This window comes from Bacillus rossius, chromosome 10 (genome assembly GCF_032445375.1).
Source record: "Bacillus rossius redtenbacheri isolate Brsri chromosome 10, Brsri_v3, whole genome shotgun sequence".
Classification (NCBI taxonomy): domain Eukaryota; kingdom Metazoa; phylum Arthropoda; class Insecta; order Phasmatodea; family Bacillidae; genus Bacillus; species Bacillus rossius.
Window position 1 is genome coordinate 32,734,847 of NC_086337.1, and position 144,179 is coordinate 32,879,025.

Sequence of the window (144,179 nt, forward strand, 5' to 3'; positions counted from 1 at the left end):
GATAGATTAAACTCGTTAGCGGTGATTTCTGTAGAACATGATCTTGTGGGCAGCATTTCATTTGATGGACTCATTAACTTGTTTGCTGCTAAAAAGGCAAGGAAGAAGTTTATTGCAAAGTGAGTTAATAAATAATAAATATGTAATTTTGATTGGTCGGGATCTGCAACTCATAAAATTGTGTAAATATTTGAGAACGATTTAAGACTTTCGTAAATGAAGCAGAGAAATATTGGGGGTGGGTGTTGACTATTAAATATTACTCCATTTCAAATAGAAAATTTGTTGTTATACATTATTTTGTTTTCCCTGCATAAATATGTTTCATATTTCTGCATATATAGGCTGCCTTTCATTATGGTACTTCTTGTTAGTTATTACATACATACATACATGTCAATGCAAATATGAGTTTTTCATATCTGAAAATTATGACTACAATAAAAAAAGGGGGGGGGGGGGCTCCGAATATTGTTGCCCCAGGCCTCGCATTCTCATAAAACCGCCCTGTCAAGGAGGGACAATTTTTCTCAGAGTGGGGCAATTTCCCTCAAAATCTCAATCAGAGGTCATGCCTCTGACCTTGGCCACAAATTGAAATTCTTTAATTTTTGACAAAAAAAAATAGTTTACTTCAAAAGTATAGTTACTTAATCCATCTCGGTCCTAGCCTCAATTCCCACCGAGAATGAATAAATCATGTAATTTATCATATTGGTTTAATTTTCACCCTCTAGAGTGCAGTGGTAGCATTTATTACCAGACTGTCAGCTGTGGCGACATATGCCATCTTGTCGGCTGTCTGGATCATCATCTTGAAATTCTGTAATTATTAAGCTAGAAATTCAGAAAAAAATAGGAAAAAAAACCCATCAAAAAACGCTTATTAAATAAATGATTGATTCAATCGATTCCTGTCCTTGGTTCGTTCCTTGTCTGATGCAAAAAAGATAATGTCAGGTAAAAAAATACTATAAAAGTGAGAGGTTTGAGAAATAAAACAACAAAATTACAAATACAAAATTTATTGCATAATTTATACTCTACTACAAGAACAAAAACCAACAAATCTCTAGAATTTCACGACTTCTACAGTCTTCGTAGACTACGAAGAAAAGTTCTTTACATTTCTTGATGTGTCTTTTCGGGACAGTTTCACATAATAGTCTATCACCATATTTTTCACACAGCATATAGTTATCAGTTTCGTTAAAAATGCAATGATATATTTCAATATGCTTTCCATGTTTTATGTGTGCAAATGCTTTTCCACAGAATAAACAGTTTGATTCTGATGAATGTTCAACCAGTCCGTCAGAACTCCTGATGTGTCTTTTTAATCTTCCGTAGTTTACAAACTTGCTACAACACCTACTGCACTGATATTTAATGTGTTTAGAGCTGTTATTACAATTGTGTATTACGTAATCAAGAATTTTCAAGTTTTTGATATTGTCACAGTACACACAGTTGGGTGATAGAACACCGTTAGTTGCTGCGTCATTTATTGATGTAACTGGCACTGTTTACAACCATTGTCCTGCTGCCGAAGTCCCTGCATACATTAAAATCTCCGAGGTTGCTGGCAAACATTGGAGGAAGTTCAACCATGGAAGTCTCCAAGTTCTGCTCTGCTGGAAGAGTAGGTGCAACTGTTGACGCCGTTGCCAACAGGATCTGCGTCGTCATCGCCATCGGGGTCTGCATTGTTGATGGTAGAGCTTCCATCCAGGTCGACATTAATGATGGCAAAAATGACATCAAGTTCACAAGAATAGGTAATTAGTAATTACGTGACTTAAGCAACAGACTAGTCAAAACAAGGTGATCCGCACTGCACCACAACCAGAGCTGGACCGAGTCTCACATCGTCCAGTCCTCATTTACATACATACTTGCAGCGACTGACATGAGACGTGAATCAAATCAACAGCCAGTTAAACTTTCGAAACAAATATTTTCTTGCACTTAACTGACCTACAACAGATCTCATAATGTTGATTTAGACTATCTAGTCGTGGAATTAGTTTACTACATTTGATGCACCGAAACAGTATTCTCTGTGCAATATTCCGACATCCACCTCTTTCATGCCTGCGTGCGTTTGAAGTGGCAGTGAATGACGTACCACAGTATTTGCACTGACCCGATGAAAGTCAGTCTTTCATTGAAGTCTCCGAATTTGCTGGTGGAACTTAAACCGACGGAACAGCGCCTGCTGATTGCTCCTCTGGAGCTGATATCACACAGATGCCATCGGGATCTGAGTTGCCATCGGCGTCGCTGCCATCGAGTTCTCCGCTGCCACCAGGTTATGCATTGCTGATGGTAAACCGTCCATCAAGGATGACATTTAAACACCAACTAAATCTAGGAAACGTACTGAAGAGAGTCGATCCGCACTGCACTGCAGTCAGAGGAGAACTGGGGGTCCCATCATTGTGGTGCTGATGAGAGATTTTTTTGTAGTTTATAAGAAAATAAGATGTCACTTAGTAAGTAAACTAAAACTTAAATCAGGAAGTCATGTTCCTTTTGTCAGTATTATATCCCTAAAGAGCACTAATTGATGGCAAGGTCTGTGGAGAAAAGAAATATCCGCATGAATTGGCCTAAAAAAATGCAGTGCAAATTATTTTATATTTTTATAATTAATTTTTACAACAAGATGTTATCACTTAAAATGTATTGCTATGTTCAACAAAATATTCAAGGAAAACCACCAATTTCAACTATAATGGAAAACTTCGAAGTCACATACAATCACAGTTTGCCAAGTCTATCTGTTATTTTCAAGATGTCTGTAAAAATTTGTATGTACAATCTCTACTGTGAAGATTCAACTGTGCCTCAACTTTTTATCCCTATGGATGAGTACTCTGTACAAATAAAAATGTCAGCGATTCTTTCAGTACTTGCCAGAGATGTGTAACATCTAATCTCAGTAATTAGCAAATACATGTGTTTACATGTTGCAAATACTCTTATAATACGAAACTCGGGCCATGGAAAGAAAGTGGAATATAGAATTCTTTAAAATAATGCACAGCATAATAAATATACGCAAATTGTGTTTTCAAATACATTTATGGACGCGAAAAATATGTAGTTTCCGCACCCGCCACTAGAATTCGCTGCCAGAGCCACTATGTCAAGTATTGAATCATTTGATCTGCAGAGCAAAATTTTTAAATGTATAATGAAATAGCTCTGATAAAAGTGAAAAAGACTTGAAAAAATACTGAACCCCGGCTTTGAACCTGATTTTCAAAAAAGGAATTTTATAAAAAAAACCACATCAAAACGGTTAATACTCTAAAGTTTCCCTTTTTATTTGTGAAAAATGATTCACGCCATCCTCCGCAGATGGCATCACCATGGTTTTTACAAATTTTTATTCCTTGACTTCTGTCGCATTCATGAAATCACTCCCACCAAATGCCGTACACCAAGAGATAAGATATTACACACAAATAAAAAAAAAAGGTGCTTTAGAACTGGTATTTGACTGTACATGCAGTGAAACCCCTTCTCTATTTTTTTTTTAAGGGACCAAGAACAATACAGGGCCTTCATGAGAAATTAAGGACCTGGAGGCAAATAATTTTGTCGGGCCTTTCCTCAATACTTAATATGCAATTTTTCTAAATCCCACGATTTTTATCCTGCAAGAGTTACCATAGCCATAACTGTAAATGTGATCTGCATATATGGCATTACTTGGAAGGTTACCAATTAATTCTATTAGCAAGAGAGAGAGAGAGGACAAGTTTTCATGGTGAATTGCGATGACTCCAAAAGCATGTCAAACACAGCATAACACCTAAATGCAAGTTAATACACCACATATAGTACCGAAATGTAAGTTATAACATGGAATTAAGTAGCATTCGACCAAAACTTAATTCAAATCATTAAAAAAAAAAGTAATCTTTTAATGTTTGTAATTCAAGGAATGTCATTTCTGAGCAAAAAAAAAATACTAAAGTGCATGGATCAGAAAAATTAATTTAACTTGTTTTATTGTGCATCTCTTATCGAATCACTTTTAATTCATGGATGCTCTCTAAATTATTTTTATTGTTCTGAATATCTGTTTTAGAACCATTTATTACAAATTAATTTTTCATAAACATGCATTGCATTAATTTTAACCCTATTTTGGTAAGTAAGTATTACAAAACAGCTTTTATAAAAATTAAAACAATACCACCGAAATCTTCTGTTTTAAAAATGAAATTGGACTAAAAATAAAACCATAAAATCTTGTCTCTAGCAATAGACTTGTAATTTTCCCCAAATATTTGTCGAACTCATACAATAAAAATAATCCCAGAAACTGAACCGGGCCCTTCTGGGGCCTGTTCCTTCTCTCATGGGCCCCGAGCATGAATGTGAAGTGACGCCAAATTCAGCGAAGTGTTAGAACAAAAGAGCAAACTATACTGTGCTTGTATTACATGTAACAACAGGCAAATGGTGTAGCAGTTAAGTTGTTAAGTCTCCCGCCAGAAAATGTACCTAAATAAAAAAAAAGAAGTTTATTATAAAATCATACAGTTCACATTACACTATAATTGTATAAATAACATAAAATATAGTCAGAAATGATTTCACAAATTTTTATTAACTTGAATTAAAAGTACAATACCTAATTTTTATATTTTATCACTCTCAAGTTTTACAGGACACATTAAAGGTCATATAAAAGTCACCAGCAAGTAAGTTAGCATTTTATACTATGACCAAAATATTAAATGTTTATTTATTATTAAATACTTTGCTATACAAATTATAAAACAGTAGATTATTATATCCTCTATTTCGTTAAAGATTATTTTAGGCCGGTTTAAAATAAAAATACCATTAAAAGTTTAACATTTTATTTGTGAAGAATTCACATTCAGCATGTGGTGTAATGAATGGATGAATTAAGGTTGTAATGTCTCACAGACACAGAGAACACTAAGAGACAGGTGAGGATTGTCACCATGAGATGGTTGGAGGAGAAGGGGGGGGATGGCAATACCTGGAGAAAACCCGTAGAATCACTGCAACATCGACCAAGTTAACCTCTTATGCCAGGGATCGATCCTGGATTGCCTTGGCTGATGGCAAGTGATCTGACAGCTCAACCACTGTGCTGCCAACAAGCACAGGAATAGGCTGGCTGCTATCCACCACAGTATTGCTGGGATGTCGTCTTCACACTCATTTAACTACACGGGGATCTTTCATGTTTGTTGCTTGTCCCACCCTGCTCCGTGACTCCATAATAAGTTAGAAGAAATCAACCTTTAATCACTACCTTCTATCTGTGTTTCCTCTGACATAAACAGCAAAACTAAGGTAAATATATACAAAATGTTTGTTACTACACTAGTTACTAATACTAACCTTAATCAAGTACAACAGTGTAAAATTATGTATAATTTGGTGTCAATCAAAGTTCAACTGAGTATATACAACAAATTAACTATGTACATATTTACATAATTTTTAACATATTATATTGGGTTCTGTACAAATTCAACTATAAAATTAAGCATTATGTGGATACAAATGTTGTTGCCAATTAATTAAAACTAAGTCACTTGGAAAAAGTTTTAATACGCAGTGTAATATTAATAATAATATTATAACTGTACTGGGCTCTCTTAGTAAACTACTTCCCCGATTTTCCAAGGACATATTTAAAAATAATATTTAGTTCTAAATAACTTATATTTCTTAAAACAATTTCAACCAGTCTGTATAGTCAGTATTGGTTAAACAGGTGACTATTAATGACATACACAGTAAAGGACTTATTCCAAGCACACAAAAAAGTACATATTCTATAACTTAAAACTCTTCATAATGACGTCAACCGGGGCTACGGCCTCCCTTAGCCCGATGTGCCACGTCACGCCGCAACTGACCCCCCTCTCCTCCCACCACCACCCTCTATTCAAACCTCCCGCCCCGTGCGTGTGTGTGCGTGTGTGTGTGTTGGGCGCCCGGCAAGAGTCGGTGCGACGACCCCTTTCTTTTATTAAAATAAACATAATGTATAAACCTTTTTATGTAATAAAATATCCCTAATTGTCACGCCTCAAGTTTTAGTAAGTAAGGACGCCGCAGCGCCCCAGGCGGGCATCCGCAGAACTACCCGCCAATAGTTTTTAAACTTTAATAAGAAATAACACCATAACTAAAGGTTGTTAATTATAAATAAGTGTACTTAAATTATGTTTGTTTTTTAAATAATATTTGTTTGATTAAGTATGTTACCGGACGGCTGCCCGGTAACAAAGCGGGAACTTAACCCTTCCCGGCGGCCATGATGCTCTGGTCTCGTCAGTCTGTTTCCGTTCGCCGCCTGGAGTAGGAGCGGCCCGCGCACCTCGTCGACTTCATCTTTTTTGTTCACTGATCCATTAGTTTCCGTCGCATCTTTAAATAAATCTAAAACCTTTTAACTTCTTTGAGGCCTGCTCCAGGTGGTAGACTCTTTCGCCTAAATATTTGTTTTCCGTTTACGGATATTTTGTACGCGTAATACGTGATTGACTCTCGAGGCCAGGCCACGCGGTGACCTGGTCAGCCTATAAACTGGTTATCACCCGCAACGGTGTTTTTTAGTACTTTACGTAAAACTCTTTTAACATTTTTGTAACGTGCCATGTAATAATTCGCCTGTGCAAGTTCGCTGGTAATTAAATCATTAGCTCAGAATGTGTGGTTCAGTGGTCACGTGTATAATTCCCTGAGTTCCGAGGCGTGTGGGACGCCTCAAGAGCCCACGAACACGACACACGAGGGGGGAGATTAGCCTAGCCCCACACGGGTCACGTCACGGCCCTGAGCCGAGAGTTCGTAGCCGGGTCCACGTGCCCTTCCACGTGGTGGCGCCCAAATTACTCCTTTTCGTCCATCCGAAAACCCCCCCGTACGACAATAAATAGAATTAATAGAAACTCACGAAGTTAGTGATTTTATTTTCATTTCAATTTTTGTCCTCACCCAACATTATACAAATTATTACAGTTAATGCTAAAGTGATTCCAAAATTGGAAGCTCTCTTAAGATGGAAGAGCTGATTATACAAGCCATGCACTAAACCTGACTGCAGGTTTTCAAACAGTTATGTTATGAGCCCCTACGGTGCTCTGTGTGGCTAGAAATAAAGATGACATTTCAGTATGACTACCTTGGCTGAAACACACATAACTGCAAAACAAAATTTCCATTCCTAAAATGTTTTGGCCAAAAAGTACATACTTACAACTAAGTGAAAACATGAAAATTATATTGGCAACAGTTATCTTAATATTTATAATCTAACTCTTTTCAAGAGGCTGAGTGATTTTACAATGAAACGTAAATGCCTAAAGACCTGTTGAAGAGTGCACTGAACTACCAATTGGACGCCAGGAAATGTTTGGATTTTTTGGAAGATTGCAAAACCATAAAAATTCAAGTATTATTTTATGTTAACTAACAAGCTGAATAATTTTTTTTTTAAACTAGCATATTTTATATTGTTGTAAATGTTTAAAAATGTAATAAATACTGAGAAATAATACAAACTTTAAAGTTTTAAGTTTTCACTGTCTTATTTTCATTTTCACTGTCATCCAGCCAAATGCTGATCTGAACTAAAAATGCCAGTGAATGCACTAATAGACAGCAATACAAACATCAGTGCACTGGCAATCATGGGAGCATTGAAGCTTTTCTTTTATGACGTTATTTCCTGTGAGTTGCCAATTTCCAAGTCTTCACACAAAACTAAAATAACAGACACTTGGCACACACATGAAAAAAAAATTTAATTCAAATACCCAGGATGAAGAAAGCACTGTCCATAAATAATAGTATATTTGTTGGTGATCACTTACTGGGGTAAAACTGATGAAAATAGTGGGGGGGCGAGGTGGCGACCCTAGTCAGGGCGTGTGACGAGTGTGTGGATGTAGTGTCTACTTACCTGGGAGGCCCACGCAAACAGTTCGTGGGAGCCTTCGGGCAGGCGGACGAACCCAGGAACACCATCGCCCTTGCCCGTCTGCTCCATCCCTCCGCCGGGCTCGGCCGTGCTGCCGTGCTCTCGCCCGTCGCCCGTGCTCCTGTAGTCCAGGACACTCTGCGAGCACGCCCCGCCGTCCACACTCACGTCTCGGCTCTTCGCAGTTTTGCGGTACTTGCACCTCAGGGTATCTGCTCCCTCGTCTGTGTTCGAGACTTTAGCCTTTTTACAAAGGGACGAGCTGGCATGATCAGCTAATACCGACTTCTGACTGCGAGCTCTCTGCTTTTTCTTTTTCGGCAGCTCAGCCGCTGCCGCCTGGTGACCAGCTGGCAGATGAAGTGCATACCCAGCATTTCCACACTTTTCCAGCATTGACTGAGCGCTTTGGTGCGCACTCTCGAACTGTTCACAATGCACGGATCTAGGCTGTTTGTCTTGGAGATGTTCGGGCACATGACGGAACTGCTCACGCACTGGAATGGACTGAATGGGTTGGGGTTGTTTATGTTGTGATAATACAGACTGTTCATGCTGGAGTTGTTGGTATTGTTTTAATGTGCATTGAGCATGCTGATGTTGTTCATGCTGTACCAATGTAGATTGTAAATTCTGGAATTTTTCATGGTTTTTTGAAGTAGCTGGCTGCACATGCTGGAGATTTTCATGTTGTGTAGAAGTGGACTGTTCATGCTGGACTGTACATGCTGAAGTAGCATGAATGTGCCGGAGTTGTTCACATGATGATGTGGATTGCATATGCTGGAGATTTTTATGCTGTGCTGACATAAAGTGAACATTCTTTTGTTCATGTTGCACCAATGTAGACTGAGCATGCTGGACTTGATCATATGCTGGTGTGTACTGAGGATTTTCATGTGTTGATTTGGATTTAATATGCTGGAGTTGTTTACATTGTCTTGAAATAAAGTTGCATCTCTGAAGTTGTTCATGTGCTGATGAGGACTGTATATGCTGGATTTGATCTTGTGTTGCTGTAGACTGAACATTTTGATGTACACTTACTGGAATGGACTGAGTGTCCTTGAGCTGTTCATGCTGTGCTGATATTAACCTAACTGGCTCAAATTGTTCATGTTGTGCAGAAGTGGACTGAACATGTTGTAGTTGTTTATATTTTGGTGACATTACCTTATCTTGCTGGATATGTTCATGATGTGTGGCTGTAGATAGAACATTTTTCAGTTGTTTACACACTGATTTAGACATAACTTGCTGAAGTTTTTTATGTTCTGTTGACATTAATGGCACTTGCTGGCATTGTTCATGCTGGGCCAATGAGGACTGTACATGCTGGATTTGTTCATGTGCTGCTGTAGATTGAACATTTTGATCTCCAACTACTGGCATGGACTGAACGTCCATGAGTTGTTCATGCTGTTCTGATATTAACCTAACTGACTGGACTTGTTCGTGTTGTGCAGAAGTGGACTGAACATGTTGTAGTTGTTTATATTTTGCGGGTGTTAATTGATCTTGATGGAAATGTTCATGTTGTGCAGAAGAGGACTGAACATGTAGTTGTTTATATTTTGATGACATTAACTTATCTTTCTGGATATGTTCATGTTGTGTGGCTGTAGATAGAACATTTTGGAGTTGTTTACGCATTGATTTAGACATAACTTGCGGAATTTTTAAGTGTTCAGTTGACATTAATGGCACTTGCTGGCATTGTTCATGCTGGGCCAATGAGGACTGTACATGCTGGATTTGTTCATGTGCTGCTGTAGATTGAACATTTTGATCTCCACCTACTGGCATGGACTGAACGTCCATGAGTTGTTCATGCTGTTCTGATATTGGCTGGACTTGTTCGTGTTTTGCAGAAGTGGACTGAACATGTTGTAGTTGTTTATATTTTGATGACATTAACTTATCTTGCTGGATATGTTCATGTTGTGTGGCTGTAGATAGAACATTTTTCAGTTGTTCACGCATTGATTTAGACATAACTTGCGGAATTTTTAAGTGTTCTATTGACATTAATGGCACTTGCTGGCATTGTTCATGCTGGGCCAATGAAGACTGTACATGCTGGATTTGTTCATGTGCTGCTGTAGATTGAACATTTTGATCTCCACCTACTGGCATGGACTGAACATCCATGAGTTGTTCATGCTGTTCTAATATTAACTTAACTGGCTGGACTTGTTCGTGTTGTGCAGAAGTGGACTGAACATGTTGTAGTTGTTTATATTTTGCGGGTGTTAATTGATCTTGATGGAAATGTTCATGTTGTGCAGAAGTGGACTGAACCTGTAGTTGTTTATATTTTGATGACATTAACTTATCTTGCTGGATATGTTCATGTTGTGTGGCTGTAGATAGAACATTTTGGAGTTGTTTACGCATTGATTTAGACATAACTTGCGGAATTTTTAAGTGTTCTGTTGACATTAATGGCACTTGCTGGCATTGTTCATGCTGGGCCAATGAGGACTGTACATGCTGGATTTGTTCATGTGCTGCTGTAGATTGAATATTTTGATCTCCACCTACTGGCATGGACTGAACGTCCATGAGTTGTTCATGCTGTTCTGATATTAACCTAACTGGCTTGACTTGTTCGTGTTGTGCAGAAGTGGACTGAACATGTTGTAGTTGTTTACATTTTGCTGGTGTTAACTGATCTTGATGGAAATTTTCATGTTGTGCAGAAGTGGACTGATCATTTTGTTGCCCATCTACTGGCATGGATTGAACGTCCTTGAGCTGTTCATGCTGTGCTGATATTAACCTAACTGGCGGGACTTGTTCATGTTGTGCAGAAATGGACTGGACATGTTGTAGTTGTTTATATTTTGGTGACATTAACTGATCTTGCTGAATATGTTCATGGTGTGCAGATGTGGCCTGAACATGTAGTTGTTTACAATTCGGCAATGCTAAGTGATCTTGTTGGATATGTTCATGCTTTGCAGATGTAGACTGAAAATGCTGGAGTTGTTCTCTTTCTTCTGGCATTAACTGTGTACGAGCAGAATCTTCTGGATAAGTCATGACTTTATGTAAGGACTCAGTCGAAGAAGTCGAAACAATTTCTTGATGATAATGATATCTGTGAAAGCAAAAATAAATTACATAAGCTACAACATAACTCAAAGCTGACAAACAACATGGTTTAAATGGAATTGAAAATCAAGGTGGTATTCAGTAGAACCCACAAAAAAATATATATTTAGTTTAGTATTGATACTGTCTATAAAGTTTAAACCTTTTTATGTTCTAGTACAAACACATAAAATAGGTAAATTTTGCATTTGTACGGTCCAGGATTTTTGTTTAATTTAATATATGGATGTAAGAATAACACTTGTTTATTGTTAATGAAATGTGACTGAATATATTCAAATATTTCAACTATAAATAATTTGACAAATTTTCATTATTTAAAATTCTAACTTAGTTATCTGCTTATCTCGATCGCTGCAGGGCAAGGAATTGGTTAAGACATTCCAGTTGGAAGTGCTCTGACCTCACGGTTGTCTGCCAATCAGACCACCGCATGTGGTGGACAAGATGACGGGCTGTGTTTGGACAGCGCGGCAGTGTTGGCCGCAAAGTTGTTTCCACAAGCACGACGGTAAGGTATGGTATAGTCAATTTCAAAAAGGTATTGGTCGTAGTCTCAAAACAAGAAGATACACAATTTGGAGAGAACAACAGTAAGTTGCATAAGGTTAAGAACAACCTGGCATTTTGCTAATTTTCCATATTAGTTAGCCTTAAGACTGTGATTAAGGGTAACATTTTGAGTGGTTTAAGACAGTTAATATGGAGCAAAAAAATATACTAATAAACACGAACTAATTAAATTTTTACAAATACCACCTGAAACCCTTCGGTAATCCCTTCTCCTCAGATTTCAAAGCTGGATCTTTCACTGCTACCTGGTACCTATCTTAAGACTTCCTTGCAGGTGAGCGCCGGAACACTCAGCCAATGCCAATAGTACTTGTGAAACACTAGGCATTTAACTGTTATTACTTGAGAGGGTAATTACATTTATCGCTATGTCACTTCCTAATGGTTTCCTGACTTCACTTTCGCAACTGTTCTTCCCCTTTACCCCCTCATTCTCACCATCACATTTTCAGTACCTTCATTTTCACAGAGGAATGTAAGCAATAGGGTGATCTGACCAGCTCAAACTCACCCTGTAACACGTTAAACCTTTATTCATGGTTAATTATGCACTTTTGGGCCCAACATCTGTTGAAAAGCCCACTTAAAAAAACAAAGTCCAGTCTGCAGAAAATTATTTTCTCGCCATCATTATAGTTGTTTGTTACCTTGTGATTACTTGTGAGACAGTGTGACTGGCAAAGGGTCCACAGGTATGCAAGCGCTAAATTATGTTATTATGCAAGTATGCGAGTGTGAAAGTATACAAGTGGGCAAGTATCAAAGTAGGCAAGTGTGCAAGTATATAAAGTATATTATGTATTGAGACTGTTTGGTTTGAGTAGAGTATTTAGGTAGATTAAGTTGGTAGCTAGGGTGTGAATATGTGGCAACGTGGCGTGTACAGTACAATGATGCTTAAGGCAGTTTGTCCTGTTCCAGGTCATTATTTTATATTTACGCTCAACAAGGTTAAACTTGCTGACTTTTTGGGTGGCTAAACTACCACAAAATAAAAAAAATGTAATTATTGAATAATTAGTTGCCAAAGTTGCATATTTGACATTTTTGTACAGTATGGCTAAGGGAATGAAATGGACTCCAAAGATGATATTAAAACGGCTGAAATAAATCAAGTAATTTTTTCTGAATAAATTTTAAAACATACCATGCAGTAGCCACCAGCTTATCCTTTAAACACAAAAATGTTTAGTTACTTATTTCATTCAGTTCTTTTTTCCCATACTACACAAAAATGTTAAAAATTCAACTTTGAGAGCTAATTGTGCAAAAAGTATGTACCGTACTACATATGTTTTTTTTTTTTTTTAATTTTGTTGATGTTGAGCCTTCAAAAAAGTCTACGGGTTAAGCAATATTAAACAGAAAAATAAAATAATGACTTTGAAACACCCTTAACACCCTTAAAACAAATTGTAATAAGACTCTTTATGGCAAGAAAATACTATAAATACTGAGAAAACTAAAAACATGGGCAGGGCAGTGGTACCACATAGTGATCAAGGTCAAAAAAAAGCTTGAATCTACATAAAAAATCTCTTAACATGGTCACTTGGTGCCAGACTACAAAAAATGAGCACAAACAAAAGATGCTGAATCAAAAAACATCCACCAGAAAATGAAAAAGCCCACATGGCATTTGAGACTAATTTTTGACCTTGATCCCAGGGCATCCACAGAAACTAAGGGCCATACCGTGGCCATAACTGTAAACATGATCTCTGTGTATTGAATAACTTGTATGGTTTCCTATGAATTGTATTGTTATATAAATGTAATTTACTTATGATAAAGGTAAACCCAAGCATTAAAAAAAAAAATCTGGAAACTCAACCAGGCCCCAGGGACAGCCCTGAGTGATCCCACCCACTGAGCAAGTGCCGAGCAGTGGATGGTCGTAGTCAACTCACGAGGCTGCCTGCTGGCTTGTCTCCAGGGTGTGCGACAGCTTGTAGCTCAGCGACTCTGTCAGCTCCAGGAGGGCACGCCTGTGCCGGCCGCCCAACTGCACACGGGGGCACACCGGCAGTAAGAGCTTAATTATGTTCCCGAGGTCATCGTGAATGTCACATCCTCCATCGCACACTTCCCCTTCAGTTGGCACACCAGGAAAACCTCTATGCTTAATCAACAGTGGAAGAGAGAGTGATCTCTCTTCAGATGGGACATTAACTATTTAAGTACGGAAATTTTATAACTTGGCTTCATCTGCCATGTTTTTTTTTTTTTTTTTTTTTTTTTTTGCTGATTCCAGATTTTTATAGAGAAATATTTATAAAGTTAGACTGAAGAAACAGAGTTACATACATTACATAACAGAAGAAACAGAAAAATATCTAAACTTATAGTAAGTTACCAAGATGCAACTAGACACGCAAAAATGTTAATTATTTAACATTTCCCTGAATTTTACAAACACTCAGCCCATATAAAAATAGCCCTTACGATGCTCAGCTAGTCAGGGGAGAATCTGTGTTGGTGATGCGAGCTGATGAGTTACGCTCACTGGTGCTCCTAGCGTGGTATCACCTCTAAGTGCAAGGCTGTGGACTAGCGCGCAGTCCTCATTGTCGTGCGTGGGACAAATATGAATTCTGAGCCGTAACCGTAATATTATACGACGGAGAAATGATGACAAAGGTGTGATGCAAGGTGCTTGGGTGCTTTCAAGAATCTGTACTGGGGGTTTCATTCCTAAAAATTATTCTGAAAACACACATTTTTGCCATTTACACTTTTCTCAAAATACAGTAAAAAAAAAAAGAAATATGGTAAAAGAACTACTCCCCCGCCCTCAGCGTATTCTTAAATGCTTTTCATAAACAGATACTGCTCAGATATCTTAAGCAGTTTTCAAATTTTGTGATAAGACTTCCAGAAATGTGACTTCAATGGCAAACGGACTACCTTGTACGGGCAGACGCGGGAGCACGGCGGCTCGGAGACGAGGTAGCCGCGGATGGTGTCGACGGTCCTCAGGAGCTTCCTGATGCGGCGGGCGCTCAGGGGCGGGGCAAGCCTCCTGAGCCACAGCGTCACCTCCTCGTCGATGTCGGCCAAAGTCTCGTCCGCGGTCACCATGCTGCAGTCCGGCAGGCAGCCGTCGTGACGTCCTCCCCTGCTCTGTCACCCGCCACAGACTAGCAACGGCTACAGACCAAGCATGCGAGCTGCCCAACAGGGATGGGCCTTTTTACATTTGTAATACATCAATAAAAATATATCCGCAAAAATTAATTTCCATATGAATGCATTCAATTTGCACGTGTGAATATGAATACAGTTGTATTCACATTTTCATGTGAACATTTGAAATTCTATTGTTAGAGAATACTAACACACAAATAAAATATTCGTATTCATGTACAGTAGAGCATCCTGTATCCGTAATTCTACTTACCGGAATTTCTACTATCCGGATGATTTCCGAGAGTTAAAAAAAATTTACAAAATTTAAAAAAAAATATATATTTTTTAATGAATTATAATATATATTAATATATATTATTCCCGCGGAAGTAAATACCGATTGTTTGCGCAGTTCACGCCCCGTCAAGTCAGTCAGGGTGCACTTGATTTTATAAACACTCAGCGAGTTATGATGGAAGCCAAGGCTTCCGGTCTCGCGACTGCAGTGCACGGGCGTCGAGCGCATATCAGGAATTGGCGGCAGCGGCCCCGCCTACACGTGAGCGCGCCGTGATAACGCGTTGTAGGGGAGGGGGAGTGGTGTATTGTGTGCGTTCAATGTCAGTCTTGCTTGTGGTGCGTGATCGCTAGTATGTACGTTCCTGCAGACACGTGATGTTTTCAAAACATAAACTTCCTGGTGATGAGGAAAAGAGTAGTAAACGAAGGTAAAAAGTTCTTACCATTAAAGAAAAGGTTGAGATTCTCAAGAAACTAGATGCTGGGACTTCTGTTAAAAATCTCAGCCAATCGTATGATGTCGGCATTTCGATGATTTACGACATAAAGAAACAAAAGAATGAACTGTGTAAATTTTATTCGGACAGTGATACGAAGAGAGAAATTGAAAACAGAAAAACAATGCAGGGTAGTAAATGTAGTGACCTTGATAATGCTCTTTCTCAATGGTTTCGTTTGCGGCGAAGTGAAGGTGTTAGCATTTCTGGACAGATGCTGATAGAACAGGCAAAAATGTTTCATGCCGAACTGAATATAACATACGATTGTGACTATTCGTTAGGGTGGCTTCATAAATTCAAAAAACGCCATGGAATTTCTTTTTTCAAACTAAGCGGTGAAAAGCTTTCTGCAGATACAGCGGCGGCGGAAAAGTTTGTTGTTGAGTTCGCAGAATATGTGTTGGACAGCAGACCAAGTTTACAATGCGGACGAGACTGCTTTGTACTGGCGTTGTATGCCTCGAAGCACGCTGTGCACTGCAGATAATCCTCACAGCGGGATGAAAGATTCTAAAGACAGATTGACCGTGCTTGGTTGTTCAAATGCTGCCGGTACCCACAAGCTGAAGCTACTCGTAATTGGCAAAAGCTTGCGCCCAAGGGTGCTAAAAGGTGTTAGTGTTACCCGTTGAATACCGAGCTACAAAAACCGCGTGGATAACATCTGCAATAACCACAGAATGGTTTGACAGTTTTGTGCGCCAGAGCCGGCAACACTGTAACAAGATAGGCTTAGACCCGCACTGCAAGATTGTCCTTGTGCTAGACAACTTCTCCGCGCATCCTGCAGCTGAAACACTAGACAGGGATAATGTTTCTGTCATGTACTGCACTGCACTAATCCAACCGCAAGATCAGAGAATATTACGCTCCCTAAAATGTCGTTATCGCACGGAGTTCATGAAGCACTTTTTATCTGATCTGAATGGCGGCAAAACAATCTCAGAAATTAAAAAGGACTACACCATAAAGGATGTCATATGGTCACTAGCTCGTGCATGGGAAGGTATGCCTGCGTCAACATTTCACAAGGCATGGTTTAAATTGTGGCCGACTTTGGTTTATCGTGACGAGGTTCATGACAAGGGAAATGAAGCCGACTTCAAAGGTTTTGAACAAAAAAACGTGAACGAACTGCTGGAGTATGCCAAGAACATAACAAATCCAGAACTAGAAGACTTACAATTGCAAGAACAAAACATTGTGGAATGGTTTTGTGTTGATGATAATGTTCCCGTTGTGCATCACTTTTCAGATAAGGAGATATTAGACTCTGTTAAGTGTAACAAAGACGACGGAAACAATGAAAGCAGTAGCGATGAAGATGAACCACAGGAGAAAATCTCGCAAGATGAGTGCCTTCACCACATTGAACGATTAATAGCTGGCCTAGAGCAACGAAGTTATATCAACGACCAGCAAATTATGCATTTGTATATGCTTCAAAAACAGCTGACTGAAGAGAAGCACAAACGTGTGCGGCAACAACGCATTAGTGACATGTTCAAAAAAGCTCCTGTTTCCACACCTGCTTCAACTACGAGTGAGAACATTGACGATCCAACACTTGGCACCAGTGGTACAAACGTAAACAGTTATGTTCAGAGTGACAGTGACAGTGATTAACTTTAACTTCTCCTGTCTTTCACAATGTGTGACGATTTAGGTAATTTGTTGTTTAGCTTTTTAAATTTAAATTAATGTGACTGTTAAACAATGTTTCTTACACACAGACAAGTGGGGCCGTATACAGTGATTATTTCAATGCAGTTTATCTAATAGGCCAGTAGCGTTAAACACAAAAATCACCCAATTCGGAAATAATTCCTACAAAAGGTTTTTTTGCGTCAATGGCTTCACTTATGGTCCAATATGACTCTCCTATGTTTTCCCCCTCGGGGGAGTTGTGGAAAAGTGGTGGGGGGTGAAAATGTACCCCCAAAAGGGATACTTATGCAGTTTTCCACTTGTATCTCCTGAACTTAACAAAATTTTGAAAAAGTACCCTTTATAAAAGTTGTAGAGCATTAAATTCTGTGTAGAATAAACCAGGAAAAATTTTTTTTGGACCACCCGTTGCTAAATTACAAAAGGTGAAAGTCGTATCAATTTGTTAATTTTACGAATAATTTTTGTTTTAATATCAGTTTTTCTTAAATATCTTAGAATTAACCTTTTTATAAAACAGTTATTTAACATAACATTTTTTAAGAATTAAATTTTGCGTCGAATGGGATCAAGAGCGAATTTTTCGGCCAATGCGTTACCAAACTACAGCAGGTTAACGTTGGACAAGTTTTCAACTATAGCAGAAATGGTTGGTTTCAACTACACTTGAAGCAAACACATAAAGGCTTGAATTCGATTGGTAACAATCTAACAACAGTCACGGCACTAACTGTCAAACAAAAAATTCCTACACGGTATCAACCGCCGAAATAAAAATCCCTGCTCACAACTCGACCTTAACACTAGCACCAATTTGGCTCTTGCAAATGTCATCCTTACGAAAATGAGGGGTAATGAGGACTCAGAAGAACCTTCCCATTCAAAGACTCCCTTGGAAGAACTTGATCACGAATATTTGAAGCAGCTGTTCATTGAGAAACTAGAATAAATGGAGGATAATGGTCCCACTGCCAAGCTACTTCAAAATGACCACCCTCATGAAGCAGTTCATACAGGCAGAGAGGACTGGTGACTGGCAGCTGCATCTGAGTACTGTGAAGAAGATGTTGCCCTATTTCCATGCAAGTGGGCATTTTTTGTATGCTAAGTCAGCGCAGCTCTATCTGCAAGACATGATGGACCTACAAGAGAAACTATATCAAAAAGAGTATGAGAGGTTTGTGCTGAATGGATGGTTTACAATCAGAAGATCTGATAAATTTTGGAGTGGGATTTGGTCTGACATAACCATTGATGAGACCCTCATGCGCTCATTAAAAAGTAGTGGAGGGCTTAGTCATGGTCGTGGTGTTTCAGATAGTACTCTCAGCAGATGGGTAGTCACCATGCCAATAGTTACAACAGTGGCACAACAGGTCGAGGATTTTAGCTGGGTTTCATTCACCACCTCAGAGCAGCATTTTGATGCCAGAGATGCTAGAGTCCAGTGTGATAATGGAGATGTACAGAAGTTTGTGGAGTGGTTTCAATCTCACGATCCTTTTCCAGCAAGCGACTTCATGATGTCCATCAGTACAGGTGCCATGGGAGATGAATCAATAAACTGTCACAAAGCCTTTGAAATTGGGAATTCGTCAATGCTTACCTTGGTGGGACAAAACTTTGACCAAATCAAGTTTGTCAGAAAGATGTTCAAGGTTTCAAGTCAAAGTTTACCATTCATGGGGAGGATGTACCAGTCAATCCTGAGACAATATTTCACCATATCGCACTCCTCAATAAATCTGATGAAGAGCTAAGGGAATTCTTCCAATACGAGCTGGCACCATATACCCTGTCTCTATTCGATGAGGTTGGAATGAGGAAGGCACCTAAGTCTGTACTTTATGACTTTTTTGATCCTGTAGGAGAAGTTAACCTCGATGGAGCTGCTCACGTCATTGATGGAGGATTTTTATTACACCGAGTGGTATGGAAGAATGGCGATGCCTTTCAATGTATTATCAACAAGTATGTTGATTACTTGAAACGCCACTACAACATAAAAGTTACCACTGTGGTTTTTGATGGCTACCCCGAAGACCTGCGTACCAAAAGCATCAAATCTGCAGAGCGGCTCCGCAGAATGAAGAGGCACATTGCTCCTGAGGTCATCTTCACAAAGTCAATGGTGGTGACGATGACCCAGGAGCAATTTCTTTCAAATGACAGGAACAAGGAGCGACTCATCAGCTTGCTTACCGAGAGGCTGGAAAGTGAAGGCATATCAGTCAAGCAAGCTCGTGAGGATGCAGACCACATGATCGTCACCACAGCCATCGAAGTTGCCCATAGTCATGAGAAGGTTGCTCTAGTCGGTGAGGATACGGATTTGTTGGTCATCCTCACTGCTCTAGCCACACCATCGGCTAACATTTACTACCTCAAACCAGGAAGAGGAACAACACCACAAAAAATATTCACCCACCAGAGTTGTAAACTCGCCGACGACCTGAAAAAGGTTCACATTTTCCTCCATGCCGTTAGTGGTTGCGACATCACTTCTTCATTTTACAAGTTCGGCAAGAAGAAAATAGTGAAACATGTGGCCAAGAATGAGCACATTTTAGAGTACATAAAACCCTTATTCGATCACGATTCACAACCTCAAGCAATTGCAGAAGCTGGGCAACGATTTTTGACCACCCTCTATGGCAGTAGAACAGAGGACAATCTGGACAAGGTGCGGTTTGACCTGTTTGCCAAATCCCTCATAATATCTCAATTCAATTTGGCTTCCCTACCACCAACCACGGAAGCAGCTCGCCAACATTGCTTCAGAACCTACCTCCAAGTTCAAATGTGGATAGGGAACCAGATGGATCCGCTCCAGTGGGGATGGCAGCAGTCCAACTTTGGACTTGCCCCTGTTCTTACCTCCAAGGAACCAGCTCCACAGTCGCTTCTGATGAAGATTTCTTGCAAGTGCAGCAAAGGGTGTGCAGGTTCTTGCGGCTGCAGGAAGGCAGGTTTGAAATGTTCGATAATTTGTGCCAGTTGCAGGGGGACCTCATGCACAAACGCTCTCCAACTGGTAGAATTATTGGAAGATGCCGAAGAAGATGTGTATGGATACCTCAACATTTTGACTGACAATGAATCAGAAGTGTCAGACATCGACGAAAATGTTGAGCCCAGTGGTCCAACGGCAGAGAAACGTCGAAGACTTTAATTTTATTTCAGCATGTCTATTATTTAAATCTTGTATTCACCCATTATGTATGTATGTTTTAATTTAGTGACAATTTTTCATGTTAATATAAATATATGTACTAATTTTGTATAGTATATTACTGTTATCCTGTTTGTGAAAAAATTCTGTACCTGAAGTTAAAACAACCATTGTAATTAATGTTGACAGTTGGGCCAATTGGCTAATTTTTCATTTTTGAATAAGACATCGTCTAAAACCTGTAGTTAAAACCAACCATTTACACTGATATTGAATATTGGTCAAACTTTCAGCTGCTGTAGTTTGGTAACGAATTGTCCAAAAAAATTGTTCTTGGTACCATTTAACGCAGAGATTAATGCTCTATAACTCTTATGAAATGTACTTTTCAAATATTTTGTTTAGTGTGGGAGATAAAAGCAAAAAACCGTAAAAACACCCCTTTTGGGGGTACATTTTCACCCCCCCCCCCCCCCCACCACTTTTCCACAACTCCCCCGAGGGGGAAAACTTAGGAGAGTCACATTGGGTCACAAATGAAGCCATTGAAACAAAAAAACCTTTTGTAGGAATTATTTCCGAATTGGATGTTTAACGCTACTGGCCTATAAGTTCTAGGACATTATTTTTTATTCGCGGGACATGTGTAGCCTACAGTGAGTCATGGTAAGTGTTTCTTTATTTGTAATGTACCGTACCTAACTGTACCATGTGTTATTATTTTATATTTTATTTATGCAACATGTGGATACACCAAATCACTGTACAAACTGTATGTAAATTACGTAATTGTAACACAATTCATTGAATGTCGAACGTCTCGCCTACGTCTGCTTGCTTCGCGCGGACATCATGGTACAGTCACGTAGCTGTAGCGTGCTTCTAGGCAAGGTCTGATAAGCGTGCCCGTGGCAAGGTCACACCACCGGAGGTAGCTGTCATCACCCTACCCCCACCCCCCTTGCCGTCCTCATCTACAGCTACAGGATGTTCACAAACTTCGGGAGCAATTTTTTTTTTCAATTCGGGGGCCTTATAGTGAATTTCTACTTTCCGGAATTTTCTACTATCCGGAATAGTCTAAGTCCCGACCATTCCGGATACAGGGTGCTCTACTGTATTCATGTCATGAAATATGTTAAAATTAAAATTGTCGTATTCATGCATATGTATTCACCTGTCAGTGAATACGAGAATTTACCAGCTTCATTAATATTTTAACTTTTTTCCCGAGCCCCTCTAGACCACTATTTTTGGGTGCTTCCAAATGTCCTGGAGGAAAACTTATGGTTCACAAAGTAAAAGTAAATTAGACTATATATACCCATATACATAAAGATTGCAGTACAAGGCTTATGGTACGCACTGTTGCCAAGAGCTATTCAATGCTGGATGCATCAAGTTAAAAACATACATAATATTTTTGCTGCATAGAAAATGAGAAAATGTTTAATTGATAATTTTGTAATATTGAAGAACATAAATACATTATGTACATTAAGTTCTAAAAATGTTCTAAAATTTTATAGAAGTTACCAAAAAATTTCCAGGCAAAATAGGTATGTACTTCGAAATCTATCTATGCGCGTAGTGTGGGTCGAAAGGGATTTTTTTTCTTTAACTGCCTCTTGCTGTGTCAAAATAAGGTCATGCAAATCACTCTAATTACAGAAAGTGGCATCAGAAAAACTGTTAGTAAATATGGTTTAAATTTACTAATTTAAATAATTTTTAATTTTGTATTTTTGAATTGAATTTTTTTGTCCAAAAAGTATTTTCATAAACTCATTATCAAAATGTTTGCAGTCGCATTATATTCACAGTCAGTGTTTTTGGGTAAACACTGTAAATTCCTTAAAATAGTATTTCTCTATTCATAAGTAAGAATTTGTAATGTTCATTTAAACTTGAAAAGTTAAACTAGCCTTGCAGCAAAATTTTCAATAAGAGTAAAGTGTTCTATTGTGTGGCACAATGCAGCCGATTCAGTGCCTTCAGGTGCTGCCGTCTTTCCCATCTCCTTCGCATGTTGACCAAGACAGAATGCCCTCTGCACCTTACATTTTACTCCTCAATTAACGTTGTACTGAAATTTAACTCTCTCATTTTTTGCGCCCCTGAAATCCTGTGTGTGTACTTGTCAGTCACACTGTTTAACCTGACAATTTTTTTTTTCCTATCATCAGAGTATGCCACCAATCGCGAGTAGACTTTGTCCGGCCACGAGGGTGGACCGGACCTCATATTGAGCAGATTATGTGCCGTAAAGCTTATTGCAGTTAGATCAAGAATTGTGTACAAGTGTCATCAAGAGGGAAAAGTGTGAAAACAAAGTTGTTTTGGTGATTCCCGTGTTTGTGATGACCACGTTGGAGAGTGCATGTTGCGGTCGATGCACGCGGGACCCCACAGAGCACATAAATGCTAGGTCTTAAGCACGACCAATGCCGTGAGAACAGGCCAGTTATTTGTGTAGGCAACATAGGGGGGAGGTGGGGGGGAAATCACTGCCTAGCACCAACATGGACTGAGCGAGTAGTAGCAGAGTACGTGTTGCCCTCTAGCACTGGGGCACCCATGCCATCGCACTCCCCTTGCGAGACCACACTCTGCCCTGACATCAGTTTACAACACGTAATTTTGTTCTGTATCTACGTATGTGCACTAGACTCTGCGTGATTGCTGACTGACTGACTGACCATTTCCAAAAGTTGACTGGCATGTGACACAGCCTCTTAATATAAGTATAAAAAAATTTACAAAAAATGAGCGAGTCTTTCAGTACTTGCCAATGATGTTGACGTCGACCGGGGCTACGCCCTCCCCAAGCCCGATGTGCCACTCGCCGTCGCCACCCCTCTCCTCCCACCACCACCCTCTATTCAAACCTCCCGCCCCATGCGTGTGTGTGTGTGTGTGTTGGGTGCCCGGCAAGAGGCGGTGCTAGAGTCGGTGCGACGACCCCTTTCTTTTATTAAAATAAACATAATGTATATACCTTTTTATGTAATAAAATATCCCTAATTGTCACGCCTCAAGTTTTAGTAAGTAAGGACGGCGCAGCGCCCCATGCGGGCATCCGCAGAACTACCCGCCAATAGTTTTTAAACTTTAATAAGAAATAACACCATAACTAAAGGTTGTTAATTATAAATAAGTTTACTTAAATTATGTTTGTTTTTTTAAATAATATTTGTTTGATTAAGTATGTTACCGGACGGCTGCCCGGTAACAAAGCGGGAACTTAACCCTTCCCGGCGGCCATGTTGCCCTGGTCTCGTCAGTCTGTTTCCGTTCGCCGCCTGGAGTAGGAGCGGCCTGCGCACCTCGTCGACTTCATCTCTTTTGTTCACTGATCCATTAGTTTCCGTCGCATCTTTAAATAAATCTAAAACCTTTTTTAACTTCTTCGAGGCTTGCTCCAGGTGGTAGACTCTTTCGCATAAATATTTGTTTTCCGTTTACGGATATTTCGTACGCGTAATACATGATTGACTCTCGAGGCCAGGCCACGCGGTGACCTGGTCAGCCTATAAACTGGTTATCACCCGCAACGGTGTTTTTTAGTACTTTACGTAAAACTCTTTTAACATTTTTGTAACGTGCCGTGTAATAAAATCGCTGGTAATAAAATCACTAGCTCAGAATGTGTGGTTCAGTGGTCACGTGTATAATTTCCTGAGTTCCGAGGCGTGTGGGACGCCTCAAGAGCCCACGAACACGACGCACGAGGGGGGGAAATTAGCCTAGCCCCACACGGGTCACGTCACGGCCCTGAGCCGAGAGTTCGTAGCCGGGTCCACGTGCCCTTCCACTTGGTGGCGCCCAAATTACTCCTTTTTCGTCCATCCGAAACCCCCCCCCCCCCCCCCCCTACGACAATGTGTAAACATCAAACCTCTGTAATGAGCGATTTCATGTGTTCTCAATGTTTTTAATATTGAAAATAAACCTATACAATAATCCCTCACTTAGCACGACTAATACGTTCCTAAAAATGTTTGTGTTATTGGAAATCATGTATTCTGAAGCAGTGGTCTCTATAAATAGCACAGCTAATTTACTTAACGTGTTCCAACATAATTATTATATAATATTATATTAAAATGTTATTAAAATAGTACAAAGAAATCATACTGAAGTTTTCAAAGCACTAGATTATGTTCATGTTATGAAAAATTAACATTTGCTGCTTGTGTATCCTATACCCCGAAATTGTTTCTGGTACTTCATTTACACTGAAAATGTATACATTTTATTTTGCAAATACTACCTATTGGACTTTACTTCTATCACTCAAAACAAGTTTTACTTCCGAGCTTTTTCATTTAAAATAATATTGCTACTGAAGTTGCATGAGTGAGCTGCGAACTTCTGTAAACTTTGGAAGTTCTCGAGAGGGTCTTATAACTATGTGAGTTGTAGGCTTCCCGCACAGAAGACACCCTACAGCTGGTGCACGCGGTGAGCTGCATAGAGGCTGTAACAGTAGTGGCTCCACCTTCGCATGTGCTGTAGGATGTTGCATACTTGCGACCAGCACAATCATAACATAACCAACAATATTTTCAATGAAAAGACTTCAACGATGTTAATGAATGTATAGATCATTTTACACGTAAAACATATTACAGGATAGTTTCACTATCATATTTGGTATGTACCCTAATGTATACGAAAGCAACATACGTACGTGTTTATGTCGCTACACGTGGGTCCGCCATCTTAGCGGCACAGTTCCGTTCATCGACTTCCCTTCCATTTTCACAAAATAACTCCTACCAAATGTCATTTACCAAGAGCTAATATCTTTGCACATCAAAAAAAAATAATTTCATTGTGTAGTGTATAACAGTTGGCAGCAAGGGCGGACGAAAAAGGTGGTGTATGACGGGCCAAGATGGTGGTTTTGTGATGTGTAGACGAGTGTGTGATTTCCTTTGGGAATAGTAATAAAGAACCTAACAATTGGCGACGAGGATGGGATCGGCGATGTGCGGTAATTTATGGGAGTGCATTACAACAACAGTGGGGTGTATTGTGAGTAAGGCGGGCCACATTTTGTTCACTTTCACGTACCGCACATGAAAATGTAAACATGGGGTTGCTGGGACATATTGGGGAATATAATGCGCAGACAGAGGACTTTGATTCGTACGTGGAAAGGCTAAAACAGTTTTTTGTAGTGAATGAAATCAAAGAAGATGCCAAGGTGCCACTATTTATTACCCTTATGGGGGCCAAAACATACGCTACCCTCAAAAGCATACTGATACCAGACAATCCTACATCAAAGAAATTTGAAGAATTGTTGGAGGTGCTTTCTACACATTTTTCGCCTGCCAAGAACATCATAGTCGAAAGGTTCAGATTTCATAAATGTGATCAGCAAAGCAATGTATCGGTATCTGAATACATAATAGAACTAAAAAACCTGGCAAAATCATGTAACTTTGGTAAATTTCTACAAGAAGCATTACGGGATCGTTTGGTATGTGGCTTGCGGTCCGAAATCATACAACGTAGTCTGATCTGTGAACCTAACCTAGACTTTGACAAGGCTTGCCTTATCGCCAGCAGCATGGAACAGGCCGCACAGCAGACAAAGTTGTTCCAGCCAACATTGCCAACTTCGCCAATGGACGTAACAGAAACTGTCAACAAAGTAACAGATAAGCAACAAGGTACAGTCCAGGAAACATACTCGCGAGGCGGGCAGCAGAGAAATAATGACTACAAGTCCACATACAGGTCTACATCCAAACACCCTAGTGGAGCAGCGGCAAGCGGAGCAGCATCATCTTGCTTCCGATGTGGACGGAGGCATGCTCATGAGACATGTCCAGCAAGGCAGTGGACCTGTTACTCGTGTGGGAAGAAAGGTCACGCAGCTCGAGTATGTCGCTCTCGTATGGTGAAAGAACTGGGGGCAGAGTCTAGTGACGAGCTTCTGGAACTTAATGCATTGCATCTTAATCAAGTTAACTCTTCCGTGAACACAACAGTATATATCAATAGTGTAAATAAACCCTTGACTGCAGTGGTTTCCGTAGAAGGTCAAAGGATAAAAATGGAGATAGATAGTGGAGCTTGTGTATCTGTCATACCAGTTTCTGCTTACAAGGACCATTTTCCACGGGTAGTACTTAAACATTGTGCCTTAGAATTAAAGTCAGTCACTGGTAACCAGGTCAAAGTGTTGGGGCAAATCAGTGTAAATGTAAGAGGGCAGTCTGGGAGAGAGCATCAACTGCCCCTCGTGGTAATAGGAGGGAGAGCAAACATGTTGCCTCTGTTGGGAAGAGAATGGCTTGATGCTATTCTACCTGATTGGAGAAATAACTTGGAGGCAGTAAGTAACGTAGGTAAATTGATTGGTTGTGGTCAGGGTCCCAATGAGGTATCAAGCACATGTGTTGAAGTGGGGACACTGGGACTAAGTGAAATGAGTACAAGATTTCCTAGAGTATTTAATGCAGACACTAGGAATCTAGGCCTTACCTCACAATGAATACTCACCTAGGCTTGTTTCAGTGGACAAGTTTACCCTATGGCGTAGCTAGTGCTCCAGCCATATTTCAGTCCGTTATGGATAGAGTGCTGCAAGGATTACCTGGGGTGGTATGTTACATAGATGATGTTTTGATTGTGGGAACATCAATAGATGATTGCAAGCAAAAAGTATTTGCTGTACTAGAGCGGTTAAATGATCATAATATTAGAGTTAACCTGTCGAAATGCCGCTTCTATGGTGAGTCAGTAGAATATTTAGGGCATAAGATAGATGAGTATGGAGTTCATCCTACCGATGAAAAGACTGAAGCCATTACACAAGCAGCCAGACCTTTAAATGTAACACAGTTAAAATCCTTTCTGGGTCTGCTGCAGTTCTACCATAAGTTTTTACCTATGCTGTCCAGTAAGATGAAACCCCTGTATGACTTGACTAAATGTGGCAGCAAGTGGATTTGGAATGCAGAGTGCCAAACAGCCTTTGAGGCAGCGAAGCAAATGTTAACATCCAATCAGGTATTAACGCAATTTAACCCAACAGCTCAAATTGTGGTGGCATGTGATGCATCCCCATATGGAGTTGGTGCTGTGTTAAGCCATAGGATAGAGGGGAATGACAAACCTGTGCTTTTTGCATCGAGCACACTTTCAAAGGCAGAGCAAAACTATTCACAAATCGACAGGGAAGCGTTAGCCATAATGTTTGCGGTAAAACGTTTCCACAAGTACATTTATGGTCATCAGTTTGTACTGGTGACAGATTTGTGTGTTTTTTGTATATTTTTTTGAGTATTTTTATTTATTTATTTTATTTATTAGTTTTTCTTCAACAGAAAAAGTTCTTAGCAATGGCGTATGTCCAAAAACTTACATCAAGTCATGCACTCCCATTGCACAAATCTTTTAAAGATAACATCAATGCCCGGTATGGACCCGGTATGCATATTTCTCTGAGGAAGTTGGAAAAGAAATTAATTGATTTATCACAATGTTCGAATAACTTGACTTTTCTCTGTAAATGTCGCAGTAAGGGAGTCATTCCTAGAGGACTCACAATCAAATCCCCGGTCAACAGCAAACAGGCTCAACAAATAACCCGGAAAGCCAGCCAAAAGCTTCTGAGTGAAAGAATTGCCGCATATCACTGCCAAAAATCACATTTGAACAATGAAATTTCGGCACTACAGCTTGAAATTCAGTCTACCCTCAATACTAAAGATTTCAATCGCATCTATCAGTCCATCACGAATCTGGTCCAAAAGAGGTCTCTACAGTGCAAAGAGAAGCAAAAAGATAAATTAGCCAAACTGACGAGTAAGATGAATACAAAAACACATCCCACAACACAGAGCATCAACACTGTCGTTAATTCATCTTCAAGAAAGCTGTCCAATAGCGAGGAAAATGTTTTACAAAAAGGCCTCAATTTCAGCATTGCTCCACGACACATTCCTGCACTTGACATAGTTTCATCTGTTGAGAGTGCAATATACAAACTTCCTGCCGCCAAACAAGATGAATTTCGTTGGAATGTGCGTACAGCAATCACTTCAGCTGGTCCACCTAAACCGAATCTGCCGCCTGATGAACTAAAGGCCATCAAAACTCTGAAATCCGACCATACCATTGTAATCCTCCCAGCCGATAAGGGTCGTGCTACAGTCATACTTGACAAACCAGACTATGAGCAAAAAATTACTGATTTGATCACCACAGATCAATATACAAAACTGGTAAAAGACCCCACAGCCAGCATTGAAAGAAAAGTGTACCAAACTCTAAAAAAACATCAGAATCACATCCCAGAAAAAACTAGATCAGAACTGACACCACACAGCAGTAAAGCACCCCACATTTACGGTCTTCCAAAGATTCATAAACCCGACATGCCTCTGCGCCCGATCATCAGTTGTTGTAATTCCCCATGCCAGAAACTATCAAAATATCTCCTGAAAATTGTTGAGCCACTAGCAGGACAGACAGATACATTTGTCAAAGATTCTAATCATTTTATTTCTATAGTCAAAACACTGAAAATAGAAAACAATGATACCCTGGTGAGTTTTGATGTCCAAAGCCTCTTCACTAATGTGCCAGTAGCCGAAACACTCAGCATTGTCAAGGCGAAATTGGAAGCTGATCCAACCCTAAAGGACAGAACTATAATACCAATCCCATCCATCATGGAAATGATTACCCTCTGTGTCACCACAACATATTTCCAGTTCAAGGATATTTTCTACAAACAGACCGATGGCATGGCAATGGGCTCTTCTCTTTCACCATTTATGGCCAATATATTTATGGAAAACTTTGAGCAAGAAGCACTTAGCAAAAGTAATAGCCATCCAAAAATCTGGCTCCGTTATGTGGATGATACCTTCACTGTCTGGCAACATGGACCTGAAACTTTGGAGGAATTTGTGAACCACCTCAACTCTCTGAGGCCATCAATAAAATTCACATATGAAAAAGAAACCAAAGGTAGCATTCCTTTCCTGGATGTACTAGTCAGCAGAAAAAACAACAGCCTGGAAACAAAAGTATACAGGAAACCTACGCACACAGGCCAATACCTTAATTTTGCATCCAACCATCCCAAAACAACAAAAACTGGCATAATTCACACACTAACCAACCGAGCTGAGATTATTTGTTCTGATGAGAAATCTATTGCGGTTGAACACAATCATATAAAAAAAGAACTCATAGCCAATGGTTACCCTGTCAACACCATCAAACAGCATTTGAAATCCAACAAAACACTCAAATCCACAGAAACTGAGAAACCTGCAGGAACCCTAGTTATTCCATATGTTCAAGGGCTTTCAGAAAAAATAAGACGCCTAGGAAATAAATATGGACTTCAAACAGCATTCCGTTCTAAATCTACTATTAAAAGTATTGTTACCAAGGTGAAACCAGCCACAGAAAAATTACAAACTCACAACTGTGTGTATCAAATCCCCTGTGAATGTGGCCACATGTACATAGGTGAAACTGGCAGAGCTCTATCCACCCGAATCAAAGAACACAAAAACAACTGCAAGAAGGGTGAAACCCTAAAATCCAGACTTGCTGAACATACATGGGAAAATAGCCACAAAATTCTCTGGGAAGACTCCACACCACTCATACAGGAATCCGATAAAATAAAAAGGAAAATCAAAGAATCAGCCTTCATTATTAGCAATAAAAATATTTTCAGCCAGCAGAGCATTGAATTAAAAAATATGTGGATCCCTTTGATAAAGAGAGAAACATCCCTGCAGCACAAAACAATAGCCAATACTCAACCCACCATAACCAATCCGCTTTAACTACATGGTGCACAGCCAATGGGGAGACAGCTCGTCTGTCATTGGCTGAGCAAGATGTAGCCCTTTCTCTGATAAATACCCTCATTTTCCAGCCCCTTCTCATTCTTTACCGCGTGCTGGTCGGAGAAGGGTCAGCCTCTCTCTTTGCCTAGCCTGGCGTTCCTAAAAAGGAAGCTCAGGTCAGTGGCCAGTGCGTAAGGTGCTAGGTTCGATAGGTAGCTAGGACGCGGCGAACAGATAGGAATACCACGCTAGTTAGGTCGGACGATACGCCTGTTGTGTGCCCTGCTTTTTTCAAGGCGGGGCACCTACTTGCGATGAGTAGTAGCGACGAGGAGATGGAGGTCGGCACCGCGACGAAGCGCACGCATGAGGGCAGCGACTCAGAGACTGAACACTCTGTTCAGTCTAAAAAACCGTCAGGGCTCCAGCCCACCACAACCGAGGACGACAACAGTGGCTTCACCACTGTTGAGCGTAGACAACGCAGGCGTAATAGCGATGCGTCACAAGCGGTACCGACACCGCAACAACGGACACCGACTGACGAGGCTCCGCGCTACAAACGCGTACCATTCGTAATCCGCAACAGTCAGGCAATCGGCAGCTTGGGCCCTGCCTTCGCGCGACTCGGCATCAAAAACCGAATGACGCTGACGAAGCGTCAAGAAGTGCGCATAACATTTGATGGCAAATTGGACCAAGACAAAGCGACCGCTTGGTTTAAAGCAAACGATGTGCCTTTCCACACTTTCTCCCAGCCCAGCGAGCGAGGGGAAAAAGTAGTGATCAAGAATTTGAGTAAATTCACGCCGGTTGATGCGATTTCTGAGGAGCTCACCGCGCTCGGGTTTAAAGTAAATTTCATCAAACAGCTCAGTCGGCGGCTAACAGACCGCAACTCAGGGCAAGAGTTTTTCGAGCCAACACCGTCATTCGTGGTGTGCGTGGCACCTAGCGCGCACGACATCTACGCCGTCAAACAACTATACTACACAAGTGGTATAAAGATTGAGCGGTACACGACTCGCGCGGAAGACGTCCCGCTCTGTAAGAGGTGTAGTTCCTTCGGACACACCACCGGAAACTGTTCAGAAGTACCTAAATGCATCAGGTGCGCGGGTTCGCATCCCCGCAGCGAATGCCCAGTCCCAGAGGAGGCACCAAAGGTGTGCTCGAACTGTAAAGAGACAGGCCACACCGCGGCCTGGCGACAGTGCCCCGCGTTTTTGAAGATTGTAGAGTCGCGTAGACAGGCCGCCGCGGAACAGGCAGCACAAAAAGCTGCGCGCACAGCCTCGCGAGCACTGCCGGCCGCACCGACGCGGGAAAGTTTCCCCCCTCCCCCCGCGCCCACCAGGGAACACGTGCACCGGGCAACAACAACAACAACAGAGCGCAGTCCGCGAAACGCACGGCCCAGCGAGCAGGCCAGCCAACCGGGCATAAATCAAACACAGGCAGTAGCTTCGACGTCATACGCGGCAGCTACGTCAGGCGTAAGCGCACCACGGCGCACGGCAACGGAAATCGTGCAGGCTCGCGTCGAGAAGAGCCAGCAGCATAGAACAGAAACCGCGCCAGAAGCACAGCCAAATAATAATATCACTAGCCTCGCGGAACTCGCAGAGATCTTGCGCATGTGCGATTATTGGAATTTAGTGAAGGCACTCGAACCGTATTACGCACGCATCCGCTCCACCGAGAGCATTAAATACCGCCAAACCATTCTATTGGAAGCACTTGCGACAGTGCTCCAGTAAATGGCAGTAAACATGGGGAAAACACTACAACTCCTAAACTTTAATGCATGTGGTCTCCGCCTTCGGTCGTACGAGTTGGAACAGTGCCTTGTAATATATGGGATTGATGTGGCATTCATTACCGAGACTCACCTATCACCGCATCATCGATTTAATATTTGTGGTTACACCACTTACCGCACTGACCGCGCCACTCGTGGGGGCGGCACAGCCATATTAATTAAACACGGGATTCATCACCATCCGATAGAAATAACTGGCTTAGAGCACCTAGAGGCCACCAGCATAAATATTCGTAATAAAAATGCGCATGTTTGCATGTCGGCAGTATATAAACCCCCAGATAAGCCACTACTTTCTAGGGATTTAAATAAATTAATTAATCCACAGCAACACTTTTTCATCGCAGGCGATTTAAACAGCAAAAACGAAGACTGGGGATGCAAAAATACTAACCCAGCAGGCAGAAAATTATTAGATCATTCGGTAGCAAATAATTACGAAATTTTTGCTCCAGGCTCGCCAACTTGCTATCCAACGAATGGTGGCATGCCTGACATATTAGATATAGCTCTTACAAACATACCAGGTGCGCAGGTTATTTCAGAAAAATTAGATGAGCTTGACTCAGACCATTTTCCGGTACTAATTCAATTAACTTTTAATGCTCAATTTTGCGCAGTGATATTTAGCCGCACTTTTGGTATTCCCGACTGGGACAAATTTCGCGAAGACCTGGAATTAACTTTTACAGAAACTCCAGCGATAGACACAGCAGATGAGCTCGAAACTCACGTAAAACTTTTCACCGACACAATTACAGACGTGCGCAAAAAACACACGACAATCGTGAATAAAAGAGAATTTACGCGAATAAATTACCCAGATGTAGACATGCTAATCGTTTTAAAACGGCAGGCGCGCAACACTTATCAACGAACGAGAACACCGCAAGCTAGGACTGAATACAATCGCCTTAAAGCTCAAGTCTCGCGAAAACTTAAAGATTTAAAAATAGAAAAATACGGAAACTTAATAACAGAGTGCGCAACTCAACCTCGGCAAATGTGGCGGCTCACACGCAATTTACGAGGGAAAAATAAATTTATCTCCACACCGGCCATTGTTACAAACGCGGGCATTAAATATGACGCGATAGATAAAGCAAATGCTATAGCAGACATTTTTGAAAAACAATTTTCACCAAACGAGGACATAAACGAGCCTCAGTTTACTAGGACCACGACAGTAGCTGTTAATAACTATTTACAAATCGTTCCACAAGCCGAGCCGGAACTCGTAACAATTAAAGAGCTCTTAGAAGCTATTCACTCGCGACCAAAAAATAAAGCAGGCGGACCTGACGGAATAAATTTTGATACTTTAAAGAAATTATCATTTCAGGCTATACAATACTTTCTTAAAATAATAAATGCTATTTTTATTCTTAAATCCTACCCAGCGTCATGGAAACTAGCTAAAGTTATCACCATTCCGAAACCGGGAAAAAATGCGTCACTACCACAAAACAGGCGACCTATTAGCCTCCTAAATAGCATGAGTAAAATTTTCGAAAAAATTTTACTCAAACGACTTCAACACCATTCGGACGAACACGAAGTCATTCCAGATAACCAATTTGGTTTTAGAAGGGGCCACTCTACCTCTCACCCCCTAATTAAGCTCATTGAAGAGGCCACTGACGGTTTTAACTCACGAGCGAAATTTACTGTCGCAACGATGCTAGACGCGGAAAAAGCTTTCGACAAAGTTTGGATACCTGGCTTAATTCAAAAATTAATTACATTTAACTTTCCAGACACGTATATTCATCTGGTGGCCCACTATTTATGGCGTCGAAAATTTTTTGTATCAATAGAGGGGGCGAAATCATCCACTCGGGAGCTGACAGCAGGTGTGCCGCAGGGGTCCCCACTCTCACCCTTTTTCTATAATGTTTACACAGCCGACATCCCGCGGGAACATGCCCACGTGCAATTATATGCAGACGACACTGCAATAATATATCAATCCCCGAATTTGAAGTTTGCTTTAACCAAAGTTCAGAGGCAGCTTACCTCACTCGAACAATGGTACACTCGCTGGCGCATTAAAATAAATGGAGCCAAGTCCACAACTTTAATTTTAACTAAAAAATACACCGCCCCCGACCGCGAATTAAAAATTTTTAATCAAGCCATACCATTTGTTAAATCGGCTAGATATTTAGGTTTAACTCTAGATACCAGGCTCACCTGGAAAGTTCTCACCACTAAGGTGACACAGTTTGCGCGAGGCACTTTGCGCAGCCTATACTCAATGTTTAAGGCCCCCCAATTTCCTAGAAAGAAAAAATTACAGCTGTATTTACAAATAGTTCGCCCACAATTATTATATGCTTGCGAAATCTGGGGCTATGCAGCAAAATGCCATATCGATAAAGTACAGGTCACTCAAAATAAATTTCTTAGAGCCATTGCAGATTGCGGCTGGTACACCAGCACACTAGAAGTACACCAGCTACTCAAAGTAGAATATGTAGAGGAATATATAAAACGGCAAAACAGGTCTTTTTATGGCCAGCTCCCTGAACATGCCAATACTTATATGAATTCACTTCCGGACTACGACCCAGCTGCACAGCGACAGTTTAAAAAACCGCGACTTGCCTAAGCCAGGTTATACTAGAATCCACACATCCCATGTACGCAGGGCAACTTAGCAAACATAGCAGACGTTTCTCTCTGGCCCCGATGTGCCTGTCTACGTCCTGCGGTGCAAATAATCAACATTGGACTAGCCAATGATTGACATGCCCAGGACTCGTAAATATTGCGTCAACACTACTTTTGGCCCAGTGGGGCTCTATTTTATTGCGTCAACACTACTTTTGGCCCAGTGGGGCTCTATTTTATTGCGTCAACACTACCTTTGTCCCAGCGGGGCTCTAATTATAAACCAGCGACAACTCGACCGCAGGCCCAAATTCCTTTAATTACCAAATCTTTCCTTCCCCCACCTCCTCCACTAGTCCTTGCTAGTTGTTTTCCCCAGCCATTATTAATTAATTCATTAATGTAACTTTCATTTTCTTGCTAATTCGAAATGGTCCGAAGCATGCAGGTGTAGGTTTTGACCCATGCAGCGGTCCACTGCCTGTGTGTTAGGGCTGACTCCGTATGCCTGAAGGGCGAGACCCGCCTGGCAGGCTTCACCTTCAGTGCCGGCCGCGTTTCGGAAGGCATGGGTTTTTGAATTGCGACAAAAAAAAAAAAAAAAAAAAAAAAAAACCGGACGAGGGCATCTCTCTGCTCGAACAATAATAGAATAGGATGACATTCATTCACTAATTTCACTCTCTATTTTTCAGGCTTAGACGACAACAGCCTGGGGGCTAACTACAGCAATACTGGTTTAGCCTAACTTTGACCGAACTATACTGGAACGCAATAGTTCGGTCCTTAAGGCGGCCAGGTGTTTACTAATCTATGTAATTTCTCCTACACATCGGTAAACTTACACGATGATATGCCTGCTTGGTCAGCCGGGTATGTGCGGCCTTGGAGCTATACACTACACTCACACAACGAAATTAATTAGGCCATTTTTGCGCACACTCCACACGCCTCTAAATACAGACATCACGACACTCTCATGCATCAGTTAGCCAACTAACTGAGGGGAAAGGGTGACCTCCCCCCGCCTGACACCTACACTATTAAAAATAGAGCCAAGCAACATGCGACAGCTATTTTACTTCTTCTGGACCGTGAGCCACCTTTAATCTTAAAATCACACACATCGCGCCCCGCCGACGTTTCCAATGATTCGATCAAAGTGACGGGGTTGCACTATTTATATTGGCGACCACATAGCGAGTTATGGGAACGTAATAGTTCCCGGTATCGCTGTCACACGCTCCCGGCCGAGCATATGAGGAAACGGCGGCGGCAGCCCCTTCTCATTCTTTACCGCGTGCTGGTCGGAGAAGGGTCAGCCTCTCTCTTTGCCTAGCCTGGAGTTCCTAAAAAGGAAGCTCAGGTCAGTGGCCAGTGCGTAAGGTGCTAGGTTCGATAGGTAGTTAGGACGCGGCGAACAGATAGGAATACCACGCTAGTTAGGTCGGACGATACGCCTGTTGTGTGCCCTGCTTTTTTCAAGGCGGGGCACCTACTTGCGATGAGTAGTAGCGACGAGGAGATGGAGGTCGGCACCGCGACGAAGCGCACGCATGAGGGCAGCGACTCAGAGACTGAACACTCTGTTCAGTCTAAAAAACCGTCAGGGCTCCAGCCCACCACAACCGAGGACGACAACAGTGGCTGCACCACTGTTGAGCGTAGACAACGCAGGCGTAATAGCGATGCGTCACAAGCGGTACCGACACCGCAACAACGGACACCAACTGACGAGGCTCCGCGCTAGAAACGCGTCCCCTTCGTCGTACGCAACAGCCAGGCAATCGGCAGCTTGGGCCCTGCATTCGCGCGACTCGGCGTCAAAAACCGGATGACGCTAACGAAACGACAAGAAATTCGCATCACGTTCGACGGTAAATCCGATCAAGACAAGGCGACCGCGTGGTTCAAGGCCAACAATGTGCCCTACCACACCTTCTCCCAGCCCAGCGAGCGAGGCGAGAAGGTTGTAATTAAAAACCTTAGTAAATACACGCCAGTAGACGCGATCTCCGAGGAGCTCACCGCGCTAGGTTTCAAGGTAAACTTCATCAAACAGCTTAGTCGGCGGCTCACAGACCGCAACTCAGGGCAGGAAATTTTTGAACCAACTCCGTCATTCGTGGTGTGCGTGGCACCAAGCGCGCACGACATCTACGCCGTAAAACACTTGTACTACACAAGTGGAATAAAGATCGAGCGGTACACGAATCGCGCGGAGGACGTCCCGCTTTGTAAGAGGTGTAGTTCCTTCGGACACACCACAAAGAACTGCGCGGAGGTTCCGAAATGCATTAGGTGCGCGGGTTTGCATCCCTGCAGCGAATGTCCCGTCCCAGAGGAGGCACCAAAGGTGTGCTCGAACTGCAGGGAAACAGGCCACACCGCGGCCTGGCGACAGTGCCCCGCGTTTTTAAAGATCGTAGAGTCTCGGAGACAGGCCGCCGCGGAACAGGCAGCACAGAAAGCTGCGCGCACAGCCTCGCGAGCACAGCCGGCCGCACCGACGCGGGAAAGTTTCCCCCCTCCCCCCGCGCCCACCAGGGAACACGTGCACCGAACAACAACAACAACAGAGCGCAGTCCGCGAAACGCACGGCCCAGCGAGCAGGCCAGCCAACCGGGCATAACTCAATTACAGGCAGTAGCTTCCACGTCATACGCGGCAGCTACGTCAGGCGTAAGCGCACCGCGGCGCACGGCGGAGCAAATTGTGCAGGCTCGCGTCGAAAAAAGTCAACATAGAGCAGAAACCGCGCCAGAAGCACAGCCAACAAATAATATCACTAGCCTCGCGGAACTCGCAGAGATCTTACGCATGTGCGATTATTGGAATTTAGTGAAGGCACTCGAACCGTATTACGCACGCATCCGCTCCACCGAGAGCATTAAATACCGCCAAACCATTCTATTGGAAGCACTCGCGACAGTGCTCCAGTAAATGGCAGTAAATATGGGGAAAACACTACAACTCCTAAACTTTAATGCATGTGGTCTCCGCCTTCGGTCGTACGAGTTGGAACAGTGCCTTGTAATATATGGGATTGATGTGGCATTCATTACCGAGACTCACCTATCACCGCATCATCGATTTAATATTTGTGGTTACACCACTTACCGCACTGACCGCGCCACTCGTGGGGGCGGCACAGCCATATTAATTAAACACGGGATTCATCACCATCCGATAGAAATAACTGGCTTAGAGCACCTAGAGGCCACCAGCATAAATATTCGTAATAAAAATGCGCATGTCTGCATGTCGGCAGTATATAAACCCCCAGATAAGCCACTACTTTCTAGGGATTTAAATAAATTAATTAATCCACAGCAACACTTTTTCATCGCAGGCGATTTAAACAGCAAAAACGAAGACTGGGGATGCAAAAATACTAACCCAGCAGGCAGAAAATTATTAGATCATTCGGTAGCAAATAATTACGAAATTTTTGCTCCAGGCTCGCCAACTTGCTATCCAACGAATGGCGGCATGCCTGACATATTAGATATAGCTCTTACAAACATACCAGGTGCGCAGGTTATTTCAGAAAAATTAGATGAGCTTGACTCAGACCATTTTCCGGTACTAATTCAATTAACTTTTAATGCTCAATTTTGCGCAGCGATATTTAGCCGCACTTTTGGTATTCCCGACTGGGACAAATTTCGCGAAGACCTGGAATTAACTTTTACAGAAACTCCAGCGATAGACACAGCAGATGAGCTCGAAACTCACGTAAAACTTTTCACCGACACAATTACAGACGTGCGCAAAAAACACACGAAAATCGTGAATAAAAGAGAATTTACGCGAATAAATTACCCAGATGTAGACATGCTAATCGTTTTAAAACGTCAGGCGCGCAACACTTATCAACGAACGAGAACACCGCAAGCTAGGACTGAATACAATCGCCTTAAAGCTCAAGTCTCGCGAAAACTTAAAGATTTAAAAATAGAAAAATACGGAAACTTAATAACAGAGTGCGCAACTCAACCTCGGCAAATGTGGCGGCTCACACGCAATTTACGAGGGAAAAATAAATTTATCTCCACACCGGCCATTGTTACAAACGCGGGCATTAAATATGACGCGATAGATAAAGCAAATGCTATAGCAGACATTTTTGAAAAACAATTTTCACCAAACGAGGACATAAACGAGCCTCAGTTTACTAGGACCACGACAGTAGCTGTTAATAACTATTTACAAATCGTTCCACAAGCCGAGCCGGAACTCGTAACAATTAAAGAGCTCTTAGAAGCTATTCACTCGCGACCAAAAAATAAAGCAGGCGGACCTGACGGAATAAATTTTGATACTTTAAAGAAATTATCATTTCAGGCTATACAATACTTTCTTAAAATAATAAATGCTATTTTTATTCTTAAATCCTACCCAGCGTCATGGAAACTAGCTAAAGTTATCACCATTCCGAAACCGGGAAAAAATGCGTCACTACCACAAAACAGGCGACCTATTAGCCTCCTAAATAGCATGAGTAAAATTTTCGAAAAAATTTTACTCAAACGACTTCAACACCATTCGGACGAACACGAAGTCATTCCAGATAACCAATTTGGTTTTAGAAGGGGCCACTCTACCTCTCACCCCCTAATTAAGCTCATTGAAGAGGCCACTGACGGTTTTAACTCACGAGCGAAATTTACTGTCGCAACGATGCTAGACGCGGAAAAAGCTTTCGACAAAGTTTGGATACCTGGCTTAATTCAAAAATTAATTACATTTAACTTTCCAGACACGTATATTCATCTGGTGGCCCACTATTTATGGCGTCGAAAATTTTTTGTATCAATAGAGGGGGCGAAATCATCCACTCGGGAGCTGACAGCAGGTGTGCCGCAGGGGTCCCCACTCTCACCCTTTTTCTATAATGTTTACACAGCCGACATCCCGCGGGAACATGCCCACGTGCAATTATATGCAGACGACACTGCAATAATATATCAATCCCCGAATTTGAAGTTTGCTTTAACCAAAGTTCAGAGGCAGCTTACCTCACTCGAACAATGGTACACTCGCTGGCGCATTAAAATAAATGGAGCCAAGTCCACAACTTTAATTTTAACTAAAAAATACACCGCCCCCGACCGCGATTTAAAAATTTTTAATCAAGCCATACCATTTGTTAAATCGGCTAGATATTTAGGTTTAACTCTAGATACCAGGCTCACCTGGAAAGTTCACACCACTAAGGTGACACAGTTTGCGCGAGGCACTTTGCGCAGCCTATACTCAATGTTTAAGGCCCCCCAATTTCCTAGAAAGAAAAAATTACAGCTGTATTTACAAATAGTTCGCCCTCAATTATTATATGCTTGCGAAATCTGGGGCTATGCAGCAAAATGCCATATCGATAAAGTACAGGTCACTCAAAATAAATTTCTTAGAGCCATTGCAGATTGCGGCTGGTACACCAGCACACTAGAAGTACACCAGCTACTCAAAGTAGAATATGTAGAGGAATATATAAAACGGCAAAACAGGTCTTTTTATGGCCAGCTCCCTGAACATGCCAATACTTATATGAATTCACTTCCGGACTACGACCCAGCTGCACAGCGACAGTTTAAAAAACCGCGACTTGCCTAAGCCAGGTTATACTAGAATCCACACATACCATGTACGCAGGGCAACTTAGCAAACATAGCAGACGTTTCTCTCTGGCCCCGATGTGCCTGTCTACGTCCTGCGGTGCAAATAATCAACATTGGACTAGCCAATGATTGACATGCCCAGGACTCGTAAATATTGCGTCAACACTACTTTTGGCCCAGCGGGGCTCTATTTTATTGCGTCAACACTACCTTTGACCCAGCGGGGCTCTAATTATAAACCAGCGACAACTCGACCGCAGGCCCAAATTCCTTTAATTACCAAATCTTTCCTTCCCCCACCTCCTCCACTAGTCCTTGCTAGTTGTTTTCCCCAGCCATTATTAATTAATTCATTAATGTAACTTTCATTTTCTTGCTAATTCGAAATGGTCCGAAGCATGCAGGTGTAGGTTTTGACCCATGCAGCGGTCCACTGCCTGTGTGTTAGGGCTGACTCCGTATGCCTGAAGGGCGAGACCCGCCTGGCAGGCTTCACCTCTAGTGCCGGCCGCGTTTCGGAAGGCATGGGTTTTTGAATTGCGAAAAAAAAAAAAAAAAAAAAAAAAAAAAAAAAAAAAAAAACACTGGACGAGGGCATCTCTCTGCTCGAACAATAATAGATTAGGATGACATTCATTTACTAATTTCACTCTCTATTTTTCAGGTTTAGACGACAACAGCCTGGGGGCTAACTACAGCAATACTGGTTTAGCCTAAATTTGACCGAACTATACTGGAACGCAATAGTTCGGTCCTTAAGGCGGCCAGGTGTTTACTAATCTATGTAATTTCTCCTACACATCGGTAAACTTACACGATGATATGCCTGCTTGGTCAGCCGGGTATGTGCGGCCTTGGAGCTATACACTACACTCACACAACGAAATTAATTAGGCCATTTTTGCGCACACTCCACACGCCTCTAAATACAGACATCACGACACTCTCATGCATCAGTTAGCCAACTAACTGAGGGGAAAGGGTGACTTCCCCCCGCCTGACACCTACACTATTAAAAATAGAGCCAAGCAACATGCGACAGCTATTTTACTTCTTCTGGACCGTGAGCCACCTTTAATCTTAAAATCACACACATCGCGCCCCGCCGACGTTTCCAATGATTCGATCAAAGTGACGGGGTTGCACTATTTATATTGGCGACCACATAGCGAGTTATGGGAACGTAATAGTTCCCGGTATCGCTGTCACACGCTCCCGGCCGAGCATATGAGGAAACGGCGGCAGCCCCTTCTCAGTCGCACCTGTGTTTCCGTGCCATGTGCGTCTCTGCCTGAGGACGGGAGCAGATAGCAGTTCCCGAAACGTCGCTTGTTTCTGTTTAGGTAAAACTATTGTATTTGTTTGTTTTTTCGTTTTGTCATGTTTTTTGTCTCGCTTCAACTGTTGTGCTGAATTATTTTGGGTTTCAATATTTTTGTGTTGTCATCATTTGTGGGGATTTTTTCGTTCTCTTAGTACATTTTTCTTTGTTTTTTCTTTGTTTGCTGACCATATTCCTGTTTCGGAATATTTTGTGGTGTTCATATCCTTGTTGACAACAGCAATTGTTCGCTTAATTTTGTGTGTTTTTTGTATATTTTTTTGAGTATTTTTATTTTTACTTATTTATTTTATTTATTAGTTTTTCTTCAACAGAAAAAGTTCTTAGCAATGGCGTATGTCCAAAAACTTACATCAAGTCACAGATCATCAACCTTTAAAGAGACTGTTGGGCCATGATCAGGCCATTCCTACCTTAGCACATGCACGGCTTCAGAGATGGGCAGTTATCTTAGCAGCTTATAATTATAAACTTGAGTACAGACAAGGATCATTAATGGCTAATGCAGACGCCTTATCTAGGTTGCCCCTGCCGGGGAGCATAGATAACTGCATTTTTGCTTTCACAAACATTCCTGATTTACCCCTCAATACAGATGATGTTTGTGAAGCTCAACGTCAGGATGTAGGAGTAGCAAAGGTAATAGAACTCACAAAACATGGATGGACAGATAGGTTATCAGATCCAAACTTGAAGCCATTCTTCATGAGGAGGCATGAACTGTCATTACAACAAGGATGCCTTATGTGGGGAAATAGAATAATTATACCAAAACAGCTACAAGAGAAAGTCATTGAAATGCTACATGATCAACATCCAGGAATTGTGAGAATGAAACTGTTAGCACGTGGTATGGTTTGGTGGCCTGGTGTTGACCAGGACATTCAAAATAGAGTGCAGACTTGTGAAGCCTGCCAATGTACACAGAATATGCGCAAGGAGATTCCAACAATGACCTGGCCTCAAACTTATTCAGTATGGGAGCGAATTCATTTGGATTTCTTGGACCAAGGAGGAGAAAAAATACTCATTCTATGTGATCACTTTTCCAAGTGGGTGAGTGCCTGGGTCATGAGTACTACATCAGCGGGGAAGGTCATTGAAAGGTTACGTTCATGTTTTGCCATTTTTGGAATTCCAGGTGCTATTGTCTCTGACAATGGGCCTCCCTTTAACTCTGAAGACTTCATATCCTTTTGTAAAGGAAATGGCATACAGGTGTTGAAAAGCCCACCGTATCATCCCAAATCGAATGGACTAGCAGAACGGGGGGTTCAAACATTAAAACAGGCATTGAAGAAACAGGTCATTGATGGAACACTCAAAAATAAGCATGTAAACATCCACCATAGGTTAGAAGAGTTCTTGTTTGTTTACCGAAATACTCCTTGTACAGTAACGGGACAGACCCCGGCGGAAGTGATCTTTAAAACAAAACCCAGAACCAAGCTGAGCATGTTAAAACCTGATAAAAATAAAACCAAAAAGTGTGAACGAAGGCAACCAATAAAGGATGGTGTTCCTTTATATGAAGTAGGGGAAAAGGTCCTGGTGAAAACAATAGGAGATAAAGTATGGAAATGGGTTCCAAGTAGAATTGTAAAAGTCTTAAGTTCATTGACATATTTGGTGTTATGGGGAAGTAACCAAAGAAATAGGATAGTGCATGTGGATCAAATCCGGAAATCACAGTTACCAGATTGTAGACATCCAGTAGTGTCAAACAATGTGGTTAGTGACACACTGGCATGGGGGCCTAAGTTAGGAAACTGGGCAACATCAAAGCGTGGTAGTGGGGAAGGAATTGATGACGAAGTGAGGGGGAGGGTTGCCACAAAGGTGGTGCCTAAGGAAGGAATACCGAAAGAGCTGTCTTCCTCAGGACTACTTAGAGAAGATAGCCATAGTCCACCCTTCAAAGGCTTTGTATCCCCCACTTCAGTGCAAGGGGAAAGCAGACCTAGACCAGACAGACGGTCAACACGATTAGTGAAACCTCCAGTAAGGTTAGATTTGTAACATTATTTGTGATTGTTGAGAAATGCAACTTGTCATGTAATATGTATTTTTAGTAGGGTAATATACAACTGTACTATGTATTTTGGAGATCATTTGATCTCAAGCTCATAAGGAAGGATGGGATTGTAGTGTATAACAGTTGGCAGCAAGGGCGGACGAAAAAGGTGGTGTATGACGGGCCAAGATGGTGGTTTTGTGATGTGTAGACGAGTGTGTGATTTCCTTTGGGAATAGTAATAAAGAACCTAACACATTGTAAAAACTACAATCACTCAGTAGAGATAAACCCTCTCTCCCATACCACTTGCATCCTTATCCTGTCGCTTGAGATCGCAGGGGCTGAGATATCTTCGGGGAACAAAAATGAAGATTGTGTAAAGAAAACAGGATAATGAACAAAGTGGCACGAGAGGGGTGAAGGTGCCAGAGTTGTGCTCGTCACGAGACACTGAGGCGAGAGTGAGAGAGGCGCATCATATATCGAAGAAAGCTGTAAATATAGACAGAAGGGAAGGAGCAGAGGGAAATCGCTGGCACAATAATGAATGAATTATGGCTCAATGTCTGGTCCATATCGGGGTACTCAGGGATGAGGGGCAACAGGATGAGAATGAAGCACTGACTAACTGGCTGGAGGAAACGGAAAAGTGCCCCGCGAAAACCCAACAACTGGCAACATCAGTCACATTTAAGAGTTCAACCACACTGGGAATCAAACCTGGATGGCACAGTCGGAGACGAGTGATATTACCACTCAACCACTCAAGGAAGAGAGAAAGATGAATAGAAAGTGGTATAAGGACATAGGATCATTGATGCAATGGATGGCTTGGCCAGGCGCATTCACACAATGAATCATGGGAAGTAACAGCTGATGCTGCACACACAAAACTGAAAAATGAATAAACCAACATAAGGAAAGACAGTTTTTTTGTTTTATCTACATGTGTGTGATGCATTACGAACTGTTAGTTGACTGTATTTGTACATCTTACATCTCCAGATGTTTTGTAGTCTAACACTTCAATTTAAAATCTTATTATTCTACAAGATGAATAAAAAAGAATAGTGCGCTGGCACAAAGCACACACACCTGCTGTATGAAATGTCCTCCATTGCAGCTAGTAAATAAATTTTAGGAAATATCAGTGGTAATATTAGTTTACAATAAATTGGCTTTGAGTAGTATAAATATTTGTTAATTATAAAAAGCCAGAGCAAATAATACAACGGCTACATAACACATACATGCTCAAAGTCCGCAATGAAAAAGTATGCTACCGTATTTATTCATCCTGAAATCATTGTGGTATTAGATAACCATTTACCAGCATTATGCATAATAAATATGTATTGTCAGCCACAGCATGGTAACAGCTGAGGATTATGATAATGATAGTAGCAGTCTCTCATTACATCAATTAGTTTTACTACTGGGGAAAAAATCATGGTTTCTGTCATAATGTACCTGGTCGGAAACGAGTGCTTTCGTCTTTTTCAGCTTGCGTTGTTTCACATGTTTTCTGTTATTTCCCCGCAGCAGCAAATCCCAGGTTCCTGCATCCAAACCTGTGAGGACACACAAGCCAACATAATACACTGGTTTCCCTGCTGAATACTTTGGGTAGAGTTTCTGCACCACAGCTGCTGTTTGGATCTGTTTGCTACGAGGCCAGGAAGTGTCATCTCCTATAAAACTGCATCCAAGTCGTAACTTCCCAACGGCCCTGTCTGGATGTTCAAAGTATTTCTCATATTTATATTCTTGTTTTGTTGATTTCTATGTTCACTCCTGCATGTTACACATTATGAATGAACATACAGTAATGAACTTTCACACTTTAGCATATTTTTTGATTATATTTTACTTTGTGTTACGAGCCTATTACTAAAGGTTGTTTATCTATTACTACCAAATTTACGATAAAATATGCAGTAAGTTGGTAAAATGTTTGCCTTTACAAGCACACAAGAAGTGAACCCCACACAGCACATGGTCATCAAAGTCTCAATACAAAAGACGTTAATTCAAAAATGCACGTTTTGTAGTCAGGCCAACAAGACGGTGTTGCTAAAAAGTGAATAAATTAATTTACAATGAATTCAAACACGGCAGAGTTACTTTAATTTAAAGATATGACCATTTGGTAAGTATTATTAATATTTTATCGCACAAAAAAACTTTGCAGTGATGCTGTTGTAGACCACATGGCATGACTACCAAATGTAACAATTTTAAATAAATATATATATATAAATAAAAATAAATAAAATAATCATATTTAAGAAAGAGGAAAGTTGAGCTTAAGTAGAAGTTTAACTCTATAAATTAAATACCTCTGACATGCCTGATTAGTGATTTTTATGGGTTATGGAACATCAATATGATATTACTGAGAATACCAAAGAAAAATTAATACAGAACAATTATATTTAAAACAAGATGTAACAAGATGTTCTATGGCAAAAAAAATTTCACATGAGTTTCACTGTTTTAAAAGAATTATCTGATATCATGTTGTGTCTTTGAGTCCCATCTCTTCTTCAAAACAATGTTAAAATAAACACCAAGCTAACGAAAAATGTAGGCAGGTCAACAAACACCTGAATACACCCATAAAAAAAATACATGGGAGCAGCTCAATCAGTGTCACATTACAGACTGTGCCGAACCAAGTGTAATAAAAAAGGGCTATACTGTATGCAGTGATCAATATCAGTAGCGTAGCCAGGATTTGTGTATGGGGGGGGGGGGGGTTAAGAAGCATAGTCCCTCCCTATTAAAGAGGGGGGTCCGGGCGTTCTCCCCCAGAAAAATTTGGATTTTAAGGTGTAAAATAGTGCTATTTGAGCAGTTTTCGGTACTTAACTTTAAATATTGTAATGGTAAAAATATTAATTTTTTAATAAAAATATTGGTTGAGTGATGAATTAAGAAATTAATTAAAGATATTTTAATTAATCAAAGTGCCTTGTCCACGTCCCACTCAAAATCATAAATCATGCTCGAAGCTCGACAATACAAAAAAAAAAAGGAATAAAAATGGTTGTGTTTCGGCAGAACTGGCCTATTCCTGGAAACAATTAGCTTTAGCTTAAAGAGTTACCCAGTCACCACCTGCTTATAATTACCGCGCTGGTTAAATACAATAGGTGTAAGATATTTGAAAACTTGGGACCCATCATGGCATCACAACCTTATAGCTTCTGCTCGTGATAGGGGTAGGGGAAGGGAAGGATAATCGGTAGGGCTCGCTTACTCTTCCCCTCCAGTGCAGTGGCCGGTGATAGCAGTAAGACACCCAGGCTTTTAGCTAACCTGCTTTCAGATAAGAAAAAAAAATGGCTAAGGGGGGGGGGGGGTTAGAACCCCTAAAACCCCCCCCCCCCCTTGCAACGCCCCTGATCAATATGAAAAATTGTAGAATGATATTTATATTTAATTGTTTGAAAGGCCTGGTAAAGGATGGGTTCACAAGCCAGATTAAAAAGTTTCATTTGTCACCAGCACATGGGTAAGGCACCTAGAAAACATTTTATGATGCAAATGTAAAAATTGAAAAAGCCACTGAAAATTCTTACTGGGGAAAAATATACTAGCATTTTCAACCTTCCTATGTTTAAAATAGTGTGCTGTATACAGGGGAGTAATCAAATACTTTCAGTATTTTCCAGACTTTTCAAATCTACTAAAAATTATTACGATTCGTGGGCACGGATGTGGATAGACTGAGGTCTCGTTACTCCACATCCACTGGTTCAGGTGTAAACGGCAGCTTCCTCTGTGGGCTCAATTGTTTGTGTGTCATTATTTTGGAACAGTGATAAACATGAATATATGGACATTTCAAAATGCAAGTTTTTTTTTTTTACAGCAACCTGTTAAAAATTGCATTTTGAACAGTTGAATCTAATTTCAAGGCTAGTTATGGGGGAAGGGGGGATGGGTGGTGCCTAAATCATCTGAGGACATCTATAACTCTTCATCAAAATAACTTCATCATTGTTCTTCATCTCAGTGTTACTCTCGATCCCTTCTCGTCATCAGGAGAATTGGATTCAGGGTTACAACAATTTTATAACTGTTATTGCGTAGCAAGATTTTACTTTAAATGCATAAACTGCTAACAACTCCACAATATTAATCCTTTTTTATTTTGCTGTAAAGCATATGCAAACGTTTGCACGTCAATCTGGGGCCAGAGCAGGGACTTCGGAACAGGGGGGGGCAGCAGGGGCGAGTCGCCCCCTGCTGTTATGCATGGGGGGGCGAGAGTAGCATTTTGCCCCCTTCCTTTTCCCAGATTAAATGTTTGGTCCTAGTAGTATTTTTCTCAACCAGTAGTTACAAACGTTGCATTGGTGATCACATTCAATATAAAATCAAATTTATGATTGTCAATATACTGTAAAATGATTGCAAATTCATAGATGGTATTTTATTTAAATTGTACTACATCTACTGTCAGAGTATCAAGCCATACGTTCGCGGGTTAAGGAACCAAAAAAATATCTATTGACATTAAATTCCAAGACCGAAGCTAAGGGGTAGATCACATGGGTTAGGTAATTTGTTACCCACTACCCACGACATTATAATCCATATTTAATACATACTACGTCATCAAATTCTTGAAATAGTATATTTAATATTTTGGTTCGGAAACTCATTAAATAGCACAATTTTGCATCTAAAATTCCAAATTTTTCTGGGAGAGGGCCCCCGGACCCCCCCACTCTAGGACTGAGGTTAGTGTGATACATCTTTTCGCCCAATTCCCCCCCCCCCCCCCCCCCCCCCCCCACTCATGAAAACGTTCCGACGTCCCTGGGCCAGAGACTTCTCACTTCTCATGCAAGTGACATCTTTTCTGAAGATCTGAAGGGAGGGTCAGAACAAGCAACCTCATGAGGTAACTAAAGATCATGTCCACCCCCCCCCCCCCCACCTCACATCAGCAAAGGTGGGTACTAGTAGGCAATTATATATGTTTGGGAATTGCCTTCCTACATTTCAGTCAGCATCCACTATTTCCGTTCTTTTGAAGGAATCTTACATTAAAAAAATAATTGTGAATTTGCCGTCCGTCCGGGGTCTCGGGTTCGAGTCCCGGTGTGGCTCCTAGTGGGAAAAGGCGGTTCTTGATCTGTGTTGTCCAGGTGGGCGCCAGACTAGCTCGTTTCTAGTCGTGAATTTGGGGTCGTGGATGTATGTGCCCCTGCGTGGCCCACTAGGGCCGGCGGCGGTGTTGCGTGAGATGATTTTAAATAAGAGACGTGGAGTTGAGGTGGCGGTGTCGTACCTTTTATTCAGAGGAGCGAGTCGTACACAATACAACACTCTACAGAGGTCCCCGGGGGGTTTTTACTTGTTATTCCGTGGCGCCTTATTGTTTGTGTTCCGCGTTACGTGGCCTCGGATGCTGTTATGTCTCAGACGTCTCACTGGGTACGCAGGTAACGTAATTTCGTAACACAAAGGCGGGACACAAAATACACTGAATTAAGGGGGCGCGTACAGGTTACGTGGCACTCGTTACTCGGGGTAACGTAAGTTAGCAATACAAAACACGGGATACAAAAATACACTGGATTAAGGGGGCGCGCACAAGTTACGTGGCACTCGTTACTCGGAGTAACGTAAGTTAGCAGTACAAAATACGGGATACAAAAATACACTGAATTAAGGGGCGGGCGATTGGAGACGGCCAATCCCGTATGCAAATGTCTCGGCGCGGGTGTTGTGCCCACTGTGGGTGAAACACGCACCGCAATTAAGTTTGTCCAAGTTCCCTTGCGGGTTTGTGGTCAGCGCCGTGCGCGTGACCTTAAATAAAGTTCTGTACGTTGCGGGAGACGGCCCGTGCCGTATGCTGAAGAGCAGCCCCGCTGACCAAGTGTGGTGCGGGGTGTCCTTAAGTTGATGCGGCCGGATTAGGTCCGGGACCGAAAAAAGGGACCGGGTACTCACGGAGAGGTTAAGTAATAAAAGGGGTTTGGTTAATTAGTGACTATATTTACCGGACGTTACTTTCAATGTAGACAAAGGATGTTGCCTCTCCGTGGGACGTAGGTCCGCCCCGGCCCGTGAGCTGCGTTGAACTGCCGAACTGGCATGGCGTCCGAGGGAGGCTCGGCCTCTCTCGCGCCAGGCGTGACCTCATTACGCTAGACTCCAAACGGGTGTGTCTGGAAGAGATTTTATTGTCGCTAAAATCCTCATTTAATGTTTCAGGAGGAATGGGTACGGTTCTTCTCTTGTCTACTCAGGTTTCCGCGGCTTTGTCTTTAATTGCTGTTCGGGTCGCCTGACTCGGGTGGGCCATGGCCAGGGGTGTGTTCCGTTAGCGGGAGCGTATACTGGCGGGTGCAGGTCGGGCTCTGGGGTGGTCGTCGGCCAGACGACGTCATATTGGAATGAAAAACACTTGTCACAACCATAGCTTATTTTAAAGGTCCCTGTAAAACCTATATGTACATATAATAAAAGTATAAAACTGTCATGGTGTCATGTCCATACGTGGAATATATTATCAGAATAGTGGTAGACTCATTAAAAAGAAATGTAACAAAGGTCAAAGCCAATTTATAAAAATTATTGTCAGTTTGTTAATTTGTTACATAATCATGCTAAATCCATCCAATGCAATGGATATTGATGAAAGTGCTTGATAAAACATCACGAACTAACATTAGAACCATTATTATTCCAATATCTGACAGCATTTATGTAGGATACACGCCCATATCATGCAGACACCACAATAAAACTATTTCACACGGACAGTCACATGCACAGCTAGTTTCAAGTCTACAGTTATTATAGCTTATGGATCCATAAGCAGTTATATATAATATAACTTAACAGTTATATTTTAACATAAAAAAATTTATAACATTATTTTACACATAAGTCATTACTGGTTTATGCTGTATTGTCATAGACAAAACATGGGGAATGGACAAGAAAAAAAATACCCAAACACACAGAAAACAAAGCTAAAAGCAGCCAATGTTAAATGTATAGACAGCACAGAGGATTAGTCAGAACAGTATCACAGCACAAACGAACACAGTAAGCTAACAAGACGGTTCCAACAAGAAGAGTGAACAAATACAAACCACCATCTCCGACAACACAGCGACACACAACGGAAACCCAAATGATACTAAACAGATAATTTGGACAACACAACAACAATACAGCAACACACAGGTGAACCCAACAATGAAATCAAACAGTGACGTAGCCAGGATTTGTGTATGGGGGGTGTTAAGAAGCATGGCTCCCCGTATTAAAGCGGGGGGTCCGGGGGTCCTCCCTAGGGAAAATTTGGATTTTAAGGTGTAAAATAGTGCTATTTTAGCAGTTTTCGGTACTTAAATTTAAATATTGTAACGGTAAAATTTTTATTAATTTTTAATATGTAATTTGTTTGAGTGATGAATAAGAAATTTAAATTAAGATTTGGTGCTAGAGGGGGGGGGGGGGGGGGGGGGGGGGGTTGAACCCCTAAACCCCCCCCCCCCCCTGGCTACGCCCCTGAAATCAAACGTATATACATACTAGCAAAAAAAAATTAAGACAGCACAGACGAACACAGTCTTCCTAAGACAAAACAGTTGCGAGGTTTTGGGAATGAGATCTTTTTCCGTTATCAGGCACAATCAGACTGATGATTTATCCATTCTTCTTAATGCTCATTTCATCAAATAGTCTCATTTTGAGTGACAAATGATGCACTTGTAGAATAAATTTGTTAGTAATAAATATGACTAAAACAGAGCTACTCAAAAAATAAAAATGAAATGGGAACTTTTTGTGTGTCTGAAAAATATGCCAATGTCAACGTACAAATGTGTCGCTAATAAGAAATACAAGTTCCAGAAATGTAATAATAATTTTTCCAATCCAATTATTTATTAAATTTTGGTACAGAATTCATGCTAAATAAATTACATTCAATGACTTTACCATAGTAAAAGGTAAAATTATTGTAATTTGAGTTACGTTAAGTCAAACTGTTGTTTGAATTCACATTTTCAGTTGTATTTCGGTGTTGTTGTGATGATATTTCGGTATGATCACAATTCATCATATAATATTAATATAAATATCATATAATAATCAATCAAAGAATGAACATAACTTCTATAAACATTTTTTTGCTTTGAAAATAGCAGACTAATGAAAGAATCATGGAAGAGGGAGGAGGGGAGTTATGGTATCAACCATCACCAATCACAATCAGCCCTAATTGTCACATGCCACAGGACCTTCATGCTTGAGTAGCAAACTTTTCTAGTGGCTCACAAACTAACATGAAATCCCTAGTAAATCATTTGTGGCTACACCTAAGAATTTTGACTATAAATAAGGGAATCTAATGAAAAGGGTTAATATTACTACCAAAAACAATATTTTAGGATCTAACATACGTAATACTAGGAAATCTTATAACATACCTATGTAAATGATATAAACCAGCTATACATTAATGTTATGGTAAATTTGTAGTGTACGGTTTAGCGTCAAAAAACATTTTAAAAATCTGAAATAACTTTCATTATATGCTCTTTTACGTCCTCTTTTCATTACAGCCTGCAGAGATAAGAAATTCCAAATACTTTAGGAGATATCGAATTTTTTAATTTTCATATTTGGGCAATATTTGTTAAAAAAACATTTTAAATTCCGAAAATACTTTTATTCTGTGCTCTTTAACTTCCTCTTTTCATTAAACCCGGCGGAGATAAGAAATTCCAAATACTTTAGGAGATATGGAATTTTTTAATTTTCATCCTGTGCACTCATGCAGCATTCAGGGGGAAGCCTACGATTCACTCATCCTTCTGGACATACCCGAATACTCACGTTGGCAAGCCTTCTTTTCACAGACGAGAGAGCCAAACCCGACCCCAAGTTCATGCTCGTTTCTTTTTTCCGTACCACAACAGATGTATTTATTTGGGGGGAAAAAAATTTGTGGGCATTTATTCTCCAAATGCCAGTGATTAACTTATAAGATGTCATTCTTAAAATTAGCAAGAAGTAATTATAAATACTTTAAACCATTGTGGATGGTTGGTTATATTAGGTAAGTATAGCTACATTAAAAAACCTAAAATCATTATATGGTTGCTTAGCAAATAACTTTATAATATGTAGCTATCCAGCGCTAGGAAACAGTTTACATGATTTCACAGTATTTTTAATGTAGCTATCCTAACCAAATCAAACCCGTCCACAATGTTTTAAAGTATTTATAATGTAGCTAACATAACCTAATTGACCATTAGTTATCATGAGTTGTATATTTATTTACAATAAACAAAAAAAAAAAACCGAAGATGCACGATCGGGCGTTTGCCTCTCTCGTCTGTTGAAAGAAGGCTTGCCAACGTGAGTATTCGGGTATGTCCAGAAGGATGAGTGAATCGTAGGCTTCCCGCGTTCACCATTGTTGCTTGTTTACAAGTATGATTTTTTTTTTCGCGGCGTAGTTGAACGACTACATCACGTAAAAAGAAAATTACGTGAGTTCCTACTGTTCATCCTTTGTCACGGTTTGTTAGGTCAGGTCAGCTACATTATAAATACTTTAAAACTAAACAACCATTAAAATTAATTTTATTATTTTTAATGTCCGTTCAGTTTCAAAGTTTTTATAATGTAGCTGACCTGACCTAATCTACCTTTGTCCCGTTTTGTTAGGTCAGGTCAGTTACATTATAAATACTTAAAACTATACAAGTAAAATTAATTGATATTTTTAATTTCCGTTTATTTTGAAGTATTTATAATGTAACTAACCTTACCTAATGGAAAATTTCTGTTATTTAGGCATTCACGCACACACAGCAAAATATAAAATGGCGCCGGTCGATTACATAGGTCTTGTATTGCAAAATAAGAACGGCGATATCTCCAAAAGTAATTGGAATTTCTTATCTCGGCAGGCTGTAATGAAAAGAGGACGTAAAAGAGCATATAATGAAAGTTATTTCAGATTTTTAAAAAAAATTTTGACGCTAATCCGTACACTACATATTTACCAATGTTATTAATGAGTTATTTTCCGCTAATTCTAGTAACATTTTAAAAATAACATAAAAGCAGGTACGCATTCAGCCCAATAAATTTGGTTTACAACATCTTGTACAAATTAATTGTCCACTTCTAATCAGTTGCAATACAATAAAAATAAAGGAAAAATATTCCTTTACTTAAAAACAAAATCAATTACGATTATGGATTTTCTATAGATACCTAGTACAAAAGTATCTGAGATCAATGTACCTATATTTGGTATTAGAACTGATGACATTAAAACAAAACAAAAAAAACATGTTAAAATGTAACACTTTTGCTCTACCTATAAATTAAACAGCATTTGCAATAATTTAAAAGAATTCAAAACATACAATATAATTTTTATGTCAATGTGATATTAAATGAAAGCAAAATGAATCTCGTAACAAATTTAAATTTTCTTACCTTCTACAAATCTTACACGTCTCTTCCCCGAGCAAGCTGTCGCCTTGCCTCTGCTGCGAAGTGAATACTTGGCATTGCTGACGTCTCGCTGCCCGCGATGGCTCTCGGCGACGCCTGCACTCCCAGCAGTCGGGTCATTCCCCGCGCCCACAACGGGAGACTCTTCCTGTGAGTGCATCGACAGCCCAAGATCTCCCCCGAGCACACAATCCATCAGCGCCTCAGAGTCCTGGGTGACGAGGTTCGCTTCCGGCAGCCCGTTGACGTCGGGGTCGGCCGACGACACCGTTCCGCGGGCAACCGTGCCGAGCGCCGAGAGGCCACTCCGAGTCGGTGCTGTGTCCGCGGTCGACTCGGAGTCCTGCGTGGCCAGGTTCGCTTGCGACGCACCCTCGAGGTCTTGGTTGCCCACACTGAGATGGTCCATCGACGTGGTGAACGCATCGATGTCTGCACTGTTTCCGCTCTGCTCCGAGAAGCCGCTCTCGACCGGAGGCACGCCAACGGATTCCTCCGCTTCCGCGCACCATGTTGAGTCCGAGTCGTAGCTCTCGGAGTGCCTGCGACCCACCGGAGACTCCGGGCCACCCGTGGTGGGGCAGGCTGGCTCTGTACTGCGGTCGCGGAAACTGAGCGTTATTTTGCAGTCCGGCAGCCACGCTGCCATGCTCCTGCGCAAACAGACGTCTCTGAGTCACAATCATCAGCTGTTGATATCAGAACGAGGCAAAGATAGGCCAAGGAATTGCAGTTATTAATAGGGACAAGAATTTATGGTTTTACCCAGGGGCGCAACAACTAAATTTCCAAAGGGTGGGCAATATACCTTTTTATAAAGAATCATCGATCCCCCCTATTGAAGCGGGGGTCCGGGGGTCCTCCCCGGGAAAATTTGTATTTCAAGGTGGAAAATGGTGCTATTTAAGCAGTTTTATTATCTAAAAATTGATTACACAGCACTTTCTTTGCCCCCGTTTGCCCCCACTTCAAGGTTTCAGAGGGGGGGGGGGCCAAATACCCTTGCCCCCCTGTTGTTGCGCCCCTGGTTTTACCCGCAGTTTAATAGTTAAATTTAACTAAAAGAACCAGTCAAGTATTTGAATTGCTTTAGGTACATAATACATTATAACTTTTAATTATTTTATAAGGTCTATAGTAATCAATACTTTGCCACTCATACCCAGTATGCTCAGAACATATAAACAATTTGTATGCTTTTACAATTTTTTTTTCAACACACCTAATCAATTCTCTGCTGTTCTGCATGGAGTAACATTTCTTGCTGTCTGGCTAGTTTCATAACAAGCTTTTTATGAGCTCTGCAAAAGATTTCACTTGTGTTTGCGTTAGTTTTAGCCTATGAAAAAACTTTATAAACCAAATTTGTAAATACATGCACAGTATATAGGTACTCATTAACTTTTCCTGTATATCTTCAAGTTGAAGAAACCATCTTGAGTCAGGTGCTGAATAAGAATATCTTCGGTAACAAATATGCTCAATAACTAATTAAGTATAATCCAGACTGAAAATTGTAAACCTAGGCTTTGTACAAAAAAAAATACACTTAAGAGTGCTGTGCCAGCTCTGAATGACAGTCATTCAAATATGTACCTATCTAGGTTTTTTTTTCCTGAAGTGCCCATATTCCTGGGGCAAAGAGTTCTATTATGTAGTGTTGAAATTTATACCCTTGATTAGGTTCAATGTTTCTGTACACTTTTAAGGGCAATTTCTTAAAAGCAGAAAATTGGAGCAAGGACTTATTTTTAATTAAGAATTTTAAAAAATGTGTTTTCATCATACACTTCATAACAATTTAAACATGAGGGTTACAACTAAGGTCGACAGCAATGAAATCCTCCACATCATAGAACTCTTTAAAGAATTAAATTGAATAATATCTCATCAATTTGTGTTAGGTATAAGATATTTATTGGTTAAAAGAATTTTATCCAACCATATCAGATTTTCATATTTTCATTTTTAAAAAAAATAGCTTAGCAATGTCAGCTAAGTAACAAGATAATGAGAAATTATAACAGGATATCCACAAAAATATTTAATAAAATTTCTCTTATATTTGCCCTTCTCAAAGGTTAGGTTACCTACACCAAAAATTCAGTAAAATAGTTTGGACAATTGGTTATAAATCACCAACCTAAAGTGTAGCTTACTTAACTAATCAACAGTATTAACTATTTTATAGTATTTTTAATATATTCAACCAACCATTCACACAATTAAAAGTACTATTACTAATTTAATTTAAATAACTTAGGTATTATAACGGAAAACAGCGCGTCCACCAGTGTTGCCATTCTTATTAAACAAAATTAAGGTGAATTTACTTCTACACTCGATTACGTTCGGGAATAAGAAATTGTCAGTTCAGGAGTCATTCTGGTACATAGACAAAAAAAGTATGAAAACAAAATATGGATGTCTTATTTAATACAAATGTTTAAACTTTTCTGTTAAATCTCGTAATAGTGTGTTATCATAACATTTTATAGATTAAATGCAATATTGACTCTACTCAGGGATGCTGTGGCCGTACTGCTACGACCCGGCCTGTGCATAGGATTTAAAAATGGTTAAATGTTTTTGGAAGGGGGATACTGGACATGTTGTTTTGGTATTACTATTCAAGTTGCCGTCGTCCGGGGTCTCGGGCTCGAGTCCCGGTGTGGCTCCTAGTGGGAAAAGGCGGTTCTTGATCTGTGTTGTCCGGGTGGGCGCCAGACTAGCTCGTTTCTAGTCGTGAATTTGGGGTCGTGGATGTATGTGCCCCTGCGTGGCCCACTAGGGCCGGCGGCGGTGTTGCGTGAGATGATTTTAAATAAGAGACGTGGAGTTGAGGTGGCGGTGTCGTACCTTTTATTCAGAGGAGCGAGTCGTACACAATACAACACTCTACAGAGGTCCCCGGGGGTTTTTACTTGTTATTCCGTGGCGCCGTATTGTTTGTGTTCCGCGTTACGTGGCCTCGGATGCTGTTATGTCTCAGACGTCTCACTGGGTACGCAGGTAACGTAATTTCGTAACACAAAGGCGGGACACAAAATACACTGAATTAAGGGGGCGTGTACAGGTTACGTGGCACTCGTTACTCGGGTAACGTAAGTTAGCAATACAAAATACGGGATACAAAAATACACTGAATTAAGGGGGTGCGCACAAGTTACGTGGCACTCGTTACTCGGGTAACGTAAGTTAGCAATACAAAACACAGGATACAAAAATACACTGGATTAAGGGGGCGCGCACAAGTTACGTGGCACTCGTTACTCGGGTAACGTAAGTTAGCAGTACAAAATACGGGATACAAAAATACACTGAATTAAGGGGCGGGATATTGGAGACGGCCAATCCCGTATGCAAATGTCTCGGCGCGGGTGTTGTGCCCACTGTGGTGAAACACGCACCGCAATTAAGTTTGTCCAAGTTCCCTTGCGGGTTTGTGGTCAGCGCCGTGCGCGTGACCTTAAACAAAGTTCTGTACGTTGCGGGAGACGGCCCGTGCCGTATGCTGAAGAGCAGCCCCGCTGACCAAGTGTGGTGCGGGGTGTCCTTAAGTTGATGCGGCCGGATTAGGTCCGGGACCGAAAAAAGGGACCGGGTACTCACGGAGAGGTTAAGTAATAAAAGGGGTTTGGTTAATTAGTGACTATATTTACCGGACGTTACTTTCAATGTAGACAAAGGATGTTGCCTCTCCGTGGGACGTACGTCCGCCCCGGCCCGTGAGCTGCGTTGAACTGCCGAACTGGCATGGCGTCCGAGGGAGGCTCGGCCTCTCTCGCGCCAGGCGTGACCTCATTACGCTAGACTCCAAACGGGTGTGTCTGGAAGAGATTTTATTGTCGCTAAAATCCTCATTTAATGTTTCAGGAGGAATGGGTACGGTTCTTCTCTTGTCTACTCAGGTTTCCGCGGCTTTGTCTTTAATTGCTGTTCGGGTCGCCTGACTCGGGTGGGCCCTGGCCAGGGGTGTGTTCCGTTAGCGGGAGCGTATACTGGCGGGTGCAGGTCGGGCTCTGGGGTGGTCGTCGGCCAGACGACGTCAAAGTCACAATTGAAAATAGTACTTTCAGGTTAAAGATTGGAGTAAAATTGCTGTAAATATTACCAGTAATATAAATATGGCGACTTAAATTTGATAGTGTATCAGAGACTGTTTTCAGTGAGAAATAGTCCTGATCAAGGATCAAGGTTGGCCCTGATCCTGTTTCTTGATACTAGCTGCAACTGCATTCTTTGGTTCTCTAGAGATTCTTAGGAATATAGCTTTGCCGAAGCTAACAACATATTTCTAGGTCGTTTGCCCCATCTCCTTAAATATTGTGCAATAATTTTTGACCATTATTTTTTACTTTATCCTAAATTCGGATACATTTTCATACCCAGGCAGTTTTTCTTGGGTACCGGGTACAAACATAATAATTTGGGTATGTCTGGCAACACTGATGTCCACACATTTTGTAGAACATGAGCCCTAACTTTTCCATGATTTGTCATTACAAAAATCCCTGACGAAATCTATAAAATACATATTGTGAAATAAATAAAGACAATCAAATGTATTAGGTATGTAAAGAAAAATGCAAGTTAACTACCAACTGATGGCCTGCAAATATTTACGGATGTAAATATTCAAAGGTAGCAATTTTAAAAGAACAATCATACATAGTAACAATACGAGGATCATTCGTTATTAACCGAAATTTTGTTCATTCACCTCAAGTACGAATATGACCGGCATCGCGGTGGCGGGAGAATGGAAAGGGGATAGGCACACACACAGTCCTCATGTCAGGATCAGGGCTTGGATAATAAGATCCAGGGTTCGATATGGCATGCTTGAGGGGTGTGAATTAATGGCTTTAACAAATAGTCGTGAAACATTTATTCTCTACATAAAGTGCACAGGCATGCTGCCTTGAATTAAAATTGCATTTCTTAATGGCAGTAATGAGGCACTCGAAATGCACAACGAAATTACATACATTCTTTGTACTGCCGTCGCCCGGGTTCTCGTGTTCGAGACTCGGCGGTGTTCCTAGCGGGAAGGCTGTTTTCTGGCACGGAAACGTGTCCGGGAGGGCACCAGGCTAACACGGTGGTTAGCCACGAGGTGGGTCGTGAGGTCCGAGAGCCCCTGCGTGGCCCACTAGGAACGGCGGCGGTGGTGATGATGTTAGGGGTCCCTAATGCCTGCTGTACCACTGGCCCTACACAGCATAGGACGCTGATCCCCAACTGGATTGGTGAGGTTCAGAAATAACGTACATGGCTTTGCACTGTCGTTCACACGTCGCACACGTGGTGTGCGGAGTGGACGTTTAATTACCCTGGCAAATTACACTTGCAATTACATTCACATGATTTCCCTACATAAAGTACACTGTCATTAAACACTGGGCGCTCTGACGCGCCGTTACTAAATTTACGTCCTCACGCCAGTCGAGGTTGAGGGAGAGAGTTTGATTAGAGTCGGCTAATCCCGTAATTGGTGAACAGCGACGCGCGGGCCCACCTGTGTGGACCGCGGCTCGCAATTAAATTAAGAAAAGTCTACGATTAGATGTAGCCAGTGCCTGTGCACTTGGCGATTAATAAAAAGTCTGTTGTGGGGGGAGTCGGCCAGTACCATATATTGCACGGCCCCACGTAATGCGTTGTGCGGGGCATGTTAAGTTGACGCGGCTAGGTTAAGCCCTACACCGGAAAAGGACCGGGCGCACACGGGGAGTAGATAAAAAAGGTTTCGGGGTCTGAATATAGTTACCATATGGAAGTTCGATTAAGACAAAGAGATGATGGCTCGCCATGGGACGTGCGTCCGTCCCGGTCCGCGAGTCGCGCTGTACTGGCGTCTGGCCCTGGCGCGAGGGGAGGGGTGAGCTCCCTGTCGCGCCAGGGTTTCTAATATATATATATATATATATATATATATATATATATATATATATATATATATATATATATATATATATATATATATATTAACGCCGCCGTCGGTGCTCCCTCTAAGAGCACAGGCCGCTATGTGTCCTCAACACCTGAGTCAGTGCTAGTGCAACGAACACACCCACGCGTGTGCCGTAGTGCAGCGCCTCGAACGGCGTGACGTCAGTCACGGCCATCTAAACGCCCAAACGCCCTGCCGGGTGTGGCAATGCGCATCAGATATCTATTCATTTAACAGACAGAAACTAAAACTTTTAATATGTATAACAATTTTCTCTAATTAAGTAATAGCAGTGTCAAATATTTCCGCTCACAACACTGGCCGGCATCACCTTCCCGCGCTCCATCGTTTTCCCGCGTGTTTCCTCCTCTCCCTGGCCCAGTTGCCAGGAAGAGTCGTCAGTCGCCATCCATCACTTACCAGGGCCAGCAGCCCCACGCACAGGGAGCATCCAGTTTTCGGGCCAGTTTCCACATTTAGCATCAATAGATAATTATCTCCGAAACCACTTTCTACAGCTCCCCGGTCGGCCCTAACCGGCCGTACGACATGTCGTGCGGTCCTTAGATAAAGTGTGCAAACCGACCACGGGTTTTTCAGCGTAATACGTAATTCTGTGTTTTTAGGTGGCCCGCCGAGGCCCACGAAGAATTAGAACTATGCCCACACAGGGTGGCATTGCGCCAAACACGTAACTGAACTTACAAACGCCTCAACCCCTGGGATTTGCAACGGACGTGAACGAGACACCACATTGGGTCCCGTCGCGCCCGTTCCCAGTTTAAACGTGGCTCACGCCACTGCGAGAACCAGTCTCGCATCACGTGATCATTAGAAGTCTGCAGACCGTTCCCACCTCGAGTCTGGGACGTACTAATAATTATTCAGTGTTAATTACCATGTTTCAGATTAGTGTGTGTCGTCATCATCATGTCCTTGTATAAGTCAGTATTAATTGTTAACTCGCATAGACAGTAACAGATTCACGTAGTAAGTGCATTATGAACTACCACGTGTTATGCACCAGACTTGCCGCGCCACGAACCGTTATCACCATAGCTCAGGGTAGCCTGCAACCCTCGATGGAGTAGTCCTCGGAACACCATGACACGTAATCAGTGCCACCATTCGAGGGCCGTGTAGGCGGAGTGAAGGCTGACGACGATACGGCCAGTCACGTGCCAGTGCCTTGTGTAACGTTCTGTAACGTGTGCTACCGGAATAAAACACTTAAAGTTACGTGTGTATTTCACTAATACGGCATCCTGGGAGGCCATATCAGCCCGGGGGGCCCTTTGTCCCTGCCTGCAGCAACGAGGCCAGGAACCCCGCCCTTGAGACCAAATTCACTTTATATCCAGTTAATTAACCAACTTTCAGGACAGGCAGCGAGGATGGCGTCAAATTCGCATCAACAAACTTTTCGACAGACAATCCACGGAAAACGAAACAAAAAATTAGCAAAAAAGGGCTTGAGTAGGGACCAGTGCAACAGCGCGCAACGTGGCAACACCGCGCGACAGAGTGGCGCCGCGCCAGCAAGATAAGCCGGGCCGGAACCAGACAACACCCCTCCGCTCTCCACCCACGCTGTTCAGTCGCCTTACACCCCCGCTTGTCATCTCCGCCATCCACCCCGCTCGTCACCCCTCTTCACCCCTACCACCCCGCCCGTCATCCTCACTCTCCAACCCGGATTTCCCACCCCGCTCTCCTCACCGCCCCACCGGCACGTCAGTTGGCGATGGATACGTCACTCGGCCACGCTGCCACGGACTCCCGCGAGGCAGGAAGCGAGCGAGCACGCGAACACCAACTGAGTGATGAGGGGAGGCGAACACCAACTGAGTGATGAGGGGAGGCGAACCCCGTACCTTCTCGCGCCATGCCAGCGACGTCACGATCCGTCGCTCGGGTCGGCCTGCCGCGTCGCGATGCAGCGAGACGTCACGATTGACATGGGCGAATGGTGGAACACGGACTTACTGACAGGCGAGATAGATGACCACACGAGTCGAAGCACGCACCACACGCGAGTGCGGCGCGCGGGAGGAGCCGATCCCGGTCAAGAGGGAGGACAGATTCGCGTCGGCACGCCGCTGCCATTCCATGGGATGCCACCGTCAGGCAGATGAGGTGGCTTACTGCCACCAGTGCGGCACCACTAGGCACCGCACGTGCACGGAGGCGCGTACGTTTCTGAACTTCCGCGACGGCCTGTTCATGTGCGCAGCCTGTGAGGAAAAGGTGAATGCACCCGCACTAGTGACCTTGGTGAGCGAGATTCTGCGGGACAATGTCCGGGTCAAGCTGCCAGAATTCTTGGGACACACGTACGAGGACCCGGAAAAGTTCACGCGGGCGTGCCAGGACTGCCTGGCCAGACATGGCGTACCGAAAGAAGAGTGGACGGAATGCGTCACCGAGCAGCTCAGGGGGCCAGCGATGGACTGGTGGACCATGACCGGCGAATACGATGTGGAGTGGGAAGACTTCGCGCCGCGCCTGGAAGCCCGGTTCAATGCTGCCCGCGCACGCGCCCAGTGCCAGCGCGCACTATTTTGTGAGCTGCAACGAGCCGAGGAGGACGTGGAAACCTTCATCCGGTCCAAGGTACGGCTACACCGGCGTCTGTACGCTGGCGGACAAGACAACGCAGCGCTAGACATTGCGGTGGAGCTCTTGAGGAGGGAGCTGCGCCCGCACCTGAGGGGGGCAGTGGACAGGGAGCTCGAGGACTTTGTACAACTGGCAAAGGAGATCAAGCGGGACCTATCCCTGTTTCTGCGCCCGCGGGACACCGCGTCTCGCCGGCGAGGGACGTCCCCGCCACGCACGGCGGCCCCGGAGGAGGCATGGGCAGTGGTGCCATACGTGAACCCCCTCCCCCTCCCGGCAATCCCCGCCGGGGAGGCGAGTTAGGGAGCAGGGCACCACGACGCAACCCGCCACGCAGCAGGCCAACACCACCAACCAGCGGGCCGCACATCCCAACTCGTGCGTGGACGGACCTCGAGACCGACCCCCACGGTGCCGGTACTGCAGAGAGGAGGCCTACCATTGGCTTGAGGTGTGCCCCACCCAAGCCGCGCTGTGGCAAGACCGCCAACCAGGCAGGACGCAGCCGGGAAACGCCAACTAGGGAGCAGGATACCGGCGGGCTACTGCTCCTGGATAACGGCCGACGCATCACCCGCAAGGCCAGCCCGCACATCGCCTTCCGTCAGACCAGGCGGTGGTGCCCCGCACCACCCGTCAGCGCCCCGCACTGGGTCGTCGGCGTGCGATGCGGTGTCACTTGCACCCCCAACGACCCCAGCACAGCCTGCGGGGCCAGAATGAGCACCACCGCCTTCCGTCAGACCAGGCGGTGGTGCCCCGCACCACCCGTCAGCGCCCCGCACTGGGTCGTCGGCGTGCGACGCCATTTCAATGGCACCCCCGACGACCCCAGCACCGCCTATGGGGCCCGACCGAGCAACATCGCCGCGACTGGGACGAGCGGGGGACGACGCCGGCATGCTGATGCGGGTGCCCGTCCTGCTAAATGGCCAGCCCGTCCATGCCCTGGTGGACACCGCGGCGAGCCACACGTACGTCGCGGCACACCTGGTGCCGGAGGCGGACCTGGAGCAGCGGGAGGAAGGTGTCCAACTTGCCACCTGAGGAGCTTGCACGCTCAGGACAGGGCGCGCCCAGGTAAGGATCGCCGTCAGGGACATGTGTAGCCAGACAACAGCCCTTGTGGTGCCTGAGCTGAGGGACGACCTGATCCTGGGACTGCCCTGGCTCGTCCAGGAGGAAGCCGCCATTGACGTAAGTGAGGGCAGGATACACGTCGGGCACCAGGGACGGAGAACGCTCTACAGCATCAATCAGATAGGAACACCTTCACCAACCCCTACCATCACCCTCGCGAATTTGCGCCTTGAGGTACCCCTAGAATACACGGACCTGTTCAATGGAGTGCTGGCCCAGCAAGTGCAGGTGTTCGCTGCCGTGGACATGCTGCGCCGCACCACAGTCACACAACATACCATCCCAAAACGACCACACAAGCCCTGCTTCATCAAGCCCTTCGGTTTTGGACCTAGGGAGCGGGAGGCGATACAGACACAAATCGCGGAGATGTTGCGGGACGGGGTAATCGAGCCAAGTGAGTCGCCCTACAATTGTCTGGTGGTGATGGCCAAGAAGAAGGACGGCTCACTCCGGTTCTGCATAAATTTCAAGCCCATCAATGCAGACACTATCCCCGCACCACCACCAATCATCAACATCACTGATGCACTAGCTGGGTTGGGGGAGGCCGGCATATTCACGTCGCTGGATCTCAAGTCTGGGTACTGGCAGGTGCCCTCTGCCCCGAGGATCGGCCCAAGACGGCTTTCACCGCGCCCGACGGCCGCAGGTTTCAGTTCTGCGCCATGCAGTTCGGGCTGATGGACGCCTCCGCGACCTTCCAGGCCATGATGGTGCGCGTCCTGGATGGGTTCGTCGGCAAGTTTGCCGCGGCCTACCTGGACGATGTCATCATCTGGTCGTGGACGTGGGAGGAACATGCGCACCACCTTGCCATGGTCCTCGAGTGGCTGGCCCGTCATGTGCCATGTCGGCGCGGTGGAGTTAGCTTACCTGGGGCACATGGTGAGCGCGGACGGATGCCATCTCCTGCCAGCCCAGCTCGACCTGATCGAGGCCAAAACTCCCCCATGTACCCGGAAGCAGCTGCAGCAGTTGGTGGGGTTGCTAAACTGGCTCAGAAGCTTCATCCCCAACTTCGCAGTCGTCACCGACCCCATAACCGATCTTCTGTCGCCCAAGTTTCGATTCCAGTGGACCCCCGAGGCTAACCACGCCCTGAACCCCATCAAGTGCCTGTTCCGGGAGTGCCACACCCTTGCCTGCCTACAACCCGCTAAACACATTTTCCTGCAGACCAACGCCAGCCAGGAGGGCATGGGCGCGGTCTTGTACCGGCTGGTTCCCGACGGGGAGCGGCGCGTCGTAGAGTATGCAGTGCCACGTTTGGGCTGGCGGCGCGCCGCTACCACGTCAACAAGCAGGAGTGCCAGGCAGTCGTGTGGGCCGTGGGGCGCTACCGGCATCACCTTGAGGGCAGGCCGTTCAAGCTAAGGACGGACAGCCAATGCTTTAAGTGGCTGGACTCAGCATAGGGGCGGAAATCAAAATTCACCCGGTGGGCACTCACCTTGCAGACATTTAATTTCCATGTGGAGCACGTGCCGGGTCGGGAGAATCAGCTGGCAGATGAGCTGTCGCTCAACCCCAACCCGGGCTCCGAATTCGAGGACGAGGGTACGTGGGATGACCTGTTACCGCTAATAGGGAGCCCCCCTGAGCTACATGAGGGGGGAACCCCGCAACCCTGTACGTGACTCAGACCACTACGGTACCAGGGGAGGCCGTACCAGACAACTTGGCAGGCCTCGTCTAGGCCGTGCGTCGTGTGCAGCGGGTGGATGCAGCAGTGAGCGCCGATGTGGCCGCATGTGCGGCGGGACACCGCTCCTTTCAGCGGTGCCTGGACGGCGAGTTACAGACCCTTGCCCCTGGGGATATGGAGAGTTGGAGGACACATGTACCCGCCGCCGCCCGTCTGGCCGTGCTGCGCTTCTTTCACAATCACGACTTGGCATGGCACCCAGGGGCGGAACAGATGCAGGAGGCGCTATGCCACACCTTCCACTGGCCCGGGATAGCCCGCGACGTTCGGGAGTACGTTAGGGGGTGCCAGCTGTGCAAACAGCGCAAGGCCCGGTGGGCTGACGGGGTCGAACAGCAACAGCCCCGCCGACCACACGAGCCCTTCCACACTTTGGCCCTGGATGTGATGGGCCCATACCCACGGACGCCCAGGGGGAAACGCTTCCTCTTGGTCGTCACCGACTTCTTCACATGATGGGTGGAGGCGTTTCCCGTGTCCAACGTCCGGGCCAAGATGATCACCAACTTGCTGGAGGGGGAGGTCTACCCGCGCTATGGCTTCCTTAGGGTACTCCTGACGGACAACGGGAGCCAGTTCATGGGAAGGCAGTGGCGAGTGGACTGCCGATGCTGGGGCATCACACATCACATCACACCCACGTACCATGCCCGTGCCAACCCCACGGAGAGGAGAAACCAAGAAATAAAAGCACAACTACGTCTGCGCTTGGGGGATGATCATACCAAGTGGGACGTCCACCTACCCAAGATCCTGTATTGTCTGCGGCGGCGCGTAAACGCCGTCACCGGCCACTCTCCCGCGGAGCTCGTGCAGGGGCAGAACCTGGCACTCCCGGGAGTGTGCCGCGTAGCAAACACAGCCACAGAGGACTGGTGGGGAAATGAGTTATGACCTCAGATTGAGGCCATGCAGGAGCAGGCGAGGGAAAAGCAGTCCCACTTCCTCACGAACAAGACGCCTTCCTCCACGCACACACCGGTCAACCTCACGCCTGGGCAGTGGGTGTACGTGCGACAGCACCACCTCTCAGCAGGGCCAAAGAATTTCTGTGCCAGGCTGGCCCCCAAGTGGTCACCACCGCAGCAGATCCTGTGGAAAACATGGCCATCCACTTTTGCCGTGCGCACTCCGAGTTTGTATCCGGCCAAGGTGCACAGGTACGACCTACGACTAGTCATTACGACCCCGAACCAACCACCTGACAATGACCGCATACTCAGCGGGGACGCGGACAGGGATGAGGAGGCTTGACACTGCACTGCAACATAACACCCGGGCAGGAGCCGCCCCCCGACACACCCACCAGCGAAGCAGGGGAAAGGCACCCAGACGACTCCACCCCTCCTTGCCCTGCGAGTGCCACCGCTCTCCCAGCCAGTCTAGACGCCAACCCCGCTGACACCCCACCCAAGGAGGCGGGGGAAGTGATCTTTTCCCACCCCGGTCCCATTACCAATCCTTCTGACGCCGACGAGGCGCAGCCCATCATCGACCACCCGGGCAACGAGGCCCCAGAACCCGAGTCCGACGAGCATGACGAGCCCTGGTGGCCACTGGACTTGAACCTAAGTACGTCAACCTTCCGGTTAGTCGTAGAGGAGCCAGAGGCAGGGTCGGGGGAGGGGGAAGAAGTCATGAGTAGGTACCCCCGTCGGAAGCCTCGAACGGCGTGACGTCTAACACGGCCATCTAAACTCTCAAAGCACCCGGCCGTGTGTGGCAAAGCGCATCAGATATCTATTCATTTAACAGACAGAAACTAAAACTTTTAATATGTATAACAATTTTCTCTAATTAAGTAATAGCAGTGTCAAATATTTCCGCTCACAAATCTGGCCGGCATGGCCTTCCCGCGCTCCTACGTTTTCCCGCGTGTTTCCTCCCCTCCCTGGCCCGGTTGCCAGGGAGAGTCGTCAGTCGCCATCCAGCACAAACCATGGCCGGCAGCCCCGCACACGGGGAGCATTTAGTTTTCGCGCCAGTTTCCACGTTTAGCATCAATAGGTAATTATCTCCGAAACCACTTTCTACAGCTCCCCGGTCGGCCCTAACCGGCCGTACGACATGTCGTGTGGTCCTTAGATAAAGTGTGCAACCCAACCACGAGTTTTTCAGCGTAATACGTAATTCTGTGTTTTTAGGCGGCCCGCCGAGGCGCCTGCCCCTAACGCTATAAAACCTCCCCACGGAGAATTAGAACTTTGCCCAAGCAGGGTGGCATTGCACCAAACGCGTAAATGAACTTACGAACGCCTCAACCCCTGGGACGTGCAACGGACGTGAACGAGAGACCACATTGTGTCCCATCGCACCCGTTCCCAGTTTAAACGTGGCTCACGCCACTGCGAGAACCAGTCTCGCATATCGTGATCATTAGAAGTCTGGAAACCGTTCCCACATCGAGTCCGGGATGTACTAATAATTATTCAGTGTTAATTGCCATGTTTCAGATTAGTGTGAGTCGTCATCATCATGTCCATGTATAAGTCAGTATTAATTATTAACTCGCATAGACAGTAACAGATTCACGTAGTAAGTGCATTACGAACTACCACGTGTTATGCACCAGAATTCCTGCGACACGAACCGTTATCACCATCGCTCAGGGTAGCCTGCACCCCTCGGTGGAGTAGTCCTCGGAACACCGTGAGACGTAATCAGTGCCGCCATTCGAGGGCCGTGTAGGCGGAGTGAAGGTTGACGACGATACGGCCAGTCATGTGCCAGTGCCTTGTGTAACGTTCTGTAACGTGTGCTACCGGAATAAAACACTTAAAGTTACGTGTGTATTTCACTAATACGATGTCCTGGGAGGCCATAACAGCCCAGGGGGCCCTTTGTCGACGCGTCCCTGCCTGCAGCCACGAGGCCAGGAACCCCGCCCTTGAGACCAAATTCACTTTATATCAATTTAATTAACCAACTTTGAGGACAAGCTGCGGGGATGACGTCTATATATATATATATATATATATATATATATAGACGTCATCCCCGCAGCTTGTCCTCAAAGTTGGATAATTAAATATATATATATATATATTGATATCGTACCGACCATGGCGATTAAGCTTGTGCTCCGCACCACCAGTACCGTATTCCATTTTCAGAGCGCACCCCTTGCCCAGCCGGATTGAGTCAGGCGAGCGCATCGGGCGTGACCCCAATAGACATAATGAAATTTAAAGATACGGAACCCCGGAGGCTCGAACCTATAATTCAATTAGGGGAAAAGCCATTAGTACGAAATTACTAATTACCCGACATGTAATAAGTGCGTCGTAGTCACTCCGGGCGAGTACACCACGCACGGAGCAGACAACAAACCTCATTAACAGTCACCGCGGCCACTGGCCTTAATTAAAATGCCCGAGACTATGATCAAGTCAGAATAGGAGAAATCCCTCTAAAACAATTCGCAGTGGGACAATACGTTAGTAAATTTACAGTCGCCAACTTGATGTCACAATTTAAATAATTAAATACATTAAAACCATTGTTAAGCATTAAGCACCCAATTACCAGGTGCTACATTTTAATTGGGCACCTGGAACATGTTTTAACTGGTAATAGAGTAAATTCAATTAATATAAGTTTTTTGACACCGACTCACAAAGAAGAGAAAGTTTCTCTTCCTTGCGAGGGGGCCATGTTTGGCAGTCTCAAACTACTCCGCGCCGGGAACAGACGTGTGTCCGTGTGCAGCATTTAAGTTTCTTTCATTGATTATTTTTATTCCGTACTAAATCTTTAAATTTAAAACCTCTTATTAATTCATCGCTGCCCACGTCGACTCGGCGCGTATTTTACGGAACCGGGCCTATCCCGACCGTCTTCATCGTGATACCGCGCTGCAGATCGTATCACTCACGTAAGTGTTTCGCCGAACTCAGGAGCCCGCTCATCGACCCCCCCCCCCCCCCCCCCCTGCACCCGTTAACTTTCGGCGCTGGCCGTCTCCAGCGAGCATCGACCCACGCCCCGCGAGACCGCCGCGGTAACCATTAGTGTCGCGTAGTGTAATGTTTTTTTTGTGTTAATTGTGTAACGGCTAGACGTCGCCAAGTGTTGGTGAGAGTGTTTTTTAGCGGGACTTAATTAAAAGTAATTCTCACCATCTCGTGAACACTAATTTTCCGTAGTCTCCCGTCCTCCACACGGCCGAGCGGCCTTCACAGTCAAGGGAGAGCCATTCAGGTTACATTCAAGCCGTGTACCTGGCGGGGCATGCGGGGGCAGAGTACCCACGACCCAACATCAACAGCCTAGCAGCCCGCTAGCCTGGCGCCCCTCTGGACAACAAGAGCATCGCGACGCCCGTAGCGCCCGTCAGGTACCCCCCGGACCTTTCACAGAGGTCGGGTGATGGCAATATGTATATATATGTTTTATAAATGACATGTAATAAGTTTGTATAAAATAAGTTTGAATTATCAGAGTCACACTGGAGACTGTTCGTCGCTTGATGACTGCTCCAGTGGCGAATGATAAATGCTAATTTGGGGCGGTTTTAATTAAGTCACATATTACACTATTGAAATCAGGCTGAAGGCCGCAAGGGGAGCACTCACAGCTGTTTTAGTAAAAAAAAACTACACGTGAGTGACGAGGACACTCCTACGTCACACTTGTGTTGCACGGTGTTGTTCATTCAAAGTGGCGTATTCATTAAAGTGTAGTGAATTTACCGTGTACATGACTCGGTTTGTCTTGCCGATTAAGTTAAGGGCGTTGATAATACCTATGTCCCGCGGCGTTCGTCTGACTCGGATAGGCCATGGCTAGGGGCACGTTCCGTTAGCGGGGTCGGATACTGGCGGTTGCAGGTCGGGCCTTAGGGTGGCCTTCGGTCGGACGACGTAAGTACATGCCCTACACTTAATAAGTACCGACTATTCCCCCAAGTATTTGTACAACAAACAAATCAAAAAGACTAACATTTGTGCGATCGTACATAAAACAAAGGATCACTCGCATGATGAACACTAATATATAAAACTGTAACAAGGTGATACTGCCCCATACAGCACAAAATGTTACAGATATGTTTCAGAAATATAACTTTTGAAACATTGTAACATGTTTGTAACATTTCGCAACCTACCTGAAACATCTCGGATATATTTCAGAAACGTCAAAATGTCCGCCCTGTGAAATATTTCAATGAAACCTCCCTGCAACATCAAATGGTAATGTTTCTGAAATGTTTCAATGAAACCTCCCTGCAACATCAAATGGTAATGTTTCTTAAATGTTTCCACTAATGTCCCATCTATATTTCTGAAACATTTAACCGAAATATTTCCATAAATGTTCTGAAATACATATAAAATGTATCATGTGACCCAAAATACCTCTGGAAATTAGGATGACTGAGGGTATATTTATAATTTAAAAGAGTATTGCACTTTAACAGATACCATAATGTTACAGCTGCATTGGTCAGCTAGTTGCAGTGAAGTGCAGTGACTGTGTTCCATTCATCACAGCATTCCCTCGTACACTTCCTCTTGATCACTTTTTGCATAATGCCCCTTGACTACACCCTTAGAAAGTGTTAATCGGTGGATTGATATGATCTTGTTCGTATCTTCTTGTTTTCGTCAAGTTTCTCTTGTCCATAGTAATGTGTCATTTTTTGATTATATAAAAAAATAGATATTGTAATATTATTTTGTTTGAAATTATTTTAAAGATGTGCTCTGGTAGGGCATAGAATGTAAATTTTTGTCGTTTTTAATGTAATAATTGATTATATTACTTAATAATTTGGCTTGTACAATAATTAAAAATTTACTTATAATTTCTAATGTAAGATTAAAAAGGCCTGCCGACAAAATCCAACAATTCAGGTAAATTAATGAAACCATATTCTCCACCCTACTGAGCTTAATTTATAATTTATATATATATGAACCAAGTTAAAGAAATAATTTAATTAATAAAGACATCAGATGTTTTCCCAGGTCAGCGTACCAGACTTGCCTAACATTAATTTTACAAACTATTTTATTATTCTAAAAACAAATTATGGTTATAAAAGTAAAATTTAAATAAGTCTTCAGTATGCTTGCAAAGTGAATGAAACTTACATGAATGTAATAGGTAGCCCAGCATTGGTGTCCATGGTTCCTGTCCATTGCATTTTATTTTAATGGGGAATTTGAATGTGATATAGTGGCAGGCAGGCATGCATCTACATCAGTACATGGGGAAAAAGGAACAAGCTAATGCACAAATGTTCCATTATTAAAAACAATGACAATGTCATCTTGTAATGAATAAATTAAATTGAGGCTCCCCAAGCTATCTGGATGCGGGTCATAACCATTAAGAAAATGTGTGGGTGAGTTTACAAGTGGGCCCCGAATGTCTCTGATCCTTAACTACAAATAATGCTGCATGGTCCACCTAACTGGCGGTCCTGTGAGGCAGAGGCTAAGAAAGTCCATCGTCTAGAGTCTGTTACATGAGTTCGGGGCTGCAACCTTCACCCCGAAAAACACACACACATACAAAGATTTATGTAGTACCTGGAAACATCCCTGGTGCGAACATACATTAATAAGTTACTTGACTGATGAATTCATGCCAGTCGTAAAAGGGCTAACTGCAGGGCCGACGAGAAAGGATTTAGTAAAACAAACACTATTTCTGTGACGAGGTCAACATTGAACGATGGTTGTTGGACCCTGCTGTGCAGACGTGAATAGTTGGTACAAGGGATGAAGACTAATGGCGGTATTCCAAGACGTTTCAGTAAGGTAGCGAATATCCACTTCCTTGTTGGGAAACTGCCGTACCCTAACTCTCGGGTCATATTCCAAAACGTGTCCTAACTGAACCCCTGTAAGGTATCAGATCGGCAGCCGTTTTAATAAACGGGGACTTGTGCGAAACTATAAAAAGTTGTACTTCGTGGAATCCATCGTAATTTTAGCTTATTTTTTAAAACTATGGAATTATATTGTGAAATAAAATATTTAATATTGGTTTTACAAGAATAAACGATGAATTTTTGGCCGTATTTTTTAAGATATTGGGGGGGGGGGGGGAAATTGTAATCGTAAAAGTTTCATTAAAGTTCATTAAAAAGGAAAAAAAATATATGTACAGTTATGGATCAAATCGGCAACAGATAGGACAGACAAAATCAGTGCCCTAAAAATAAGGGACTGGCCGTGTCCTATCGTGCACTTGGAATATGGTTAGGGTACAGGTATTGCATATTCAATACCTAAACCCTTATTTTTGTGTCTTGGAATACAGCCCTAACTGACCGAGGCAGAGGAGCGCTTGCACTACCATGCCTGGTCCCGCGAAAATGTGCCATGTCCAAATTAATAAGCCAAGCTGTGTTCAGCCTAATTTCGCTATTTCATACAATAGTTATTAATTTAGTTAAAATTACTTGAATGAAAACTTTGTTCCATTAATGAACTACCTACTTTAAATTGTGACAGTATTAATAAGAGGTAGAAAAATTATAATGAGGATTAACGACACTAGTCGATTGCCACTCGGGCAGCAATCGACATGTCACTCATCTGAAGTTCAGCGCACTGCACTCACTCACGCTGCGGCGCGTTTGGCTGAACACGCCTGTGTGGCATCTAGATGGCATAACATCCTGTTTGAGCCAAGGGAGTAATGTCGGATGGTGTTGTTATATATATTTTTTGGCACCTTGTAATATTTTTCTAGATATTTTAATTTTTATAATGTTTAATCATACACGTGTCCTTCGCCTGGTTAAATATTCGTTGTGACAGAAACGTATGGCCTTTACATTTTCACTATGCACGATTTTGATAGACCGATTGCTTCCAAAATCCAAGATATTTTAGAATTTGTCCTATATGCAAAATATTTGATGAAAACTCAAGTCATCAATCTTATCATACAAACATGGCTGTGCTAGTTATTTTATCGGTGATTCATTGCACTACAACTTTTTTTGATACACCAAATTAAAATATTTTGAAATCGAAAATGTTAAATTTTCAATAGGTCTTTAGTGCTCTAGATAAAGGTAAAGCGACTGTAAATGCACGTGAAAAGTTCTTGTGTGTCATGTATGCTCTTTGTTTGTGACCTCTTTGACTATATCGAACGATCGATATGTTGAAGGATTTGAAGAAGGAAGGTTGGGTCATCTTGAGAACGTACGTTGCTTGCTGTTCAAAGTAATTTCAGCTGTGAAGGTGTTTAGTTGCAAAATTCTGTAAGTGGAATAGTGCTGTTATTGGAAGTAATGCTTCTAATTATGAGTAGTTAAATTTTAGACAAAGATTTCAAAATTAATTTTGTAGAGTTTTTAGTGGTATTGCAGAACGGCTGTTTGGTAGCCATTTTGGTTAACAATATCGTAGCTTGGTAAATGAATAAATATTATTTGTTTGTGATGTTTCAGTTATTTTAGTTGTTATTTGTATGGAATGCTGGTAGTAATTACGTTCTTAAGACGTCTAACTTATCTGTAGCTTACTTTTTTAATGTAGGAGACGACGTGAAAGTTCTAGAACAGTTTGTTCATAAATATGTTTTCTTTGTTAGGCTTGATCGTAGTTATGTAATGTTACGATCAATAACCTTTACTGCATGTTTCATTTGTTTCCTTTATTGGTAAAATATTGTAAGAACGTGACCTATCCGTTGAAAAAAAATTTGAATTCAGTATTTTTTTTAAAAGCTGGATTCATAATGCCACGACGAACATACTAATCAGATTAGATGTCTGATCTTGCATCGAACAACGTTCCACCAAGACAGACGAACTCATGTTTATAGGCAAATTCTCCTATGCCATATGCACTCAAAAAAATTCATTATAGAATCTGCTAAAACAATATAGGTCCTGTAGAAAACTATCTCCTGTTGACATTTGAAGTGTGTAAAAACATAACATTTAGTTGTCTCTGGCACGAAATGACATTTTTTTTTAATACATGGAAGCATGCAATAATAAGGAATGGAAAAAATATACTGTTAGCTCTGTGAAGAATTAAAATTAACTCTTGACTGAGTGCAGAATTAATGTTGACCATAGCACGATATCCTTTAACATAAACAGGTGAAGGCACACTACATATATGTAAGTGTACCTGTGGTTGGAACACTTGCCTCCCACCAAGGCTCAGGGGTTCAATTCCAGGCGGTGTCAAACCTGTATCTGTAATAGGCTACTTGGACATATTGTCTTTTTAGAACAGAAGAGGAAAAAAATTCAGAAAAACATGGTTTTCACACACTACACAGTCTAAATTTATCCTGAAGGATTGTTTCTTAATTCCTCTGGTTCGTGAAAAAAGCTTGCATTACAATACTTTTGTTTTCACACTGCCATTGCCATTCATTGCTCCTGCTTTCCTCTGTTGAGCACAACTTTAGCCAACTATGGAGAATAAAAAATATGGCTATTCTTTCGTTTCATACATTGAAGTGTATCCCTGGATCCTGAAGTCTTGATCCTAATAGCATGAACCTGTTGGCTTGATCCGTAGTACATGAGGCTTGCTCTTTTAATTCATTATGTAATGCCATCAGGAGTGAAGCCTTCAGGGTCCAGGGATAAACTGGGATGAATGAAACACCAGCCATATCACACAATATATGATGACTAATCAAAGAATACCTTGGATTGATGCAAAATACAATGTTGGCCAATTCAGTTCACAGCACGTATTTCTCAAAGAAAAGAACGATGTTAACAATTCTATTCAAAATTTGTCTCCCATTAGACTCGTATGTTACAGTGTGACTTAAAATAGTGCGTACTTAAATGCAATGTAACAAAACAAATATTTCATGATACAATTACTTATTCTAGTAAAACAATAAACATGAAATTTAAGCATTAAAAGTTCCTTTCAATTGCAATACAGTTGTTATTTAAACAATTTTAATTATTTCAAACACCTACAGTGACAAGTTCTCTAAGCAAACTCTAAGCAAAAAAAAACACTGGGTTAACAATTAATGTTGGCAATTGGGCTTGAATACATACCTATGTATTGTAAGCTGTAAACTGTTATTTTTCACAAGCCACTAGACTTTCCTTTTAGGGATAATTCAAGAACGTTTCAAGTATGTGGAAAACATTTATTCAGAATTTTTTTTCTGATAAACAATGAATTTGTGGCAGCATTAAAAAACAGGTATTGTAATGTAAAATATAAAAATGTTTTTCACAAACTAGTAGGAATTACGAAACCATCCTATCGGAGTAATTTTAGGGAAGTGTGTAGTGTGTGAAAACCACGATTTTTAAAAATTTTATTTTATTTTTTCCATTCTAAAAAGCTGCTTGTTTAAGAGTAGTACCTAGTCTGTTATTGGCATATTTAAACGACAAGCTTATCTTTCCCCTATTTTTTATCCAACCATATCCGCCACACACACACACACATGCTATATACTCACACACTGCTTACCAGTATCAGAATGTTGACTTTACCCAAATTTAAAATTTTATTTCAGAGTATTTTTTTATAGTTGTCTTACCATTAGTTTATGTTCCACACATTTACATGATTGTCTATCAGGTAAATGTTAATGCTTATTAAAACAAGGTGGAATAAACTAACAATATGTTTTATGACTATCCAGTCTTAAATTTTTTTTTCTGAAGTGGAATTAAAAATTGTTAATTTTACTAGTAAAGGTTGTAATCACTGTTTCTAAGAATAAAGGAAATAGGTAACTAAAGTGAAAGGTTGGTTAGATTGCCGATTGGTCAGCTACAATTATATATGCTCATATTCTTTTTGGTAGACCTGTATAAGTTTGTGAGTTTACATATTAATTGTAATATTTCATAATATTAGTAGAGAGTTTTTAAATGCAGTTACAAATTTTCATGGTACAGTAATAGTTTTTTCTGTTTTAGTTTGGAAGACATGTGTTGCTATTAAAATTATGTTGTTTTAATTAATAAACTTATTTTCTAACAATAAGCTACTGAAAATGCTAACCACTTGCTAATAGCTAGGCTACCTTGATTTCTTTCTCTTTACAATTAAATGTTGTATAGTTAAAATTTTCATTTTAAGTTTTTAAAAATGGATTTCACCCATACCTTAATCATTGTTCACTCAGTTTTTTCAAAAAAATTTATAATTTTGTTTGGAGGACTGGCCTATAAAATAAACTATAGTTTAAACAATTCTTGCAATAACAGATTACTGAAAATAGACTTTGTATGGTCTGTTTTCTAATACACTTAGGTATGTCTTAGCTTTCGTTGGCAATGAAAGATGATGTATATGCCCTTCTACAAAAGTATTGATTTATTCAGAAGTAGGTACCAGTGCTGTGTTTATATTTTACTGACAAATCATTAAACATTTCCTTATGAAACCCTTAAATGTATTAAAAATTTGAAAATGTGAGATAAAATCTATAATTAGGTCTGTGTATTTCAAAGTGTGTGAATTGAAAAGTGCAATATTATTGGTAACATAAACAAAAAAAAAATATTGGGATTTATTTTCATTGAAAAGTTATTTTTGTAAAGCAATTTCCCTTAATAGAAAATGTAGCAAGTAAGTTTCTGTTTATCGCATAAGGGTAGATTGAAAGAGTGTTGAATTGTACACTATTGCAACTATTGGTTTCACTTAAAATGTCCAAGGCGTAAGAGTGCTCATGATTTATGTTGCCCTTGGTCGTAACTTTTATTTATTGGTTTTAATTTTAAGTGCACTGTTTGCTTCAAGAGTAATTCAACAAATTTATTGCATAGTCCAACAACTAAGTATTTCTTTATTAGACATTCCAATTAATATATCAAGGAAAAACTTGGGTTTGTGTCAAATTCATGACAAATAGATAAAAAATATGAAAATTTATGTAGTAAAAATTTTAATGTGTAGTGGGGTTATATATAGGTAGTTCAAGTATACAGTGTAATCATGTTGATTGGCTAAATGGTAATTGGTCTTGTCGTGCTAACAAATGATTCTCGCATGTCCTTGCATGTCAAGTTTTTTGTGTGTGTGGTGGTATGCAGTGCATGGATTCAAATGGAATTATTTTATGCCATTTGTCATAAATGTAGATTTCTTTTATAGGTGTGAAGCCACAAGATGCAGATTTTTGTCAAGACATTGACAGGGAAAACCATTACTTTGGAAGTTGAAGCATCAGATACAATTGAAAATGTCAAAGCGAAGATTCAAGACAAGGAAGGGATACCTCCTGATCAGCAGCGCCTGATTTTTGCAGGAAAGCAGTTGGAAGATGGCCGAACTCTTTCAGATTACAATATTCAAAAAGGTAATTTATTAAAATTATTTCTATTCTTTAAATGTAGAAGGCTAAAAGTTTATTTATTAAAATTGATTTAGGATTTCTATTGAACCCTAAAATCTTTAGTTGAAATAAAGTAGTATATACACAGTAGGCAATGTTGAATGACTACTGTCTGCATGGAAACTCATCTAAAAAGTGAGTTGTGCCTGAAAGTGTAGATAATACAGTAAGTTTTCTTGGTTCCATTATTTAATCATTAATTTTTGTGCTGTTATAGTTATTGGGGTGTCTACCAACCAGGAAAATCAGAAAAATGGCGGGATTTGTCATTACCGAGAATTAACTGGAAAAATCCTTTAATTTCTATGTAATTCCAGGAATGTTCTGTTAAGTTGTTCTTAATGCTATCATCTTTAAGATGGGAGAGATTTAGCCTCTTAATTTTGTTTTGTTCCATGCCACCAGGCCTGCAGTAAACATTTTAGTGCGTGAACGCATGTTGCTGGAATTGCACTAGCGTGTCCTGTAAGATGCAATACTACAGATACATCAGGATGCACACCTGCCCCTTACACCCGGGGTCAACAAAATAAGTTTACTCCGTTCAGCCAAGTGGGGCATACACTGCATGCTGGCTGCCCCCGTCCTCTGTATTCCTTTCCCCCTTCATTCGTTCCACTACCAAGTGATGTCACTGCACTTAAAATGCTTGGCTTCTTAAGTGGTATATAGTTACGGCCCAAAACTAACAAACTAATGTAATGAAAATTAAATTCAACATTTTAATGAAAATTTATTTCATTTTCCGTATGACATCGTTGTTAAATGGACTTTTGGAGCTCGTTAAGATACAGTTGTGCCTGATTTATATTTGTTTTAGTGACAGTTGGTGGTCTAATAGGATTTTCTTAGGTGTTTCTCCTTTTCGGGAGAATCTGTTTTAAAATGGATTTATATTTGAATATGAAAACTTGATTTTGTGCCAGAAATGGTTAAACATTGACTTGGTGCAAAAAATGTTATTTTTTGATGTTGAGGGGTCGTTTGGGTCATTTGGTTCAAATTGTTTTACCACCCTTATTTCTGGGAACACTGAGTCCTAACATGGTTTTACATATAATTTTTCTGTGTAATGGAATATTTTTAATTATTAAAGTAAATTCTGTGACAATTGTTTGCATGGCAGTTTGTTCGAGGTTAGCACATTGGATGACTCGTCGTGAATGAAAATAATAAGTTGCTTGTCTATGCTTCCTTTGGTAATGAAAGATGTTGTATATGCCATTCTACTACTAAAGTAGTGATTTATTCAGAAGTAGGTACTGTATTTATATTTTACTGACAAATCATTAAACATTTCCTTAAAAAACCTCAAACAAACATATTAAATATTTTAACAATGTGAGAGAAAATGTATAATTAACAACTCAGTTTTCTGAAAATAAGGTTTTTTCCCCCAGTATCATGCTTAAAAGTTGCGAAGGCCCTGCATCACTTAAAAAGTAATGACTTAATATCCGTTAACATACTGAAAATAATTCCACCATTTGTAGTCCCTGTGTTAAGCACATTTTTAATGCACCACTTAACTGACAACATAGAAGTACTCCTATATTAAACCAATTCCGAAAATTAAATCTCCTAAGTCGGCTAAAGTTTTTCACCCAATAAGCATCCTGTTTACTGTTTCTAAAGCCTTTGAACACCTGATGCATCAGCAGACACACATACCTATCGAAAATAAATTTTTTATATACTTTCCTGTTGGGCTACAGACCTGGTTACAGTGCTGCTACTGCTCTAACAAATGTTATGGATAGCATCAGTCATGCTGTAGCTAGGCGGGAACTAACAATTTTAACGCTGCTAGATCTTGGTAAAACTTAAGATTCATGTTGAATATTGATAAAACACAGGCCATAATATTTGGTTCTGCTCTTATAATATCTTAAAAGCAATTTCTTACAAACATAATAACTTATCACTTGGAGGAGTTGATATTCAGTTCTCAAACTTGATGAGAAACCTGGGAGTTCTGATACTCGACGTTAACTTGGAAGGAGCAGTAATGCAAATTAGCAAGAAAGTCCAGTTCTCCATGCATTGCTTAAGCTGCTTAAAAAAATTTTCTCTCTCCCAGTATTAAAACTTAAAAAGCCATCTTTGTTCAGACCTTAATTATGCCTCACTGCGATGTTTTGTTTTCTGATATGACGGAGAAACTGGCAAAGCTGCTTCAGAAGCAAAAAACTGCTGTGTAATATTTATTTTCAACTTAAAATTAAGAGACCATCTAACTCTGTACCATCAGCAGTTGAAATGGTTAAAACTTGCTCAAAGATTAAATATGCAAACTAATTCTTCTTATAATGCACTGCAGCTGTGATCCCGTCGCTTTCTGTTGTCAGTTTAAATAATATACAAAGCTACCATATCCATGAGAAATGATCCACTAACAACTCTATACTGGCAATATCCATCCCATGCATTAATCAAAAAGTTTATCAGAATCTTTTGTAGTGATGCTCCGGAAAGAACTGGACCAGGCGACAATGCAATTAAATAAGGCTAATATCAACAAAAATAACCTAGCAGCCTTCAGACTGAAGGATCTGAATTTGTATGAATGTGTGAAAGAATGGTATTAATGTTATACTATATTGGTAACTAATGACTCTTAACCTTTAATTAGATTTTAGGTGTATGTCAAGTTTGGGTTAAATACAAATTGGTTTTCTGTTTAACTTTTATCTTTGTATATTTAGTTAACAACATAGTTTGATTTATATATTATTTTATTTTTAATATGCAATTTTAATGTAGAGAAAAATATATGTATAATGTGGTTAAGTGTAAAAAAAAGGCAATTCGCCTTAACTTTGCCACCAATATAAATAAATGAATTAAAAGTAATCATTATCAAGGCTACCAATGTTGCTTGTGACTATCAAATCTTATCTTTTCAAACCTTCACAACATACATTCTAACTAGTGATGACTTTGATTTTAAATTAAAAGTGTTACTTGGGTTAGACCCAGTACATATTTACATTTGCGATGTTTTCATAGATGCAGATAATCATAAGTATATAATTGGACGCAAGGAAAAATATTAAATACACCATGCTGAATAGTTTGCCCTTTGTGGTTATTTAATACGGAATGTATGTTATATGTGGATTCACAGGAAAGAAAAGGCATAGTTTTTTCCCCCCAAATAAAATTCTGCTTAGCGTATTGTAATATTTAAACATGTTTAACAGCTACGACATTTCGTTTTGTGCATCATGTACTAAAGTTTCCTTCAGCTATTAACTAGGATTCTACTTAATGGTCATAGTAGGTATAGGGCTTCATGACCTCAGCAAGTTACGGACAAAAAAAACCTCCGTTTGCTTTGACGAAGATACTGCCTCCTGTGCACATTATGGTGTCTGGAGCATATTATAGTCACCCCTTAGTGGTATTACATGTAGGATTGACACTGCTATTACATTAGGATACACACTGCTATCACATGTAGGATACACAATGTTGGTAATTATACTTTTAAGTGTACAGCACCAGTAAGCAATTCTGATATGCATGAATATCACAAAACTCTAAACTCTGAAATATTATTGAATAATCTTCTTTCCAAACAATTTTGTAAAAAATTGTTGTATAAAGGTATAAACATTCATTTTGTGACTGGTCTGTATAGTCTACACAGCATTCTGTTAAGTTAACACCACTGTATCTTGTCCATTACAAAGCCCTCAGTTAACATACATTTGTTATAATGGACTGTATGTTTGTTGCCTTTAATTTGGTTGATGGATGTCACTCGTTACTGCGGAGTTTCTGCGTTGGAACTTAGACCTAGAGGGGGGGGGGGGGGAGGGGACACTTGAATAACCAAGCACTGCACTGTGTAAACAAGTAAATAATTTATGCAAGCATAAATGTTATCAAAGAAAAACACTACTGTTTTAAAATAGAGTTTGTGTATCTTTTCTCCTGGTAAGATGGGCTAATATATATTATGCTTGTGGCAAAAAAAGATGGCTAACACACCTCTTTAAAATGATAATGAAATAATTCTGTGTAACATAAGTATTCTTGCATATTTCATGAGCAAGTCTTAAAAAACAAAAATATTATAAACTGGTGTTCTTAGTTGAATTGTTTACCCTTAACTATAATTATGATTTTGTTACAGAATCTACTTTACACTTGGTTCTGCGCTTGCGAGGTGGCATGCAGATATTTGTGAAGACCTTGACTGGCAAGACCATCACCCTGGAAGTAGAGGCATCTGACACCATTGAGAACGTGAAGGCCAAGATTCAGGATAAGGAAGGCATTCCACCAGACCAGCAGAGGCTGATCTTTGCCGGCAAACAGCTTGAGGATGGCCGTACGTTGTCCGACTACAACATCCAGAAAGAGTCCACTCTACACTTGGTTCTGCGCCTGCGAGGTGGTATGCAGATATTTGTGAAGACCTTGACTGGCAAGACCATCACCCTGGAAGTAGAGGCATCTGACACCATTGAGAACGTGAAGGCCAAGATTCAGGATAAGGAAGGCATTCCACCAGACCAGCAGAGGCTGATCTTTGCCGGAAAACAGCTTGAGGATGGCCGTACGTTGTCCGACTACAACATCCAGAAAGAGTCCACTCTACACTTGGTTCTGCGCCTGCGAGGTGGCATGCAGATATTTGTGAAGACCTTGACTGGCAAGACCATCACCCTGGAAGTAGAGGCATCTGACACCATTGAGAACGTGAAGGCCAAGATTCAGGATAAGGAAGGCATTCCACCAGACCAGCAGAGGCTGATCTTTGCCGGCAAACAGCTTGAGGATGGCCGTACGTTGTCCGACTACAACATCCAGAAAGAGTCCACTCTACACTTGGTTCTGCGCCTGCGAGGTGGCATGCAGATATTTGTGAAGACCTTGACTGGCAAGACCATCACCCTGGAAGTAGAGGCATCCGACACCATTGAGAACGTGAAGGCCAAGATTCAGGATAAGGAAGGCATTCCACCAGACCAGCAGAGGCTGATCTTTGCCGGCAAACAGCTTGAGGATGGCCGTACGTTGTCAGACTACAACATCCAGAAAGAGTCCACTCTACACTTGGTTCTGCGCCTGCGAGGTGGCATGCAGATATTTGTGAAGACCTTGACTGGCAAGACCATCACCCTGGAAGTAGAGGCATCTGATACCATTGAGAACGTGAAGGCCAAGATTCAGGATAAGGAAGGCATTCCACCAGACCAGCAGAGGCTGATCTTTGCCGGCAAACAGCTTGAGGATGGCCGTACGTTGTCAGACTACAACATCCAGAAAGAGTCCACTCTACACTTGGTTCTGCGCCTGCGAGGTGGCATGCAGATATTTGTGAAGACCTTGACTGGCAAGACCATCACCCTGGAAGTAGAGGCATCTGACACCATTGAGAACGTGAAGGCCAAGATTCAGGATAAGGAAGGCATTCCACCAGACCAGCAGAGGCTGATCTTTGCCGGCAAACAGCTTGAGGATGGCCGTACGTTGTCCGACTACAACATCCAGAAAGAGTCCACTCTACACTTGGTTCTGCGCCTGCGAGGTGGCATGCAGATATTTGTGAAGACCTTGACTGGCAAGACCATCACCCTGGAAGTAGAGGCATCTGACACCATTGAGAACGTGAAGGCCAAGATTCAGGATAAGGAAGGCATTCCACCAGACCAGCAGAGGCTGATCTTTGCCGGCAAACAGCTTGAGGATGGCCGTACGTTGTCAGACTACAACATCCAGAAAGAGTCCACTCTACACTTGGTTCTGCGCCTGCGAGGTGGCATGCAGATATTTGTGAAGACCTTGACTGGCAAGACCATCACCCTGGAAGTAGAGGCATCCGACACCATTGAGAACGTGAAGGCCAAGATTCAGGATAAGGAAGGCATTCCACCAGACCAGCAGAGGCTGATCTTTGCCGGCAAACAGCTTGAGGATGGCCGTACGTTGTCAGACTACAACATCCAGAAAGAGTCCACTCTACACTTGGTTCTGCGCCTGCGAGGTGGCATGCAGATATTTGTGAAGACCTTGACTGGCAAGACCATCACCCTGGAAGTAGAGGCATCCGACACCATTGAGAACGTGAAGGCCAAGATTCAGGATAAGGAAGGCATTCCACCAGACCAGCAGAGGCTGATCTTTGCCGGCAAACAGCTTGAGGATGGCCGTACGTTGTCCGACTACAACATCCAGAAAGAATCCACTCTGCACTTGGTTCTGCGCCTGCGAGGAGGATTTTGATCCATAACACTTTCAACAGAGATTTAAAATTTTAGCATTCCAGCATTGAAAAGGTTTGCGAATTTGGTAAATATGGGTGTTGCTTAATAGTTTATTACAATAAGCTTTTTACTGTGAGTCAAACTTAAATAATTTTTATTTATAAAATGTTTTAATATATTGAGTTTCTGTGTTTCAAATAAAAAAAAACTTTTTTGTTCGTATTGTTGTTTTTACAGATCTTTTTAGTTGCACAAAACCATTGTGATTTTTGTGCTATTAAGTTTTGTACTTGGAATAATGTCCACAAGTCTCATGCTTGAAAGTATTGGTTTTTGACTTAAAATAACTTAAGTTATCAATTTGTTTGCCTTCAGTAAAAATAATTTTGAATGTATTGTTTCTAAGTTGTCATTTTTTTCTTGCAGGCTAGACCTTACAAGACTCCATTAATCTTGTTTCATCCTGAAGTTTCTTTTAAATCCTATATTCAGGTCAATATTTAGTGAATTAATTACATACACTATTAGAATTAAATAAACATCTTGAAGCAGAAATGTGTGTTTTATTAAATACTTTAAGTAATATTGCCTCCCGTAAAGAATTTTAATTAATTACTTGAAATATTATAGTGTGATTCGTTTTGGCTAAGAATCAGTGAAGCATATTTATGTAATTGATTCCATTATAATGAGTTTACTGGATAATGGTTTTTTCTTTGTAGTCATCTGTTATTTTGTAAAGTTACTATGAATGTTATTCTTGTATAGCCCAGTGAATTTTGGTGGAGACAAAGAATGAAGACTCCCCACGGGACGCACGTCCGCCCTGGTCTGAGTCGTCCGCCCTGGTCTGAGTCGCTTGGTACTGGCGTTGGCCCTTGGCGTTGGGGGAGGCCTCAGCGTTCTCTCGAGCCAAAGTTTCTAAATTTCCGTTTTCTGAAATAATTTATTTAACAAGATATTGAAAGTGGTTCTAAATTCGTACATTTAATAATGATTAACATAATCTGCAGATACACATTAAGAAATAGATTTAATAAGTTAACATAAATTAAGTTTGAATAATAAGAGTCACACCAGAGACTGTTTGTCACTTGTTGATTGCTCCAGTGGCGAGTTAATACAAAAAACGTGGTCATAATTACATTACATTACACAGTACTCTAATTTAGGCTGAAGGCCGCAAGGGAGACACAAATGTATTCAGGTACTTTCACACGTGAGTGACCTGGGCACTCCTACTTTGCACTTTCTTTGGGAGGGGTTTTTAATAGAAAGTGGCGTTACCATTAACTTGCGTATGATTTCTAATGAACTGGGGTCGAGGTGGCTGATTAATTAGGGCATGGTCCTTGATTCTACCTGTTGCTCTGGTGCTCGCCTGACTCGGGTGGGCCATGGCTAGGGGTGCGTTCCGTTAGCGGGGTCGGATACTGGCGGTTGCAGGTCGGTCTTTGGGTTGGCGTTCGGTCGAACGACGTCAGCTATGAGACTAACAAAATAATAAATACTCAGTCCTCTTAAATTATACTTGAATGAAGTATAGCACCAAAGAAAAACTTAAGATTTTGGAGCAAAGTATCAGTTTAGAAATTATTTTTGCCAAATTAAAGCATTTATTGTATCTTTAAAATGTTTATAATATATATATATAGATAAATATATATAAATATATATATAAATATATATATATAAATATATATAAATATATATATATATAAATATATATATATATAAATATATATATATTTATTTATATATATATACATGCACACACACAAACTTTTGAGTTGAAGATGGATTGGTGTTCTGTGAAACATGAAATGAAAAAGTATATAAATATTTTCTGGAAGTTGCACAAAGGTAACAATTACAACAGGTAGGTTTTTTTTTATAAATTCTACCTAGAATATTCATACATACCACAAAGGCAAAACAGTAATTTTGTATTATTTTAAACTCGGAGATATGAATTTTCAGTATAGCTGAAACAAAATACAAATATATTTGGAATTTGTCTTTTTGCACTACTATTTACTGAACGTGTCTCCTGAAAAAATCCCGAGTCTAAACACACTTAAGTTTTTTTATTTGAAGTGGAACACAAATAGTTATGTAAACTTACAGATATTTGTAAATTAATTTACGTAAAAAACTATCACTATAAAATAGTATTCACAGTGATATTGGGAATGAAATATTACTCGGCCCCTGTGTTGTCCCAGTACCTCCAATAGTTAGATGATGTTCCCTTAATAGCTTTCCAGTATTAACCGGGCAAATTAGACATGGTAAAACCAAAGTCCAACGATTGAATACATTTGATTATTTCGTCAATGGTTCAAAAATATGCTTGAATGAAACAAATTAAAATTAAAAAATATATATATATGCGCCAATTTATTTGAGGTTTACTGGGCATTATCTCGGGGGGAAAAAACGAATATACATGCAAAATTAACCACAGCCTTGTGTTGTGGAAAGTTACAATATCTTTCTTGTATTACAAACTATTTCTTGGCAACTGGTTTCCGAAGGAAACTTTTTGTAAAGGAACAGAAAATGTTTTTCTTTGTGCCGGGTGCTGAACGTATATTGCCTCTTGAAGTTATCTGGCGAGTACGGTCCGTGCGGCCCTCCTACTGAGTTTGCTTCAAAGAGTGTCCAGTGTAGGACCTTGACCTTAGGCATGGTCGTACCCGGGGGGGGGGGGGGAGGAGGAGAGTGTCCGTGGTGTCCGGACCCCTCGCTTCCATTATTTAAAATAAAAATAAGACAATAAGGAAATTATAGCAATATATAATTTAGAGAGATTATTTTAGAAGAATTATTGTAATTCTTATTGGGATATAAATATGTAGGTATTTATATCCCGAAATGCCTCGCAGATAAGCCACAGGAATTTTGTTTCCTAGCAGTCTATATTGAATTAACACAGTTTGATCATGTGTTACCGTAAGAATGTCTCATACCAACTTGACACGTGTTTTTATGTATTTAATAATGCTAATTTATACGTATTTATGACTGGGTTAACGAAATCATCGAACAGCTGACTTAAGGGGAAATTAAAACAATTATATGAAACTAATATCAAATGTTAGTTTTCTTTTATCAAGCAAAATCATTACGTAATTGGACTGCTGTGTGTAAACGTTGGAGTTGTGAAAGTGTTACTACCCTTGAAATTTTAGAGCGGCAATAAATTTTCATTTAAAATAAAGCTAATTAGGTATAAATAAAATTTACACATAACAAATTATATAATAGTTATATTCATAGGCGTGCGCAGGACTTTAGTAGTGGTGGTGCCAGATTACACAACAGCCCTATCATTCACGGACCCGAGCCTAAAGCGGGGGGTCCGGGGGTCCTCCCCCGGGAAAATTTGGATTTGAAAGCGCAAAATGGTGCTATTTAAGGTGTTTCCGAACAAAAACATTAAATACACAGATATAAAAATCTTAACATTTTTTATGACAAATTATGGCTTTGAAAGTTATAATCACCAGGAAAACTACTAAATTATTTACAGTTTTAAGCTTTGTTGAGCCATAAAGTAGATTGCACAAATTATTTGCACGGAATTCATGCTGGTGGTTTTGAAAATCCGTACTTACATGTTTTCTGAAGACGCCAAATAAATGCAATACACAAATCAAGGGAGTTTTTGTAACACCTCAAATATGTAAAATATTAAAATAATAAAAATACACAAATAAGAGTGGGCAAAAGTATAACTTTTGGAATACAACAGAAATGTTTTGTCGGCGACTGCATATAAGTCATCGAGTAAGCCTATCCTTTTAACTAACTAAATTCTCTTTTTTTAAATAAACCCTGGCGGACGGCGGCTATTATTCCGTGCGCCTGCCGAGTGGAGTGAACAGTGTACACCGAGCGCGCATTCTATGTAATTCGAGGAGAACTAGGAGAAGTATTTACATTTCAGAAGTTTCGTAGCCGCGGCCCGCGTGTACAACACAAGTAATTGCAACTGGCTTGTTTCCGTGTGTATAGTTGGTTCGATTGATAATTGATATACTGATAGTGTTATGAGCACATATCTGTAACTCGACACGATTGGAAAACATATTTTTTTTGGGAAATAATACGGATTTTTGTAAGTATGTATTATTTCTGCTTGTAAAAATAAAATAACGTTAACCCTAATGGTGGTGCCAAGGCACCGGTGGCACCTACCGTGCGCACGCCTATGGTTATATTTGACCCCACTCCACAAAATCTCGGCTACGGGCCTGCTTTAAACCTCGCCTGCACTTGGTCAACAGAGCATCAGAGATCTTAATCAGGGATGTCGCCATTGGTAAAATGGGAGGGCATACCAGGATGAAGGTACTCCTCCCCTCTGTTATGAGATTCTTGAAAATTTAATATTTGAATTTTGAAGTTTCGCTACAAATGGTTTACCCTGGAAATTGAAATTCACCCTTCCTATTCCTTTCTGAAACAAAAGGACGCAGTATCATAAAAACTTTTGGTCTTATAATTGAGTGTTTGTGCTCGTGATTTTAAATATAATCATAATTCCACTATCATTAATTTTTTATAAAAGAATTTACTAATTCGATTAGTGCATTTTTTTAAAGATACTTAAAGATCATAATATACATGTTTAAAACCTAGCATGAAGTAACATTATGTAACCGCGTGGAAAACAGTTTTGAATTAACTGAATGTAGCCTAAACTGAAATTTAAAATTCTAAATACATTTAGGATAAACACTGCTCCAATAAAAGCGGGGGGAAAAAAAAAAAACCCTTGAAAAATCCTAAACCCCGGATCGGACCTGATTTTCGACACGTAAGGTAAAATTAACAAAAAAGATAATACTCTATGGTTTTCGCACACGTTAGAAGTTATATTTCTATGGAATTACTAAAAAAAACCCTGAAACATTTAAATACATAATATAACTCTAAGTATATGTTTGTATATTAGTCTTTGCCTAAACGACTGAAATCGGTCAGTAAATCCTCTCTACAAAAACCTTTAATCTAATTGAACTGATTCAACATTATTATATTACAATGTTATTAAAGAAAAAAAATTGTGACGAGATTTGAACCACGTCTCTTGAGTTTAACAAGAACGCCCTGTACCGTTGTGCGACTAAGCCTATTGAGATTCTAGAAGGAGAATATCTATTATTATAATTATTATAATTCTAGTTTTATTATATATTTTAAAACTTGTGTTTACTTTTTATTATGGCAATTTTAGTTTGCCAAATATATTCCAGTATTCCAGAGTAGTTTCACTATCATAAAGTTTCGTTTGGCATACCAATACGTTTGATATGTTCCCTGATGTTTACGAAAGTGACTATATACGGGTTTATGTTACTACAAGTTGGTCCGCCATCTTCGTGTCACTTTCTTCATCGACTCCCGTTCTATTTTCACTAAATGTCTTATACTAGAGTTAAGATATTTACAAATCAATAAGATCGTTTCCTTTAAGGGAGCGTTCAAGTAGGCCTATTACGTAACGAATTTGGGGGGAGGGTTTTTTTTGTAAAACGTTACGATGCGTTACAGGGGTGACCTACGCGTTACGTCATTGTTTTTTTTTTTTTTTTTACCCTTCAGAACGGTCGCGTAGAGACAGATTCTTTCACGCATTTTTAAAAACTTTTTTTTCCTCAAAATTTCAAATGGCATGATAACTTAATTTTTTTTACCTTCACAAAATTGCTTCTGCTTGCTTTACAGGATTAGTGAGTAATGTTTTTTTTTAACTCCAAACGTAAAGAAAAAAAATTATTTATCAACAGCTGTGATAGTTTTTCTCGTCACTCCAGTAAAGTAGTTAAAACAAACAAGCTCGTGGTACCTAGTCAGATAGACAAAGGATCATGCAAGTTTTCGCCACTTCTTGTGAGGTTGTCTGTTGATCTGTCGCCTCCTCTAGAAGGGTTTAAGCAGATGCCTTACAATTTATTTTGCTCATCAGTACAATCCGACCTAAAGAACCGAGTATGTTCAACCTGTGGGATTTATTTTACACCCCACAAGAGTGTGCAAATGCACAATCGTTACATGCATGGCAAGACTGCCCAAGACCTTCGTGAAAGTCGAGTACGGCCACAGCGACTTGCTGCAAGAAGGGAAAATGAGCTTCTCTGCATTGTGCGTCGCTGTGAAACATCGTCTGAGGATGCCGATTGGCTCGACGAAGACGAAGTTGATGCAAGCGGGTTAACAATTCCGGAACCCTCTTCGTCTGCTCTCCGGATGCCAGTAATGAAAGAATCTGAGTGGCTGGAAAACCCATGGACAGAGGAACAGTAAAACTCATATTGAATAGTTTTTTTTTTACAATCTATTTATTTTAATTATGACTGATATTATTTTTAATGTTTTCGTTCGATCGTATTATTAAATACTATTATATTTTGACAAATATATTTTATTTAAGTTAGTTTTATGTTTGTAATTGCATTGCCAAAGGTAAAAATAAATTATTAGAAATAAAAATTGTTATTTGATTTTAATAGCTTTATTAGTAAAACGCTAAAATAGGAGAATGCATGAGAAGAACAATGGCGGATAAAGCAAAAAGTGTGTAAGGACAGGGCCAAGTCAGGAAAACGACGTAATTAAATGTATGTTTGCTTAATGTATGATTGAGTAGTAAAAATTTATTAGGACAAAAAAACATTAGAAAGCTCGTGCTTTTAAAACAAGACATTTCAAATGTTAATAAATAACATTAACGCGATTAAAACAATAACAAAGGTATTTTAGTGACTTATTCCGGTACGTTACGCCACATAATTGTGACTTTTAGGTAAAAATGGTCACTTGGGGTTACGTAACGTTTTACTAGGGGGAGGGGGTGGGTACAGAAAAACGTTACGGCGCGTTACATGGCGGGGTGGGGTTTCAAAAATATCAAAAAATTGCGTTACGTATTAGCCTACTTGAACGCTCCCTAACACTTAACTTCAGATTTAGAAGATTAACTCTCTAACATCGAAAAATCGCAGAGTTTCTCTGTTAAGCTAGTATAGAATTTTTTGAGTTACATAAATTTTTATACAAATTTTTTCCCCCGCTTTTATATTTTAGTATTGTCTTTTTGCGCTGCTTTTGGTCAATTTTATTTACCTTTTTTGGGCTCCCTAGTGGTTACACTTTTAAACAACAAAATCGAATAATCACAGTAGGTATACTACTTTAAACTGTCTAGCTCGACAACTCTACTTATGAGATAATGTACAATCTTACACATTCATGCAAATACAGTGTTATTAAATAAATTCCAATAATATTGTACTCAGATTATGGAATATAGGTATATATTTTTTTCGTTATATTCAAAGTTTATTAAATGTCATGATGTGAACATGCCATGAATAACAAAATGCATAGGTAAATTGGATTCGCAAGCTAGTAGAAAACCTCGACTGCCACAACTTCCACAGGCGCGCAAGGAGGAGAGGTATGCAGACCTGTCAGGACAAGGTTGAGGGAACTCGTTAACAGCTAAGAAAATATCCTGAAAACAAATAGAAGTCAAAATAAATAAATAAATTACGCAGCTAAGTAAGAACCAAAGTTAGTAAAAATGTCTCGACAGTACTTTCACGTCGTGAAACTCTATGTTTACTCACACCATCTGGTTTTTAAATTGTGTAAATAATTTCGTTCGTTCTGTCCGAGTTTCGTATATTTTAAGTTTATTTGCAACATGAACAACATCAGAACACACTCGTTACCGATGCTAGATGTTTACACATCACTGGCGAGTACTGAAACACTCGCTCACATTTTTTTTTTTGCGTCTCGCACGATTTATAAATGGGTAATAGATAAACGTGTTTGCACGTTCTTGCAGTCTGTGAACGCAGCCCTAGGCACTCCCCCGCCCCTCCTCATTATAATAGACAAAGCGCCAGGCGCAGGATGTGAACAGGCAGCGCAGAACTATTGGTAACGGGTGCGAAAGAAGTCACGGCGACATGTTGGGAAAGGCCGCAATAGTTTCCTTGTCCAAGTCGCTGCGAGGTCGCCGTTATGTAACAACTGGACGCGCCGACACATCAGGTTTGCGGCCGACCGCTTCCCCCCTCCCCTCCTCCTCATATTAACCCCCCCCCCCCCTTACACCCCCTTTCACTGGGCCAACTCTCGATCGCGCAAGTTAGTTTTCACGGCAACCATCGTTAAGACGCCGGCACACTGTCAAGTTGTAGCCTGTTATCAATGTTTGGCAACGAATTTTGCTGCGGGGTAACATGGGAATAAACGTTACTTCAAATTTCACCATCAAAAAGCGTCGGACAGATGACCTCAAAACATGACTTTTTAATAGCCACTGTTACACTATAACAGAAGCTGTATACCGAATACATAGGGATGCGTCCGCAGCACACACATATCCCTACATCCCTTAGCAAATGCTGCCAACAATGAAAAGGACGCATTTCTAATGGGTGGATAGTATCCGAATACTTTTTACTGCTAGCACTACCTTTTGATAGTTGGTCGTACTAATGTTAACGTACCCATTGTGAGTCGTGATACTTACGAATATTCAGCAAAACGTGAATAACAACGACCATTAAAAAATATTTAATGTATTGTGACTACTATAAATGTCAGCAATCAAAATAAAAAAATTTGTTATGAATTTCAAACTATTAAAAATACTTTTAATGAGAATTAAATAACCTTGTATGATTTATTTTTTCGGTAATATTTTTTAGTGTTTTCATTTGTCTCTATTTGACTTATCACTTATGTTTATAACGTTTTAAACGCATCTTATGCCAAAAATCTAAATAAATATTATATACATACAATATAAAACGCGATTCCCAAGCTGATGGACATAGGGACGCATCAGTGGATGGAGTGTTGCATCCCAGGAAACCTCGATTTTAGTGTTTGCATGTAGTAATGCATCGGCATCCCTTGTGAGAGTTCGGAAGCAACGAAGAGATTGCCGCGATGAACTTCTAGTGGATCCCTTAGCTGAGAGATCCGTTAGGCTAGTGTTCGGATGCAGCTATTAGCATTATTTTAGTTATCTTACCTTTAAGAACCTCTTTCACTGTTCTGCGCAAATTTTAAAAGATTCGAAGAGACGGAAATGCATGTCGTTTCAGTTATCTGATGGGCACGATTCTGATTGGCTGATTCCACCAGACACCCAACATATAGGGAAGCTTTCTTTTCACAGACGAGAGAGCCAAATGCCCGATCGTGCATCTTCGGGTTTTTTTTTGTTCATTGTAAAAAGTTAGGTTAGCTACATTATAAATACTTGAAAACATTGTGGACGGTTGATTTGGTTATGATAGCTACATTAAAGATACTGTGAAATCATTTAAACGGTTTCCTAGCCCTGGATAGCTACATATTAAAAATGTTATTTGCTAAGCAACCATAAAATGATTTTACAGTATTTTTAATGTAGCTATACTTACCTAATATAACCAACCATCCACAATTTTTTAAAGTATTTATAATGTAGCTAACCTATCCTAATCGACCGCAAAATTTAATGCCATACCGGTTCATACAATGAGATAGAACGGAAAAAAAAGCGAGCATGAACTTCGGGAACTTTGGGTGTGGCTCTCTCATCTGTGAAATGAAGGCTTCTCCAACATATCAGTCCTGCACAGAAAAAAACAATATTCCGTCCAACTTGTCAGTTACACATGGCTGCGATATATATATTTTTTGTGTTGTCATAACTATCCTACATTAATTGAGCGACTGTTGAAGCGAAAGTTTTGACAGTGTGTGTTTTGGTGGCCTGTAAAAAAAAAAAAAAAAAAAAAAACTCGCAACTCGAACCTATCTGACCGGCCTTCTGTCGAGACAGAGGCGGGGCAGACAGAGAGCGGGAGAAATTCTTTCCCGTGGTCTCAGAGCCCGTGTGCCGGAGAGACCACGGTTGTCAGCTCGCGTTGTTCGTCCGTGCGTGCTGACTTGTCGCCTACGGCGGTCGAGTGGTCAGCGGGAAACTTGGCAACGCTGCCGTACGCCGGCGGATTGTTATACACAGGAAAAAAAAAAAGACTTATGTACTTTTATAAAAAAATATATTCCTTTGGAAACCAGTTGCCAAGAAACAGTTTGTCATACCCCAAGATCTATATTGTAAACTTGTACAACACGTGGCTATGGTTATTTATGCAAAAACGAAATACGTTTTTCGAGCTAATACTGAGTATTTCTTCCAAAAATTGGCGCATAATTTTTTTATAATTTTATTTGGTGTTTCATTCAAGCATATATATATATATATACATACATACATACATACATACATACATACATATATATATATATATATATATATATATATATATTCTGTAACCAGTACGACTGTTTACAGTTATATTATTATTTTGATTATTATTGTAATATTAATTGTATATTTCATAAGCCGATCTTATGTATTTAATTATTTTATTGTAAAGAGGACAACCAAAGTTAACCTATATAACACATATAATTGCCAGAGACAACACACTTTTTAACTACAGGGTCATCTAAGCATTATTCTTTGGAAACTTTATTCATTTGCCTTAGTTCAGCACTCTTACACGCTAATATCCAAGTTTTATTTCACTATGCAGTTAATTTGGTTTGCTGACTTTTCCATAGCTCCTTGGTTGCTAGGGACGGGAAATAAATAGTTAGAAGGAAGAAGAGAGAGACGCCATCGCCATCTTGCAGCGGGAAGATGTTTCTCGGGCTGGGGCGAACCAAAGCCTTGGTTGCCGCCCGAGGAATTGAAGATTCGCGTCATCCGCGGTCGTGTGCTATCTAGAATTCTCCACACTATTATTTGTGAGAATAGATCTGGACTGAATAAGTCTCAGATAGGGAGTATCGGTGACATCTAGTGCCAACTTCCGCGTCGGTCCCGTTCGTCCCGTAGTGGTTCCGACGACTGATGTCAGCGCTAGCGACGATCGGCCACACATTTTTGTGAGACCGATCCAAATTAAAACAGACTTTTTAGGACGAGAGGGAAGTCGATTCTTCAGCCAGACCCCCGGCTACATCAGATCTTCTGTAGTTCGCCAATTACAGCTTCCAGCGTCCAGTGTTCCAGCGTCGCAGCAGACCACCTGGAGGTCCGGGCTACGAGCATATAGATATGGCATGGAATGAAAAGGGGGGGGGGGGGGGGGGTTAGGGGGTACTTACCCCCACTTTTACGACGGTCCTGATTGTATTTGGGGAAACGGATGCCCGGATGCTGACCCCGTCGGGCAATCGAAACCTCGGCGGGGAAGAGCAATCCGACAACTCAATCGGCGTGGCCCCTCTCATTCAAACCAAATAAGAATGTATAGCTTGCACGGTGTCACCATTCTGAAAAAGTCAGGGTAAAACCAGGCAAGTTTGGAATAGGTCAAGGACAGTTAGGATTTACTTGAAATCCTGGAAAGGTCATGGCTATTCCTCAGTGATAGTAATTTGAAGAGAAAATATATCATAATCCCGTCTGAAATCACGCAAAATATGAAAACATTTTTATTCTTTCGGATTTTGTTTTACAACATAGTCATAGCACTAAAAAAAAGGAATCTTTGATTGAGTTTATATTTTTTTATTATATAAGTCTAGGTCAGCTATGGGTAAGGTGGAGATTAGATTGTCTTTATATTCTTCAGATAACTGCAAAAAAAGTTAAAATTATTTTAATGCGTTAGTTATATACGAAAATTTGAAATATTATCCACGGAAAAGTCAGGGTAATTTTTATCACAGATTTGTGTGAACATGCATCCTAGCTAGCTAGTTAGTAAGCTGCGAGAATTCCGTCGTAAATCAACGAATTTGAATACTAGCTTGGCAAACGCCATAATTCAAAAAAACTGTACCGTGGAGAGTGTTTTGTTTTTGTGCAACACTGAAGTAGGCGGAGAGACGGCTGACGTTCCCCGGGGCTTCTTTACGACGACGAGTTCGCGCATTGCGGAGGGGGCAGTGAAGGCCGACCAGCGCGACAAACCGGGCCTACGAGATCTCCTCGCGATGTGGGGGGCGGAGGTGACACAGAGAGGAATTAAACTTCATGAAAATCAAACCACCCTGGAGTATATTTTGCAAAATATTACTCACAACAAAGAGTCATTTCAAGTTAAAAAAAAAAAAAAAAACTTATGGATACTGGTATTACAACATTATAATACATATTCTCCATACAATCTTCTGAGGCTTCGTAGCGTAGAGTTTAGTAGTGAGCTGTTAATAAGCTCAAGGAACGTGGTTTAGAACTTTTTTTATAATGACATATTATTTGATTATAAAAATTGTTCTTTAAGCAAATACATATGAATAAATTTTATTTGTTTATCGTTTTGCTGTAATATGATTGAATACATAGCTCAGTCAATTGGATTATTTCATTCTAGTTAGACATAATATCCTCTATTTTTACTTTAAAAACATTAAATTAATAACGCAAAGATAATCGAAAATACTCTCAAATACTACAACTATACTTAAATATTTAATAATTTATAGCCGTAACGTGTGTAAAAACTATATGGAATTAATTTTTAATCAATTTTGACAAGGTGGGCGGTATTACACATTCTTCATATTTATTGAATTTTCATTATTCATACGTAAGTACATACACTTTTTTTTAAATGTGTAAACATCTTAGCTTTAGGTATACGGCATTTAGTAGGAATAATTTCGTTAAAAATGGAACTGATGTCGATGGACGGAAATGTAACACAAATATGGCGGATGCAGGTGTAGTAATATAAACACTTATATAGCCACTTTCGTAAACATTATGGTACATACCAAACCAAATGGTGTGCCTAATGATACTTCATGATAGTGAAACTACCCTGGAACATATTTGTTAAACTAAGATAGTCATAGTATAAAGTAATCACAATTTTTTAAATACTTAATGGAACTGGCATTAAAATAATTATAATACATATTCTCCTTCGACATTCCCAATTGGCTTAATAGCACAGTTGAAGAGCGCGCGTTTGGTAACCTCGGAGGATGAGGTTTGAATCTCGCCATAGGAATTTTTATTAAACTTTTTAATAACATTATAATATAATAATATTATAAAAATAATTTATAATCAGCTCAGTAAGGTTAAAGTTTGTTTGTAAGAAATTATTTAAACTGGCTTGAGCCGTTCAAGCAAAAACAAATAAACTGACACATAGGCGTACTTATGCATTCTTTTTTATGCCTTTTATAAACTCTAAAATTTTTTTTTCTAATTTCTGCTATTATATAATATTCCATTAAAAAAATAGTATATAAATATGCCTAGTAATTTATATTCAAGGCCAACACATAATTATATATTTTTATAACAACAAAGAAAAAAACTATTATTTATAACTACTGGTATGGTAAATTATAAAGAATTAGAAACAAACAACCTTTCTTCCACACGAGAGGGAAAACCATTAACAGGAAAACATGGAACATTAACACCAATTATAAAACGAAAGCTGTTGGAGGTGAGCCTGGAAGGTGAAATAGAAAACCACTTATCGATTAAAAATGAAGAAAATAACCGAAGAAATGGGAAGAATGGAAAGACTTTACGTACAAGTGAAAGGTCATTTGAATTAACAACGCCAAGAGATAGATAACGGAGTTTTGAACCACAATTAGTGAAAGAAAAAAAAAGGGCAAACAAGTCTACATCCGGAACTTGAAGCAAAGGTCTTAAGCACATACGCTAGTGGCATGAGATACAGAGATATAGCATCGTATGTAGAGGAAATCTATTATCATAAAATATGTGCAGCAGAAATATCCAATATCTTTGAGAATTTACTGCCAGTAATTAACGAATGGCGCAATTGTCCACTGCAGTCCACTAGTGTTCATGGATGGAATGTTTTTCAAAGTCATTGAGGACGGGCATTGCATAAGTAAATGCATGTAGAATATATTAGGAATAGATCAAAATGGTAGAAAAGAAGTACTAGGCTTTTATTTAGCCTAAAGTGAGGCAGGGGTGTTAAATGACCTAAAAAAGAGAGAAGTATAGGATGCCTATTCTGATTGCATGTGTTGATGCAAGTGCACTAATGAAAGAGTCATAATTTTGTGTTATAAATTGACTAAAAGTGTATATATTTGCTCGTAAATAAAACTGTAATTAAATAATTGGGATATCCTTTCCGGACCTGTTTTACCCACACGTAACAATAATAATTTAATATCCAACTGGCATACCTTTAAACACATACATAAAAAAAAATATTAAACACAGTCGACTAATACTTTGTTTTGATTGTATCACAAATAATTCAAATCAAATAAGCCTAAAATTCTGAAGCAGGTTCAAAAATTCAGTATACTCATTCTACATTATTTGATTTTTAACAAATGTGTACGTGGGTGCCACGCTTGTTAGTAGTGAAACTTCACACTTCACAATTGAATAATAAAACAAAATATTTAGTAATCAACACAAAGGCTATTTTTTTTTTTAATTTTAACGCTAAAAGTAAACAATTTATACACAATAACATACTAAATACCATTATGTCTAAGAAATGTGCAGCTTAGAGACGGTCTGAGATAATAAGTATCGCCGGCTTTCACGGCACTTGTCTGACGTTGCTTAGCTCTCGGGTTGTAGCAGCGTCGAAGGCGAAGATATCACCGGCGTTTCTTTCGACCGTGAAGTCGCAATCATCGGGGTAGTATTTACCCAGAGGTAACTGCTACCCTGATGATGGCGACTGCAACGCCCAGGCAACTGCTACTCTGATGGTGATTGCAACGCCTAGGTAACTGCTACCCTGACGATGGCGACTGCAACGTCCAGGTAACTGCTACCCTGATGATGGCGTCTTCAACGCTCAGGTAACTGCTATTCTTATAATGGCAACTGCAACGCCTAGGTAACCTACTCTGATAATGGCGACTGCAACGCCTAGGTAACTGCTATTCTTATAATGGCAACTGCAACGCCTAGGTAACTGCTATTCTTATAATGGCAACTGCAACGCCTAGGTAACTGCTACCCTGATAATGGCGACTGCAACGCTCAGGTAACTGCTATTCTTATAATGGCAACTGCAAGACCTAGGTAACTGCTACCCTGATAATGGCGACTGCAACGCTCAGGTAACTGCTATTCTTATAATGGCAACTGCAACGTCTACCGAAACGTTGGTGATGTCTTCGCCTTCGCCTTCGCCTTCGCCTTCGTCTTCGTCTTCTACGCGACTACAACCCAGTTTGTAACGAGAAAAAAATTATTCAATAACACAAAATAAGAAATAAAAATTGAAATATTAATTCACAGAGAACAAGCATAAATCAGCTTGTGTCGAACAAATGGACCCAACAATGGAACTAAACAGGTATTATGGACAACACAACGATGACAGCACAGATGAACACATTCAAACTTTAAATGTCATACAGCACAAGCAATCCGTGGAAGGAATTTAGTCATGAAAAATTAACAGCACAGACGAACACAGCGGGCTAACAACGACGATACAGTTTCAACAAGATCAGTAAATGCAGAGAGACAACAAACCCGGGCAACGCAGAAAACAAACGAACACTACGATGAAAACAAACGTGTGTCAGGAACAAACACAACTACAATAGCACCGACGAACGCAGCAGGTTCCCTGTGACCGAAACAACTGCGACAAGGGTCACGAGCATGTTCTCGGAGTGTTAACAAAAAAAATTCAAAAACTTGTTGAGTCTACAGCGAAAACTTCCGTCTTCCTTCCGCGTGTACGTTCACAACCATTCACGACGGAACTAGGATGTTGGCATCCGGTGTGGCGTCGAGGGAGAATCAACCTTACGTCTATACCCTCGCCTACCCGGGCACACATACAGTCTGCAGAGTTTCAGGAAAAAAAAAAATCACGTGATTTAAAAACTGTTCAAGATGTCAGAGTGGGGTCTGTTTACGAAAAGCACTTAAGCATACTTCGAGGGCGGATGATTAGTACTCATCCGTACTTCGGTTTCAAAGGGAAGTATGCCTCGCCATCTCAAAATCTCAATTATTTTGATACCACTTGCAATAAAGCTCCCGTGCTTAGTTTTGACGTGACAACGTCTAATAATCGATGAACGCCCGCTGCACGCACGAAAAAGTGTCCCGTAACGCACATTGTTCCGTTACGCTGTATCCCGTTACGCTCATTGTTCCGTTACGCTGTCGGCGAGTGCAGTAATAATAGGTTATGTTACAATTGACTAAATATTATGGTGATTCATATAATTGATGATAGATATTTGATTACAGTTATTTATATGAAAACTTGTTCATAATTATGTTTAAACTTTATAGCTAAATGCCAGTTTTTAAAATTAATTACAAGTCATCTACACGTGAACTCTTTCGTCGACTGTTTATAAAGTGAAGTGAAATGTTAATGTGGTTTTCATTGCTTATTAAAACAACAATTTCGGCAATAAAGGTTAATTATTCTTGCATTTTAAAAATCTGATTACTAGTATAATTTCAAGTAATTATTCTTTTATTATTAAAATAAAAATGATTCAATTTTATTCATAAAAGTATGCAATCACTTCATCAATTTTTTTTATGACGTTGTCACGTTAAAATATCGTCCGTAAACCGACTTTACAGACAACCAATTTTTTTTTTTTACATTGCATAGGACTTAAACTTTGGCTACTTGTTGAAGGCAGCACTTGTGAACTGGTGTGATTATCATGATAGTTGTCGCCCGCGGGAAATAATAAGTTATTTCCTCACGGCGCTTACAGGCTAGAGCCTGTTAGTAAATATGTAACCCAACAGGTCTGGGAGATATTATTTATGCCTTCTTGACATGCATAAAATAGGGATTAATAGTTAAATATAAGAATTAAAGCAAAATGTGGTTGGGCCTAATCCCCCTTAAACTTGTGCTTTTAGAAGGGTGGAAAATGACTCTAACGTGTGTTTACAAAATAACTTTTAGGTGTGAAATATCGGGTACAGTTCCTTGAAAAGGGACTCTATCATTTATCTTCATTTCTACGCCACATAATGTTATGGTCTTCGCTCGAATCCCATAGTTTCCCTACGCACAGACTGCGCGCAATTCACAGTGCTAATATAAGGTCAGGGGGGGTAATAAGGCCCACTTTCGAAATAAACAGCACCTGCACGTAAAGTAATGAAGTTATAAAAAAATCTTATAAATGAAAGTTCACATTTGTAAAGTACTGCACTTAAATGGAATTATGAATAATTTCAGCAAGAGGTACAGTTGACATGAAATGAAGGTGAAGACATCGCTGAAAATGGGCTTTATTTCCTGCACCGACATGTAATAAGGCCCACTACATGAAAGGTACATAAAATCAACAAGTTTAATACATGTAATTAAAATAAGTTTTTTATATACCTACATATTACATACATACTTTATTGACCAAAAATAGAACATTTCTGTCTTGTAAAATGCGATACATATAGTTTGTAACCTTATTAAAGTTAAAACTAAAGGTAAGGACCAAATGAAACATTTCTCTAATAAGTGAAACAAAAATTTGACTGAGCAATTACAAAATTAACAGCAAAAAAAAAAATCTTCCTTGTCGTCTTTTGTAAGACCGACACATATCTCATGGACCCAAACCCCACACTTGTTGCAAGCCCGTATGTCAGCCTGGTAGTCTTCTCCGCAAGCAGTGCAGTACCAACTTTGTGTCGTGGTGTCAGATGTTGAAGATTGTACAGTTGCAGTACCAGCTTGTAATAATGGAGTAGTTGCTTTTGAACGAGCAGTAGATCTTCCTGGAGCTAACGAAGATGTTGCAGGTTGATGTAGTGGTGTAACCCCTTCCAACTGGTTTGTGCATGCATCGTTGTCTGGGACAGCTGCGAACAAATTCCTTGATAGTCTTTGTGCTTTATAGTTCACAGCCTTTTTGCGAGGAACTCCACTTGATTTCTTGGCTTTCTAATGTGGTGTTGGTAAAAGTTCTTGAAATGGTGATTTTGTTATTTCATGTCTGCGTTTATCATGTAGTTTTGCCAACCTTACAGAGAGAGGCGTATCATCATCAGATTCCTTTTCTTCGTCGAATGTGACAGTACTGGGGGCGAAGGCTTCTTCTGGAATCACTTTAGAATCGAATGGATAAATTCCTGTCGCACGAAAGCCATTAGCTATGTTGCTCAAAGTCATGGATTTGCTCCACACAGGAGTGAATACTTCAGAGAAAGTATCTTTCGTTAATTTCCTGTCAGGGTCTTCTGGGTCTCGGTCCCACCAGTATAGCAGTTCGGCATCCCAATAATGCTCGAAAGGTCGGAAGACTGCTTTGTCTAGTGGCTGTAATTCGTGTGTAGTGTTACTCGGCAAACAAAGCAGAGTTATGGAATGTTCTTCAGCTTTATCTACAATAGATATGTCCAAATGAGGTTTTGCTCCATCCATGACAAGTAAAGTTTCACCCGCAGGTTTGAATTTTGCAAAGTGTTCCAGCCATTGCACAAAAACTTCACTTGTCATTGACCCCTTAGGTGTCATAACCACTTTTGATCCTGGAGGAAGGCCATGTTTGAAAGTCTTTCTGTACCTCTTTCCTTTAAACAATATCATGGGAGGAATCACAGCTCCCATGGCACTAACACATGCAACAGCTGTCACATTCTCAGCATGTTCATGAGAGACAAGATGAACACGTTTGGCTCCCTTGCATGCAAGAACATTCTGTTGGTGGTGCAATGTCAAGCGAATCCCTTTTTCGTCCATATTAAATATGTTCTGAGGGCGTCCGTTCAGGTTAAGTTGGGTAATGACAGCACCCAGTTTAGTGAAGTAGTCATCAACAATGAATGGGTTCAATTTCTGAGCTCTTGCGGGATTCAGTGACTGGGCCTTTCTTCTACACAGACGTGGATGGCGTTTCAAGAAGCCACGAAACCATTCTCTACCAGCTAACTTGTCTTCTTTTTTAAATGGATGTTTGATTCTGTGTGTTTCTACGAATTTGAAAACACACCTACGCATGATTAAGGGCGTTAAAGGAAATCCTATATCAGCAAAACGAACAATCCTCTCTTCCAGATCCTTCTCTTGGTCTGCAGTGAGAATCTTATGGCCACCCAATTTTCTTTCACAGCTCCCAGACTTTAAATGATTTCTTAAAGTTCTGCGAAGTATACCACAGTGATTTTCAACATACCTTTGAGATTTTCCTTTCCTAAGTAACTGTAAAGCTTCCTCCATCATGCTACGTGTCCAGTTGCCTCTTAGGCCTCGGCATTTCTTACCCATTGTGACAATCTGAAACAAAAATAAAAACACATTTCTTATGTCAACAATGGATTAAAATCATCCAGTAATGGTGACTGTTTTCTTACGTATTAAAGTAAGGTTAATTTAACTCAGGTAGGTAAGCTCAAAGTTATAAGCTAGAAACAAATAATTTAAACTTTTACTTTTCAATCAACATACACCTAATATGGCGCCGGGTGTTACACTTTCAACACAGAGTTCATAAGAAGTCCATGGCTACCATTATATCTACCTACTTAAAAATAAATTAACATGTAAAAATACCAATAAACCTCTTTCTCTGATTGTATATACTCCTGACTGACTACTGACAATATATAGTACATACTTGCACCATAGTTCAGCAGTGATTTCATACAAATTAAATAAAAATAACGGTGTTTGGTCCCTGCAGGAAATAAGGCCCACTTATTCTTTAATGAGGGCCATATTTCCTGTAACGTAGACATTTTGGTTTGCGGTTATACCCAGTGCCGGTCCTATCAACATTTTTAGGTGGTGCGAGATCTAAAAATGGTGCCCCTCTAAATAAAAAAAAAATATTGTTAAACTGGTTGCTTAATTTTCCACCAAAAAAAGCAGCCGCCTCAAATTTTTAAGCCGAATTACTGCTGCCTAAAATGTTAAATCTTAGAAATGTTCGTTTGACCAGTTTGTGCGATTACCTATATGTGATAGATGTAGTGGACAAATGACAAATAGTAATAATAAATATAATTTTTGTCAACTTTAATTTATTCTATGTTCCATGCAAACATTAATCAAAAAGTATGTAGACATGTAGTAAAAATATTAAAAAAATACCTAGATAATCACTTTTCTAGCTTTAGCACTTGCAAATTTTTTTATCAAGTCAGAATAATTCAACTTTTGGGCAATAGCATTTTCTATAGACAAAATTCCAAGATCGGACAGTCTTTCCTGACACATAGTAGACCGTAGGTAGGTTTTTTAAGTTTTAATTTACTGAAACTTCGTTCTCCTTTGGCAACAGTTATAGGCACAGTTAGCAAGATACGAAGCACTGTCGATACATTCGGGAAAATATCTTGCCAATCATTTTTTTTTATAAGTCGAAGTACTTTTATTGGCTCTCCTGACTGAAGATATCTTAGTAATGGGTTCAGGCTCACAAGTTCTTCAACCAATTCATGACTAGATATGTCACATTTTTCTCCATCGGTTAAAGTGATTTGCAATTCAGCACAGGCTTTTTCCAACATGGAGATTTCTGGAATTATTTTAATGTCGTATAAAAATGACCATGTATCATTGAATTTTGACAGTTGTTGAAAACGTGTAGTAAATGTATTCTCAATTGTGTCTATCATCGGGTAAAAAACGTTAATTTAATATAATTCCTCCGGATCAGTTGGTGTTTCATCTAAGGCTTCGTATTCAAATAACAGTTCTTTTCTTCGCGATCGGACTGCCTTAAAAACTTGGTTTATTTCGGCTAGAGGCGCTATTTCTTTAGCTGTAATTAGAGTTGAGGAAAAGCTACGGTACTCTTTCACGAATTCCGAACAGTTTTTCAGTAATTGCGATTCATTTGGTAAGTCCATAGTTTCAGACTGCATAGCTTTACTTACAATGTTTACTTGAAACAATATATCATACCAAGCCACCATTGTAATTATGAACTCAAATTGCTCCATATTCTGAATAAGCGACAATGCCTCTGATGCTGCAACTGAGTCATTAGTTTCTTCATGAAGATTTTGAAGGGTTTCACGAACTGAAGTGTAGTTAAAGCGAACAGCAGCAAGACTAGAAACTCTACTCTCCCAGCGAGATTCGCAAACTTTTTTTTAATGATAATCCGTCTATGTGCTTGGATATCAATTCCCATCGTTTGGTTGATCCAGAGAATTAAACAAATAGTCTTTGGAGAAATACAAATAAAGAAACAGATTTAACGGAACTTTTGGCTGCATCTGCTATCACCAAATTCAAGCTGTGGCAGCCACATGGATTAAAAAATGTCCGAGGATATAGGTTTAAAATTCTGGTTTGTACACCTTTGTTCACTCCTATCATATTCGCTCCATTATCGTAGCCTTGACCTCTACAATCGTTCATGTCTAAATCAAATTCTTGTACAATCGAATCAAGAAAGAGGCCAGTGAGTCCTGCTCCCGAAGAGTCACTTACTGGCTTGTAACCAACAAAACACTCTCGCACTTCCACTTCTTCTTCATTAACGTCAACGAACCGGAATGTTAGTGACATTTGTTCAATGTGGCTTACATCAGGAGTGCAGTCCATAATGATGGAGAAGTATTTAGCTGACTTTACCATATTCACTATATTATTTCGAACTTCACTTCCAAGTAAGCCAATTAATTCGTTTTGAATGCGTTTGCTGAAATGGTGGACATTAGTCTCTTTATTTACAACACGGTGGAGGTGCTCCATCATCACATTGTCAAATTTTCCTAATAATTGCACCAAACCCAAGAAGTTGCTTAGGGGTGTATAATGTTTCAGAGCTCCCTCTAAATGCCAAATTATTGCCTGCCAAGAAGAACACTATCGACATCATTCTTTCGAGGATAGCAACCCATCTCGATTTCTCATCTTCAATCTGTTTTTGTAATTGTTTGTCTATCCCACTACAGTTCTTCAACCTAATCGATGCTTGTATCCAACTGTTCAAAGCACATCGGTGATCTGAGGATGTTTCGTGTGTTTTGAGACGCGTTGATAAGTGCCGCCAGTCGTCAAATCCTTCTTTTCCCAAATTAGAGTTGGGGTTTGTGTTGAGTAAACGACAGCAAAAACAATATACTTTATCTGCAGATTTAGAGTACACGAGCCATCTTCTTTTAAAAATCTCCCCATTTGGCATTACTTTTTCAAAATGCGAATTTGAAAAATGACGGCCGTCACAATTCTTTGGGTAATTTTCGTTGTTCATTTCATTACAAACAAGGCCTCGAAGAAGAATTTCATCTTTTGTTGCAGAGTCAATAATAAGCGGCCATTTTGAAATATCATCTAGTTTTCTCTCTTTAAAAGATGATGATAACTATTCATCTGTTACAACTTCTTCTGTAATATTTTGAGATGCAGATGAGGTTCCAGGAACAGCTAAATCTTCTTGAAAATGGTGCTGTGTATCTTCAAGATCAGAACTTTTTTCAAGCGGGTCTTCTTCTATTGCTTGTTGATATTGAAGTTCTGGTGATGAAGGGTCAGATAACTTTTCGACTCTCAAAAATTTTGATAGCAAATTTGCAGATTTTTCAGTTTCGGCTTGCTTTATATGTTTCCTTTTTAAGTTTTGTGCACCAGACAATTTTTTTGAAGACTGTGACATGTTTTTTTAATCTGTAAAAGACACATTTAACCATCACTCGTTACATACATGATATCAGGAAATCAGTGACATAGAATAGGACATACTTGAGTTAAAGATTTTTAAATCTGATGTGCGATAATCTATTCCCACGGACCCACGCGATCGAAATCGTCGGCAGTAGCCAGTTATAAAATAATTAAATTAATTTTTTTTCCCTTTATTTAAGTTCAGGGACTATTTAAAAACCCATTTTTGGCACTTTTTATTAATTACGGACCTGTTTTTAACCACCTTTATTTAACTGGCAGTTAGTATAACTGATTGATTTTTCATTTATTTTCCATTCAAAATATGTAAAAACTCAGTTACGCTAATTGTCACTTAAATAAAGGCAGTAAAACAGGCCCTTAGACAAAACGTTTTTTAATAGTTATTGGAAAAAAAATAAATAACTTTAACAAGAGTGATATATAATATATAGTAGGCCTATACAAATTTGTTAAAACAAACTAGTACCTACACCTTTACCACCTTATATATAAAACGCAGTATAGGCAAAGATTAAATAATAGTTATTACATAACAGGTACATCACTTCCATACAAAAGCTACCATACATATACTATAATAAATACACTACAAAAGCTCAGTACATCGGGCTGCAAGGAGAAACATACTCGACAAACGCGCGTAATCATTAAACGCCTAAGACACCGTGTTTAATCTCGCCGTGCGGTTTCGTTCGTTGATAAGTGGATATGTCTTATCGCAGTACCACAGAATACACTAGAAAGTAGTGGTGCACTGATATGACTTTACCGATTACCGATTCTTGAAACGTCCTCTTTATATGGTAATAAATTATTACGCTATTCATGTTTGGTCTTTGTGTATAATCATATGTTAACATTTAAATAAGTTAAGATTCTTATCGGAAAATAACTGTACTAAAATAACGGAGATAATTTCAGAACGATTGTGAACGTTTAGAACAAGTAAACGTTAATAACATTTCAATGCAATGTATATGTATGGTAATTAAGTGTCGCCAACGTCTTGTCGCAATATGTATTTATTTTTCGTTAAAAAAAACATCGCCGAACATGCACGAAGATGCCATATTTACAAAACTTTTGATACGTTGCTGTTAATATGCGATTAATCGGTATCCGCATCTGTGCTCCACTACTAGAAAGGAACTTATATAAACAATACTTACCTACTTCTGTTTTCTATTAAGAATTCTTCTGTAATAATCTAACGACACACACACTGTACAACACAGATATACACTCGCGCATGTTTGAACGACTTGGCAATTCAATAGACAATGCTTGCCTAGCGAAACAAGTGACGGACGAAATTTAACCCCGCGCCCCACTTGCCCCTAATGAACGACTGGAAATTGGAAGACTCAGGCGCCAAGCAGTTCAAGTAACGGCCAGATGAAGCGCCACTGTAAACTGTGGGACACAGGATGTAAATAAAAAATTGCTAGTAATGTAATACGAAAGAGCCACGTTAAAAGAGCTGCCGTACACATAATCATTATTAATTTGGATTCATTCAATTTGAAGTGACACCGTGACTTCGGAGGGCGGGTACCTCAATTCGTCCATTTTACCGTGAGACCGATCGTCACCGTCGTTCGTCTCATGTGTCGGTTGATTTCGGCGCCCCCTCCCTTGATGGCACGCGGTGCGGTCGCACCTCTCGCACCGCCCTAGGACCGGCCCTGGTTATACCGTCGCATCCTTTATGTAAATTATAACAACAATCATATCTAGTTTATTGTTAATTCAATACCCAACACATTGCACTAATTCACAAAAATGTAATGCATAACTTACAATGAAATAGCATATCACGATTCTAATACAAATTTTTAAAAACATCAATGTTCTTACCTTGCTCACCTTGCTTCGTGCGTGCTTCACGCGTAACTAAATCCACCGGGTTCTCGTATACACCGCTAGATGGTAGCCCAGGGTAGGTACATACTGCTTTGCGTTGCAACCTAAATATCTCATCGCTACTATCGATATCAGCTCTCGGGCCTTATTACCTGCTGGGCCTTATTACCCCCCCCCCCCCCCCCCCCCCCCTGACCTTATAATCTTTTTACGAGTAAGATTTTGTTTCTGTAATAGAGTTTTAAAAGAAAAAAATCTATCACACTAAAATCTCAGGGAATAACTAACTTTTAAAACTCCAGTGTTTATGCACTCGTTTGAGAAAATAAAATTGAACAAATTAGGTTTATTTTTTAAAAAAATAATTCGAACTTAAATCTATTGTAAGATTATTTCGTTGTGGCAAGTCGTAAATACATCCATGTGTTATGAAATACATGAAACACAGATGTCAAGTTTTTGTTATGTGAAAGACATGCTCACAGAAAACGCGTGCGCAAAGCGGCATTGAATATGAATTATTATTGGAAACACACATTCTTGTCGCTTCTGTGTCTGTAATAGGGATGAAGTGCATTATTGTAGCCCACTAAGGGTTACAATAATTCATCCTTTCGAAATAATCGCTGCGTTGCTGTAATGTTCTTATTCCGTCTTTGTTTGTGTTCCGAATCCCGGAAGGGAGGGGTCCGGACAAACGGACCCTCCGCCCCCCCCCCCCCCTCTTCGCCCTGGCAGCGTCACTACGGTAAGGAGGCGACACCGCGCTAGAAGGGGAGACCTAAGATGCACATAAAGTTCTGCCATTCCCGATTACACCCGAACAATTCACATTCGGCCAACTTCGGGATTTGTTTTATTTTGTGCGCAGGAAAAATGAATTCAAATATTAAAAGTGGTCGGTTAGGTTAGCTACATTAAAACACTTTAAAACACTATGTACGGTTAGTTAGGTTAGTATAGCTACATTAAAATAAACAGAGAATTATAAATATATATAAATAAACCTGAGGTTGGCCGAAGGTGAATATTCGGGCTGTTCGGGCAGGGACAGAACTTGATGGACATCTTAGGCTTCCCCGCTAGAAGCACCAGCGAGCGTCGCAGCAATCATACCGAGTACACTCCACTTGCCCTAAAGTCATTCGACCTAAAATGAATTTCGGCTGAATGCCTGTTAGGTCTAATGACTTTTAGGCCAAGTGACTTTTAGGCCAAGTGACTTTTAGGTCAAGTGACGTTTAGGAGATATGACTTTTAGGGCAATTGACGTTTAGGCCAAGTGACTTTTAGGTCAAGTGACGTTTAGGAGATGTGACTTTTAGGGCAAATGACTTTTAGGTCAAATGACTTTTAGGGCAAATGACTTTTAGGTCAAACGACTTTTAGGGCAACTGACTTTAAGGCCAAGTGACTTTTAGGTCAAGTGACGTTTAGGAGATATGACTTTTAGGGCAAATGACTTTTAGGTCAAATGACTGAAGGATTATTTTAAATTTTAGGTCAAGTGACGTTTAGGAGATATGACTTTTAGGTCAAATGACGCGCACCCATCATACCGCCTCACCGACACGAAAACATCCGCTACATCAGAGGCGCAATTAGACTGCACAGTTTGCAACAGTGTAGATGGACTAAGTGTGGCTCGCGTCGTGCTCAGTGGTGTGGCGGCCGGTTCCGCGCTGAATGATTGCAGACAGGTGTAGTCTTGGTGTGTTTTAGGGGGGGGGGGGGTAGAAGGTAGAAATGTTATGTAATGTGAACGCCAAGGCCGGGGGGTGTCCGCCCCCCCCCCCTCTTCTTTCGAGTCCAGAATCCCGCTTTTTTCGCAGTCCCGCGCGAGTTCCGTTACACGCACAGAGGCGCGCTGGGGGCAAAAAAATAATAATGGTGTGTGGCTGTGTAATGGTCACGGCCGTGTGTTGTACGTGAATAAGTGTACGTAACAGGTAATTTGGTTTTTTGAAGCGTATAGACCGACATGATATATATATAGTATATATATATATTTTAATTTCAACACCATATATATTTACTGTAACTATTTTACACTAATGTTTTATATATGCAATCGGTAGATTTTAAAGAGAGCTGACGATTGAAACTCAAACGAACGTCGTAGCTTCTCCGAGTCAAAAGTTATACTAAATGGAGATCTCGAAACGCAGCAAAATGACCTCAAAATGGCGGCGCTTCCCCCTCCACCGCGCGCGATGCGTCACAGTCCTCACTTAGCGTAACGAATTCTTTGAACCTTTAGCTATCCAGTGGTGTAATTAAGTTTTGGATGGAGATGATACATATGTAGCTGCATAACCAAACTGCATCCCCCGATTTTGTTGTCATTTTTTTTTGAATTGCCTCCCACTATGGAAGCAATTTTAAAGACGTATTCACGTCAAAATGAACACGCGAGCGAGTTCTTTCAGAACTCGCCAGAGATGTGCAACATTTCTAAATCTCGTTAACGAGTTTATATGCATGTGTTCTCATGTTTGCAAATGCGCATATAACAACGAAACTAAGTCACTAAATTTAACGTTGAATTATTTAAAATACCTAATGCCGAGCGTGATAATTATATAAGCAAATTGTCTTTTCAACTACATTTATGGACGCGAATCACACGTAATTTTCGCACTCGCCGCTGGAATTAGTTTATGTAGACTATCGAATCATTCGATTTGCAGAGCTAAAATTTGAAACTATGTAATGAAACGGCTCCAATAAAAGAAAACAAATACTTGAAGAAATGTTGTACCCCCGATTTGGACCTGATTTGCGACTAGAAAATTTATTAAAATACAGCCCATATTGTTATAATTTATTGACCAGTTAAAAAATATAAAGTTTCCCTTTGTCTTTGTGAACTTTGGTTGGCGTCATCCGTCACAGATGACAGCAGCGTGGTTACACATTTCCGTTTCATTCACGAAATTACTCCTAACAAATGCCGTATACCGAGAGCTAAGATATGACACATCAAAAATGTTATATTACAATGAGTGGGGGAGAGCATTATAATGATATAAAGCTTTTTCCACACCATTACCCCCACATTAAAACCCAGTATGGATGCCATTCATCTAAGATATTATGTTATTATTTACATTTAAGTCAAACCTAGCAATACCTCAATCACTATACAATTCATATTTTATTTTGAGGAGTTAGTTCCATGGTGTATCTTCGAAGTAAAAATTCCAATCACAATGAAATTAAAATGGGACCCCCTTGAAGCTATATTGAACCCAACGCAAAAAATAATAATTAAAATCGGTTCACAAACAAAGACGTTATGCCTGAGCATACATAAAAAAAAATACATACAGATGAACTGAGAACCTCCTTTTTATTAAAGTCGGTTAAAAACCTACTTTATTCTGCTGGACGTCTCGGAAATGCACGCAGTATTAAGCTGCTCGAAAGTCACCCTCTTCTTCATTCAGCTACCGTTCGGACACAGCCACTTATCGTGTAGCTTCTGATGATAGAAGTCAAACAATCGTTTGAAATGAACGGTAAAGTTGGACATGTTCCACTTTACCGTAGCGACCGCTAGAACACGCGATTTATTTCTTCAGAAGCAAGCGAATAAAAGAAGCCACTTTTTTTTTTTTACAGTTCCACTAACGAATTTGCTGGCGAATAAAAAAACACGTATAAAGATAACAAATCTGCAACGTGTAAATCATCCTTTATTGATTATGGGTAGTGCCCAGCACTGCAACAGTGGGCGGTGCATGTATACTTTATGGGCCGTATTAATAAGTTAAAAAAAAAAAAAGCATTACGACTGCCCTTCAAGCCTCGCAACAAGCGATCAGATACAGCTTTCATGTGCGCGTGTGCAAGTGAAACAAAACTCGTCCTGACAGCAGCTGCAGCATGCATATTCTCCGACAACCTCTGTAATTTTACGCTGTCAGACCGACTTGCGTGAGAAATGTGAAAAGATGAATCTGAGTTTTCAAAATTCCGCATCACGTTTCTATGAAACAGCATCGAAACTAACCATAGGCAAAATGCAAAATTGGGGCACGCGGTTGAGGGAATTTCACCAACCCGTGGAGTACATTAAATGTTTTAATTCGAAAGTTACATTCAGTGAAACATTCAGTGAATTTCAAAGTATTAAGGCGAATGCTGCGTTCGGTTAGCGCTCTCTCTCCTTGGTTTTATTCATAAGGGGCGTTATTTGTGTTAGTACTAAATATACTTCACGTATTTTCATCACAATTCTACAGGCTTATCTTTTAGGCCGGAATCGGACGCAGTTTTAATTTAAGGAGAGCCTCACAGTACTTCATGAACCTCAGTTACATAATCCTAAGAGTTACACCTACACGGAATTATTACTATTGTCATGTGAACATAAAACAGAGAGCACTAGGGTCAGGGACGCAAATCTGTAGGATTCGCAAGGGGAATGTCCAGGGGGGAAAAAGGGGGGGGGGGGGAAGTCGAGAGTTTTGCACGTGGGGTTAACCGACACAAGACATGTCTGGATACTGTGCTTGTATGTTGTATACTGCCCATGTTTTGGCCTACATGCATTCAATAAGCAGAAAACTTTAAAATATATAGAAAATTATACATTAAACATAGTTTCGACAGCAAACCTTTTTCACAGTCAAGTGCAAGCGGGCCCCCTCAGTGAGGAGCTTCTTAATTGCAAGGGGGCCCGTGCACGCTGCCCCCCCCCCCCCCCCTTCACGGTCCAACATCCATGACTGAGGGTGACATCGGCCTAGTCGCCTTTACGCGCAAGGCAGTGTGCAGTCTTCTAGTTGTGTCGCCTGCAACTGTAAGGCCGGGGTTATCTCCTACGCAAGACACACAATAACACAAGAAATGCAACAAGCTAAAAGTTCAGCAATGACGTGTTAAAATATTCATTTGTAAACGACACACGACGCGAAGACGCAACTGAAGCAACTTTTTAACTTATTGCGTTTCGGCCTTCCATATTTAAAGTGGAGTGTTTCGAAAACTTTTAAAGACTCGGATATTATGCTACGATGCTGTTTTAACGACATACCTTACGTTAAACGTTTCGCACAGTAAATGAAAATAACACTTTTAAATAAAATTATTGACAATTTGGTATGTTTTCATGATAAACATTAATTATTTAATAAAAAAGCCCAGGAAAGAAATTTTGTTTTCTACTGTTTAAAATTTTCAAGTTGTGAGGGTTGGTGACGTCTTGTGACTTGCGTGCTTATAAATGACCGTAATTATCTTGCGTTATTGCGATTTATGCGTATTTTATAACCCGGCGTAAGACTTAAGATGTTACTTTATTTCTTTATTGTTGGAAAGTTTTGTAAAAACGTTTCATAGGTATTAAATTGGAAGGTTCTAACATACAACAGTGTGAAAATACCAAAATTGCCACGATGAAGATGCTTCGAATAGATGCTCACCAAAAACCAAATTTTTTATATTAGGAGTAGTATAGGAATGGGGTTCCGAGATATGGCGCTGGCGCGTGGAGCCGAGAGCCGGCTCCGCCATCTTGGATTTGTGACGTCACGGCGGCAAAAATTCCTCAAAATTGACTCAAAATGACTCAAAATTTCCCGTTTTAAGAAAAAATTTCCCGTTTTCGAGGGAAAAATTCCCGTTTCGAGGGAAAATTTCCCGTTTTATTCCTAAAAAATCCCACCGGCTAGAAATGTCCTGATAGAGGCTTAAGCATCCTTAACTCAAGCCTCAGTTAAGCCTCTATCAGAATGTGACCTTGACCTTGGACCTTGACCCCGACGGCCATCTTGAATCCACCATCTTGGATGACGTCATTTCGTTTTCTCGAACATTCCGGCATTGTGTTATCCGCCATTTTGAATTATGACGTCATCGTTGCAATTTCCATTACGGCCGCCATCTTTAAATTTATTATCTGATTTTAATGAAAAATAATTTAAAAATTATAAAAAAATTAAATAATAAAATTTTTAATAAAACATTTAAATAACAAACATTTACGACACGGAGCTCGAAGTCCTCGGTTCAAACACGACGAGTGCAAAAAAAATAAAAATGGCGACCGATCCTTCCCCCCCGCGGTGGCTGCAGGCATACTGACTCCCTCCACTTTTTTTTTCAAAGCATATATATATATCGTCAGGTAGTATGACGTCATGTCCGCCATCTTGTCCTCGTCTGCTGGAAGCCATCATCAGTGTATCGTCGGCGAGAGTGCGCTGACGCCATGTTAGTTTAATTCTTATCCGCTAGAGTGCAGTAATCATTTATTATTGCTGTGACACCCGACATATTGTCATTTGGCCGCCATCTTGAAAATCCGTAATTATTTAGCTAGAAATTCGGGAAAAATTCCAAAATTCATTAAATAAATTTGTAATCTATATACTGATTGATTAGGTCGACTAAGGTCCTTGGTACGATCTAGGACGATGCAAAAAAAAGGAAATATAACATCAATTTAACATAATAGTAACAGGTTCGAGGAATTAAACACCACAAGTTCTTTTACAAACATAATATTTATTACATAATTTCTATTCTACTACAGGATCATTTGCGAAAGCCAGCAATCTTATAATCATTTAGTTCCGCAGCGGTGTGAAATGACTAATTCTTAGCTCCAATCGGTTTATACTAGACAGAGTCCAGCCAGAACCTTTACAGACATAGTCCACCTCTTCTTGACAGAGTTTCTGGATACCGTTTTTAACAGTTTGCTTCACATCGTTAGAACTGTAAATTACTGCAGCCGATGTCTTGAATGCACACTTCTTCACTTTGTCATCGAACGGATATGGCTTTCCATATATACAGTCCAACCACAAGTTATATTTCAAAGGTCCGTTTGTTGCTACATCATCAGTAAGCTGATTGATTATCTTCTGTCTGATATCGTCAAGAAAATTACAAATGTCTTTCGACTCACCTAACGTATTTAAATAATAGTAGTCCTTCAATGTTCCACGAAATGCAGACTGCGCCAAGTAGAAACCATTATCGTTCACTTGTAATGCGCCGAACACAGTCTTAGGTTTATTTTCCTATTCAGACGTCATACCAATCGGTTGCTGCACATCGGTTTTCTTGCTTGTACGCTCACGAGCCTTCAACCTAAACCGAGGAGTCGAAATTTCTGCAGGTAGTTCAGCAGTAGGCACATGGACTTCACCTTTACAGTTTTTCGCATGTCGTCGCAAATTATCAATTCTAGTAAACCATTCATGACACTCATCACATCGAAACTTCATGCGAGATGGATTCTTCGTGCATTTGCTCCGCTCATGTCTTCGTGCATCATGAGCAAATGCGAACGACGTATCACAGTAGCTGCAAGGATACCGTGGTGATGAAGACGAACCTTTCAGACCCGATCCAGATACTGACGTTGCCGCAGTAGTACTATTTCCAGGCATTCTCTTATGAACATCAATGCATCGTTGTTGAATAGAAACCTTTACTTTCTGCCGCACAGCAGGACCTTTGCATGCCTTCATGTGCGTTTTCATATTATCTTTTCTGGCAAACTGCTTATGACATTTCTTACAAACAAACATTTTACGATATAGGTTCTTGACACATTCGCTCCTCTCGTGTCGCCGAGCATTGCTATTGTTTGAGAAAATCTTGTCGCAGTAACAGCACCGATGTTCGTTAGTTGTTGTCGATTCGGCATCCATTGAAGTCTCCATTGATGGCGAACCAGCGTTCGCCGAGTTTCCCTGTGCAGCCAGCACTAGCGGCATTAAAGTTTCTTCTGCTGGCGGTACCACGTCTGTTGAAGTCTCCTCCAGTGTTGACATCGACGTTGCCAACGGGATCTGCTCCACCATCGTCGACGCTGACGTCAAGGTTCCCGCAGTCGATGGTACAACCCCCATCGAGTTCGCCGTTAAAGTCGGTAAAGATGCCATCGAGTTCGCAAGAACAGGTAATTACGTGATTAATGCACCAGAAGAAACAAACTAGGTGATCCTTACACCGACGACGTCAGTAACAAACTGAGCGACCTGCTGTCTAGGACTCACTTATATACATGCACCGTATGGAATAATACGCTAGTCAAATCGAGAACCATTTACAATAATACTAGAGTCAAAACAACATTAAAAATAGAAGGACCATCAACGAAAAGGCAGCACATTTGGAAGCACCGACAACGAAAAGGCAGCACATTTGGAAGCACCGACAACGAAAAGGCAGCACATTTGGAAGCACCGACAACGAAAAGGCAGCACATTTGGAAGCACCGCCAACGAAAAGGCAGCACATTTTGGATGCACCATCGAATAAGGAAGCACCGACAACGAAAAGGCAGCACATTTGGAAGCACCGACAACGAAAAGGCAGCACATTTTGGATGCACCATCGAATAAGGAAGCACCGACAACGTAAAGGCAGCACATTTGGAAGCACCGACAACGTAAAGGCAGCACATTTGGAAGCACCGAGAACGAAAAGGCAGCACATTTGGAAGCACCGACAACGAAAAGGCAGCACATTTGGAAGCACCGACAACGTAAAGGCAACACATTTGGAAGCACCGACAACGAAAAGGCAGCACATTTGGAAGCACTGACAACGAAAAGGCAGCACATTTGGAAGCACCGACAACGAAAAGGCAGCACATTTGGAAGCACCGACAACGAAAAGGCAGCACATTTGGAAGCACCGACAACGTAAAGGCAACACATTTGGAAGCACCGACTACGAAAAGGCAGCACATTTGGAAGCACCGACAACGAAAAGGCAGCACATTTGGAAGCACCGACAACGAAAAGGCAGCACATTTGGAAGCACCGCCAACGAAAAGGCAGCACATTTTGGATGCATCATCGAATAAGGAAGCACATTTGGAAGCTCCATCAACTAAAAAAGGCAAAAAGGAAGCACAAGTTACGAGATCTAAGTCTTAGTAAGAAATCATAATACAAGAAATAAAAACATTACATTCTTATAATTTAAATTATTTATTTTATTGCTTTACATTATACAAATGCAAGTAAAACAAGTCATTATTGTATGTAGCCAGCATTCCTCAGTTCCTTGAGTATGAAGGATATTTCTTTGATGCACGAATAGTTTCCTGCACAAAGCGAACCATGTAGAAGTCTTAGCCGGTCAACCAATATGTTTGGATCTTTCCATGATGTGTAATCATTCTCTTCTACCACCATCTTCCTTGCACCTTTATAATAAATATTATGATCTCTGGTGTCTTCCGTTTTACCACCAACCTCAGGGTAACTTTCATGTTTGAGACGGTGATCATCACAAGCTTGATCAGATTTATTTAATATATCACGTCGTTTCCATCGTTTCGGTCTCAGGACACCGCCACATTCTTCGATCTTGGCAGCTTTAGGTGCTTCATCATAGTCTATGTCTTTGTCAACAGCCTCAGAGTCACTGTAACAATCACCATAGAAGGAATCGTCTTCACCCAATTTACCGTAATAATTCGATGTTGATGATGTTGAAGTGTCTTCATCGTCTTCATGCTTCCTTTTTAGGAGTCCATCATTTTTACAAAGTAGGAAAGATCTACTTGAATTCGGCTGGAATATATTCTCACTTTTCACGTTAAGGATTCTTCCATTGTCTTCATTCTTCCGTAAATCATCAACCTTCTTCAATTTAAGTTCTTTGTCGAGATCGGAAGAGCCAAGAAAATTATTGTCGTAATGCAGATCACTCTTCCTTAGGCTAGTAGATTCATCGTTGTCCTCTAGCTTGTACACAGGCTTGGCGCTACAAGTTCTGCCATGTCTTTTTAGGCTCTCTCTCCGCGTAAACGACTTGCTACATCGAACACAACTTATCATATTGCGCAGTGGATTTTTAACACAGTCATTCTTCTCGTGTTGTCTTTTATTCTTTCTCAAGATAAACTCTTTACTGCAAAACTTACACCTATATTCTTTCGATACAGCGTCAGATCCCAAATCGGAAATCATATTAGTTACTGAGACTAATGCCAGATACCAATTGAGTGTTTTAAATTAGATTCAATACTTAAATAGAAATTTTTTAATATTTTATCAGCGAGAATTAATATATCTCATGCAAAAGTACTTTACGCATGTAGTTCTGCTTTTCAACAACAGATGTCGCCACATGTTGCTTGCAGGTAAATAATATTTAGTTCTTTTATGCGGGATGCGGGATGCTCACTAACGATCGCAAAAGAAGGATGGCTTCGCTAGACTCCAAGGAAAAGGAAGTTCGTCTTGCATGTTGGTGCTCCACAGATGTCTCATGGCGTAATATTAATTTGACTGAGTAATGATATTTGTTAATTCCACCTGATAAAAATATTGCAAGTTTTGATTTAGTAGCAGAAATTATCGAATTAAATTGAACTCCAAATAAAATGACATGTCTCATTAGACCAAAAAAAATCCATGCAGAGAGCGGTTTCTCAGAATAGTCAGAAACACTTGAAGAAACCAAAGGAATGATTGCAATAACACGGAGAAAACCATCATAATATTGAAAAGATTAATCGGAAGCACACAGAGAAAACCACCACATGTTTTCTTTGATATCATAAAATTACAAGAAAAAATATTTAAAAATAAAAATAAATTAATAAAAAAATTAAAAAAATAAAAAAATGCATAAATTTCTGGCTTGTACAAGAACTCTATCTTTGCTCAACAATGATAAGTTTACAAGCTAGCAGAAACTGTTTATGCATTTTTTTATTTTTTTTATTTTTTTATTAATTTATTTTTATTTTTAAATATTTTTTCTTGTAATTTTATGATATCAAAGAAAACATGTGGTGGTTTTCTCTGTGTGCTTCCGATTAATCTGGTCAATATTATGATGGTTTTCTCCGTGTGCTTCCGATTATTATTGTTAATATTATGGTGGTTTTCTCTGTGTGCTCCTGATTATTCTTGACAATATTTTGATGGTTTTTGCCGTGTTCTTGCAATCATTCCTGTGGTTTCTTCAAGTGTTTCTGACTATTCTGAGAAACCGCTCTCTGCATGGATTTTTTTTGGTCTAATGACACATGTCATTTTATTTGGAGTTACATTTAATTCGATAATTTCTGCTACTAAATCAAAACTTGCAATATTTTTATCAGGTGGAATTAACAAATATCATTACTCAGTCAAATTAATATTACGCCATGAGACATCTGTGGAGCACCAACATGCAAGACGAACTTCCTTTTCCTTGGAGTCTAGCGAAGCCATCCTTCTTTTGCGATCGTAAGTGAGCATCCCGCATCCCGCATAAAAGAACTAAATATTATTTACCTGCAAGCAACATGTGGCGACATCTGTTGTTGAAAAGCAGAACTACATGCGTAAAGTACTTTTGCATGAGATATATTAATTCTCGCTGATTTAAGTATTGAATCTAATTTAAAACACTCAATTGGTATCTGGCATTAGTCTCAGTAACTAATATGATTTCCGATTTGGGATCTGACGCTGTATCGAAAGAATATAGGTGTAAGTTTTGCAGTAAAGAGTTTATCTTGAGAAAGAATAAAAGACAACACGAGAAGAATGACTGTGTTAAAAATCCACTGCGCAATATGATAAGTTGTGTTCGATGTAGCAAGTCGTTTACGCGGAGAGAGAGCCTAAAAAGACATGGCAGAACTTGTAGCGCCAAGCCTGTGTACAAGCTAGAGGACAACGATGAATCTACTAGCCTAAGGAAGAGTGATCTGCATTACGACAATAATTTTCTTGGCTCTTCCGATCTCGACAAAGAACTTAAATTGAAGAAGGTTGATGATTTACGGAAGAATGAAGACAATGGAAGAATCCTTAACGTGAAAAGTGAGAATATATTCCAGCCGAATTCAAGTAGATCTTTCCTACTTTGTAAAAATGATGGACTCCTAAAAAGGAAGCATGAAGACGATGAAGACACTTCAACATCATCAACATCGAATTATTACGGTAAATTGGGTGAAGACGATTCCTTCTACGGTGATTGTTACAGTGACTCTGAGGCTGTTGACAAAGACATAGACTATGATGAAGCACCTAAAGCTGCCAAGATCGAAGAATGTGGCGGTGTCCTGAGACCGAAACGATGGAAACGACGTGATATATTAAATAAATCTGATCAAGCTTGTGATGATCACCGTCTCAAACATGAAAGTTACCCTGAGGTTGGTGGTAAAACGGAAGACACCAGAGATCATAAAATTTATTATAAAGGTGCAAGGAAGATGGTGGTAGAAGAGAATGATTACACATCATGGAAAGATCCAAACATATTGGTTGACCGGCTAAGACTTCTACATGGTTCGCTTTGTGCAGGAAACTATTCGTGCATCAAAGAAATATCCTTCATACTCAAGGAACTGAGGAATGCTGGCTACATACAATAATGACTTGTTTTACTTGCATTTGTATAATGTAAAGCAATAAAATAAATAATTTAAATTATAAGAATGTAATGTTTTTATTTCTTGTATTATGATTTCTTACTAAGACTTAGATCTCGTAACTTGTGCTTCCTTTTTGCCTTTTTTAGTTGATGGAGCTTCCAAATGTGCTTCCTTATTCGATGATGCATCCAAAATGTGCTGCCTTTTCGTTGGCGGTGCTTCCAAATGTGCTGCCTTTTCGTTGTCGGTGCTTCCAAATGTGCTGCCTTTTCGTTGTCGGTGCTTCCAAATGTGCTGCCTTTTCGTAGTCGGTGCTTCCAAATGTGTTGCCTTTACGTTGTCGGTGCTTCCAAATGTGCTGCCTTTTCGTTGTCGGTGCTTCCAAATGTGCTGCCTTTTCGTTGTCGGTGCTTCCAAATGTGCTGCCTTTTCGTTGTCGGTGCTTCCAAATGTGCTGCCTTTACGTTGTCGGTGCTTCCAAATGTGCTGCCTTTACGTTGTCGGTGCTTCCAAATGTGCTGCCTTTTCGTTGTCGGTGCTTCCAAATGTGCTGCCTTTTCGTTGTCGGTGCTTCCAAATGTGCTGCCTTTTCGTTGTCGGTGCTTCCAAATGTGCTGCCTTTTCGTTGTCGGTGCTTCCAAATGTGTTGCCTTTACGTTGTCGGTGCTTCCAAATGTGCTGCCTTTTTGTTGTCGGTGCTTCCAAATGTGCTGCCTTTTCGTTCTCGGTGCTTCCAAATGTGCTGCCTTTTCGTTGTCGGTGCTTCCAAGTGTGCTGCCTTTACGTTGTCGGTGCTTCCAAATGTGCTGCCTTTTCGTTGTCGGTGCTTCCAAATGCGCTGCCTTTACATTGTCGGTGCTTCCAAATGTGCTGCCTTTACGTTGTCGGTGCTTCCTTATTCGATGGTGCATCCAAAATGTGCTGCCTTTTCGTTGGCGGTGCTTCCAAATGTGCTGCCTTTTCGTTGTCGGTGCTTCCTTATTCGATGGTGCATCCAAAATGTGCTGCCTTTTCGTTGGCGGTGCTTCCAAATGTGCTGCCTTTTCGTTGTCGGTGCTTCCAAATGTGCTGCCTTTTCGTTGTCGGTGCTTCCAAATGTGCTGCCTTTTCGTTGTCGGTGCTTCCAAATGTGCTGCCTTTTCGTTGATGGTCCTTCTATTTTTAATGTTGTTTTGACTCTAGTATTATTGTAAATGGTTCTCGATTTGACTAGCGTATTATTCCATACGGTGCATGTATATAAGTGAGTCCTAGACAGCAGGTCGCTCAGTTTGTTACTGACGTCGTCGGTGTAAGGATCACCTAGTTTGTTTCTTCTGGTGCATTAATCACGTAATTACCTGTTCTTGCGAACTCGATGGCATCTTTACCGACTTTAACGGCGAACTCGATGGGGGTTGTACCATCGACTGCGGGAACCTTGACGTCAGCGTCGACGATGGTGGAGCAGATCCCGTTGGCAACGTCGATGTCAACACTGGAGGAGACTTCAACAGACGTGGTACCGCCAGCAGAAGAGACTTTAATGCCGCTAGTGCTGGCTGCACAGGGAAACTCGGCGAACGCTGGTTCGCCATCAATGGAGACTTCAATGGATGCCGAATCGACAACAACTAACGAACATCGGTGCTGTTACTGCGACAAGATTTTCTCAAACAATAGCAATGCTCGGCGACACGAGAGGAGCGAATGTGTCAAGAACCTATATCGTAAAATGTTTGTTTGTAAGAAATGTCATAAGCAGTTTGCCAGAAAAGATAATATGAAAACGCACATGAAGGCATGCAAAGGTCCTGCTGTGCGGCAGAAAGTAAAGGTTTCTATTCAACAACGATGCATTGATGTTCATAAGAGAATGCCTGGAAATAGTACTACTGCGGCAACGTCAGTATCTGGATCGGGTCTGAAAGGTTCGTCTTCATCACCACGGTATCCTTGCAGCTACTGTGATACGTCGTTCGCATTTGCTCATGATGCACGAAGACATGAGCGGAGCAAATGCACGAAGAATCCATCTCGCATGAAGTTTCGATGTGATGAGTGTCATGAATGGTTTACTAGAATTGATAATTTGCGACGACATGCGAAAAACTGTAAAGGTGAAGTCCGTGTGCCTACTGCTGAACTACCTGCAGAAATTTCGACTCCTCGGTTTAGGTTGAAGGCTCGTGAGCGTACAAGCAAGAAAACCGATGTGCAGCAACCGATTGGTATGACGTCTGAATAGGAAAATAAACCTAAGACTGTGTTCGGCGCATTACAAGTGAACGATAATGGTTTCTACTTGGCGCAGTCTGCATTTCGTGGAACATTGAAGGACTACTATTATTTAAATACGTTAGGTGAGTCGAAAGACATTTGTAATTTTCTTGACGATATCAGACAGAAGATAATCAATCAGCTTACTGATGATGTAGCAACAAACGGACCTTTGAAATATAACTTGTGGTTGGACTGTATATATGGAAAGCCATATCCGTTCGATGACAAAGTGAAGAAGTGTGCATTCAAGACATCGGCTGCAGTAATTTACAGTTCTAACGATGTGAAGCAAACTGTTAAAAACGGTATCCAGAAACTCTGTCAAGAAGAGGTGGACTATGTCTGTAAAGGTTCTGGCTGGACTCTGTCTAGTATAAACCGATTGGAGCTAAGAATTAGTCATTTCACACCGCTGCGGAACTAAATGATTATAAGATTGCTGGCTTTCGCAAATGATCCTGTAGTAGAATAGAAATTATGTAATAAATATTATGTTTGTAAAAGAACTTGTGGTGTTTAATTCCTCGAACCTGTTACTATTATGTTAAATTGATGTTATATTTCCTTTTTTTTGCATCGTCCTAGATCGTACCAAGGACCTTAGTCGACCTAATCAATCAGTATATAGATTACAAATTTATTTAATGAATTTTGGAATTTTTCCCGAATTTCTAGCTAAATAATTACGGATTTTCAAGATGGCGGCCAAATGACAATATGTCGGGTGTCACAGCAATAATAAATGATTACTGCACTCTAGCGGATAAGAATTAAACTAACATGGCGTCAGCGCACTCTCGCCGACGATACACTGATGATGGCTTCCAGCAGACGAGGACAAGATGGCGGACATGACGTCATACTACCTGACGATATATATATATATGCTTTGAAAAAAAAAGTGGAGGGAGTCAGTATGCCTGCAGCCACCGCGGGGGGGAAGGATCGGTCGCCATTTTTATTTTTTTTGCACTCGTCGGGTTTGAACCGAGGACTTCGAGCTCCGTGTCGTAAATGTTTGTTTTTTAAATATTTTATTAAAAATTTTATTATTTAATTTTTTTATAATTTTTAAATTTTTTTCATTAAAATCAGATAATAAATTTAAAGATGGCGGCCGTAATGGAAATTGCAACGATGACGTCATAATTCAAAATGGCGGATAACACAATGCCGGAATGTTCGAGAAAACGAAATGACGTCATCCAAGATGGTGGATTCAAGATGGCCGTCGGGGTCAAGGTCCAAGGTCAAGGTCACATCCTGATAGAGGCTTAACTGAGGCTTGAGTTAAGGATGCTTAAGTATCTATCAGGACATTTCTAGCCGGTGGGATTTTTTAGGAATAAAACGGGAAATTTTCCCTCGAAACGGGAATTTTTCCCTCGAAAACGGGAAATTTTTTCTTAAAACGGGAAATTTTGAGTCATTTTGAGTCAATTTTGAGGAATTTTGAGGAATTTTTGCCGCCGTGACGTCACAAATCCAAGATGGCGGAGCCGGCTCTCGGCTCCACGCGCCAGCGCCAGATCTCGGAACCCCATTCCTATACTACTATTAGGCCACCCGCGTAGACTGCAAATATCTTTTTCTTCCGTGAAAACGGATTTTCAATACGTTAAGGTTTTGGTCCCAGACGCCATGTTAGTTATTTCAATTTCTTTTCATCAATAGTATTTAGGTTTTCGTGTAAATTCATTGCGGTAGCTTTTTTTTTGTATGTTATGTCTTGTCTCAAATTTTCCCAAAAGACATTTCTTAAATATTACATCATAACTAAAAGGCACACTAGTGTTTATGATAGTGATTAACCTTCTACAGCTCGAAACTAATGTTTAGTAAGTATCTGGCGAGAAAATGTGTAACCCAACAAAATATTATGCAAGAGAGCTATTGGAATTAAGTAATTAATTACAAGAAAATTAATTAAGTAGTTTTTGTAAAAACGGGCGTATTCAAATACCCTGGAGGGGCCATTATTTCCTGCTCAGTTCGCGCTCCAAAAAAAAAAAAAAAAGCGCGACTTGACAAAGGTTCTTCGGCTCCAAGGTCAGGACTGGTGCCTACCCAGATCTAGTTCGACGACGTAATTACACCATGCCGAAACCAGGAATGTCACGCCATTCTGTTAATGTAACAGCCACCTCGAACGGCAACCTACACGCTAAATTACACCTTGTGCCGGTAACATTCATCGGTTGGATATTCAGACACGCAATGGCTTGATCCGCGATATAATCGTATACTAACTCATGTTTATTTATATTATATATATAAATAAATAAACGTTTACCATTTTCCCCTACCCGACATAAATTCCAACCTTTTCCAAAGTTTTGCTAATGTCTGAAGATATGGCTCAACATCCAGCCCTCCTTGAAAGCTAAGGATATTGTGCCGACATAGTTAAGTGTTTTGAGCCAGTTTTGTAGGTACTTATTAGCATCGTCCAGTGAACTGTGAACGCAACTTAAAGCAGTCTCCGGAAGTTTTTGATAAAAAAAAGGGGGTTCTTGGCATGCTTGTATAAATCACTGAAATGCGGCTACTTATTTTAAAAATTAGTGTAGAGTTTATCTGTGAAAATACTATTTAGCTCAAGTTTAACTCTTCACTGTCTCGTCAACGGCTAATCTTTAGCTGCAAGAACTCTTTGAGATTGCTGGCTGTGTCTATTCTGCGAACTATAATCATCGAGGGGTGAGATACATACAACTTAAATTTGCCAACATGTTTACACAGTAAGCTTCTAGTCACTGCCAAGGCCCCCATAACCAGTAATCATTTGATTTGGCCGAGATGACCTTTTTCATCATGGACATGAAGACTTCTGAACACCTCGAAGTTATATTTTTCAGGGTGGCTGGACATAGTAAAGTTCAAGGAAAATTCAGGGAATTTCTTAGGTGGTCAGGGAATTTTTTTAATAATGAGGTTACTAAACAAATTAAAGCTATATTAGAGACAAATTTTTATTTGTTACATGTTGCACGTACTCATTATTTCTTCCACCCTTTTAACAACTTGTATCTCAGTATTACAAAATAAAATTTTTTTCACATTCCTTTTTTTGGGCTCGTAATTATATAGCCTAAGCACTTCAACCACGAGCATTGATTTCAATGCTATCGACAGTAAGGCGATAAAATAATTGATCGTTGCCCGCTGCAATAGTGACGCGTGTTATGCCTACGAGTCACGATTTTGAATTTTTTTATATAGTCATTGGCGTCTAACTATCATCAGTGGTCAGGAAAATTTATTTTTCTGAGTTTGTAAAAGTTAGGGAGAAGCCAGGAAAAATTTTCATCACAAGTTGTCTGCTGGCCGCTCTGTTTTTGTTTAGTTGTTGTTCCGTCGAGAACAAGTTCACGAAAGACGGTAACACAACACGAAGCTGTTGGGGAAACTGCAGGCAAGAGGCCCGGACAGGTGACTGAACCCAGGTCCTCTGGCATCAGAGCGCTGAGTCCTGACCACTGCGTCATCTCGCTCCGCTATCGCCAAGCACAGAACTGTGCTGATTGCGGCCAACGACTCATTTTTGTATCATAGACCCTTCTTCATCTGTGCGGCCAACACTTCGTTTGATGTCTTCATCGAACAGCGAAGAGTGGATTGTTTTGATTATATTACAAGAATATGCAACACATATTTTCTTTAAGAAAATACAGTTTTTTTAAAGTGAAAACTTCTTTAACCGCGTTGAGCGATTTTTGGTAGGGGCAAAACTTATGGGTTCGCGTCACCGACATGCTATAGTGACGTGTTGCGCCAGACTGGCGAATCGCAGCGGCCTGTGTACATGTATACGCATATATACACTAATACATTGTATATACTCGACTGTATCATGTGCGTGTAGGACATTTTTTTGGATGGGTAAAATCTTATTAGTTCGCGTCACCGACATGTTGTATTAGCAGTAAGTGAAGTTAATTTGACCACGTGAATACATGACCTAGGTCTGACATCACTGGTAAGCCATAGCTAGGTAATAAATTTTTACGTAATTTTGACATACCACTAACATATGTTGTGACTAAAAAATGATGTAAGGATAAATGATATCATGCTGATATCGTGCTAATATAATACCAAATTTTTTTCTTACGTGCATTTGACGTAGAAATGTCGTATTACACATTTAAAAACAAAGTTTTAAGTTTTTACTTCTTTTGACAGTCCCCGTGACTGGCTATTTTTTTTTTTAAGTATGCCTGCATGCTCTTGCTGGAGAAATGATTTACTGTGCTTTGATAACAATTTATGCATTCCCGAGTAATGGAAACATTAAACAGATGATTATGGAAAGTTCTGATAATATTGTTCAGCGTGGTCTTGGTTTATTGCTGTAATAGAAACTCCGTTTATATATAAAGTAAACTTCCTATAATCCTTCACGTTCGGGACTTTGCTGGTGCCGGATTACAAAAAATGCCAGATCAACGGACGGTCTATCACTTTATCGATAAACGCTCAGTTGTAGAGCATCTGCGAGATGGTGTTCGGCTGCAAATATTGTTCAGCAGGAACACAAGGATGAACATTCCGACACAAAACACAGGCCAAGTTTTCGTGCCACGGTGGGAGCGGTCCATTAGGCTTATCTAAACACTTTTAAAGTCAACCTTTAAAATAAAGTAAATTCCGGTTTATTAAACCAAGGTTGCTCGATAGTTTGGGTTACATCATCGAAATACATTTTACTCAGTAACCGGTTACACGAATTCCGAAACATGTTCGTATCGGTATTATTTATATGGTTTGAAAAGCACTTAAAACGACCGATTTTCTACGCTCGCCTGTGAGTAGTATATAATAGGGCATACTGGCGCAGGCTGCAGGCTGTGGTGTCTGTGGTGTTTTCCGCCATCTTGGATTGTGACGTCACGGCGGCCATCTTGGATAAGCGTAACGGGACAAGTAGATCACGGCGGCCATCTTGGATCCGCCATCTTTAAATCGAGCGCCCCACTCATTATGATGAAATTTTCATCTCTGTCGCCATATTGATTTTTATTGTTCCGCTGGAGGCCGCCATCTTGGATACCGTTGGTTTTGTTTATGTTGTTTGTTCCTATGTAGCACCAGCATCGCTCTTGATTTTTTTTGTTCCACCGCAGGCCGCCATCTTGGATACCGTCGACTTTGTTTCTGTCGTTTGTTCCGAGAGAGCGCCAGCGTCCCTCTTGATTTTTTTTTGTTCCACCGCAGGCCGCCATCTTGGATACCGTCGACTTTGTTTCTGTCGTTTGTTCCGAGAGAGCGCCAGCGTCGCTCTTGATTTTTTTTTGGTCCACCGCAGGCCGCCATCTTGGATACCGTCGACTTTTTTTCTGTTGTTTGTTCCTAGATAGCGCCAGCGTCGCTCTTTATTTTTTCTGTTCCACTGGAGGCCGCCATCTTGGATACCGTTGATTTTGTTTATGTTGTTTGTTCCTATGTAGCACCAGCATCGCTCTTGATTTTTTTTTGTTCCACCGCAGGCCGCCATCATGGATACCGTCGACTTTGTTTCTGTCGTTTGTTCCGAGAGAGCGCCAGCGTCGCTCTGTCTCATCACATAAGGTCGATGTTCCATTACCTACCATAGCTATTATGAACCTTATCGACATTTTAAATTTAATTTTTTATGAAAAATATATTGGAAACGCTGTGATTCGAACCATCGCAGCTCTGATCTCTAGGTTGGAAAACATACGCCTTTAACCGCTCGGCCATCGAGACATTTACCAGACCGAAGATTAAATAAGGTATATATAAAAATAACTAGCATATTTGGACTTGTAATTTTTTTAATTTAAAGTAATAATAGCACCACCTGTTCGAGACAGACCCACCATCTTGTCATTTGGCCGCCATCTTGAAAATCCGTAATTTTTATGCTAAAGATGCGGGAAAAAGTTCAAAATTCATTAAATAAACTGACAATAAATATAATGATTGATTATATCGATTCCCGTCCTTGGTTCGAAACTGGTGAGGGCAAAAAATAAAAAAAACATCAGATCCTTCCTCCACAGAAGCCACCTACAGACCGATCTACCGTCACCAATACCAAGGTTCATATATCGTCAGCTGATATGACATCATGTCCGCCATCTTGTCTTCATACGCTGGAGACCACCATCTTGTTTTCGTCGGCTAGAGTGCGCTGATACCATGTTAGTATAATTATCTGGTCACCACACCATTGACCTTGACCTTGACCTTTGACCTTGACCTTGACCTTTGACCTTGACCTTGAAATATGACCTTGACCTTGAAATTAGACCTTGACATTGAAATTTGGCCCTGACCTTGACCTTGACCTTGAAATATGACCCAGAATTTGAAATTTGACCTAAACCTTGAAATTTGACCTTGACCTTAAAATTTGACATTGACCTTGAAATTTGACCTTGACCTTGAAATTTGACCTTGACCTTGAAATTTGACCTTGACCTTGAAATTTGACCTTGACCTTGAAATTTGACCTTGACCATGAAATTTGACCTTGACTTTAAAATTTGACTTTGTCCTTGTCGACCATCATGGACCCGACATTTTATGTTCAGTACATGCTACCAGGAGCTACCACCTGCTGGAGTACGCCATATTGTGTGTGTACTTGTATTATAGAGTACATTTCCATCTGGATAATATTATTCTAACCCGCTACAGTGCAGAATTCATTTATTATGGAGGTGCCCCCCCGCCATCTTGAAATTCGGCCGCCATCTTGAAATCATGTAATAATGTAGCTAGAAAAGCGGGAAAAAATCCAAAATTCATGAAATAAATTAGTAATCCATATAATGATTGATTGGATCGACTAAGGTCCTTGGTTCAATCCCTGATCGATACAAAACAACTTTAATTTAAAAAAAATACTAAAAAAGTGTTAGGTTTGAGAAAATAAAAACACCACAAGTTCTTTTAAAAAAAATTTATTACATAAATTCAATACACTACTACAAGTACAAAAAAAACACTGACAAATTACCAAAGCCTTTTGGATTCCTCGATTCAAACAGTCTTCTTATTGTACGGACTAAGCCTTTTACATGACTTTAAATGTCTATCCGATCCGTTCATCACCACAGCCAGAGACGGACTGAAGTTCATAGCACTTATATATAGTCTCATTAGCCAGTACAACACATGAGTCAAATCAATAACCATGTTCATTATACGTCTCGGAGCATTTTTTATAATGACGATGTAAGCTATCGAGACGTGAAATTAGTTTATTGCACTTATTGCACTGAAATTGTATTCTTTGAACATTATTAGAACAACCGCTTCTTTCATGTCTGCGAGCATTTGAGGTGATAGTAAATGATGCACCACAGTATTTGCACTGATGCGAAGTACGCTCTTCATTAATTGAAGTATTCAATGCTGATGAAACTTCAGATGATGGTGGAACAGCACATATCGAAGTCTCCTCTAGAGTTGTCAGAGGCGTTGCCAACGTTATCTGCTCCAACATCGTCGACGCCGACGTCATGGTTCCCGTAGTCGATGGTACATCCTCCATCGAGTACGACGTTAAAGTCGGTAAAGATGCCATCGAAGTCTCAAGAACAGGCAATTACGTGACTTATGCACCAGAAGAAACAAACTAGGTGTTCCGTACACCATCGACGGCAGTAACAAACTGAGCGTCCTGCTGTCTGGGACTCGTTTATATACATTAACCGGTTTGAATAATACGCTAGTCAAATCAAGAACAATTTACTAAAATACTGGAGTCAAAACAACATTTAAAAAAATAGAAGCACCATAAAAAAATGGAACCACAATTGGAAGCACCTTCAAAAAAGGAAAAACAATAGGAAACACCGACAACGAAAAGGCAGCACAATAGGAAGCACCGACTACGAAAAAACAGCACATTTGGAAGCACCGACAACGAAAAGGCAGCACATTTGTAAGCACCGACTACGAAAAGGCAGCACATTTGACAGCACCGACAACGAAAAGGCAGCACATTTGGAAGCACCGACTACGAAAAGGCAGCACATTTGGAAGCACCGACTAAGAAATGGCAGCACATTTGGAAGCACCGACTACGAAAAGGCAGCACATTTGGAAGCACCGACTACGAAAAGGCAGCACATTTGACAGCACCGACAACGAAAAGGCAGCACATTTGGAAGCACCGACTACGAAAAGGCAGCACATTTGGAAGCACCGACTCAGAAAAGGCATCACATTTGGCAGCACCGACAACGAAAAGGCAGCACATTTTGTAGCACCGACTACGAAAAGGCAGCACATTTGGAAGCACCGACTAAGAAAACGCAGCACATTTGGAAGCTCCGACTACGAAAGGGCAGCACATTTGGAAGCACCGACTACGAAAAGGCAGCACATTTGACAGCACCGACAACGAAAAGGCAGCACATTTGGAAGCACCGACTAAGAAAAGGCAGCACATTTGGCAACACCGACAACGAAAAGGCAGCACATTTGAAAGCGTCATCATCGAAAAGACAGCACATTTGGAAGCTCCATAAACAACAAAAAAAGGCAAAGAGGAAGCACAAGTTACGAGATCTAAGTCTTAGTTAGAAATCAGAATACAAAAAATAAAAACATTAAATTCTTATAATCTGAATTATTTATTTTATTGCTTTACATTACACAAATGCAAGTAAAACAAGCCATTATTGTATGTAGCCAGCATTCCTCAGTTCCTTGAGTATGAAGGATATTTCTTTGATGCACGAATAGTTTCCTGCACAAAGCGAACCATTTAGAAGTCTTAGCCGGTCAACCAATATGTTTGTTTCTTTCCATGATGTGTAATCAATCTCTTCTACCACCATCTTCCTTGAACCTTTATAAATATTATGATCTCTGGTGTCTTCCGTTTTACCGCCAACCTCAGGGTAACTTTCATGTTTGAGACGGTGATCATCACAAGCTTGATCAGATTTATTTAATATATCACGTCGTTTCCACCGTTTCGGTCTCAGGACACCGCCACATTCTTCGATCTTGGCAGCTTTAGGTGCTTCATAATAGTCTATGTCTTTGTCAACAGCCTCAGAGTCACTGTAACTATCACCGTAGAAGGAATCGTCTTCACCCAATTTACCGTAATAATTCGATGTTGATGATGTTGAAGTGTCTTCATCGTCTTCATGCTTCCTTTTTAGGAGTCCATCATTTTTACAAAGCAGGAAAGATCTACTTGAATTCGGCTGGAATATATTCTCACTTTTCACGTTAAGGATTCTTCCATTGTCTTCATTCTTCCGTAAATCATCAACCTCCTTCAATTTAAGTTCTTTGTCGAGATCGGAAGAGCCAAGAAAATTATTGTCGTAATGCAGATCACTCTTCCTTAGGATAGTAGATTTATCGTTGTCCTCTAGCTTGTACGCAGGCTTGGCGCTACAAGTTCAGCCATGTCTTTTTAGGCTCTCTCTCCGCGTAAAAAACTTGCTACATCGAACACAACTTATCATATTGCGCAGTGGATTTTTAACACAGTCATTCTTCTCGTGTTGTCTTTTATTCTTTCTCAAGATAAACTCTTTACTGCAAAACTTACACCTAAGTTCTTTCGATACAGCGTCAGATCCCAAATCAGAATTCATATTAGTTACTGAGACTAATGCCAGATACCAATTGAGTGTTTTAAATTAGATCCAATACTTAAATAGAAATTTTTTCATATTTCATCAGCGAGAATTTATATATCTCATGCAAAAGTACTTTATGTATGTAGTTCTGCTTTTCAACAACAGATGTCGCCACATGTTGCTTGCAGGTAAATAATATTTAGTTCTTTTATGCGGGATGCGGGATGCTCACTAACGATCGCAAAAGAAGGATGGCTTCGCTAGACTCCAAGGAAAAGGAAGTTCGTCTTGCATGTTGGTGCTCCACAGATGTCTCATTGCATAATATTAATTTGACTGAGTAATGATATGTGTTAATTCCACCTGATAAAAATATTGCAAGTTTTGATTTAGTAGCAGAAATTATCGAATTAAATGTAACTCTAAATAAAATAACATGTCTCATTAGACAAAAAAAATCCATGCAGAGAGCGGTTTCTCAGAATAGTCAGAAACACTTGAAGAAACCACAGGAATGATTGCAAGAACACGGGAAAAACCATCAAAATATTGACAAGAATAATCAGGAGCACACGGAGAAAACCATCAAAATATTGACAAGAATATTCAGGAGAAAACCACCATAATATTGACAAGAATAATCGGAAGAACACGGAGAAAACCGTTACAAGTTTTCTCCGTGTGCTTCCGATTATGACTATGATGAAGCACCTAAATCTGCCAAGATCGAAGAATGTGGCGGTGTCCTGAGACCGAAACGGTGGAAACGACGTGATATATTAAATAAATCTGATCAAGCTTGTGATGATCACCGTCTCAAACATGAAAGTTACCCTGAGGTTGGCGGTAAAACGGAAGACACCAGAGATCATAATATTTATAAAGGTTCAAGGAAGATGGTGGTAGAAGAGATTGATTACACATCATGGAAAGAAACAAACATATTGGTTGACCGGCTAAGACTTCTAAATGGTTCGCTTTGTGCAGGAAACTATTCGTGCATCAAAGAAATATCCTTCATACTCAAGGAACTGAGGAATGCTGGCTACATACAATAATGGCTTGTTTTACTTGCATTTGTGTAATGTAAAGCAATAAAATAAATAATTCAGATTATAAGAATTTAATGTTTTTATTTCTTGTATTCTGATTTCTAACTAAGACTTAGATCTCGTAACTTGTGCTTCCTCTTTGCCTTTTTTTTTTGTTGATGGAGCTTCCAAATGTGCTGTCTTTTCGATGATGGCGCTTTCAAATGTGCTGCCTTTTCGTTGTCGGTGCTGCCAAATGTGCTGCCTTTTCTTAGTCGGTGCTTCCAAATGTGCTGCCTTTTCGTAGTCGGTGCTTCCAAATGTGCTGCCTTTTCGTTGTCGGTGCTGTCAAATGTGCTGCCTTTTCGTAGTTGGTGCTTCCAAATGTGCTGCCTTTTCTTAGTCGGTGCTTCCAAATGTGCTGCCTTTTCTTAGTCGGTGCTTCCAAATGTGCTGCCTTTTCGTTGTCGGTGCTGCCAAATGTGCTGCCTTTTCGTTGTCGGTGCTGTCAAAGGTGCTGCCTTTTCGTAGTCGGTGCTTCCAAATGTGCTGCCTTTTCGTTGTCGGTGCTGCCAAATGTGCTGCCTTTTCTTAGTCGGTGCTTCCAAATGTGCTGCCTTTTCGTAGTCGGTGCTTCCAAATGTGCTGCCTTTTCGTTGTCGGTGCTGTCAAATGTGCTGCCTTTTCGTAGTTGTTGCTTACAAATGTGCTGCCTTTTCGTTGTCGGTGCTTCCAAATGTGCTGTTTTTTCGTAGTCGGTGCTTCCTATTGTGCTGCCTTTTCGTTGTCGGTGCTTCCTATTGTTTTTCCTTAATTTGAAAGTTCTTCCAAATGTGCTTTCTTTTTTGTTGATGGTGCTTCTATTTTTTTAATGTTGTTTTGACTCCAGTATTTTAGTAAATTGTTCTTGATTTGACTAGCGTATTATTCAAACCGGTTAATGTATATAAACGAGTCCTAGACAGCAGGACGCTCAGTTTGTTACTGCCGTCAACGGTGTACGGATCACCTAGTTTGTTTCTTCTGGTGCATAAGTCACGTAATTGCCTGTTCTTGAGACTTCGATGGCATCTTTACCGACTTTAACGTCGTACTCGATGGAGGATGTACCATCGACTACGGGAACCATGACGTCGGCGCCGACGATGTTGGAGCAGATAACGTTGGCAACGCCTCTGACAACACTGGAGGAGACTTCGATATGTGCTGTTCCACCATCATCTGAAGTTTCATCAGCATTGAATACTTCAATTAATAAAGAGCGTACTTCGCATCAGTGCAAATACTGTGGTGCATCATTTACTATCACCTCAAATGCTCGCAGACATGAAAGAAGCGGTTGTTCTAATAATGTTCAAAGAATACAATTTCAGTGCAATAAGTGCAATAAGCTAATTTCACGTCTCGATAGCTTACATCGTCATTATAAAAAATGCTCCGAGACGTATAATGAACATGGTTATTGATTTGACTCATGTTTTGTACTGGCTAATGAGACTATATATAAGTGCTATGAACTTCAGTCCGTCTCTGGCTGTGGTGATGAAGGGATCGGATAGACATTTAAAGTCATGTAAAAGGCTTAGTCCGTTCAATAAGAAGACTGTTTGAATCGAGGAATCCAAAAGGCTTTGGTAATTTGTCAGTGTTTTTTTGTACTTGTAGTAGTGTATTGAATTTATGTAATAAATTTTTTTAAAAAGAACTTGTGGTGTTTTTATTTTCTCAAACCTAACACTTTTTTAGTATTTTTTTTAAATTAAAGTTGTTTTGTATCGATCAGGGATTGAACCAAGGACCTTAGTCGATCCAATCAATCATTATATGGATTACTAATTTATTTCATGAATTTTGGATTTTTTCCCGCTTTTCTAGTTACATTATTACATGATTTCAAGATGGCGGCCGAATTTCAAGATGGCTGGGGGGCACCTCCATAATAAATGAATTCTGCACTGTAGCGGGTTAGAATAATATTATCCAGATGGAAATGTACTCTATGATACAAGTACACACACAATATGGCGTACTCCAGCAGGTGGTAGCTCCTGGTAGCATGTACTGAACATAAAATGTCGGGTCCATGATGGTCGACAAGGACAAAGTCAAATTTCAAAGTCAGGGTCAAATTTTAAGGTTAAGGTCAAATTTCAAGGTCAAGGTCAAATTTCAAGGTCAAGGTCAAATTTCAAGGTCAAGGTCAAATTTCAAGGTCAATGTCAAATTTTAATGTCAAGGTCAAATTTCATGGTTTAGGTCAAATTTCAAATTCTGGGTCATATTTCAAGGTCAAGGTCAAAGGTCAAGGTCAAGGTCAATGGTGTGGTGACCAGATAATTATACTAACATGGTATCAGCGCACTCTAGCCGACGAAAACTAGATGGTGGTCTCCAGCGTATGAAGACAAGATGGCGGACATGATGTCATATCAGCTGACGATATATGAACCTTGGTATTGGTGACGGTAGATCGGTCTGTAGGTGGCTTCTGTGGAGGAAGGATCTGATGTTTTTTTTATTTTTTGCCCTCACCGGTTTCGAACCAAGGACGGGAATCGATATAATCAATCATTATATTTATTGTCAATTTATTTAATGAATTTTGAACTTTTTCCCGCATCTCTAGCATAAAAATTACGGATTTTCAAGATGGCGGCCAAATGACAAGATGGTGGGTCTGTCTCGAACAGGTGGTGCTATTATTACTTTAAATTAAAAAAATTACAAGTCCAAATATGCTTGTTATTTTTATATATACCTTATTTAATCTTCGGTCTGGTAAATGTCTCGATGGCCGAGCGGTTAAAGGCGTATGTTTTCCAACCTAGAGATCAGAGCTGCGATGGTTCGAATCACAGCGTTTCCAATATATTTTTCATAAAAAATTAAATTTAAAATGTCGATAAGGTTCATAATAGCTATGGTAGGTAATGGAACATCGACCTTATGTGATGAGACAGAGCGACGCTGGCGCTCTCTCGGAACAAACGACAGAAACAAAGTCGACGGTATCCAAGATGGCGGCCTGCGGCGGAACAAAAAAAAATCAAGAGCGATGCTGGTGCTATCTAGGAACAAACATCATAAACAAAATCAACGGTATCCAAGATGGCGGCCTCCAGTGGAACAGAAAAAATAAAGAGCGACGCTGGCGCTATCTAGGAACAAACAACAGAAAAAAAGTCGACGTGATTCCAAGATGGCGGCCTCCAGCGGAACAGAAAAAATCAATATGGCGACAGAGATGAAAATTTCATCATAATGAGTGGGGCGCTCGATTTAAAGATGTGTCCCGTTACGCTCATCCAAGATGGCCGCCGTGACGTCACAATCCAAGATGGCCGCCGGGGTCAAGGTCAAGGTCAAAGGTCAATGTTACGACTATCCAAGATGGTCGCCGTGACGTCACAATCCAAGATGGCGGGAAACACCACAGACACCACAGCCTGCAGCCTGCGCCAGTATGCCCTATTATATACTACTCCTGTGATCAGCTGACTTAATTTAAAAATAAAAAAGGTGACCAAACACGAGTCGTGCAACAGCAGAAACAATTGGACAGGCATATCAAATTTACGAACTGTTTAGATCCGTGCAAGTAAATGGTAAGCACCAAAACATTGAACATGAATATTCCGAAAAATTCGAGCTGCAGGCAATTAGATTCCCGTGTAAACCTGAGAGGAACTTACTTTTGAACAAAGTTGATATTTTTTTTGGCGCAGAAGCATGCACGTGATTGGCTCAGGCACACACGTCACTGCTCGCGCGGCGATGTGTTGTCTGGTGGGGACGATAGAATTGTATCCCCTCGGAAAGGGCACCTTTCATACTTTTGGTGGCGGTAGTGTAGCTGGGTATAAACTGGAAAGTACCCTTCCCGATTTCTTAAAATGTTTCCGTTTTAATGCAAATATGCACTGGAAAGGTTTTCACATGATTTCATAGTATTTTTAATGTAGATATACTAACCCAACCAACCGTCCAAAATATTATAAAGTATTTTTTTTATATTGCTTATGACCTTAAACTATGAATCGTTACTTAAGACATGATTCAAAACTACTTCAAATGAAATGTAAAAAAAAATACTTTCTTAATTCTTAAGTTATGACTTTGATTGGACTGTGAAAGAGCAAAATTTGAAACGGTACTTTTCCAGTTTATTTTCTGCTGTGTTATTGTACAGAAAGTCCTTAAAGGTACCCTTTCCGAGGGGATACCCTTACCAGTGCATATTTGCATTAAAACGGAAACATTTTAAGAAATCGGAAAGGGTACCTTTCCAGTTTCTACCCAGCTACACTACCGCCACCAAAAGTATGAAAGGTACTCTTTTCAAGGGGATTCAATTCATCCTTACCCCCCACCCCCCTCCCGGCTGACGGAGGCTGTAAGCTGGGCTGTGTGTCGTTGGTTGCAACCCTGACACTTACGCAGGGAGGTTGAATGAACGTACTGGGGCTCAAAGCCTCGTGGAGTGATGCGGTCGGTTTGGACATGGCCTCCACACTCGATTACGGGCCCTGGACCCAGGATCGGAGACTACCCCCCCCCCCCCCCCCCCCGAAATTTACAGTCACGTGCTACGTTATAATTGCATGGTTATTTCTTACTTACGCTCTTGTTAGAATGTTATTTAACCTGAAAATACGGGGTAAAATTATGGTTACTATTTTATACAAGTCCAAACTAAGCTTTGTTTATAAAATTATTTTTATTTTAAAATAATTACAGCGAGTGTGTATATTAATTTCACACACTGAGATAAAAAAAAATAGACGGGGCTGGGCCCTGGACCCTGGACCAAGGGGTCCACCCAGCCCCGCCCTTGTGGGGGCCATGGGCTCGGGGCACTCACGGAGTGGATGGGCCGAAGGCAATGCTCGCCAGAGTTTTCCCCACTTGCGAAAAATCAAGGGTGTGCCAGTGGGGAAAAAAAAAAATTAAAAAATCAGCGAAAGAATGAATTGGGGCCAACATCGTTTTTTCGCCGACATCGGTTTTTTTAAAGGATTATGAAGGGTGATGAGACAAGAGAATACATAATTACTGAAATGTAACAATTTGGAGGTGACGGGATAATTCAAGTACCCCGAGAAAAACACGCTGTCTCACGGAAACGTCTACCACGTTTCTCATTTATCTACCCGCCGGGAACAGACCCTGATCACTTTGGTGTAATTACAATTACAATTCAAACAGTCTTTATTGCTTCTGATTTGTCATCAACCAATTTCTTACATTCGTAGATAAAGACAGTCCAGTTCATAGTACCTACTCTTTGGTCAAAATATTTCTGATACTATATGGACATGGGTAGTTGATAGAAGTGAAACTTCTTACTTATAAAATATATATATAGAAATAAATTATTATTCTGATTCCAAATTTGACTTTACAAAATACGGTGATTCAGATACATTTAAAACAAAATTCACTGCATCAAAAAGTTGTGCTCATTTTGTGTGTATCTGGCAACAGAGCGCGCCGAATCAAGGACAGCGCTAATAGAATAAATCGTGCATCGGCAAGAGAGAGTAACTGCCCACAAAAGCACACTCCAAACTACGTACGAGACGCGCTGTAGAAACGATTGCGTAAGAGTTACTCGTATTTGAAATGAACCAATAGGTAGGCTACCTCCACTCGGCACAGCTACAAATTTCGACTTTTCGCCTCCCCCGTCCCACAACTTGATAGTGAAAAGTTTTTGAAGTATGCGTGTACGAAACTGTAGCAAAACGAGGCGGATGCAGACGACGACTTTACGTAACAGCTCGTTCGCAGGAAAACCGGTCGCCGATGCGAGACCCGTTCACCTGCTCACTGGAGACGCGAGGCAGGTAGGTCCTGCTGAGACCACGCTTGGCCCGTCTCTCGAGAGATTCAAGCTTACAGCGTGTCTTCACAAGGACGAAGAAAAAAAAACTCAATTTCAAAAATCCTTTCGTACACGCCCACCTTCGTGTAACATAGCGATTTTTTTATTATTTTTGACGTGACGTCTAATAAATCGATGAACGCCGGCTGCACGCACGAAAAAGTGTCCCGTTGCGCACATTGTTCCGTTACGCTGTGTCCCGTTACGCTCATTGTACGCTTGCGCCGCATCTATCTCTCTTCCACTCGATTGGCCTATGCGTCCGAGGAGAAGAAAGACAGCGGCAGCACACAACTTGCATCTACACGTGGACTGTTTCGTCGACTGTTTATAAAGTGAAGTGAAAAGTTAATGTGGTTTTCATTGCTTATTACAACAACAATTTCGGCAATAAAGGTTAATTATTCTTGCATTTTAAAAATCTGATAACTAATATAATTTCAAGTATTTATTCTTTTATTATTAAAAAAAATGATTCAATTTTATTCATAAAAGTATGCAATCATTTCATCAATGTTTTGTTATGACATCACGCGAAACTATCGTCCGTAAACCGACTTTACAGACAACCATTTATTATTTTTAAACTTCACATATATAATTAAACGTTCTAACGTTTGCATGTGCAGCAACGACAGAGATTAGGGAAATATACAGATGGAGCATAAGGTCCGATTCTTGGCGAGGGAGGGGATGGGGATTTCAGTGTACTACACGTACCATGTATGGCGGTAGTTTGTTTACAATTGTATCAGCTGTACCTGTAAGTATTGGAGGTTAAATTTGGAGAAAAAAAATGCCAACCCGTATCATTACATTTGTATTATGAAGATTCGATATGGACTTTTAATCTATAAACATATTGACCAGTAAATTTTTGATAATATTTGCTTCCGAGCAGCTTAACTACAGTCGTTAATGAAAGAAGGCTAGAACAGCTGATACAAATATAAACAAGCGTTCGCCATATTGGTATGTGAAAATCAGGAAAATACGGGTGGAAAGATGGCTTTACGTCTGACGGCTAATGCTCCACCAACGGACACCGAGTTACTCGGAGATTAGGAGAGGATACAGATGGAGCATTAACCGTCAGACGTAAAGCCATCTTTCCACCAATGTTTGTACGAAAGGGCTTGTGAATCCTACACAGTAAATTTATTGTTGTGTATGGAACATAAATATTAATGTAAAATTACAGATATTCGTAAATTTTTAATTTACTTAAAAAAAATTGTACCACTGAAAAATAGTGTTCGCAGTAATACTGGGTTCGGATTCTTACCCGGGCATTTATGCTTTGTGTTGTCCCAGTACCTCCAATAGTTAGTTATTTGTAAACCGTTCCCTGAATAGCTTTCCAGTATTAGCTGTGCGTATTATAAATCACGGTAAAACAAACTAACGTATAATTGTCTAATGTTCTATTATCTTTTCCATGGGCTTAAAAAATTTTGATTGCATGATACATTAATTAAAATATAAAATTATGCACCAATTTTCGTAAGAAATATTCAGAATTATCTCGAAATACGTATTTCGTATATGCAAAAATAACCATTGCCATGTTTTGTACAAAGTTACAATATATTATTTCTTGTAGTCCTACAAACTATTTCTTGGCAACTGTATTCCAAAGGAATCTTTTGTAAAAGAGCAAATATTTTTTGATCTGTGTAGGCTTAGCGTTTTTACCAGGTACCTGCAGCCACGTAAATAAAGAGTGGACACTGACATCTCTTTGTAGTCGCATTTTGTAGAAAAATACTTCCTGGTTTAAGTTTTGGTGTCGTTTCATAGTTTCACCTCGCCTGGTTCAGGTTAATCACCCAATAACTTTTACACAGTAAATATTACTTAACACTTAGACTTATGTACTTATCTACATATACATACATATTCATGTATATTCAGTTATCAGCTATGCATACATACTGCTGGTTCATTTGGAATAATTGAAGCGATTCTAAATTGTTACTGTAAAAAAATATATAATGTATAACAAGTGTGGTGGCTTAAAATGTTCAGAAAAGTTTAAAGTTTTATAGATTTCTATATGAGAGTCACTTAAAGCTCTGATGATGTTAGGACGGCAGTGGAATTCCAGCAACATTTATCCTTTGTGTCCACATTTAAAGTTGCAATTGCTGCGGCGATCCTCACTTCAATGTGCTGGTTGCACTTATATTCTCAGCAGGAAATTCAGTACAGTCTAAACATGGCAGAGATAAAATGGAGCCCATATCAAAGTGTACTAAGCTAGGTATAAAACTTAAAACTTTTCTGAACATTTTAAGACACCACACGAGTGTATCCATTAAAACTTGTTTTGCATTAACAATCCATAATTCCCTGCAATAATTCTTGTTATAATGCACACACATATTTTTGTTTAAGAGCACAGTCAAATTCCACGATTAAATTTAGGAGTCAATTATAAATTAACCTTAAAAACACCTATACCTCTGCCGAAATTGTAAATTTAGTACCGAATTCTATTTGAATTTTAATAATTTACGCTTGGAGATTAAAATATAATTAAAGTAACGGTATCTCATTGTATTGACATTGACTAAAGTCACAGCCACTGAGTTTTAATGATAATACCTTATACTAAGAGGAACGAACGAAATAGATTGCATTGCTTAAAACAAAAGTTTAAAAAAAGAAGCTTTTTTGTGGTAGCAAAAACTTTTTAATACATAAATTTTTTGTTCTACCCTCTTTTATTAATTCTTACAGTTGATATTTGAAGTTTGTCTAATTTCTAGGGCAAATGCTGTTGGATATGCATGGATTAAAAAACTTCAGTACAAAATTATTGAAAGAATTTTTTAATAATTATTTATATGTGGCTTATTTCCTAAAAAAAAAAAGCAACAGAGTATACGGTATGTCGTTTAAGATAATTTATTTTGTTACTTTTTTGTAAGCGTTTTAGAACCATACACCAAGTTCATAACGAAATTTGTGTAAAATAAAAATAAAAATGTAGTATATTCACACATATAACTTTAAAATTGATTAAATCATACAAAGTAAATCCTATAAATTCGCGAAGTGAAGCTTTGCACCCACGAATAAATTTCACTCTTGGCTTTCGGGCTGAAGTCGCGACGCGATGCTAGAGCTAACCGTTGTTGCGCTAACATCTTGCAGTTTGCATCGTCAGGGTGACCTTCGCCGGTCTTAGTTGTCACCCTGGCGATGCTGACGGCAAGTATGCAGCGAAAGGTCGGTTAGGTCCAGCCTGAACCCGAAGGCAGAAGTTGTCATGGCAGCGGCCCTGACTTCATCTGCTACAAAGTCCGGCTTAGCGGCAGGCCACTGTAATCCTAGTTAGATCAACGCCATTACTTGATTCCCGAGAAAGGAAAATACGTGAACATGAATGTTAATGCACCAAAATCAGATAACAGAGTTATTTTATTTTCCTGTTGAATTTTAATGAACCCGAGGTAAAAACATTGGTAATTTACCGTAGGTACGTAAGCTTTATGGATACCTTAATAGAAGTGGATAAACTGGTTTTCACACTGGAAAATATCATTTTTTAAAAAGACTGTGGCGCAGTGTTCTTGCAACATTAAATACATTTTTTTATCATACGTGCCTCATGCGACCTTCGTTAATTGGCTGACTGCATTTTCAGGGATACGCTCGAATCCTATGCAAAGTCCCAATGTTAAACACTGCTTATGCTGTGTTTCACTGTTTATTATGTATTTTGAGTATGAAATACTGGAAAAATGACGAGATTGAATTTTTTACGATACGCACGCACCATGCAACGAAATTTTTTCAGAAAGATGGAGGACCCACGGGAATGAACATAAACCCGTATATAGTCACGTTCATAAACATAAGGGGACGTACCAAGCGCATTGGTGTGCCACATGAAACGTTATGATAGTAATTTTGTAAACTAAAATAGTGATAGTAAAGAGTAATTTCAAGGTTTATAGAACCTAAGGATATTGTTATTACGAATTTTAGAAAGCATATTTTCCTTACAATCGTTAGTTAGGCTTACTAGTACAGTGGTTATAGTGCGAGGTTACTATTTAAAGGAACTTCGTTCAATATTCGGCAGAGGGAAGTTTTTTATTTTTTTAAATTACAGATTACTAGATTATTAAAATTTGCTTTAAGCAAATATATATGAATACATTTTATTTGTATATAGTATTGCTGTAATATTATTAAATACATAGCTCAGTTTAAGGGAGAGATAATTTCATACTAGTTAGGCGTATATCCTATATTTTTACTCAAAGTAATATTAAATTAATTACGTTTGTTAAGAAATGAATTTCCATGAATTTAAATTGGTAATAAAATTAAAACTATATAACAGTACAACTTTCCTT

General features: G+C 40.6%; 2 protein-coding genes across 4 annotated transcripts; one reads left to right on the forward strand and one right to left on the reverse strand.

Moving 5' to 3' along the window:
- Positions 1–7,845: 7,845 nt before the first annotated feature.
- On the reverse strand, positions 7,846–56,526 carry LOC134535929 (protein lava lamp-like). 2 transcript variants are annotated; one of them, XM_063375320.1, is made up of 6 exons: positions 56,434–56,526; positions 54,202–54,872; positions 45,172–45,272; positions 14,588–14,803; positions 13,591–13,685; positions 7,846–11,093 (listed from the first exon to the last, which is right to left on the reverse strand). In XM_063375320.1, exons 2-6 carry the CDS (start codon positions 54,866–54,868, stop codon positions 7,928–7,930), a joined length of 4,245 nt encoding a protein of 1,414 aa, XP_063231390.1. In that variant the 5' UTR covers positions 54,869–54,872; positions 56,434–56,526; the 3' UTR covers positions 7,846–7,927. The 2 variants fall into 2 exon arrangements, with proteins under 2 accessions (XP_063231390.1, XP_063231392.1); XM_063375322.1 differs by having other exon boundaries at positions 14,588–14,798; positions 56,434–56,503.
- Positions 56,527–73,712: 17,186 nt separating this feature from the next.
- Positions 73,713–84,730, forward strand: LOC134535930 (polyubiquitin-A-like). 2 transcript variants are annotated; one of them, XM_063375323.1, is made up of 3 exons: positions 73,713–73,869; positions 77,717–77,921; positions 82,099–84,730. In XM_063375323.1, the coding sequence occupies exons 2-3, from the start codon at positions 77,732–77,734 to the stop codon at positions 84,192–84,194; spliced, it is 2,286 nt and encodes a 761-aa protein (XP_063231393.1). In that variant the 5' UTR covers positions 73,713–73,869; positions 77,717–77,731; the 3' UTR covers positions 84,195–84,730. The 2 variants fall into 2 exon arrangements, with proteins under 2 accessions (XP_063231393.1, XP_063231394.1); XM_063375324.1 differs by having other exon boundaries at positions 73,752–73,810.
- The last annotated feature ends 59,449 nt before the right edge of the window (positions 84,731–144,179 follow it).

What these genes read in the sequence shown, in the direction of transcription:
- LOC134535929 (XM_063375320.1), bottom strand. Translation starts at nt 54,868, where the DNA reads ATGGCAGCGTGGCTGCCGGACTGCAAAATAACGCTCAGTTTCCGCGAC. An exon ending in ACGTGTAAGATTTGTAGAAG is followed by an intron (nt 45,273 to 54,201) that starts GTAAGAAAATTT and finishes GTGTCCTCACAG; the next exon opens with GTTTGGATGCAGGAACCTGG. An exon ending in CCCGCGTCTGCCCGTACAAG is followed by an intron (nt 13,686 to 14,587) that starts GTAGTCCGTTTG and finishes CCCCGTGTGCAG; the next exon opens with TTGGGCGGCCGGCACAGGCG.
- LOC134535930 (XM_063375323.1), top strand. Translation starts at nt 77,732, where the DNA reads ATGCAGATTTTTGTCAAGACATTGACAGGGAAAACCATTACTTTGGAA. An exon ending in AGATTACAATATTCAAAAAG is followed by an intron (nt 77,922 to 82,098) that starts GTAATTTATTAA and finishes ATTTTGTTACAG; the next exon opens with AATCTACTTTACACTTGGTT.